Here is a 141554-nt window from a genome sequence, read left to right on the forward strand (position 1 = left end):
AGAGCGCTTTAGGGTAGAAAATAGGGTAAAGGTATATATAATAAGATAGCTAGAATAACTAAGGCCGCGCGGCTAGCACGCGTTAGTAATTATTAAAGTAGCAATAAAAGAGGATATAGAGAAGCTGCTCACGTCAGACAACGTGTTATTTGGGGGAGGCGCGATTATTATATCACTATTTAAGGAGCGACGCACCCCTATAGCATACTATAAATATAAAAGGTTTAGATATAGGGCTAGAGACTATATATAACCTAATATATATAAAATGTATAGGCGGGAAGGCCATCTCTAGTATAAGACGGTAAATTTACACTATGTAAACTACTAGGGTCCTTACTAAGCCTTATACTGTAAATGCCTAGTATATAGGAAAGAGATGGATAGGATTCTTATATAATAGTGCTATAAATAGAGAACTTTAGATCCTTTAGGCGAATATAAAGAAGTATAGGGAGGCGTAGTATGCGCTATATAATAATAAAGCGCTAGCGGACTTCTACTTTATTTTAGGCTAGGAGCCTTACTGCTTTTTTTTAGATAGGGAAGTAGTGCTAGCTAGCTTAAATCCCTAGTAGATAAGGTTCGTCCTAATAGGTAGGCAGCAGCGGTATCCCCTAGTTAGGTTATGTATTTAGGCATCTAAAGAGCTGGCAGCTATATAGCTGCGGGTAGATTTAGCAGATATTACAGCGGTAGTAGTATACATTGGCTAAAGGAGACTTATAATTATATTAGTATATATTCCAGATAGATATTTAAGGAGAACTAAAAAAGAGAACCTAGAGGAGCTCTTTAGTAGACTGGAGATAATTAATAGGCTAATCTAGGGTAAACTATTACGCGACCTATATACCGAGGTAGTAATTATAGGTGACTTTAATTAGCATAATCCGCTATAGGGAGGAAGTTATATTAGTACTATATTAACGTAGGAAGAAAGCGTGCTAATTATTAACTTTATAGTAGACCAGTTACTCTAGAGCCTGCTTTTAGTAGAAATACCTATGTTTAAAAGTAACGCGGGGCGAATATTAATAATTAACCTTATGCTTACAACCCTAGGCCTAGTAAGTAAACTAATAAAGTGCGCTATCTAGGAGTATAAGTACGGATTAGACTATAGAGCTATTTATATTAGCTTTTAGGTTAATATAGACATATAGAAGAGCTAGGAGAGGCTGCTTATTAAGAATATAAACTAGGATAAGATATAAGAAGATATAGAGCGATAGAAAAAGATGGGATTCCCTATAGAAGATATAGACGAAATAGTTAACTGCCTTAATAGGTGGGTTAATAAAGCCTTTAAAGTACACTGCTAATGGGCCAGACTATTACTATATATAAAAAGATAGTGGAATAAAGACCTTATAATGCTAAGGAAGTTATATATATACTAGAGGAATAGAAATAACGCGATGCGGAGGCAAAAAAGGGACGACCCTAAGCTATATAATATTGCAGTAAGAGTAAAGAAGCTCTTTTATAGGACTATTTGGCGATATAGGAAGCTCTATTAGGACGAATTCCTTAGTAATAATAATAATATATAGAAAGCGTTGAAATACCTTAATCCGTAGGCTATATCCGTGTTTACTAAAATACCGCTAATTAAGAAGGATAGAGGATAGGGAGAAGTCGTTATAGAGAACTATAATATTATAAGAGAACTACTCTAGGTATTCTTTCCGGTCCCGCTACCGTGCGAATAAGAAGAAGAAGTTATAACTAGCTATAACTAATTGCTATAGGAGCCTATCGCCAAATATAAGGTTAAGGTAGCTATGTTTAGGGCTAGCCTAGATAAGGCTCCTAGAAGGGACGGCCTACTAGCTAGGGTATAGTGAGAGCTATAGCCCGTACTAAATGGTAAGATCACCACTCTCTTTACCAAATTACTTAAGATAGGAAAGGTACCCTAGGAATAAAAGGTAGTAAAGATTATGCCGCTATAAAAGCTAAAGCGGGGGGACTATATAGTAGCAAATAACTATAGGCCGATCTCCCTCCTCCTAATGCTAGGAAAAGCACTTAAATTGCTAGTGGCGGAGAGGATAGTATACCTAGTAGAGGAATATAGCCTACTACCTAAGACGCACTTTGGAGCTAGGAAGCTGTTGGTTACATAAGGGGGATATCACGTAGCTACGGTTCGTAGATAGTATGATGATTGTTCTGTTTTTGATTGATTCTAAGAAAGGGTGAGAAAGGGCGAGGAACTTAAGGCTCCTCGCTACGCTAGTGCCGCGGCAATACGTGACTATATAACCATACGTGATATTATTCCCAACACTGGCAACTCTTCTTTTATGGTTGCCATCTATATATAAATACCGCTTGACTAGCGTAACGGATATCAATCCTCCTTACTTACTATTGCTGTTGTAATATAAGTCTCGCTATCCTAAAATTTGCTAAAGAAATAGTGGTTAACTAAGTGGTAAGCCTTAAACTATTATAACCCCGAATCGCCCCATAGATAGCCTCAGCTCGTTGCGTAACGGATGGAGATACCCATCCTTCACGACACCCTCAACGAGGGCCTCCTCCGCGGTAGCCAGAGCCTCCGCGTCTGTCCTTGCTGCCACAGCCTTATCCGTAGGAGTAATCGGTGCAGTACTGGCCGTTGTTATAACTGTCGTATTCGCCGTAATCGAGCTCCTTGTGATATTAAACCTCTGGCAATCTAATCTTTTGGTGCTGAACCTCTGGCAATCCAACCTTGTTGTAAGCATTCTGCTGTCTATATTGCTGATATAGCGGGTAGGGTTGCTTGTTGCGTGGTGGTTGCGGAGGTTGTTGTGGAGGTTGGTGTGGAGGTCGTTGCGGAGGTTGGTATGGAGGTTGGTGTGGAGGTCGTTGCGGAGGTTAGTGCGGAGGTAGGTGCGGAGGTAGGTGCGGAGGTAGGTTCGGAGATTGCTGCGGAGGTTGCTGCGGAGGTTCTTATCGAGCTTGCTGCTGGTAGGTTGGAATATCATTCACAGATCTGGCTTGTTGTGCCGGTTGTCTAGTCGCGGTAGGGGTTAGAGGAAACGTCTCGGCGCTTGAGTTGGACGGAGCTTGAGGCACGGGTTGAGATACGGCAGCCTGAGGAACTTGAGGCGTTTGATAGCCTAAGGTTGTCTGTGGAGGTTCTTGTGGAGCTTGCTGGTGGGTTGGGGTATCGTTTATAGATCTGGCTTGTTGTGCCGGTTGTCTAAGCGCGGTAGGGGTTAGGGGAGACGTCTCGGCGCTTGAGTAGGATGGAGCTTGCGCGGACGGAGCTTGTGTGGACGGAGCTTGTGCGGACGGAGCTTGTACGGACGGAGCTTGAGGCACGGGTTGAGATACGGTAGCCTGAGGAACTAGAGGCACGGGTTGAGATACGGCAGCTTGAGGAACTTGAGGTATTTGATAGCCTAAGGTTGTCTGTAGTGTTGCTTGTAGCTGTCCGTTATTAGGATTCCCTTGAGAGTTAAACTTCTTTTGGTGCTCAATCTCTTGTGGAGTCCATTCGTGCTCTTCTTCTGCGTCAAGGACTTGCTAAATATTGTCTCTAATAGTGCCCCCATTTATAGGTACAAACACTCTATTCTCCCATAGGAAGTCTCGAAAATCCCGAATAATATAAATATTGCCAAGTGCCTAGGTGTCGGCAGTCTATCCTATAAAATCCTCCCTAAAATATTCCTACAGCTGTAAATTGGCGTAGTATCTACTTCGGTAAAATAGAATACGGTGTAGGAGAAAGCCGTTAACTTGTTTTGCGGTATAAGTTGTTATATTAATGGTAAATTTGTCCCAATCTTCATCGATGAGTTTCGCGTATATAGCTACCCCTAGTAGTAAGGAGTCTCTCTAGTCGTTTGGAATGGCTGTAGCCATGCTTTTGGAAGAAGGGAAGTGTTATTGGTGTAGGGATTGTCGTTTGGTACGCGTTCGTGACGTGTATTTGCGGTTATGGGGCTTAGGACCAGTTCTGGCCTTAAATCGCGAAGACTCGTAAAGCGTGTTGTTCTGCGTGATGGACGCAAGAATCCGTAATCTTAGAAAGGCTTAGGACCAGTTTTGGCCTTTAGATCCTTAGATTCGTGGAAGAGTTCTATTTAAGGTTTAGGACCAGTTCTGACCTTAAAAGACAGCTTCCTTTAGCACGAGTAGCACTGGTACAGTGGCTCGTCTCTTCTTGGTGGAATACCTTGCTGTTCTATAGTATAACAGTGAAGTTAACCACTGATCAGTGTTGGTTACACAAGGGGGATATTACGTAGCTACGGTTCGTAGATAGTATGATGATTATTCTATTTTTGATTAATTCTAAGAAAGGGTAAGAAAGGGCGAGGAGCTTAAGGCTCCTCGCTACGCTAGTGCCGCGGCAATACGTAACTATATAACCATACGTGATATTATTCCTAATAGAAGCAAAGGTTAATAATATATGCGCTATTATATCTCTACGAGGACGTATTTAAAGCGTAGAGAGGAAAGAAGACACTATCTCTAGTATTATTTAATATTAAGGGTGCGTATAATAATATAGCCATAGAGCCGGAAATTAGGAGATTACGGCAGCGTTAGATACCTTAGACGATTATATAATAGGTGTAGGGCTTTTATATAAACTATTAAGCTTATATCCTAGTTAACGGATACATATTAAAGGTATAGGCGCTCCTATAGGCGGGTCTCCCGTAGGGATTAGCACTAGCCCTAATACTTTTTCTGTTCTTTAACGCGGATCTTATATAAAGTGTACCTAGAAATAGCAGCTCTATGGCCTTCGTCGATAACTACTTAGCATAGGTTATAGGCCCTATAACGGAGGAAAACACGCAGATTATCTAGGGCGAGATTATACCGATGCTTAAGAAATAGGAGAGAACTAGTAGAGCCTAATTTAAAGTAAAGAAAACGTTATTTATCTACCTTATTAGATATAAAGAAGCAGGCAGGGATGCCACCACGCCACTCTAATTTAAAGGAAAAGGGATCCCCCCGACTTAGGAAGTTAAAATCCTTAGGGTAATCCTTAATAAGGAGCTACGGTTTAAGGCGTACCTAGTAGATAAGGTAGGCAAAGCCACTAAGGTGGCGCTAGCGTTGCGCAGATTAAAGGGACTATAGTTTAAGAGCGTTAAGTAGCTAGCTAAGAGCTTAGTCCTACTAATAGTAGACTACGCGTCGCTAATATAGTACCCGCTTGCGATATAAGAGTTAATATAGCTCCTTTAGTAGGCGCAGAGGATTACGGTATAAGCTATTATTAGGGGGTTCCGCTTTATCGCCCTATTAATAGCAGAAGTAAAAGCTAGCTTACTCCCTCTTAAGTAAAGGCTGCGTAACTAGGCTATCGCGTTCTAGGTATTAATCTATAAACTAGGTAAATTATATCCTTATTAGATAATTTAAAGACAAAGGCTCTGTAAATAGCATTAATTGCCACTTTAGAGGATAGTAAAGATATATAAGGATGTCTAGGTAAATAGGGTACTGGAGGTTAAACCGTATATATACCCGCCGTAGGTAGCTAAGCCTAATATAGTAATATATAAGGATAAGGATTATGCTTAAGCTATTATTAAAGACTATAAGCTAGGGTAGGTTAATATATATATTAATACATTAGTGCGTAATAGTAGGGTAGGAGTTAGTGTGTATACTACGCTATTTAAAGTAACGCTTTTAAAAACGGTGGTAAGCTCTAATTAGGTTAACGCCTACCTTATAAAGCTTCTAGTAATAAGCAAGGCAGCTAACTGGCTATAGGACCCTATATACACGGCTGTTAACTAAGTAGGTTTTTTAATACCTGTATTTAGTATAAGAATATTCTTTAACTTATAATTAGCGTTGCTGTTAATATAGAGCTAGAGGGCTAGAGCCTGCTAGGAAATAGTTGCAGAAATCTTAAAGAAGCTTTGGCTAAATAATATCACGCTATACTAGATTTTAGGCTATTTAGGATTTATAGGAAATAAGAAGGCTAATAAGCTTATTAAAGTAATAATAAGACTAGAGAGCGAGGAGCTACTATAGAGAGACGGCCTCCTATAGTACCTTATGATGTAAGCGTTAAAAAGAGCTAAGATAATAATAGGACCGCTTTTATTAGGAAGATCTAATACGGGCAAGTTTATAAGGAAGATTAACGCAGCACTCTACCTTAGAAAGGCTGTAGGATTATACTAGTAGCTAATTAGCTTAGAAGCTGCTATTCTTATATAGCTATAGACCGGTAAGTTATTTCTAAAGGAATATCTCCACAAAATTAATATATTAGAGACGGCGTTATGCGACTGCGGGCTTATAGAGTTAATATAGCACTTCCTCTTCTTTTATAGGAGGTGGGCGTAGTAGAGGATTAAACTAAGAGAGTAATATGGAGATTAATTTGGGGATCTATTATATATATTAGGAGGCTACTTACGCAGATAAGAAGGAGGTAGGAATATTAACGGCCCAATTAAGCGCTGGAAGCCAGATATTAGCGTAGTTAAAGCTATAATTAAATTTATAAAGGAGACTGGATGTTTATACCTAAGCGTATAAGATATAGAGAGTATAAAAGCTAATATTAATAAGCGAAGACTTTTAAGAATTCCTCTTTTAATTATATAACCGAATATACCGCGAGCCTCCTCTATACGTGCCTTTACTAGTATATCGCTAATTAAGAAGCGCATAACGTTAGAATAGCCCTATGGACACAAGGCATTGAAAACTACTTACTTAGGCTCGCCTTTAAACTTTAACTTTCTTTATAGTAATACATTACTTTCCTTTATTTTTTCCTTAGTTAAGTATAATGTTAGGTAATAAATATATAGTTCTTATAGTTGGCTTCTAAACTAGAGCAAGCATATTAATAGTAGAAAGTATTTAGTTAGCGCTCTGTAATGGCCTATACCCTAAATAGTGTATGGCTATAATAGAATATATATATATATATATATATATACGTCGTTACGCCCCCAGGAACACTAAAAGCGAGATCTGACCCATACTGTCCTATAGGGGTTCCTTTCCGTCTTATCCTGTCCGTACGGTCAAGCTAAAAGTAAGGATCTCGTCTGTTACTAATGCAGCGGCGTTACGTTATGGCTAGAGGGCGCTTTCAAATGCATCGTCCTTAACGCCGTTAGAACAGCAGAGTTTTCGCGGGTCTTGGCGTGCTAAGAGTTAAAAAACCACAAGGACAACTTATTACGAATAGAGAAATGGTTTTAAGAACTACCTAACGTCTTCTTACCTAGGCTCTAATCTAGGGCTATAAGCTAGCGCTTGTATTTGCTAGTAGAAGTAATAAGTAGATCTAAGGGGATAATAGGGCACCTCTATACTTGTTCCGCTCTAAGACTGCCTAGTAGTGAGGGTATAGGAAGAATCTTAACACGTTAACTATATTTAGCGATGTTAATCCTCCCTTTCTACGTAGCGGCGTTAACCTTTCTCTAGGTAGCGACGTTAATCTAAAACGGACTAAGAAAGAGCTAGGACGAACCTGTACGCAGTGGCGTTAACCTTTCTCTAGGTGGTAACGTTAGTCTAAAATAAACTAAGAAAGAGTGAGGATAAACCTATATAGGTAGGCTGGAACGGACTTAAATATAGGTATTAGTTAAGATGGGAGGATAATAAGTTTGGTTAGTAGGCGGCTAAGGGACAATAGCTGCGCGGCGTTAAGTTATTATGGGCCTACGCCTATAAGACACGGTTGGCCTATTATCGCGAGAGCGTTATAGGTAACGCGAAGTAGCTGGTAACGGCTATAGGGCGTAGTATATAATGGTAGCAACGGATAACTCTAGAAACCTTACCTCTTTACTAGGCTTTAACTCCTAGTGGACCTGTTTTAGAGGAAGGATTAATACCTTATTAACGACACTATCTATATAGCCTAAAAGGACGGACGTGTGTGTTGGTTTATTTAGGTAGGGTAGGCTGTAAGGATAGGCTTATAGAGTAAATTAGGTGTATATAGGCAGTAGCTAGTTTTAGCTAGCTGGCTGCTATAAAAGTAGACAGACGTTAAGGGGCGTCTAAAGTGGAAAACTATAGTAGAGGGCCCTGGTAAAAGGGCCTTTACAACTCTGCTTTATATATAACTTTTATAGCTCTATAATACAAATATATCCTAGTTATTCTAGGCTAGGAGCCTTACTACTTTCTCTTAGATAGGGAAGTGGTGCTAGCTAGCTTAAACCCCTAGTAGATAAGGTTTGTCCCAATAGGCAGGCAGTAGCGGTATCCCCTAGTTAGGTTATATATCTAGGTATTTAAAGAGCTAGCAGCTATACAGCTATAGGTAGATTTAGTAGACATTACGGCGGTAGTGGCGCATGTCGGCCAAAGGAGACTTATAATTGTATTAGTATATATTCTAGACAGATATTTAAGGAGAATTAAGGAAGAGAACCTAAAGGAGCTCTCTAATAGGCTAGAGATGATTAATAGTCTAATTTAGGGTAAACTATTACGCGACCTATACACCAAGGTAGTAATTATAGGCAACTTTAATCGGTATAATCCGCTATAGGGAGGAAGTTATATTAGAACCACATTAATATAGGAAGAAAGCGCGCTAATTATTAACTTTATAGCGGACCGGTCACTCTAGAGCCTACTTTTAGTAGGAGTACCTATATTTAAGAGCGACGCGGGGCAAACATTAACGATCGACCTTATACTTACAACCCCGGGCCTAGTAAGTAAACTAGCAAAGTGCGCTATTTAGGAGCATAAGTACGGGTCAGACTATAGAGCTATCTATACTAGCTTCTAGGTCGACGTAGACACGTAGGAGAGCTAGAAGAGGCTACTTATTAAGAATATAAACTAGGACAAGATTTAAGAAGACGTAGAGTAACAGAAAGAGATGGGATTCCCTACAGAAAATGTGGATAAAATAGTTAACTGCCTTAATAGGTGGGTTAACCAAGCCCTTAAAGCACACTGCTAGCGGGCTAAGCTATCACTGTATATAAAAAGATAGTAGAACGAAGACCTTATAATGCTAAGGAAGTTATATATATACTAGAGGAACAGGAATAGTGCGATGCGGAGGTAAGAAAGGGATGACCCTAAGCTATATAATGTTGTAGCAAGAGTAAAGAAGCTCTTCTATTAACGGAAAATTATATAGTAAGGCATACTGCACTTAAGTATTAAGATGAGTAATTTGGTGCTTCCCCTTAATTAAGACCTCCACCTGATTTAATACCTCCTCTGCATAATAAGAGAGGATTTATTAGGTAATTAACCCTATCTTATATATAAATATCAGCAAGACAGCTTATAGAAATTAAAAAGAAGGAACTCTCCTACCTTCTAACTTAAGGTTTACCCTTTAACTGCTTACGATTATATGATTACTATATGCATACGCTAGTCGTTAACAATTAAGAGTCTTAGTCTTGCTGACTTATTAAGCTATACTGTATTTAGTAATAACCTTAACTCTTTTAAACTATTTTACGATACCTTTGTTAATATTATTAATATTATTACCATGTTATTAAATATATTAGTTATTAGGCTTCTTATATAGGAAGACTAGATTATATAGTATAATTATATTATTTAAATTACTTTTATTATATTACTATTTAGGGGTTATTCTTATATTTATACTCTATTAATTTATTAATTTTTATATCCTACTTATTAATTTCTAATTTATTCCTATTAAGCTCCGCGTTTAGAAATATAGGACGTAGTTTTTTAAAGCATTTAGGGGGTAGTAGAATTTGTAATTAATTTGTAATCTATTTATTAGAGGCGTTTATAGGTAAGTTCTATAATTATTATATTAATAAGTTAGGCTTCTAATTAAGTTTACTAAGTTAATATATAATCTTAAAGTTAAATTATAAGAGGTGTTTAGCCTAACAAATTTAGCGTTGCGTTAATTGCTTTATAGTTATAAAGTACTATAGGTTTTTATAGTCCGTTAATATTTATTGTCAGTATTACCTAAGTGCACTTATATGGCCTATTAATCTCTAGATTTGTTTATTGTTCAATAGGTATAGAAAGTAAAGGATTGTAAGGATCGCGGTGCCTAAGTAGGGGGCTGATAAGTTATTATAAGGATGACTAATTAGAGACACGCATGACCACATAACCTCTGTCTATATATTCCAACACTAGCAGTTCTTTCTTTGTGCGTAAAACAGCCATTCTAGTACTAATCTAACTAAAATTGATCCTCTATCCTACGAAGCTTGGTCCGTATCTAAATTCCCATTTATATCTTTTAGACAACAATATCCCCAAACGTGCTTATGGAGAGTAGTATTTAAAGGGAATATAAATCCGCACTTGGTATACTTAAAGGGTTGATAATCTAGCAAATATCTAAAGAGCGCTTAACCTAAAGGGAATGTAGTAAAGCACTTTTTGTAGGTTTGAGGTTGCGGGGGTTTATACGAGCTTGGCTGCTGTGGCTCCTTAGCTTTAGTTAATAAGGAAGGTGAAGCTGGCAGAGCTTGCGTGGGCGGAGCTTGCGCTAATGGAGCTTGCTTAGTTTATAGCTCTTAGATCTCTTTTTATTGTTTTTTAAGAAGAGCTTATAGCTCACGGATCTCTTTTTATTGCCTAGTTCGTATCTCTAAGTCTCTACTCCGTACTTGACGAATCTTATCTTGTTGTCGCTTAATCGTGTTTTATATATCCTGAATTTGTGTCTAATAAGCGGTTGTAGTTGGAAATTCCTATTGGGCTTTGTTGTTATAGATATTAATATAGCAAGGCCGTCCGGTAGTTGAATAGTTCCCGCTTTTCCATCCTTTAGGAAGTTGTTGTGCTATATTAAGAGTTTGTAGCTGCCGTAGATGCTAGTAGAGGGCAGAGGGCAGAGGGCAGAGGGGGAGCGCGCTAGCGTTGTAGGCGCGTGCTAGCAGGTCTTGATTCCCCTGGCGGTTCTTTCTTTATACGTAAAACCACTAATATATAGACCCTATTAACGTGGTATTCGTAGCTTATAAAGGCCGTAGAAGGGGAAAGGAGCACGCTGGCGTTTGGGGCGTGCTGTTAACGTGATTTTTAACGTAGTAGGGTGTCGAGAATGTAGGAATAGCGTGCTGGTAGAACTTTAAGAGTCTGGCAGAGCTAAAATTGTTATAAAATAAGGGCGCGCTGGTAACTGCTGCGGATGCTGACGGAGGAGCAGGGGGGCTGGAGAGCGTGTTATTAACGTGATTTCGACGTGGCAGAGCCGCTAGGATTGTGGCAGAGTGTCGAGAATGTAGGAATAGCGTGCTGGCAGAACTTTGAGAGTCTGGCAGAGCTGAAATTGTCGTGAGATAAGGGCGCGCTGGTAACTGCTGCGGATGCTGACGGAGGAGCAGGGGGGCTGGAGAGCGCGTTATTAACGTGATTTTGACGTGGTAGAGCCGCTAGGATTGTGGCAGAGTGTTAAGAATGTAGGAATAGCGTGCTGGCAGAACTTTGAGAGTCTGGCAAAGCTGAAATTGTTATAAGATAAGGGCGCGCTAGTAACTGCTGCGAATGCTAACGGAGGAGTAGGGGGGCTGGAGAGCGCGTTATTAACGTGATTTTGACGTGGTAGAGCCGCTAGAATTGTGGCAGAGTGTTAAGCTTATATAGGGTGCTCTTCTAGAGCTAATTGCTTGCCCGGTGGGAAGTTGGGTATTTAGATGCTGCTAATGCTGCTGGGTTGCTGTGACGCTGGGTGCTGCTGACGCTGCTGGTGTGCGTTGCTACGCTAGAGTACTGCGCGAGGCTGTTGGGTAATTAGGTATTGGGTGCTGCTAACGCTGCTAGGTTACTATGACGCTGGATTACTGCATAAGGCTGTTAGATGTTGATTTGTATGCTAAGACGCGTACTAGGTATTAGTTTGCTGCTAAGTTGTGTTACTATACTAGGTTACTGCGTAAAGCTATTAGGTAATTAGATACTGCGTGAGGCTGTTAGGTTACTGTGACGCTAGATGCTGTATAAGCTGGTATGCTGCATAAGTGCTACTAAGGTAGCTGCTGAGGTAGCTGCTAATAGGGTACTGCCCGAGGGCTGTTGGGTGTTGGGTGCTGTATAAGCTGGTATATAGATAGGCTTAATAAAGAGGTCTACTGGGTGTTAATTTGCTGCTATAGAATGTCTTATGCGTTGCGTATTTGTCGTATATTCTAAGCTGCTAGGGTTAGGTGCTACTGTAAGGCTGCTAGTTAATGGTTTTGCTGCTAGGTACTGGAATGCTGCTTACAATCGAATAAAGCTGCTGGGGCGGCAGTGAACCTTATTACTCTATAGCCAACCGGTAAGGTTAACCATTAATTAATATCGGTATCACCCAAGTGCACTTGTATGGCCTATTAATCTCTGGATTTGTTCATTGTTTAATAGGTGTAGAAAGCAAAGGATCGTAAGGATCGCGGTGCCTAAGTAGGGGGCTGATAAGTCATTATAAGGATGACTAATTAGAGACACGAATGACTACATAACCTCTGTCTATACATTCCGACATTTATATTAGGAATAATAATTTTTTAAGTTCTAGACGCTATTATTTAAAGTATTTAATAATTATAAGTAGTTCCTTATTATATATCTTATAATTTAATTTAATAGGGGTAAGTTTCTAAAAGAGAAAGGCTACTAGGCGTAGCTTACCGTTTTTATTATATTATAATAACACTCCTCCTAGTATATAATTAGACAAGTCTATTTTAATAATATATTTAAGGTCCGAATTAAAGTAGGTAAGAATTAGAGTAGTTATAAAATGATATTTTAGGTTATTAAAAGCTTATTTACATTTAGTAGTCTATTTAAATCTTATATTCTTTCTTATTAAGTTTACTAATAGCTAAACAATTTTTAAGAAGTAATTAATAAATTAATAATAGAAATTTGCGAATTTTAGAAATCCTTAAATATTTTATATACTACTAGGACTTTCCTAGTTTATAATTATAGCGATTTTCTTAGGGTTTATTTTAATTCCGTCGCGGGATATAATTAGGCCTAAGTACATAACTTTAGACGCGTAAAACTTGCATTTCTTAATATTATATTATAAGCCCGCGTCTTATAGGCGTTTAAGGACTATTTAGATATACTTTTAATACTTAAAAAGCGAAAATAAACAGATTAAGATATTATTAATATACGCGTTAATAAATATATTAAGGAATTTGCGAAGCGTATTATTAATATATTACTAAAACGTACTAGGACCGTTCTTTATACTAAATAGTATTACTAAGTATTTAAAAAGTCCCTATTATATACGGAAAGCTATATACTTCTTATCTTCTTTATAAACACGGATTTAATTAAAGGCAGTAACTACGTTAAGCTTTATAAAGTATTATACTTTTACTAAGTAGTTAAGCGTTTCTTAAAGTAGAGGAATTAGATATTAGTTTTAAATTATATTTATATTTAGGGCTTAATAATTAATACAAAACCTTAAGCCTTCTTTAGGTTTCTTAATAAATAGTATAGGTAAGGTAAATAGTAATTAACTAGGGCGAATAAATCCTTTTTCTAGGTACTTTTTAAGGTATTATCGCATTATAAGTAGCACTTCTTATAATATACCGTATAATGGGCCGAACTTTAGTATTATACTAGGTTTAAGTTTTATCTTAAAATTATACTTATCTTAATGTGGAGGTAGTTAGTTTATAAATTATTTCTTAAACGTATTAATTAGATTATAATATTCTTTAGGTATAAGAGGTTAAGGGTTAATATATTACTTTGGTTCTAACGCCTTCTTAATATCTTCTAGTATTATAGTAAAGATCTTATAGTCTTATTTTCTTACTAATAAATAAAAGGGTGCGGCTTATATTATATAAATTTTAAGGGGTTTTAATATATTATCTTCGCATTCTTTACTATAATTAATAGTTATAACTTTATTATATTAGTTTAAGGTTTATAGTAAGGGTAATTTATATTATATTAAATTTAAATAGTTATATATATGTTTATAGGGCAAGTAGTATTTTAAGTAATAACTTCGGCAGTAAGTTGTATAAAATTTTAGTATTTCTTTAACCTAGCTAATTAAAGGGTTATATTGTTTTAGCTATCTATATTTAAGTATTACCTTATAATACTTTAAAGGTATTATAAATAGGGAAATGTATTTAAGGTATTTGCCTATTTATATCTTTATAAAAGTATAGTATATTAGTTTACTATATATTAAAGGCTTACTATTAAAGCCTTATAGGCCTTAAGGCTTATTAAGTTTCTTTAAATTTAAGCGTTAAGTTTTTGTATAGTTTATATTAATAAAGCCTATACTAGTAGCTTCGCTATTTATAAGGATTTATACTTCCTTCTATTTTTTAAGTATTTAAATTTTGCCAAGTATATTAAGGGAGTTATATTATATATTAGCGCTAAAAGAGCCTAATACTTATACTTTTCTACTTCTTATCCTAAGGCGTAACTTAGCCCTAGGACAATTTATTTTCTAAATTAATTAAAGGTAAAATGCTTTATAGCAACTAAGTATAATTTAAGGACTAAGAGGAACTACATTAGACCTTTTTAAAACGGTAAGTTTAGCAATTTCTTTAAATATATCCCTTTTTACTATATCCAAAGTATTCTCTATTTATAGCTTATATTTTTTATTTATTAGTTCCTAAAAGTATATATATTACGGACGCTTTAAGTACAATGTTACGACTACTTGGAGAGGAGTTAGAAAAAGCTAGTTGGTTAATATAAGCACGGTCTAGGATGGAACCCGTAGAACTATATAATAAAGAATAGTAAGCGAGTTATATAATATGCTATGTATTAAACAAGAGGAATAAGAGGAACTTACGTACCTTATATATAACGCGTATATTACGTATAAGAAGGATTTTATAGGAGTACGGTCGTGTATTTAAGGACCCTTAGTCCCTACCTAAGTAGTTCCTTCCTTATAGTAATTCTTAGAATATAATTAGAGTTAATCTATTAAGCAACTACTCCACTAGTTATTATTACGTTGTTAACTTATTTGCAATACCTATACACCTAGCCTATTAACAGGACCTACTGTAGTACCTACTACAAGGTTCCGTTACACAATTACTATCTAGTTATAGTTTTAATAAGTTAAATAATATGCCACTAAAAGCAGCTACTATAACGCCATTAACGGCAGTAATTACTTTAAGGTTAAGTAACACTAGTATAGCAAATACTAATTCACAACAACCTGTGACGGTTGGATAACTATAAGAGATAGTTAACTAGTTAATAGAGAATAATGCGATATTTAAATAAAGGATTAATGGGATAGGGGTAGTAAAGATTAAGTTACCTTTAATTAAGAGATTCTTAGGAGAAAGGTTAAAGCTTAAAGGATTTCTTATATAAATACACTTTAAAGTTACGCAAGAAGGAGCGAAACTACTAATACCTATGGATTAAATAGCTTATGCAGGACTATTCCTATTAGGAAGAGTACTTAAATAGTTTAAGCCTTACCTTATAGAAATATAGGCGAATGGAATAATAACTACTAACTAAGAGGTGCGGTTTATATTTTTAAGTTAGGAAGGATTTATAGAGCAACTTATATAGATATTTAGAGATCTGGAGGTAGTAACTATAGCGAAAAGAAAACTCTAAGACATTACGTAATAAATCTTAGTAATTAAGTACACTATACAGTTCTAAACGCTAGCTATATAAGTTAAGTGGAATAATAAGGCGCTTATAGCATAGTATAAATAGGGACTTAAGGCTAAAGTCTAGGACGTAATTATCCTAATGGAAGATGCGGACACCCTAAGGGAGTTAATAGATTAAATAATTAAGATTAATAATTAGATCTACTAAAGGGAATAGACTAAGAGAGGTTAGGATAGAGTTTTATAGTTATATAAAACGTAGAGTACGTAATAACTAAAGCTAAGTTAAAAACTATGGTATGGCGCAGAGCTAATAGACCTAAGCGGTACTAAAGAAACCTATAAGAGATAGAGTAAGAAACTATAAAAACCTAGAGGTTAAGGATCTAGTAATTATAGGACTAAGAAGTAAAGGCTAAACTAGGGATCTTAGTAGCAGAAGATATTTAGGCGGACTCTATAATAAAGTTAGTGGTTTAAGGATAGAGCTTATATAAATTGCGAAAAATAAGGTTACTTTGCTAGGGATTATAAAGATAGTTAGAGTCACTATATAATAAAGGGAACTAGACTAGTAGAAGACATATATATATAGAGGGTTAATAGTGTACTATAAGGAACAAAAGAGTGTTTAATTAGAAGTTTTATATTTTGTTATAATAACATATACCAAATTTATAAAGATGCTAAGTATGGTGTAAGCTATTAGCTATAAGAGCTAGAGTTAAAGGGACTTAGAGGAACTAAAGAGTTAGATAAAGAACAAGATCAACTCTATAAGCTAAATTAAGATATTATAGTAACGTGCGGATAATAATTAGTAATAATAATAATAGAGTCGGAGTACTTATTAATTAATAGCAATAAGGAAGAAAAAGGAACTAACTAGGGGTATCTAAACCTTAATAACGTAATAGAAGTAGAGACTAAGACTACCACTAAATATGGCTTAGTAACGGGTATTATAACACCATTAGATACAATACCCATTGCTTTATAAAATAAAAGGAGTAATATCTAAAAGGGATTAAGTAAGCAGACGACTGCTAGTGCTAGCTTATTACTTAATAAAGGCAAAAGGCCAACGGCATAAGATTCTTAAGATAAGATAAGTGAGATTTAAGACTTTTAGGACGAGATAAGAACACTATAGACGCCTAGTTAGACTAAGGCGGGAGCTAAGCTTAAGTTAGAAGCAAGCTTAGGATTAAGGATCTTATAGAACCAAGATTTCAATGCACAAATAAGGACTATTAATGAGATTAAGAAGTAAGAAGACTTTAAGGATTTACTCGTAAGACGTAAAAAGAAAGAAACCATAGCAGAATTTAGAGTAAGAATTGCTGCATAGCAAGAGTAGAAACTAGATAAGAGATCTAGTATGCTAGGTCGTATAAGGGATAGAGTACCTATACAAAGAATTACTAATAGGCCTAGAACAGGCACACTAAGAGCTAAGTAGCTTACCAAACTAGAAAAAGAAGAGGATCTAGGGATTCTAACTAGATTCGAAGAACGACATATAAAAGGCTGTCACAACGCAGTAATAAAAAGATACTTTCTTACGGATACGCCGTATATACTTAAAGGGCTGTACTAAAAGTGGTATAGATAGCGACACAACGATAAGTGGGAAGATTTCTATATATAGTTAGACGAGAAAGTTATTTAAGACTACCCGATTATAGAGAAGGCCATAACTTATATTAAAGGGGCCTTAATTATAATATTAAAGGATCTAGAGAAGCAATTAAAGGACTAGAAAAGTAAAAGGCAAATCTTAGTACCTATAAATAAAGTCGCAACGCTTAGATTAATATAAGAGAGGTTTAAACTTAAGGATAAAGACGAGCCAAGAGTTAACCTAAGACACTAGGCACATTATATATTAGCATAGATTACGTGCGTAAATAATGCGTATAATATATATAGAGCACCTAAAGACAAAAATCGGAAGTATCTAATAAGGATATATTAGATAATGGATAAGGCAAAATATTAAAACGCTAAGTATATACATAGTTAGCACTTAGTAGAAGTTTAAGGACAAGGGGACTTAATACTTTAACTAGGAAGATTCCTTATAGAAGAATGCCTAGACGGATAATAGTAGTAGGAATATCCCAAGAATACGTGTCTATAGTATATTAAAGATAAAAAGCAAACTAAGTATTAGCCTAAGTTAGACTAAGTATAAATAGGATCTAGTAGCTAATAATTAAGAAAAGTAGAGGCCTATAGGACTAGAGGGAACTAGTAGTAGAGCCTTAAACCCTTAAAGGAATTTAAAGTTAACACCTAAATTTACAAGTTAAATAGTAAGATTAACAGTTTAAGGTATTAATAGATAGTAGAGCAATAAGGAACTATATTTTACTAATAACAGTTAAAAAAAATGGGATTACTATACAGGAAAAAGGAGCACCCTTACCTATTAGTAATAATTTTAGGAGATCCGATAGCCTATAGAGGAGGTATTATTAACCTTAAAATAGGACCTATTTAGTTAACCATTAAAGGGAGATAAGTTAAGATGTTTTTTAATATATTACTATTAGGAAATAATAAGGCAGTATTAAAAATGCCTTAGTTACAGGAATACAATCTAAAGATTAATTAGGTTATAGGTTAGGTTAATATAAGGGATACTTAACGCCGTAAGATATAATAATAAACTAAGTTAATATAGTACTAAGTAGGAGCAACCTACGAAGAAATAGAGAAAGGGCTAAGCTATATACTAAAGAGATACCATAAATATAGTAAAAAGTTATAGTTACTAGAAAGTAAAAAACTGTTAAAGTATATAGTATAGGACTATAAGATAGAGTTAAAACTAGGAATAAGTTTAAGGTTCTTTCTAACCTATAAGCTTACTAAAGAAGAAGGTAGAGCATTAAAAGAGTTTATCTAAGAAAATCTATAAAAGGGATATATTAAACTATCGCAATTATTAGCGGGTTATCCAGTACTGTTTGTACTAAAGAAAAATAGTAAGCTAAGGCTGTATATTAATTATAGACAGTTAAACAGTATTACTAAAAAGGATAGGTATCCTTTACCCTTAATTAGCGAAATCTAAAACAGGATAGGTAATGTATAAATCTTTACAAAGATAGATCTAAGATAGGCGTACTATTAGATTAAAATCAAGAAAGGCGACGAATAAAAAGCAGCCTTTAGGTTAAAGGAAGGACTATATAAACTATTAGTTATACAATTTAGGCTTATAAACGCACTAGCGATATTCTAGAAGCGAATTAATAGTGTATTAGGAGAATACTTAGATGAATTTGTTATAGTATATTTTGACAATATTATTATCTACTTAATAACTAAGGAAGAATATGGAGAACACGTTAAATAGGTCTTAAAGAGGCTATAAAAAGAACAAATACTAGTAGTAATTAAGAAATGCGAGTTCTTTACTAGGAAGACTAATTTTATTAGATTTATTATTAAACTAGGCAAGTTAAGTATAGACCTAAAGAAAATTAAAGCTATAGTTAATTAGTAAGAACTAGAAAACGTTACGTAGTTAAGATTATTCCTAGGGTTTTGCAACTACTATAGGAGGTTTATAGTATAATAGTTAAAGAATATTAAGCCGTTTACTTAATTAATAAAGAAAGAGGAACTATAGATATAGGGAAACGAATAAAAGAAGTTGTTTATAGAACTTAAGGAGTTGTTTACCTAAAAATTAATCCTTAAGATCTACTAACTAAAGTTAGAAATGGTTGTAGAAATAGATATATTAGACTTTATACTAGAAGTATACTTTATATAAAAATATAAAGATAGATAGCATCTAGTGGTATATTATAGTCGGAAGATAATACTATTAGAGTTAAACTATAACATCTATAACAAGAAGTTGTTAGGTATAGTTATAGTACTAAAGAAATAAAGAGTATTCTTGCAAGGTATAGAAAAACTATTTATAGTTAAGACGGATTATAAAAACCTAATAGGATTCCTAACAATAAAGAAACTTAACTAAAGATAGGTTAGATGGGCAGAAACACTTATAGATTACTATTTTAAGATTTAGCATACTAAGGGTACAAATAATATGCGAGTAGACGCTCTAAGTAGAAAAGCTAAACTATAGAATAACGAAAAGCTATTAGGGGCTTTACTGCGAAAAGATATAGACGGGTTAATTAGGTATAATTATCCAAAAATTGCAGCCACTTAAGAAGATAAATTAGAAAAGGTTTATAAAATACTAGAAAGCCTTTAGGTATAAAGAATTCTAAAAGCATAACTAAAAGATTTATAGATGGATATATACGAAAACTGAGAAGTGAAGTATATCTTAAGAAGTATAGTAGAATACTTTATGGAGGAGTTTTATAAAGGAGTAACTTAAGGATATAATGGAGCTATAGGCTTAGTATTAAGACTCTAAGAGGAGTATATTATTAATAGAATCTAAAGGATAGCTAGGAAGGTTACTAAAGAATGTCTAGATTACTAAAGAAATAAACTAATAAGGTATAAGCTATATAGAGGGCTACAACTTATTAAAATACTAGAAAGACTATAGGAGGTTATATTATAGGACTTTATTATTAAGTTACTAAAGTTAAGAGATTCTATTACCGGATAAGATTATAATACGATCTTAGTAATAGTAGATAAGCTTATAAAGTGGGGATACTTTATAGCATATACGGAAGAAATCTTAGCGGAAGATATCGCTAGAATCTATATAAAAGAAGTGTTTATAAGATATAGAGTACTAAGCAAAATTATATTAAATAGAGATTTAAGATTTATAGTAGCATTCTAAGAGGTATTCTTAGCGGAATAAGGAGTTAGAGCAGTAACTTTTACCGTATATTATTTATAGACAGACGGTTAAATGGAAAGATTAAATTAAACACTAGAGCAGTATCTAAGGCACTATATTAATTACGTATAGAATAATTAGGTATTACTATTACTAGTTATATAGTTTGCATATAATACAATACTATAAAAAGGAATAGGTATGTTACTATTTAAAGCGAATTATAGATATAAGCCAAGAACATTATTATTGCTATATTAAGTAAAGAAAACGAGTAGTAGAGCTAAGTAAAGAATAGAGACTTTAATAAATCTTTATATAGACCTTATAGAAACAGCTAAGGAAGTATAATAAAGGATAAAAAAAAGTACTATAATGCTAAAAGATCTAAGGGACTAGATCTTAAGGAGGGAGATAAAGTATAGCTACTATATAAAAATTTTAAAAGTTAATAACTAAGTAAGAAGTTAGACTACGTTAGACTAGGACCTTTTAAAATTACGTAAAAGATTTCACCAGTTATATTTAAGTTAAACCTACTAGCTAAGATAAAGATCTACCCTATATAGTATATTGCAATGCTAGAGCTAGTATATAGAAATATTAAGCCACTGATTTATAAAGAAGACACGTATAAAGGATAGGAAGAAGACAAATAGTAAGTTTTAAAGATCGTTAGTTATAAGGATATTAACAACAAAATATAGTATAAGGTTAAGTAGATAGGCTATAATAAGACTACCTAGGAGCTACTATAGAATTTAAAGAACGCTATAGGAAAGGTATAGGAGTATTAGAAGAAAATAGGTTAGGTAATATTAATAAAGAAGGATTGCTAAAGAACAAGTCACCTAAAGGGGACTTAGGAAGAGCGACTGCCGAATTACTTAAAGTTGTTCCCTTTACCACAGAAAGAGAGTTAGTTCTCTCGTCACCTAGTTCCTGCAGACCTTATTCTATAAGCTTCCACTCCTTAAAATAAACTTTCTTACGCACTTTCTTAAGACAAAGCAGTTAAGTAGATGCCGTGATGCGAGTATCTAAGGCCTTCTGTTCTATATCTTAAGAACACTTAAGCTTAGTAAGGGCCTGCACTAGGTCGCCATCTAGCTTTATAGCGACAGTTTAAATACAAGACCCTATAACAAATTACTTAGGGAACTCGGAGACTATTAAGAATCGTAGAATACGTATACTTAGCATTAGAAGTAGAACGAACGTTATAAGAGGAACAAATATTTGCTTTAGTATACTCTAAATAAGAGGATAGTTGCTAAGATAAAGGGCTCACTAGCGTAATATAAACTAACCCCTCTTTCGCACAACAAGAACATAGAGACGGTATTATTTCACTAAGCGATAATATAGTAGTAACAGTGCGAGCACAACGTTGCGCGTATAAAGAAGAAGATACTTTAGGTATAATAAGTAATAATATTAACCAAATTAACTAAACGGACATTATACCTCTAATGGACGACTTAGAGATATTAGGAATCTTTAAGGATAAAAATAAAGAGGAGGGAGATGGTATTACAGACGCTTTAAGTACAATGTTACGACTACTTAGAGAGGAGTTAGAAGAAGCTAGTTAGTTAATATAAGTACGGTTTAGGATAGAACCCGTAGAACTATATAACGAAGAATGGTAAGCGAGTTATATAATATACTATGCATTAAACAAGAGGAATAAGAGGAACTTACGTACCTTATATATAACGCGTACATTACGTATAAGAAGGATTTTATAGGAGTACGGTCGTGTATTTAAGGACCCTTAGTCCCTACCTAAGTAGTTCCTTCCTTATAGTAATTCTTAAAATATAATTAGAGTTAATCTGTTAGGCAACCACTCCACCAGTTATTATTACGTTGTTGACTTACTTACAATACCTATATACCTAGCCTATTAACAGGACCCACCGTAGTACCTACTATAAGGTTCCGTTACAATATAGAATTAAGTAGTATTAAGGTCCATAGGGTTATATATAGGGCTTTTTAATTTTAGAGATAGATCGCGCTTTAGGGTATATACTAGTTTCGTAGAGTTTTAAATATAAGGTATAGTTAGCTTTAGGAAATAAGTCTATTTATTATATTAAAGGTCCTTATTAATTTATTAATATATTATAGTAAATTTAGGTAAATCCTTTAGCAGTTCTCTACCTACTAACTATACTTTAATTTTATTTAAAATAGCTTAACGGAGAGTAGTAACTCTAGCGGCTTTATTCTAATCTAGTTTACTAATAAAGCCTAAAAATTCCGAAAAGAAGCTAGTAAAGTCTTAGTTCCGTTATTATAGGGTTTTAAGTTTAGTAACAGCTATATATTTACGACTAGCGTTATTATATATTTATTCTAATAGAGAGATAAAGATTTTAAAATTAATAAAGGTACTGTTATAAAAGAATTAGTTTATAGTTTATATAGCGTCTTTACTTAAATAAGATATTCTATAGCTAATTTTACTAGCTTTAGTAGGGTATTAGTTATAGTTTATTAAAAGTTTAAGACGGAGCTTAGTTATAAAAGGATATAGGTTATTTTTATTTTTATTAAATATTAGAGGGTTAGGGAGCTTTTTAGATTTTATAGTAGGTATTAGGTTTATTATAGGTATAAGTTAAGCTACTATTATTAGTTTGGGGTTTATATTTAATAGGCCAGGTTTATATATAGTTATTTTAATTTTATTTATAGGTGTTGCTATTAGGGTTTTTAACATAAGTACTTTAAGATTACGGAGTTCTTTGTGGATTGCTTCTATTAATTACTAGTACTAAGCTTCTAATATTGCTTACTATTAGGCTAAAGCATCCGTAAAAGACTGTTATATTATAGTTAACTGTTCCCTAACTAGGGCTATAATACTTATAGTTAACGCAGTAGGTTTAAGTTTATTTACTATTTTAATAGTAGTTGTTTTAATATAATGTAATATAAGGGCGCAAAGAGACTTTAGGGAAGATTTAAAGGAATAATATAAATTCTATCTAAATCTAAGGGTATATAGCTCTNGCTAAGAANAAGATNTTANNTAAANAANAGAAAGNAATAATAAGAGAGTTATATATTAAATAGTTAGGGGTCTTAGTAGTTAATACGTGCGTATATACGTACGCGGTCTTTAACTAACTTTAATAGAATTTAATTAATCTAGTAGAACTTGGCAGAAGTTAATTAAGCTAGTAGAATTTGGTTAAAGCGTTAGAATTTATCTGTTAAGTGTTTTACCAAGACATTCCTACTGTAACTAGGCTAGTCCTGTTACAACTGCTAAGGATAAGGTAGATAAGGTAAATAAGACTAAACTACTAGAGCTATTAGCTAAAGAAGTTATAAGAATAGGCCTTTTTACCGTTCCTATTTTATAGAAGCCTATAGCCGCTGTTCCTAAGCTAGATCTTAAAGTTATTAACCTTTTAAATAAATTAATATTCGCCGCTTAGCGTACTAGTAAGCCTATTAGTAGCTTTAACGCAGGTAATAAATCTAATAATCTTCCTAACTAAGTTAAGGATAAGCGCTCTGCTTACTATATACTAGTAAATTAGATTAGTATAATATCTAGTAAATATAGATCTAAATAGAACCTACTAATTTAAGTATTTTTACTATTCTTTAGTATTAGTATATTTAAGAGGCTCGCTATTAACACAAACATATATATAGTATCTTAAAATGCTAGCGGATATTACTAATTAGGATAATATATAGGTAAATAATTATAGGTATAGAAGAAGACCTCTACTAGCGAATTAATAATTTAGGTAGGGCTTATTATCTATATAGGCGTCTTTAAAGGTACTTAGGTGTAAGATCTTTAGGCTATAGATCCTAAATATCCTAGACACTTAATCAGCTTATTTATAGGTTAGAAAAGATAGGAATAACTTAAGCGCTTTTTTTATATCTTACCACCTCTACTAAAGGGCGTTAAACGTTATATCTTTAAGAAAATTAAGCCGTTAATAACTCATTTACGCGAGGCGTTTAGAAAGTACGTTATACCTAGATCTATAGTTAGCTTTAATAAAATAATAGTAAGGTTTACTAGATAATCTATAGCTATAGTTAAATTACCTAGTAAGCTAATACTTAAGGGCTTTAAGATAATAAGCCTTTATTAATATAGATATTATTATAGCTATATATTTATCTTACCTAGCTACTTTTTTAGGCTTTCTTCTTAAATAGATTATAAAGATATTATTCTCTTAAATACCTTTAAGTACGTCCTCTACCTTATCTAATAATTTCCTCTTTAAGCTTATCAATTTTGCCTATTTTTAAATAACTACTTTATAAATATTCCGTTACTCTAGGTACTTTAATAACTTAAAATTGCTATAGCTGGGACGGCTTAATTAAACTTAAAGGACTATTTAAAGGTATATAAAAGGGTTAATAAAATAAAGGAAAGGCTACTATTTAATTTTATTATAGGAATAGTTATTGGCGTAATTAATCTAGTGCTTTTAACTATATAGTAGGATAAGAATTTAGTACGGTTTTTAATAATAGCTTACTTATATATTGTTACGGGACACCCCTATAACACCTTATACACGTCCACCTATTTCTACTAACTTAGCAACTAGAGACCGACCACGAGACGGCAATCTAATAGCAATCTGCGGCAATCTGACGGCAACCTACCGCATTCTACTATATTCTACTAAGTTCCACTAAGTTCTACTAAATCCTACTAAATTCTATTAGGACTACTACCTAAATCCTATTCTGCTTTATATATATATTAACTAAGCAACTAAGTCTATAATATGTACCCTTTCTTCCTATTTTCCTACCTTTTTTCCTTATATAACGTCTTAACCTCCTTATATAGTTTATATATATAGCTTAATAATATCTACCTTACTATATATTATCGCCGCTTATACTTACTCTATAATACTACGTTACGTTAATTACTTATACTACTGCCAATATGCAAAACGAACCTAAAACTCCTATAATAGCCACCAGCATTATATCTGTACTTTAAAAACAATTAGTAAAGATATAGAAGTCTTTTATAGACGCCTTTATATAAAACTAAGCTATTTTAAATTAACGATAAGCCAAATAAGAAGTACGATACTAGTAATTAATTAAGGACCTCTAAGAAGAAATCCGCACCCTTAAGATGCCTATGCTAGGACCTTAAGACCAAACGCTATTTCTAGAGATAAATACGCAAAACGTAAGCCCTAAACCCGCAGTAGTCTCTTACCCTAAGCCGACTACTATACTATAATAATCCAAATAACTACTAGATCTCTTAGTATTTATTAATAAATAATAAGAGCTCTAATTATTTTTAAATTAGCTTAAAAATAAGCTAACTAGTAATACTAACCGCTACCTAACTAAAGCTAATTAACTCTATTACGCCCTAAGTTAACTAGGAGGAAAGGTAGCTAACCTTATTAAACCTTATTAGCCAAACTTAGTATAAAGCCTAGTTATACTTTTTAAAGCTATATATAGTAACCCAAACCGCTAAGCTACTACTTAAAGGAAAATAAACTATATAGCTTAAGGAATAAAAGTTTCCTAGTATATGTAAGGCACATTGCCAGGGTGTACAGTAGGGAGCAGGTAAGCCGAGCATAAGTCATAAGGAGAGTCGATGGAAGAGGACGATATGGTAATGAGGGTAGGTAATAGCCTCGTACAGAGAGAGACGAACCGATGAGGAGGGAAGGGCTGCAAGCCCGAGGTGCTTATAAGGAGGTGCCAAGGGCTAGCCGAAGGCTAGCCTTGGCGACCCCTAAGAGCCCCTAGGCGATGCAGCCGAGTAAGGGCCAAAATAACCCTTATAGTATACTTCTCTAAATTTAACTATTATATAAAGGAAACTGGCTAGAACGACTCTATACTAGTTAATAGCCTTATTAAATCCCTAAGCCTTAAACTAAAAACCTCCTTAATAGGCGTAGACCTACTAAGAGCCCTTAATGCCTATATAAACGTTAATAATAAATAGTATAATAATATACTACGCCTAATACCGAAACACGCTTCTTAATATAATACGATAGCCCTATAAACGTCTACTAAGTTATCTTAGTTTAAGCACCCTAACGCTATAGATATTAATACTAAGACCTTAGGATACGCCCCACTAGGGTCCTCTAAATAAGAATAATGCATTAAGCTAGGCCTCTACTTTAAATATAAAAGTAACTCCTACCTCTCTAACTACTACTCTATCCCTATACCTAAACATAATTTATAAACGGCTAATACTAGCAACCGTTTACCATATTAATCTTCCAGTTACCGCCCCTAATCTTTACCTAGTTCTAGCCCTATATTTAATAAGCACTACTTATAAGGGTAAAGCTATAACCGACGTTCTATAGGAACCCCTTCCCGCTTATTACTAAAAGGTATATTTTAGAGTTAAGTTACTCTCTAGGACGGCTCTGCCTTAGGATCTTATTAAATGCTTTAGATGTTATAAACTCTAACTCTTAGGATTATAGCATAACCGTTAACTATTGTCTTTAGCAGAATAATTAATAGGCTAATACTTAAGTCCTAATTAATATAGGAGCTAGTAGTATAGGATTTATTAATAAAATCTTTACGTAAAATAATAGTTTTACCCTAACCCCCCTTAACCGGCATATTAACGTATTTAGATTTAATGGCAAACACACGGTCTTAGGCTAAATTACCTACGTAGTATACCTAAGACTTTAATACCTAAACCATAAAGAACTAATTAAGCTTTTTATTACCACCCTAGGTTACCTAGTAATCCTTAAATAACCCTAGATAAAGCTATATAAGGTAACTATTAATTAAAATAACCTTAAGCTTCTATTTACTGCCCCGCGTTATAAGTAAGAATGCTCTATAATATACCGCTCTAACCCTAAACTAAAATTTAGGAAATCTACTAAAATCTATTAGCCTAAGATTTCTACAAATATCCACTCTACGCCTAAGGAATCTACCAGATTCTACTAGTATAGGAATTCTACTAAATTCCACTAATATAAGAATTCTACCGACATCTACTAAGGATCCGAAAATTCTACTAAATTCTATAAGTTATTACTAAGCACTATACCGCCCTAAACTAAGTAGAGACTTAAGCTTAGTATATAAAACTACTAGAAGAACTAGTATCCTATAATAATAAAAATACTTAAAAAACCCAAACCTAAATTTAATACTAACTCTATACCTAATACTAAACCTAAACCTAAATAAGAAATTATAGACGATTTAAGCAAGCTCGGCACTCTAGATATCCGTATAATTAGAGCTACTCTATTAGTATAACTTGCTAAGAAACCTAAATATATAATCTTTACTGTCACTATAGCTAATATTAAGAAGGCCTTAGCACTANAGAAGTATACTAACCCTGCTATAAAGGTACTAGTAGAGTACTATAACTACCTAGAGGTATTCTTATAAAAGGAAGCTAATAAGCTACCGGAATACCAACTATACAATTATAAGATTATACTTAAAGAAAGAAAGTAGCCTAGATTTAGACCCCTATACGGGATATCCTAAAATAAACTCTAAATGCTATAGAAGTACCTAGATGAGAACCTAAGTAAAGAATTTATTAAAGCAAGCTTTTTACCTATAGCCGTACTAGTAATCTTTATTAAGAAACTAAGTAGCGGACTACGCTTTTACGTAAACTACTAAGCTTTTAACGCCGTTACCGTTAAGAACTAATATCCAATCCCGCTAATATAAGAGACGCTAAACTAACTAAGTAAGGCTCGCTTTTATATAAAGCTTAATATTATCTCTATATTTAACCACCTTTATATTATAAAAGGAGATAAATAGCTTACTACATTTTATACCCGATATAGATTATTTAAGTACTTAATAATACCCTTTAGCCTTACAAACGCTCTAAGCTTGTTTTAACATTATATAAATAATACCCTACATTCTTACCTAGATATCTTCTATACTGCTTATATTAATAATATCCTAATATATAGTAATAACCTAACCAAATACCGGAAATACATTAATTTTATTCTATAAGCCCTATAAGGAGCTAGTCTATAATTAAATATAGATAAATATAAATTCTATAAAATAGAAGTCCTATACCTTAGGCTTTTTATTTTTATAAACGGCATATAAATAGACCTAAAGAAAGTTAAAGTAATTGTAAACTAGTAAGAACTTAAAAACGTTAAGGATATAAAAGCCTTTATAGGATTTACTAATTTCTACTAATAGTTTATTAATAACTTCTCTACCCTAGTTTTACCCCTTATAGCTCTAACCTAAAAGTATAAAGCCTTTATCTTTAATAAGGAGTGTAAAAAGGCCTTTACTTATTTAAAGGTTATATTTACTACCGCGCCTATACTTTAATACTTTAACCTAAACTAAATAAGTATTATAGAAGCTAACTTATCTAACTATATTACTAGAGGTATTCTATCTTAATATAATAAAGATAGAGTATTACACCCTATAGCATACTACTTAAAATAACTAAGCCTAGCCGAATATAACTATAAAATTTACGATAAGGAGTTACTAGCTATTATTAGATATTTTAAATAATAGTAACCTAAACTAGAAGACGCCGGATTTCTAATTAGGGTCCTTAGTAACTATAAAAATCTATAGTACTTTATAACCATAAAATAGCTAAGCTATTACTAGGCCTATTAGTTAGAATATCTATCCCGTTTCTAATTCTTAATTATATACTACTTAGGCGTTTAAGGTTAAAAGCCTAATACTCTAACCTAACGTTTATAAGACATACCAGTACTAGAAGAAGCGCGCTCTTACTAAAACTAGACCCTACTTTATCCCAAACTATTTAACCCTCCTATTAAAGACCTTATAGTATACGTCCTTAAAATAACTAATTAATTAATTAAATAGATTATAATTAACGAATACTTAAATAACGAGTTTATCTAAGAGATGCTTAAGCTAATCTATAATAGTATTAGACGCTTTAAGAAGATCTCTTTAAGTAAATATAAAGCTTACGGAAACCGCTTATATTACTAAAACCGTTTAGTTATCCCTAATTACAATAAACTTAAGCTTAAGCTCCTTAAATACATATATAACCTACCAGTAGCCAGCTACCTAGGCTAAGGAAAAACTCTAGAGCTACTTTAATAGGAGTACTACTAGCTAAATATATATAATATAACACAAAGGTATATCTCTAGCTACTATATTTACTAATAAGCTAAAGCTTTACATAAGACGTATAACGGTCTTTTAAAACTACTACCTATTCTAAACTGAAGATAGAAGGATATCTTAATTAACTTTGTTATTAATCTCCCTGTAAGTAAAGGCTATATAAATATTATAGTAGTTATAGACTAACTATCTAAAATAAAACACTTAATTACCTGCCCTAATATATTAACACCTACTATTACCTAACTATTCTTAAATTACGTATGGAAACTCTACAGACTCCCTAAAACAATTATCTCCAATAAAGGTAGCCAGTTTATCTTTATATTTTAGAAAAAACTAACTACCTAACTCCGCATTAAAGTATTATTATTTATAGTATACTACCTAGAAACGGATAGCTAAACGGAACGTGTAAATGCTATAATAGAATAGTATATTCGGATATACACGTCGTACTTATAAAATAACTGGATTAACTAGCTTATATTTACCGAGTTTACTATAAATAATTCCGCCTTAGAAACTATAAAGTTCTCCCCGTTTCTAGCTAACTACGGCTAGTATCTATAAATAGGTTTTAAACCCTTTAGTAATGTTCCTTACCCTACTTATTACGCCTTATAAGTTATAGAAGTAAATAAATTTATAGAGAAGATAAAGAAACTATAATAGTTCCTTACTAATAAAATAATATAGGCTTAATCTGTCTATAAAGCCGTAGCGAATAAAAAACAAACCCTAGTACTAGCCTACTAAATTAGTAACTTTATCTAGCTAGATATAAGAAATCTAAATATAAAACGACCTACTAAGAAGCTTAATTAGAAGAACGCTAGCCCTTATAAGGTCGAGAAGGTTATCTCCTCCTACGCCTACTAACTAAAGCTCCCTAATACGGTTAAAATCCACCCTATATTCTACATGTTAGTCCTCTACCCTATTACTCCTATATTAGACGCCCTGCCCAGATAAATATAAGACCCTCCCTTACTAGTTAAAGTAGATAGTAAAAACGAGTACTTTATTAAAAGAATTAATAATATTAAGTATAATAAACGGAAATGCTAATATATATATCTTATAAAATAGAGAGGCTTTATTAAGCCCTTATAGGAACCTATTAACTCTATAAAACTTATATAAGCTGTAAAAGACTTTTATAAACTTTATCTAGAACTACTACAGCCCTATCTCGTAAAAGCTTAAGTTTAAAGGGGGGGTACTGTTATGGGATACCCCCGTAATACCTTATATATATCTACCTATTTCTACTAACTTAGCAACTAGAGACTAACTATAAGATAGTAATCTAATAGCAATCTACGGTAATCTAACGATAATCTACCGTATTCTATTATATTTTACTAAGTTCTACTAAGTTCTACTAAGTTCTACTAAATCCTACTAAGTTCTATTAGGACTACCACCTAAATCCTATTCTGCTTTGTATACGTATTAACTAAGCAACTAAGTCCACAATATATACCCTTTCTTCCCGTTTTCCTACCTTCTTTCTTTACGCAACGTCTTAACCTCCTTGTACAGTTTATATATATAGCTTAATAATATCTACCTTGCTATATATTATCGCCGCTTATACTCACTCTATAATATATAGTAATAAAGACGTTAATAAAGTTAATTAGCGTTAACTATAGGTATATAATTCCTTCCGTAAGAAGCTAGTAGCTAATATTTAGGGTAATAATCTAGTTAAGAAGTTAACGCTTCCTAGGGTCTCTATTAACTACAATAACTAAATAAGCGGCGTTAATATTTATAATTAGCTTTAAAGCTACTATACTACCTAGATTACTACTATATATACCTAGCTACCCTTATTTTTTTAGGCGCTTAATACAGCTATAATTAACGCCTATATTATTAGTAAGAAGATCTTCTAAATATTAAGTAGGCCCTTCCTTTAAAACCACCGCTGTTTCCGTATATAATTAGTATTGAATCTTATTATTATAGGTAGTTAGCAGATAGGCCTAAATAAGCAAGATACTGAGCGTCTTCTTTATTAAGACTTACTAAAATACGGGCAATATTAACCTAGTATTAGGCCTAGCTATAGAAATATTAAAACAAATTAAAAAACCACCTATATTACTGCTAAAACCCTACTACCTATAATTTAACAGTATAGGATATAGACTTACCGTTCTATTAAAATTTTTATAAAGAAGTAAGGTTATAAGGGCCTACTAAGGCGCTAGATATATGGATAGAAGGAGGTAAAGAAGCTTATAGTAAAGATAAGTATAACGGAACCTTATAGCAAGTACTATAGTGGGTCCTGTTAATAGGCTAGGTATATAGGTATTACAAGTAAGTCAATAATGTAATAATAACTAGTGGAGTGGTTGCCCAATAGATTAACTCTAATTGTATTCTAAGAATTACTATAAGGAAGGAACTATCTAGGTAGGGACTGAGGGTCCTTAAATATATAACCGTACTCCTATAAAATCCTTCTTGTACGTAATATACGTATACTCTACCTACTCTATTATAGATCTTATAGATTATATAGATTACACAGATTACCTTACGTGACTTATACTACTATTTCTCGTCACATGGTTCTACCGGCTCCATCTTAAACCGTGCTTATATTAACTAACTAGCTTCTTCTAACTCTTCTCTAAGTAGTTATAATATTATACTTAAAGCGTCCGTAACACTATTTCCCTCCTCCCTATCTTCGTCCTTAAAGATTCCTAGCATCTCTAAGTTGTTTACTAGAGGTATAATATTCGTTTAATTAATCTGGTTAATATTATTGCTTATTATACCTAAAGTAATTTCTTCTTCCTCTATAGTCCGTCGGTCTCGTACTATTACTATTATACTATCTCTTAGTGAGATTATACTATCTCTATATTCTTATTATACGAAAGAGGGGTTAGTCTGTATTACGTTGGCGAGTCCTTTATCTTAGCAACCCTCTTTATATTTAGAGTGCACTAAAGCAAATATTTATTCGTCTTATGACATTTGCTCCGTTTCTAACGCTAAGTATATATATTCTATTACTCTTAATAGTCGTTGAGTTCCCTAAGTAATTTGTTATAGGGTCTTATGTTTAATTTACCGCTATAAAGCTTAATAATAAACTCTTAGTAGTGTTGGCGGAACTTTATCGTTCTTGTGACGCTAAGAAGGAGGCCGCTGATGCTTAGTAAAGAGCCCTTAATTCTTGTCTTGCTACGTCTACTCGGTTAATCCGTCTTAAGAAGGTGCGTAAGAAGGTCTATTTTAAGGGGTGGAAACTTATAGAATAAGGTTTACAGGAACTTAGTAATAAGAGAACCGACTCTCTTCCTATAAAGGGAACAACTCCGAGTAGTTCGGCAGTCGCTCTTCCTAGGTCCCCCTTAGGTAACTCGTTCTTTGGCGATCCTTCTTTATTAATATTACCTAACCTATTTTCTTCCAATACTTTTATACCTTTCCTATAGCGTTCTTTAAATTCTCTAGTGGTTCCCAGGTAGTCTTAGTGTAGCCTATCTACTTTACCTCGTACTATGTTTTATCGTTAACGTCCTTATGACTAACGATCTTAGAAACTTGCTATTTGTCTTCTTCTTACCCTCTATACGTGTCTGCTTCGTAAACTAGTGGCTTAACATTTCTATATACTAGCTCTAGTATTGCAATATGCTATATAGGGTAGATCTTTATTTTAGCTAGTAGGTTTAACTTAAATATAACCGGTGAAATCCTCTATATAATTTTAAAAGGTCCTAGTCTAACGTGGTCTAACTTCTTACTTAATTGTTGACTTTTAAAATTTCTGTGTAGTAGCTACACTTTATCTCCCTCCTTAAGATCTAGTCCCTCAGATCTCTTAGCATTGTAGTATTTTTTTATTCTTTATTATACTACCTTAGCTGCTTCTATAAGGTCTGTATAAAGATTTATTAAAGTCTCTATTTTTTACTTAGCTCTACTATTTGTTTTCTTTACTTAATATAGCGATAATAATGTTCTTAGCTTATATCCGTAATTCGCCTCAAATAGTGAAGTACCTATTCCTTTTTATGGTGTTACATTATATATAAATTATATAACTAGTAATAACGATACCTAATTGTTCTATGCGTAATTAATATAATATCTTAGATACTGTTCTAGTGTCTAATTTAATCTTTCTATTTAACTGTCTATCTGCGGATAATATACGGTAGAAGTTGCTGCTCTAACTCCTTATTCCGCTAAAAATACCTCCTAGAATACTGCTATAAATCTTAGATCTCTGTCTAATATAATTTTACTTAGCGCTCTATATTTTATAAACACTTCTTTAATATAGATTCTAGCGACGTCTTCTGCTAAGATTTCTTCCGTATATACTATAAAGTATCCCCACTTTATAAGCTTATCTACTATTACTAAGATTGCATTATAATCTTGTCCAGTAATAGGATCTTTTAATTTTGGTAACTTAATAATAAAGTCCTATAATATAACCTCCTATAGTCTCTCTGGTATTTTAATAGGTTATAGCCCTCTATATAGCTTATACCTTATTAGTTTATTTCTTTAGCAATCTAAACACTCTTTAGTAACCCTCCTAGCTATTTTCTAGATTCCATCAATAATATACTCCTCTTAGAGTCTTAACACTAAGCCTATAGCTCCGTTGTATCCTTAAGTCATTCCCTTATAGAAATCTTCCATAAAATGCTCTGCTATGCTTCTTAGGACGTACTTTACTTCTCGGTTTTCGTATATATCCATCTATAGATCTTCTAGCTGTGCTTCTAGAATTCTCTATACCTAAAAGCTCTCTAGTAACTCATAAACTCTCTCCAGTTTATCTTCTTATATTACTATAATTTTCGGATAATTATACCTAATCAGTCTATCTATGTCTTTTCGCAGTAAAGCCCCTAATGGCTTTTTATTATTTTATAGTTTAGCCTTACAACTTAACGCGTCAGCTTGCGTGTTATCTGTACCCTTAGTATACTAAATCTTAAAATAGTACTCTATAAGCATCTCTGCCCATCTAACCTATCTTTAATTAAGTTCTTTTATTGTTAGGAATCCCGTTAGGTTCTTATAATCCGTTTTAACTATAAATAGTTTTTCTATACCTTATAAGAATACTCTCTATTTTTTAAGTACTATAACTATACCTAATAACTCTTTATTGTAGATGTTATAGTTTAACTCTAGTAGTATTATCTTCCGACTATAGTATNCCACTAGGTGCTATNTATCTNNATGCTTTTATATAAAGTATACCCCTAGTATAAAGTCTAATATATTTATTTCTATAACCGTCTCTAGTCCTAGTTAATAGATTTTAAGAACTAGCTCTTAGGTAAATAACCTCTTAACTTCTTTAAATAGTTCTTATTGCTCTTTTCCCTATATCTATAGTTCTTCTTTCTTTATTAATTGCGTAAATGGCTTAATATCCTTTAACTATTGCACTATAAACCTTCTATAGTAATTGCAAAACCCTAAAAACAATCTTAACTACGTAACGTTCTCTAGTTCTTACCAATTTACTATAGCCTCAATCTTTCTTAAATCTATACTAAGTTGGCCTAGTTTAATAATAAATCTAACAAAATCGGTCTTCCTAGTAAAGAACTCGCATTTCTTAATTACTACTAGCATCTATTCTTCTTATAGTCTCCTTAAGACCCATTTAACGTGTTTTCCATATTCTTCCTTAGTTATTAAGTAGATAATAATATTGTTAAGATATACCATAACAAATTTATCTAAGTATTCTCCTAACATATTATTAATTCGCTTTTAGAACATTACTAGTGCGTTTATAAGCCCAAATTATATAACTAATAGTTTATATAGTCCTTCCTTTAACCTAAAGGCTGCTTTCTATTCATCGCCTTCCTTAATTTTAATTTAATGGTACGCCTATCTTAGATTTATCTTTATAAAGATTTATGCATTACCTATCCTATCTTAGATTTTGCTAATTAAGGATAAAGGATACCTATCCTTTCTAGTGATGCTGTTTAACTATCTATAGTCGATATATAGCCTTAGTTTACCATTCTTCTTTAGTATAAACAGTACTAAATAACCCGCTAATAATTGCGAGGGTCTAATATATCCCTTTCGTAGATTTTCCTAGATAAACTCCTTTAGTGCTTTACCTTCTTCTTTAGTAAGCTTATAGATTAGAAAAAACCTTAGACTTATTCCTGGTTCTAATTCTATCTTATAGTCCTATACTATATACTCTAATAGCTTTTTACTTTCCAGCGACTATAGTTTCTTGCCATACTTGTAGTATCTTTTTAGTATATAACTTAATCCTTTTTCTGTTTCCTTATAGGTCGCTCCTACTTAGTACCATATTAACTTAGCTTATTATTATATCTTACGTCATTAAGTATCCTTAATATTAACCTAACCTATAACCCAATTAATCTTTAGATTATATTCCTGTAACTAAGGCATTCCTAATACTGCCTTATTATTCCCCAATAGTAATATATTAAAAGACATCTCAATTTATTTCCCTTTAATAATTAGCTAAATAGGTCCTATTTTAAGATTAATAATACCCCCTCCATAGGCTATCGGATCTCCTAAAATTGTTACTAATAGGTAAGGGTGCTCTTTTTTCCTATATAGTAATCCCATTCTTTTAACTGCTGCTAGTAAGATATGGTTCCTTATTACTCCACTATCTATTAATGCCTTAAACTATTAATCTTACCACTTAACTTATAAATTTAGGTGTTAACCTTAAATTCCTTTAAGGGTCTAAGGCTCTACTATTAGTTCCCTCTAGGTCTATAGGCCTCTACTTTTCCTAACTATTAGCTACTAGATCCTATTTATACTTAGTCTAACTTAGGCCAATACTTAGTTTGCTTTTTATCTTTAATATGCTATAGATACATATTTTTAAAATATTCCCACTACTATTGTCTATCTAGGCATTCTTTTATAAGGAATCTTCTTAGCTAAAGCATTAAGTCCCTTTATCCTTAAACCTCTATAGGGTGCTAACTATATATATACTTAGCGTTTTAATACTTTGCCTCGTCTATTATCTAATATATCCTTATTAAATACTTCCGATTTTTATCCTTAGGTGCTCTATATATATTATATATATTATCCATATATACTATCCACAATAGTATATAATATGCCTAGTGTCTTAGGTTAACTCTTAGTTTATCTTTATCCTTAAGTTTAAACCTCCCTTATATTAATCTAAGCATTACAACTTTATTTATAGGTACTATAATTTGCCTCTTACTTCTTTAGTCCTCTAATTACTCCTCTAAATCCTTTAATATTATAATTAAGGCTCCTTTAATATAAGTTATAGCCTTCTCTATAATTAGGTGGTCTTAGATAACTTTTTTATCTAACTATATATAGAAATCTTCCCACTTATCATTATGTCGTTGTCTATACCACTTTTAGTATAACTTTTAGAGTGTATACGGCTTATCCATAAGAAAGTATCTCTTTATTGCTACGTTATAATAGCCTTTTATATATTATTCTTCGAACCTAGTTAGAATTCCTAGATCCTCTTCTTCTTCCAGTTTAGTAAGCTACTTAGCTCTTGGTGTACCTATCTTAGGTCTATTAGTAATTCTTTATACTAGCGCTCTGTCCCTTATACGGCCTAGTATACTAGATCTCTTATCTAGTTTCTGCTCTTACTATAAGGTAATTCTTGCTCTAAATTCCTCTATAGTTTCTTTCCTTTCGCGTCTTATAAGTGGATCCTTAAAGTCTTCTTACTTCTTAATCTTGTCGGTAGTCCTTATTTGTATATTAAAATCTTAGTTTTATAAGATTCTTAATCCTAAGCTTTCTAACTTAAGCTTAGCTCCCGCCTTAGTCTAACTAGGCGTCTATGGTGTTCTTATCTCATCTTAAGAGTCTTAAATCTCACTCATCTTATCTTAAGAATCTTGTGCTATAGGAAACTTTTATCCCGAGCTCATTCGTATATCTTTAAACTAAGCTACTACTCTACTCCATCGGTTTTCGTCTATTATGGGTCCTTAAGCTATCCTCATCCTGTCTTTAGAATCTTAGATCTCTCTTATCTCGTCTTAAGAATCTTAAGCCTTTAGCCTTTTGCCTTTATCGAGTGGTGAATTAGCACTAGCAGTCGTCTGCTTGCTTGATCTTTATAAAATACTCTTCCTTCCGTCTCGCGAAGCGATGGATGCCGTATCTAACGGTGTCATAATACCCATTACTAAGCCCCATTCGGTAGTGGTCTCGGTCTCTACTTCTATTGCGTTATTAAGGTTTAAATACCCCTAGTTAGTTCCTTTTTTTACCTTATCGCTATTAATTAATAAGTACTCTAACTCTATTGTTATCGTTACTAATCGTTATCCGTATATTGCTGTGATATCTTAATCTAGCTTATAGAGTTAATCTTATTCTTTATTTAACTCTATAATTCCTCTAAGTCCCTTTAACTCTAGCTCTTACGGCCAATAGCTTATGCTATACTTAGCGTCTTTATAAATTTAGTATGTATTGTTATAATAAAATACAAAACTTCTAATTAAATACTCTTTTGTTCCTCGCAGTATACTATTATCCCTCTATACGTATATATCTTCTACTAATTAGGTTCCCTTTATTATATAGTAACTCTAACTATCTTTATAATCCCTTATAAAGTAACCTTATTTTCCGCAATTTATATAAGCTTTATCTCTAAACTACTAACTTTATTATAGAGTCCGCCTAAATATCTTCTACTACTAAGATCCCTAGTTTAGCCTTTGCTCCTTAGTCCTATAATTACTAAATCCCTAACCTCTAGGTTTTTATAGTTTCTTACTTTATCTCTTATAGGTTTCTTTAGTACCACTTAGGTCTATTAGCTCTGCGCTATACTATAGCTTTTAACTTAGCTTTAGTTATTACGTGCTTTACGTCTTATATAACTATAGAACTCTATCCTAACCTCTCTTAGCCTGTTCCCTTTAGTAGATCCTATTATTAATCTTAATCGCTTAATCTATTAATTCCCTTAAGGTATCCGTATCTTCTATTAGAATAATTACGTTCTAGACTTTAGCCTTAAGTCCCTATTTATACTATGCCATAAGCGCCTTATTATTCCACTTAACTTATATAGCTAGCGTTTAGAACTATATTATATACTTAATTACTAAGGTTCATTACATAATATCTTAGAGTTTTCTTTCTACTATAGTTACTGCCTTTAGATCTCCAAACATTTGTATAAGTCGCTCTATAAATTCTTCCTAACTTAAGAATATAAACCGCACCTCTTAGTTAATAGTCGTTATTCTATTTACTTATACTTCTATAAGGTAAGGCTTAAACTATTTAAGTGCCCTTTCTAATAAGAATAATCCCGCATAAGCTATTTAATCTATAGATATTAGTAGTTTTACTCCTTCTTGCGTAACCTTAAAGTGTATTTACGTAAGAAATCCTTTAAGCTTTAACCTCTTTCCTAAGAATCTCTTAATTAAAGGTAACTTAATCTTTACTACCCTTATCCTATTAATCCTTTATTTAAGTATCGCGTTATTCTTTATTAACTAGTTAACTATCTCTTATAGTTATCTAACCGTCACGGGTTGTTATAAGTTAGTATCTGCTATACTAGTGTTACCTAACCTTAAAGTAGTTACCGCCGTCGATGGCGTTATAGTGGCTGCTTTTGGTAGCATGTTATTTAACTTATTAAAACCGTAACTAGGTAGTAATTGTGTAACGGAACCTTATAGCAAGTACTACGGTGGGTCCTGTTAATGGGCTAGGTGTATAGGTATTGTAAGTAAGTTAACAACATAATAATAACCAGTGGAGTGGTTGCCTAATAGATTAACTCTAATTATATTCTAAGAATTACTATAAGGAAGGAACTATCTAGGTAGGGACTAAGGGTCCTTAAATACACAACCGTACTCCTATGAAATCCTTCTTGTACGTAATGTACGTGTGCTCTACCTGCTCTGTTACAGATCCCACAGATCATACAGATCACACAGATCACCTCACGTGACTCGTACTACCATTCCTCATCACATGGTTCTACCGGCTCCATCCTGGACCGTGCTTGTATCAACTAACTAGCTTCTTCCGACTCTTCTCCAAGTAGTCGTAACATCGTACTTAAAGCGTCCGTAACAATAAGGCGAATAGTATATAAATATATGTAACGTTTCCCGCCCTAACGTCGCCATTCGGCCAAAAAGACACGGAGTGCTTGCGATATTATTCGCAAGCGCGGCTGGATCTAATATATGTACTCTTACAATTTAAGGTTTATAGGCTTCCTTTATACCTTTAATGCTTTAACAACTTCCATTTAGTAGGCAATAACTAGGTAACTATTTTAAGCCCTCTACTTCCTTACGCCCTTAATATTAAGACTCTAAAGCTAATTAAGCCTTTAGTATAACGTCCTGCTTAGCCTCCTTTAAGTCCTTTTCTACCGCCTTTAATTAATCCTCTATACCAAATAACCGCTAACTAAACCGTTTAATGACCTATATCACTTAATATATCTCATTTAACGTATACTGCACGTCCTCCCTTATAACCTTAAGCTGGTCCTTTACCGGCTTATCCTTATCGACGTTAAGAACGTATATAAAGCGTATAGGTGGCAGTAATTTAGTAGACTTTAATAGAGGATTTTCCTATATAATTAGCAGCTAGTTAATAGAGGGAGGGTAGAAACCTATAGACATGACGTCATATATCACAACTTTTTGCTTAACTTCCTCAAAAAAAAAAGGTGTTTTTAGTGGTAGCCTTCTGCAGCATTTTATCGGCATCGCAATATCAACATGTTTGGTGGGGCTTGCTAGTTAAATCGCGCTAGCTAGGGTGCCTGCAGCATACTAACCCGAGCAAAAGCGCCAAAAGCGCCCAATACGAACAGTGACTTCTGCCAAGAATCTTGCGCCTGCCTGGTTGGTGCTAAGAACGAAATCTTGGCGCATCAAGCGAACTCACATTCCCGTTGGGCGCCAACCTCTTCACTTAGCGCATTGGCAGACTACGGAAAACCTCTCAGTTGACTGTACACTGACAGATCCAACCTTTATCCACTTTGCCACATCTGCTTCAAGATGTCTAGTCTTCGAAACAGCGTCCAGCGACGCAACCACCGTGAGCGCGCACAGCCTAAAGAACGAGAAAAATGGGGGATTCTTGAGAAGCACAAAGTACCACGTCTCCCCATCTATCTTCCTGTGCTATAGCCTATGCTGATAATCTTGCCTCTAGGACTACGCGCTCCGCGCAAAAGATTTCAATGAAAAGAAAAAGCGGCTCCGGATCCTGCGCGAAAAAGCCGCCGCCCGCAACCCGGACGAGTTCTCGTTTGCGATGATGAGCACAAAGTCAGATGGCGGGCGCAAGATTGCCGATCGAGGAAATAAAGCACTGACCATGGATGTGGTGAAACTGCTTAAGACTCAGGATGTAGGGTATGTGAGGACGATGCTGCAGGTAGTGAGAAAGGACCGGCAGAGACTGGAGGAGGAGATTGTGCTTGAGGATAATGAGGTTAAAGTGCTGAAGGAGGGATATGAGGGGAAGGGGAGACATACGGTGTTCGTCGGGAGTGAGGAGGAGCAGAAGCGGTTTGAGGCTGAGGAGTGGTTTGGGACTGGTAGCGGGGAAGGACTGGACAGGATGTGGAACCGGCCTAGGAAGGGCAAGACGGGAGAAGAGAAGGGTGTGGATGAGGATATGGAAGAAGATGTCAATATGAAAAAACTTTCAAGGCGGGAACAAGAGGCCAAACTTCAGGCCGAAAAAGATGAGAGAATATTGAGGAAGAAAAGGGTGCGTGCACAAGAAGGACGGATGATGCATTTGGAAGCCGTGAAGGCTCGTGAGCGGGATCTTATGATCGCAGAAGAAGAACTGGAAAAGCAACGAGCAAAGATGAATGGTACAATTGGTGGAGTTAACAAAAATGGCGTCAAGTTCAAAATTCGAGAGCGGAAACGATGAAAATATTTTCATCTAGCAACAACTCCAGCAAACTCGCTCAGACTCTCTGGGACGACACGCAAGCATTGGTGCTATGGTATATTACAGCTAGGCCCTATAGCTTACTCGGCATTCTCATCGCACCATCCAACCTCAATACGGTGCCATTCAACATCTGATTCTCCACACATTCCCTCACCAACCTCGCAAATTCCTCCGGCTGTCCCGCTCTCCTCGGGAACTCCATTACCCTCTCCAAGCCCTGCCTCACCTTCGGTCCCATCATCTTTGTCATATTACTCTCAAACAAGCTTGGCGCTATTGTCACTGCTCTGATACCGTATTTTGACAGATCTCGTGCGAGGGGGAGAGTGAGGGAAGCAACAGCTCCTTTGGACGCTGCGTATGCCACTTGTCCCATTTGACCATCAAATGCGGCGGCGGAGGATATCATAATTAGGATACCACGCTCGCCATCAAGCCCTTCAGGTGTAGCAGTAGTGAGATAAGGAAGAGTTTGGCGGATTAGGTCGAGTGTGCCGCGAAGGTTTATGTTGAGGACGAAGTCGAGGGAGGATAGGGATAGTGGCTCGTTCTTCTTGTCGATGATCTGAAACGAGTAGCTAGATTAGCGTAGATCCCTTAAAGAACTCCTTGGTCAAATATCGTTCTAATGCTCCACTAATGTTCGCGAGTGGATCACAGCCCTTCGATTATCCCGACCCTATTGATTTCCTAGAAGTGAAGCAACTCACCAAGCCAGGTAGCCCAACCCCCGCTCCTGCAACCACACCTCCAATCGCGGCACCCGTCTGTTTAGACCATTCTACTGTCCCTTCTACAGCTGCAGCAATGCTTTCAGTATCCGCAACATCCGTCTCGAAAAACTGCGCCCGCTCGCCGAGCTCTTTTACTATTTCCTCTCCGGCGGTAGAATTTAGATCTAGGAGGGACACGTAGGCGCCTTCAGAGTGTAAATTGCGTGCAGTGGCAAGTCCGAGACCGGATACTCCGCCTGAGATGATGAAGGTGCGATTTGTAGGCTTCATATTGGAGGCAGAGGATCTGCAAAGGTATGCTGAAGGTCTCAAAGCTTCTGAGTGGAAACGTAGAATCGGAATTGAGCTTGAGGCTTTATGGTTTGAATGGGTATTACGATGGTCCTGTAATTATCCACCCAGAGAAAGTAGTGTGAGGATATTGTATAGAGCTTAGAGTCGAGTATAAGACGCATCTCACAATCACAAGCCATGATGCAACTTTCCATCGCTCTCTGACATGTTACCTCAGAAGCTCAGACTAAGAAATCGATTGTGCGGATATAGGAATATCCGCACCGTCCGCTAAGCTGATTTAGGACGGCAATCGTTTTCTTTAGTCTGAGGGGCTTTGGCGAGATTTGTAGAAAACCTAAACACTGTTTATATAAGAAGACTTTATTAACTTTAATGAAATTGATTTACCCTCCTATAATACCTATTAACATTAAAAGTATACTAAATTATAGAGAAAAGCCTACTCTATAAAGCTATGAGATCCTTAGCTCCTTATACCCGCGCGATATTAAAAGGAAGTTATTGCGGTAGAGGCTATAATTCTACCTCTATACTACCGAGCCGCGTAGTAACCAATAACGCTAAACGCTTACGCCTACGCCGCCCGCCCTTTCTATAACTAGCGGATATTCTATCTATAGATATTCCATCTACGGATATTTTATCTACAGATATTCTATTTACGGATATTTTATTTACTAATATTCTATCTACCAGTTAGATAAAGACGTTAAAGGAAGAAAAGGTTAATATTATTAAGAACCTTCTATAAAAATAGGGTTAGTCTTTTTAAAGGCTGGTCTTTAAGTACTTAGAAAGTAGAAATAGACACAGAGGTAATAGAAAGAAGAAAAAAGTAAGGGACCTACTTATTACTTTGCTAGAGGATAAGGAAATATAAGAAGAACTTATTAATACGCCTAATACTTATACAACGCTAGTAACCTATACTATCCGCTATATCTAAAAAGAGCTTCGCCAACTATAGTTATAACGTAGCCCCTTTAATATATAGACTCTAGATATAGAGTTTAAGGATATTAACCTTAAGAATATAGCCAAGTTTGTTTAGTAGTACGGTCCGCTACTATTTTAGCTTATTAAGGGGATATCCGCACTAAATAGAGAGGAACGTAGTTAGAATCCGCACGGTGGATATATAGTTATAGTTATATCTATATTTCTCCTAGGGTTCGCCTAAAACTCCGTAAATGGTTTTACCCGTCTACTTAGTTTATATCTTTAGGCGCTTAATATAAAACGCCGTATACTATCTTTTCTGTATAGCCTTAGTTTAATTAATAGTTATAAAACTCTTAACGCTATAAAGCTTGGGCTAGCCGAACATTCTAAGGAAGGTTTTATTAATTTTACTAGCCCTTCTAGCGCTAATAACTCTTAAGAAACTAATTAAGTCTCTATCTATTTATAATAATGTTTATATTGTCTATAATAACTTTAACTATTACTAAAAAACTCAATATTAGGTTATTGGCGAGATTAGTAAGTTCACTTCGTATACTATAGGAAAGATTTTACGCGGAGTATATATGCCTAAAGGGGGCCTTAAGCAGTTAATGTTAAACAACACCCGTTAACTTAAGCTAGATAAGGTTGTTAATATAGCTAGGAATAGGTTTAATAACCTCTAGAAGCGGATATCTATAAGTTTTATTACGGACGCTATTTAATATGCGTATCCTACTACGGTTAATAGTATATTTAACTTTAACGCGGATATTAAATATCCGCGTATACTAGCGGTTAATATTCTCCCTTATAGAAGGATAGAGTATATAACTCTAGAACCTATTCTAAATAGTAAGGCTTCTATTAACGGCAACTATTGCATAATAGAGAATATCTTCCTAGAATAACTGCAGTATAATTGCGAAACCGCTTTTAATAACTGGCTTTTCCTAGTATACAGAGATTAAAAAACCGTAAAGCTTATCCGATTATGTAAAGAGGAGCGGGTTAAGGCGGAAGGTGCGTATAATAGCTATAAGTAGGTGTTACCTATTCTAGGGCTATAGTATATGCAATTAAACTTCCTATATATAGTTATGCGTACGTTTTATAGGGGTAAGGAAGCCACGCAGTAGTTTTTAGCGCTTTACACCTATATAAACCACCTAGGACGGCGTAATATTCCTAGGGAAAAGGCCCTATTTTATTATATGGAAGAGCTGATCCTCTAAAGCTTTGACGCTTATATTATTATATTATTTCTGCTCTATATCCGCAATAAGTGTAATATTAAGGTAGATAGTAAGGCTGAGCAATATATGCAAAACCTATCTCCGCAGCAATTTCTGGAGCATATTAAGGATATCCGTATAGTAGCTTTTTTAAGAGATATATGCCGCGATGTAAATTAGAGCTATCTACTAACGTATATTAGCTAGCAGTGACGTTATCCTCTACGGATATATTAAGCTCCGCCGCTAATAACTATAATATGGAGTTTTTTAATCATATCCGGTTTCTGTAGGTTATTAATACTTATAAGCTTCTAAAATATTCTATTAAGTATGCGGATATCGGACTACTAAAGCGTATAATCCCCTGCCTTTACTTATACTTTACTAGAAGCTTATTAAAGAACTATATATATAATATACTAATTCTATAGTAACTAGTTAGAACAAGCGCTTATAATCTAGTGCTTTAACGGGCTATCCTTACTAATAGTTTAGTTAACCTCTAAGGGCGGCTAAATAGCTTCTTTAAGACGGATCGCCTTAATAAACTGCTTAATCTTTAACTTAAGGAGTTAATCTAGATATATGGGAATTTGATGTTTAGTATAGACGAGCTATTTAAGTAAAGTATTCTTATAATAAGTTATACTAGCCTACTCCGCGATATTTTTAAGCGTGTATTTAGCGAGCATATAAACAGCGAATATACGACCAAGTCTCTAGCGCTAGATATCCGCTATCTTATAAATTAGATTAGGAAGGATTTAATTATATAATATACGCGGCGCTTAGCGGATTTTAAGGCTCCTTTGCTTTTATAGCGCGGATATAAGAAACTTATAAAGGATGGCGTAAATATATTTAACGCCTTTCTATTAACTACAGCCGGTTTATTATTTAATCCCCTTATATATAGCTTTGGTAACGCCAACAAAAATATAAAGGTATTAGGAGAAGCTACTAAATATATTTACATAGTTTGTTATCCTAATGTTATACCTATACCTCTGCTAATGTGTATAATAGTTAGTATATAAGTTGCTTAATAAATGCTAAGAGTAATAGTAATATATTATTTTAATTGCGGATATACTTCTATTATACGTTAGTGTATATAGGATATTAGGTTTAAGGCACCTATTATTCTTTAACTTAGATTAGAGCGGCTCTTATAGGGTAGCATTACTGATTTTAATATGCGGATGTCTTATATTAGCGGTTTACTATATAACCCTTATAAGGACGGATTTAATAAGGCTATAGATAATATACTAAGGACTTTTAAATGCTTAGGCTTTTGGTACGTTTCTATCTTAATATATTAATCAAGTTCTTTTTATTAATATTAACTCTAGCTGGCGTATAATCTTCTTAGTGCGTAGTATATAACGTAGCAGTAGGCTGTTTTATAGTTAGATATATAAATATCTTTATCTTAGCTTATGCGGATATCTTTATATTAGCTTACGCGGATATCGTTATCTTAGCTTATATAGATATTATAATATTAATTAAGTATATCTATTAAATATAAGGCAAAGACTTAATTCCTATATATATAGTAGTAAAAAGGTATAAGCTACTATTTTATTATTATAAACTAGTAATAACAGCTAATCCGTAGTAACAGCTAACCTATATCTACCTATATTTAATATCTAGTAGCCCAGTATTGCGTATAAGTGTAATAACACCACGCCTTAGGAACGCAAGCTTATCCTTTATCTTATTTAGAGAATCTTTAAACTTATTAAACCGGCGATCTATAGCTTAAATATCTTTTACTATATTAGTTACTTATTTATAAACTATATTAATACGCGCAGAAATAGCGATTGCTAAATATACTCTAATAGACCCGGTGCTAGTAGAAGCGGTAATAGTAACCAGCGTGCTAGTAATTGGCGAAAGGGTTAGAAGAGCGGCGGTAGAGCGGGTGCCTTTACAGCTGTGTGTACTACTATAAGTAGAAGTCTTAATAGGAGGGGAGGTCTTAATAGGGGGAGGTATAGTAGCGTGGGTGGGGATAATACGAGAATAAAGCTATGCGGATATTAGCAATATCTACTAGTATATTATTAATACGTAGATACTATACCTTCTTAGTAGGCGTTTTAGCTGGACTATTAGCAGAAGCTAATTTTATACGTTTCCTGCCCTAAGGTATAACTAGCTTTGGATTTAGTAAACTTTCCTATACGTGTATTAGCTAATAGAATAATAGTATACTATTAGCATGTACCTTTCCGCACAACCTGCCACCTATATAATATCTTAAGCATATACCCCTAAAATAAGGCCTAGAGTCCTTCTTGTAAACGCGACATTTATAGCTATACTTCTTATATAGAGTATATAGCGGATTGCGTAGCTTACCAAAGCTACCCTTAATATTCTAGATATATGTTAATATCTACTAGCGACTTTCCTTTATATTCTCCTAAACACTAGCTTTTAGAGTATACTATTTATTCACTAACGGCACTTAGATAGGAAGGCGCTTATTTATATTCGTGGTACTGCGGATATTATAAGAGCTACGAAGATTACAAGGGCTGCGGAGATTATAAGAGGACGGAGGAGAGCTTTTGGAAAAGTTGGTATTATTAAGGTCTTTATCTTTATTGCTATCTAAAGATTTGCTATCCGAAGGAACCTTATATATAGTGTTTGGGTTACTACTAGAGGTAAATTAGTAGATAAGACGCTAAAACAGTATAACTAATATATACAATTCAATAGCTATCTTAAGCTTTATATTTATATCAGCAGCCTTATTAGCCTACTTTCTAAAAAAAGAAGATAAACGACCCTTATTAAGCCTCTTTTTAGAGGCATTAGGCGGCGGTAGTAGGGAGGCGGATAGTAAAGTAGCGGATGGTAAAGTAGCCTATAGTAAAGATGTAGGTAGCGGAAAGGCATCCAGTGGAAAGGTAAGTGGGTTTTTAGCAGATTTCACTCTATCCTTATTATTATTGTCTACTAAACCCTATAAAGAGCGCTTCGGTATATATTTGCTAAAATTACATTAGCTATAGGTATAATTTAGTATTAAAAGGCTTACTCTTTAAAAATAGAATCTAAAGACTTAGTAAGAGTAGCTATAGTGTGCTTAACAGCATTGAACTTCTTATTGTTAATATCGCGTATATTAAGTTCCTTAACCGCCTAGTTGTTATTATTTGTATTAACATCGTTTATAGATATAAATACAGGTATTATAGATAGTAGTATTCTAAAGGACAGTATATAAAACAATAATAATAAAGTTTACGGTGCGGTGCTAAGAGGTAGAAGGTTAGTAGAGGAAGAAGAGGTATAGAGGTTAATTAAAGGTAAATATTTACGCTACCGATTTTATTAAATTAGCTTACTAATAAATAATCGCTGCTATAGTGACTTACCTTAGTAAAAATTAATGGTGTAAGGATATGAATATCTTTATCTTAGCTTATACGGATATCGTTATCTTAGCTTATACGGATATTACAATATTAATTAAGTATATCTATTAAATATAAGGTAGAGACTTAATTCCTATATATATAGTAGTAAAGAGGTAAGAGTTACTATTTTATTACTTTAAACCTATAATAACAGCTAACCCGCAGTAATAGCTAACCTATATCTACTTAAGTTCTATATCTAGTAACCCAGCGTTGCGTATAAGTATAGTAATACTACGCCTTATAAACGCAAGCTTATCCTTTATCTCACTTAGAGAACCTTTAAGCTTACTTAACCGGTGATCTATAGCCTAAATATCTTTTACTACCTTAGCCACTTATTTACGAACTATATTAACGCGCGCAGAAATAGCAATTACTAAATATACCCTAACATTTTCCGTGCTAGTAGGAGTGATAGTACTAGAAGCAGTACTAGGCATATTAGGAATTAGTAAAAGAGTAGGAGGAGCAGCGGTAGAATAAGTACCTCTATAGCTATGCATATTACTACAAGTAGGAGTCTTTAGGGGAGGGGAGATCTTTAAAGGGGGGATGGTGCGGGTACGAAGCTATACGGATATTAGTAATATCCGTATTATTAAAATGCGGATATTATACCTTTTTGGTAAGTGTTTTAGTCGGACTACTAGTAGAAGCTAATTGCGCACGTTTTTTACGCTAAGGTATAACCGGCTTTAGTCTTAACAAACTATCCTATATGCGTATTAGCTAATGGAATAGTGGTATACTATTAGCATATACCTTTTTACACAACCTACTACTTAAGCGACATCTTAAGCATATACCTCTAAAATGTGGCCTAGCGTTCTGCTTATAAATACGATATTTATAGTCTTACTTAACGTATAGAGCGTATAGCAGATCACGCAGTATACTAAAGCTACCCTTAATATTCTAGACATAGATATATATCCGCTAGCGAGCTTCCTTTATATTCTCCTAAGCACTAGCTTTTAGGGTATACTATTTATTTGCTAACGGCACTTAAATAGGAAGGCGCTCTTTTGTGTTAATATCCGACGTTATAGCTTAGGCCATCTACGTACTATAGAGCTTATAAGGGCTACGGAGATTGTAAGAGGATAGAGAAGGGCTTTTAGGATAGTCGGCGTTATTAAGATTACTCTCTTTATTATTGTCTAAAATCTCTAATATTTCTATTAGGTTACTATAAGAGGTAAATTAGTAGATAAGATACTAAAAGAGTATAGCTAACATATACAATTTAAAGGCTATCTTATACTAAACATTTTATATAGCAATTTTATTAGCCTGCCTTTTAAAAGAAGCAGAAGCATAATAAGGATTAAACTTTTTAGAAGTAGCAGGCGATAAAGAAATAGGCGGCTTAAAGGTAGGTGGTAAAGAGGTAAGCGGTAAAGAAGTAGGCGGTAAGGAGGTAAGTAGTAAAGAGGTAAGCGGATTTTTAGCGGATTTTGCAATAGTATTATTACGGTGCTTTGCTATATCTAATAAAGAGTGCTTTAGTATATATTTCCTAAAATTATATTAGCTATAGGCATAATTTAGTATTAGAAAGCTTACTCTCTAGGTAGAGATTCTAAAGAATTAGTAAAAAAAAGAGCGTTCTTAAAAGCGTCCTTAATTATTTTATCGTTAACGTCACGTATATTAAGTTCCTTAACTAAATAGCTGTCGGACGTATTTAGAGGTATAAATAAAGGCATTATAGATAGTAGTATGCTAATAGATAGTAGATAAAATAATAATAGTAAAGTTTACGGTGCGGTACTATAAAGTGGAAGGTTAGTAGAAGAAGAGGTACGGAGGTTAATTAAAGGTAAATATCCGCGCTACCGATTTTATTAAATTAGCTTACTAACGAATAATCGCCGCTATAACTTACCTTAGTAAAAATTAACCACCTTGTATACGCTTATTTATAACGCGCAAATCCGTTATAGTTAAGTTACTACTAATTAAAGTAAGTGGGCGCCGTCTAGTTGACTTACGAAGTAATATTAATATAGAATTACTGCTTGGCTAAGGTGCTAGAGAAGGGTTGTAAGTAGATATTAGGTTTACTTAGTAAGCGGATTTCTTATTTTTAAAGTACGCAGATATATTCTTTTGTTTTCTCTTACTATAAGGCGGATCTAATATTAGCTAAGAGGCTTAAGGTATAGTAGCCTAAGAAGAACGGATAATATCTGGTTAAGAGGATTATAAGATACTTAAACTTGGCTAATATAATATAGGTTCTACGGGTTTTAGGAGCTTTAGGTATGAATTTTAGGGTATCTCTAAATAAGAATTTAATAGAATATTTAAATGCGTATGCGGAGATTGACACTTAATACTTGGATATTAATTAGAGCTCTGCTCTAGTCTTAGTTAAGTTAACAAATAAGTGGAATGCTAAGGAATATTAAATACTAACCTGCTGAAGCTGCGTCATATCTAAACCTAAGGGCGGAGATTAAGTGCTAGGCTGTAGGTTCTGAGCTGCGCTTAGTTTAGAGAGCGGAGATTAAATATTAGGCTGTAAATTCTAAGCTATACCTAACTTAGAAGGCGGGGATCGAGCATTAGCACGCGAATTCTAAACTACGCCTAGTTTAGAGGGCGGAGATTAAGTATTAATAAGGCTACGTTGATTTGTAATAACCGCACGCGGAGATTACTATGGAGATTAAATACTACGCTATAGACTAGCGCCACCTATATTCAAGCTAATAATACTATTAAACTTCTACTGCGGAGCTTAAAGGCTATACTACGGACTAATACCTAGGTTATTCCGAGATATAAATTAAGGCGGTAGAGAATTATAAGGATGGTGCGGGGCTATATTAAGAAGCTGTTAAGAATAATAAAGGCGCTGTAGATATACACCAGACGATTTTTAAGCGGGTAGCCGTGTATCTAAAGTATGCGGATATTAAATATCCAGCTATTAAGATAACTGCAATAGAGTGGTATATATAGTCTAGGACTAGTTCGCTTATAAGTCTTAGGTTAATATAAGCTAAGATATTTAAGACTTGGTTATATCCGTTTATAAGCTAGATGCTAATAATAGCTATAAGGGCGGTAATACCTTGGTTTACAACGGTTAATTAAGGCTAGCACTCCTTATAGTTAATGCACTAATAGGTCCCCATTAACCTATTAATAGTAGAGGCGTTTATAACGAGCTTCTAGATATAGCAATATATCTACTAGGTTGCGACGCAACCTATAAAACACTAGTACTAAAGTATCGCGTTTCTTCCTTACAAATAAAGTGAATAAGCGCGTCTACTTTATCTCCTAGGAAGCTATAATCCTATTTAGGCAATATCCGCTTAAAGCCCTTATAGGTTAGTGGTAGTTAGATATAGAGTATGCGGATTTAATTATTAGATATAATATAACTGGAAATTAGACTCTAAACTGCATCCTAGTATATTGTATTAAGCTATCCTTTAATCCACTTCTTAACACTTATAAATAGATCCTTTAAGTACTTACTTTTCGCAATATTCCTAATATATAGTGCGATAATATTATACTCCTTATAAGCCTATAACGAATTATCGTAATTAGAGCAATAGCGTAGACCTCTAGATAACGGACTCGTCTTCTTATATAGCTTAAGTAGAATATTACGTAGATATCCAGTAGCTTTATTCACGAGCTTATATAATATATCTAAAAGTACCGCCCGTTTCTCTATATTAGTCTTCGCCCTCTTCTGTTTTTCTATATACTTAATTAATAGGGCTAATAATGTTATATTCTTATTAAGTATTTAATCCTCTTCCTCCCAAGCAAATACCTGCGAGATAATATTACTATTAATTATAACGAATAAAGCTAGATCGCTGGCGAAATCCACTGCCCTATCCTCCTGTATTGCTATCCTAGCAGTAATAAAGTTACGGCCAAGTCGGGTAGATAGAGGGGCTATAGGTTTTTAAGACTTTTGCTTTAGCGGTGCAATATCCGCAACAGCGCCCTTATACCAGTCTTTAATAAGGATAATTACATATTTAGTAACGCTGTTATATTAGGCAGCCCTTCTAAATCTCTACAGTATTATATTTAGGCTTTTATTAGGATAATAACCGTATATAATAGAATAGATAATATCTGGAATATCTATACTATAGGCTAGGGCGTCTAACATAATAAGAATACGGGTAGGTAAGTCTTCTGCATAGAAATTTTAATACTCCCTACTCTTATTACGTTTAGATAATGTCGCATAATAACTCCGTACTACTATTTTAGCCTACTTAATAGTATAGCCCTTAGTTATAAGCTATAAACGGATAGTATTTATATACCTATAGATATAATTTTTAGCATAAAGAAAGATGATTGTCTTAGGAATTAATTTAGGACTTAAAACCTTTCGTCCCTTTAGCTATATAGTACCTCCTACCGGATTTTAGATCCGCCCAACTAATTAATAAATAGAGGTAGCGGATATCCTACTAGGCGTTATAGGCGTTTAGCCGGATAATGCGGATATTTTACTAGACCCTATAGATATCTAGCTAAGGGTCGCGGATATATAATCCTCCTCTACTACCACCTCCTTAAATGCCTCTTTAATAACAAAGAATAGTGCCTTGTAATTATGCTTATCCCTCCTCTTAATATAGCCCCTAATAATAGATAGGTTAAGCCGATTAATATCCGTTTATTTAAGATCTGTTATACTCTAATAAAACCCCACTAGCTTTATCACCTTTATATACGTCTCCTTATTAAGTGTTGCAGTATATATAAACTATAGCACTATTAGACCAAGCAGTAATCAGACCTTAAAGAGCTGTACGTAATAGGGCCGGAAGCTCTTACCCTAGTTAGTAACTAGATAACACTTATTAATTATAACTAAGAAAATATACAAGTAAAAAGCAGGCTAAGTAAGGATATAGTGGAACCATTTACTTAATAGCAACTTTGGCGATACTAGAATATACGTAAACTAACCCGCCTTAATATATTTTAGGATATCCGTATACACTTTTATTACCTCCATATATATAAATACGGGATTCGCTCCTAGGATAGCCTATATCTTTAACAGCTGCTCCTTTTTAATTACGTTTAAAGGCAATATAATAATAGCAACAGAAGCTTAAATCAGTAATGGAATTGCCTGCATTATTATACTCTTACCCTATAATATCTTTACTACCAGGAATAAGTCCCTCCGCCTATATATTACCCATCTTAATACCTTAATTTAACTGGGTTATCCGCTATACGGATATAGAAGCTTAATAGCTCTATCTATTAAGCTTAACTATTTATCTTTACTTACCTCCTATAAGGCTAGAAGCTTATCTTACACGTCCTATAACTGCCTCTCTGCTAGGGACGTAAGATCCTTTTATATACAATTATCTAGCTCCCATAAGCTTTATAAGGCCTATTAGCATTCCCATTTAACTATAGTCTTCTAACCCTAACGACTAGTGTTTTTTTTCTAAGCTATAGTGGGTTTTCTATGCGGATATAGCGTCTAGTAGTAGTAGAGGTACTCTAGGCCAAAAAAGGATATTTTTAAGGAAGGACCCGACTATAGTATTTACTAGGTGTTGCAATAACTTTAAGTAGTAGATATCTATAGATCTGTATAGTTTTATCTATATTAGCGGACTATTTAATAAGATATAATATATAGTTATAATTTTAATAACGCGTTTTTTAACTTTAACGAAATTAATATTAGGACTAAGCAATAGCCGTATAATAAAATTTATACCATTTAGAAGCCCTAAGTCTTAAAAAAAATGTGACTTTATATGGTAATAATAACGCGTTATATAAATAAATGAATTAGATATCCGCAATATCCGCTTAGCGGATTTTGGTTATAATTTAAACAAAACGCGCCAAAGGCTCTTAGACATGATTTTGTAATTCGGAAGACGGCGTAGGTTATTCCGATGCTAGCTAAAAAATCGCGTCTGAGCTCGCTGAGGTAACTCTGACATGTGCCTCGGCCCACCCCACAAACAAACCCGCCAAGCCACTCTGGCGTTTGCTCTCCCACTCCTTATCCAAATTTGCATCTACACGCTCCGAATCCTCCAAATAGCCTCGAACCACCGCAAAGCTCTCAAAGCTGCGTCCGCAGGACCACCACCCACTTTACAGCTTCCACGCTACCCTCGAGCTCCTACACGAACATCCAATCATATTAAACGTGCTGGGTTATACTACCTCGCGGTGTCTCCAGCCACCAGACCCGCCCCCGCCGCCACAATGGCAACCGCAACTTCTCCAGCGCCACAATCTGACAGCATACCGCCCACAGCCGCCGCAGCGCCCGTCCCGCGAAACCCAGTCCCGCTCTCCGCAGGCCAGGAGCAGCAAGTGCGGGACCTATACTACAAGCGGGTGCGCACGAAGTGCGCAGACGAGATAAGAGGTAGGGTGCCCTCCCCGCACTCGCAAACAATTCCTGCAGCTGCATGCCTTCATTATAAGCATAGCGACCCCTTGTCTTACTATTCTGTCAAACGTGGTCTTATATGATTGCTGATTTTGCTTCGTCTGTAGATTTTGCCTCCTGCGCTCTCAACCGCACCATCTCAGCAACTTGGGCGTGCCGCTCGCAGCGCATGGCTATGAATGCCTGCATGGTGCAACACGCAACCCAGGCGGAGCAGGATGCAGCACGAGAGGAGTGGTTTAAAGGGAAGGAAGACCGGAAACGGGAGAGGGAAGAGAAGGAGAAGAAGAGGCTGGAGCAGGAGAAATTTCATCGCGAGTGGTGGGGGTTGGATGAGAGGGGGCAGAAGGTCCAGAGGAAGGACGGAGGAAAGGATGGGGGGAGGTGATACGGTGGGTGAGGAAAGAATATTGTGGGGGAGCCATGATGAAGGGGATTGCATAATATGGCGTTATTGGCATGTTTCGGTGTGTAACCAAGGGTGGGAAACGACGCTCTTTTTTTTTTGGGCGTAGTTTAAAGACAAGCGGGATTGTAAGATATGATATTTTGTGGTGGATATTCGATGTACCTGTATATTTTATGCTCCGCATGTACAATATGCGGCAGCTAGATGGAAGGAAAAGAAAATATTCGACTCTGGTATTGCCGTCTAACGCCTTGAAATGCTGTCAAACATCATTAGCTTGGAAGATGAGACCCAATTAAGACGCCATAACAACCTCCGCTTTTGCATCGCCCTGAAAAGGAGAAATGCGTCATCCAATCTCAGATGTGACCTCGACAAGCCTAAAGCACCGGAACCCGTTTAACCTTCAGATCCACTACTACTCTTCGCGACCCATTAAACGATCCAACATCTTATCCATCAACCATGTCCACCTCCCTCCCCACACCAACCCCCATAACCTCCTCAAACTCCTCCTCACCTCCATCATCCTCTCCTCCCTCGCCCATAACCGTATCCCCACTTGCCACCGCTTCCCCCTCTTCTTCCCCCTCACTCTCCCACATATCCTTGATCCCCCACCCAACACCCGTAAAGCAGTACCTCTCCGGCGGCAGCCTCACTCCAAACTCGCGCTCCACCCTAGGCAACGCAACCCTATTCCGCTCGCCCGCCACCTCGGCCAAAAACTCCTTCGGCAGCGCCGCGTTGAACTGGTACCCAGCCTTCGCCGCCACGGCGGTGCGCAGCGCAGCAAGACTCACGCCGCCCTCGTCCGCGGCCGCGGCGCCCTTCTTCGTGGTGGCCGACGGCGCGGGCTCCGCGTAGCTCACGGCGTCCGAGAGCACCGAGGACGTGTAGCGGTACGCGAAGTCGAGAAGCTGCAGCGGGACGCGCTCGGAGTAGGCGTGCACGCCCAGGTTCGCGAGGATCAGATGCAGCAGGCGCGCGTCGCGCGGCCGCTTGCCAGTGCCGGTGTCGCTGAGGGAGGTCGGGGGGTATGCGGAGGTGATTGGGTTGAGAGGCTGCCCATTTGAGGATTGGGAGAGCTGTTGTTGCGATTGTGATTGCGATTGTGTGTTTGGTTGGGTGGAAGTTGGGGGGCTGGGGTTCGGCAGGTTGGTGGATGCAGCCGTTGTAGTTGGAGGCGTTGAGATACCGTTTGGCACATCGCCGGTGACGGGCGAGGCCATATTTCACATATAAGCGTGGTGTATGGTGGTGGAATGGGTTCGTGATGAGTGTAGATTTGGGAGTAGAAAGAAGTTAAGCTTTGGAGGCGCGGCGGACTTGGCACTAGATATGCGGCTCTGCTTATCCCCTAACCCGTCGATTTGGGTCCGTAGCTTATCGATAAGCGTCAGCCAATTAGATTAACTAGACTCGGTAGCCGTGCTCAGATATTTGAAGTCTTTGATATTGCTTAATTCTTATACAAAATCTCTACGCAAGTTTATCCTTTGGAGTTAAGTCGCTCAATATGAAGCTCCGGCAGGTATCGTTCCTGCAGAACGGTATCTTGCAGATACTACAGCCAAATTGAGTCAATCGTTGAATTCTATAGAGAGCACGCGTAGCCTTGATCCCGGTATTCGCGCACAGACCACATCTAGCGGTTAAGGGATAGGGCTGAGACTTGGAGCGACTTGGTGCACAACGTGGTTCAAGTGAGGTAGATAGACATATGAATTCAGTGATGCTACAATAGAGATAGACTTCCAATTATTCGTATTGGTTTTGATCAACCCCCGCTCATGATTCTTCCAAAAATAAAGGAGAGTCAGAGTAATCTCCATGACAGAGCCAGCAGAGTCCTTTCAACACCAAGCCAGAGCTTCTCCATACCAATCATCAGTTCCATTGTCAAATCAAGAAGTTTATTATCACGCTGGCCCGAGAACACCCTCCGCAGGAGACTGCGCAGCGCCGTCCTCCTCATCTCCTGTCGCTTCACTGGCAATGCTCTCATGCAAACTTGGGGTTTTGTCACCTCGCTTTCCCATCCTCTTCAGCGAGCTCCAGCTTAGTCCGTTTCCCCGATTGTCCTTGCCAATACCAGCTCCAAGTGAGGGGCTTCCCGTTATACTATCCACACTTTTCCCCAGAACACTACTACCGCCTGTACCATCTTCGTCAGTCTCATCTGGGGTGCCAATTTCGCTAGCTTTCTTAGAAAAGAGAGATCCTTTCTCTTTCCCGAAAGCAGGGAAGAATTTTCCAGAACTGCTCTTTCGAGACAGCTTTTGCATGAAAGACTCTTTGCCAATACTCGATGGTGTTTGCGACTCAGAGGGCGTTTGTGATATAAATCGTTCAAGGGATTCGCGAGGAGAAGACGTGGACTCTGCGGCCGTAGAAATAGAGCGGTTGTCTCTTGACCTACGGGGATCTAATGGAGACGTGTCTTTAGCAGAATCCACTGTGAATGTCTCAGAAGCAGCTGTCCTGTCCTTCTCTTTACGAGAGGACTTATCAGACTTTTCCGATCGAGCCTTTTTCTCACCGCTTTTCTCAGCCTTTTTAGCCTCTTTGTCTGCAGCTTTCTCCGCCGCTTTTTCTGCCTTCTCAGCTTTCTTGTCACGTACAAAGATGCTTTTAAAGTTTGGCGCCGTTGGATTGAGCTGCTTAGGTGGGGTTGGGGGCACTGGTGCTGATGGAGGTAGCAGCGACGCCGATGACTGAGGTCGAGTCCCAATGGGAGCTTGGGTAGGAGACCTTGTTGTCGCTGGGAAATCCGCAGTATCGCCAAACATTGTATCATGTCCCAGACTGGCCGATGAGCCATACTGTGTCGATGGGCGGCGTGAAGGGTGTCTTGACCAGGAGCTATTATTTATAATACCCCAATCGGGGCCTAATGGGCTACTCCTTTGGCCGGAACCATCTACAGGCCATCCAAACCGTTGCTGGCTCTCAGTTGAGGGTCTTGGAAGGAGGCCGGTTTCCGTAGATTTAGTTGAACCTTGTCGAGGAGAAGAAGGTCGCCGATCTAAGCCCAGGGTGGTTGTTGGCCATGGGTCACCCTTAGAACCAAACATATTGAACGCTCTACGGCGGGTCGCAACATGCTTGGGGCTGCTCTGAGATTCTGCCGCCGCCGTTTTACTGGAAGAGCTACGAGTGAACGCCTCGAGCCATGCCCCAGAATGACTACCTCGTCTTCGTTGCGTCCCAATAGGATCCAATTCGTTGGGATCTTGTCGAGGCACAGAATGGCTTTGTGAACCTTTCAACGAGCCCAGGGGAGGACCTTGATCAGAAAGGGTTTTACCACGCTGCCGATTCAAGCCGAACAAATTTCCAAAACGGGTAGTAGGAGCGTTGCCACCAGCCACCAAAGAACTTGATGTCGACCTAATTGACCTTTTGTCGCTATCGATAATGTTTTCGGTTGCTGGATAAAACGATAAGTGACTGTTACTATCTCTAGGGCTAGCAAAAACACTAGGAGATCGGCTTTGAATCGACACAGGAGAGCTTGGACCCTGTATGGATTGCTCCAATGTTTGAGGAGCACCCAGCCCTGGCAGAGGGCCCGGACCCGACTGAAGCTTACCGAGTGCTTCAAACCCAGATCCAAGACCAAGGTCATCCTTTCCATCCAAATCAATCTTATCTGCATCGTCTCCAAAGAGTCCGGACGGAAGAAGGGAGCCAGCAGTAGGGCTCATTGGGGAACCACCCGTTAATGCTTCCACCTCCGCTGGCGAGAATGAAGAGACATTTTTTGGTGGAGGTAACGCCATACCATTATTGATATTGAAATACGGGTTCGGGTTGGTGAAGGTCGGAGAAATACTAGACACGCTAGTATTGAAAGGAGGAGCGGTAGACATAACGAAACCGCCTGGAGCAGCAGATGAAACAACTTCGTTGCGAATACTCGTCGTACGCCGCCTTTGACTACCCCTCCGCGTGGGAATGACGTCTTGGGGTGGGACTACTGCAAATAAATGTGGTTGGCTAGCACGCCGCTGTTCTAAAAATGCCAGCTGGCGACGTGCTTCACGATTGGCATTTTCGGCTTCTTGGAATATATTCCAAGCAGCAGCATATCGTTGTTGCAGAGTACTGAGTGTTTGTAACCATTGTCGATCTTCTTCAACTTCAGCTGCCGCGCTTCGGTCTTGTTGATCGCCGTCGTCTTCCCCATTCTCTGACTTCCTCTTCTGCTCCTCTAGGGTCTCGACTTCAATGCCTTTCTTGCGGATGACTTCCTGAAGACCTTTGTTCGTTTGTATTTCCTCTGCATGCTTAGATTTCAACTCCTCAAGCTTCTTAGCTGACGAGTCTTCATATTCGATTTTGTCCTTCTCTATGTGTTCAACATCGGCCCGCATTTCTCGTATCTCGCTTTCCCAGCGTGCTATGTCCTCTTTCATCTTTAGCCTCTCATTCTCTTTCTGATGCAACAACTTTTCCTGTGTAGATTTCCTTGCTTGTGCTGCGACATTTGTTCGTTCTAAGCTGGCCACCTGTTTCCTGAGTTCTCGGCTAGCGTCCTCTCTTTCCTTCAAAGTCTGCTTCTTTTCATCCTTCTCTCTCATTAACGATGTCCTAGCATTCTGAAATTCCTCCTCTTCATCCGCAATCTGCTTCTCTGCTTCCTCAATATCCCGACGAAGAGCTTCCAATCTCTCCGTCAGTTGTTGTATTGATACCTCGGACTCTGCAGATTCCTGAGCCATGCTTGCCTGATCGGCAGTTTGCGATGCTGGAGAATTCCGCCTCCCTGGCTCTGTACGTTTCATCCGTGGTTGGCTGTTACTATGCTCACGAGTCATAGGGGGTGGAGTTGGAGGCGGGAGCGCTGCATCAGCAAAAGCCTTGCAAGGCCGTACAACTGGAGCGGGATTGGAGTCATTGTCTTCCGAAGTATCATAGTCATCTTTATGAACCGAAGTATTGTAGAATTGTTCCGATGATGCGGGAAGAGTTTTGAGTCGAAGAGGTAGACTAGGAGCCTGGAAGTTGGCGGAGTTGAGTGTGACGATTCGAACAACATAGTGATGATTTGGTTGGAGATTTGCAATTGTAACGGATGTTTCTTGCGGCGCGACATCGCCAACTGTGATGTGGGTGTTAGCAATGCACTGAATCCCGACACGAGGATTTGGAAAACTCACTATCAATGCCGTTGACACGCACAAGATATTTTACAACTGAACTTCGCTGCTCTGGTGGCTTCCAGTGCAACAGAACCCCGTCCGCCTTTATACCGGCCAGAGAGACAACTGGCGCGACCGGAACTTCGAGGCCTAAAAGACCTACGAGTTCGTCGACGGGCTTCGACAGGACCTGGTAAGCTCGATATCCCAACCTTATTGAAATAAGTCAGTGGAGAAATGTCTTACAGGAGCTAGATTAGTGATGTGTGATTGACAAACCAGAAAAAAGCTGTAACAATGCACACAGTCTTTAGCCAACCGGATGAGTAAAAGACGAGACCCTCCATGGTGACATGGGCAGCGTCGGGATGCCAATAAAGAGTGTGATGATGTTCGGAGAGCATCTGAGCTGCGTGCTATTCAGACCAGAGGCCTGAAGGTCGCGATAGCATCAGCAACAGCGATAGATGCAGTCACGAGTGGTGTTTGCAGGAGGGAACCGCATGAGTGGCAGGCCTACCGACTAGATGCATGAAAGCGAGTCGGCCCGATTTTGAATTTGAGCCATCCCTCGGCTGCGCTTGGCAGTGCGTGGGTCCGACTGCCACACCCGGGGTTGAATCACCACCAAATGCAGGGTGCAGGGAGACTTTCAACATTTACCACATCGTCCTCAATTTTTCTCCTCTCTACGTGCATGAAACTGTTTTGACGCACTTAATTGTGTCTTTCGATTTTGTCTTATTAGGTTATTAAACTTTTCGACTCTTTTTCTGCCCACAAACTGACAGCACAACCAACGCCACACTTAACCCGGTCAATGCTTCTCACCCATGACCTGAGCCCGTGATCCTTGGTCACCCGCATTCGCATTAATCTGCCCCAGCAAATACCATTCTCCATTCCTTGATTATACCCGCCGCTCCTCGAACACAAATATTTCCCTGCTCAACCTCAAACAGAACCGCAAACAATCCCCGGTCCATTCCTGCCTCTGGAGCATTCTTCGTTGGGCGCATAACACCCAAGCTGACAACACATCCCACGGCTCATCCTAGCCAAAGGTGCTGTTGCGAGCTCGTTGGCTTCTAGTAGAAAGAGGTGGTCATGCAATACGTGCGATCAATATCTGGATCGGTCTCCAAGACTTGGAACTCAATCAACCCCGCGACCCTAAGTGGTGCTATCGACGTCATTGTTGTTGAGCAAGCAGATGGTATGAGCTTAGACGCCGAGATAACCAATCTCTGGCTAACGGCCAATATAGGATCACTGGCATGCTCCCCTTTCCATGTCCGCTTCGGCAAGTTCTCGTTGTTGCGACCCTCAGAGAAGAAGGTACGGAGATATGTGGCTTGTTGGGAACGCCATCTGACAGTATCCTAGGTCGAGTTCAAGGTGAACGATGTTAAGCAAAACTATTCCATGAAGCTAGGCGAAGGCGGGGAAGCCTTCTTCGTCTTCCAGACCTCGGCCAGCATACCCGAAGCACTTCAGACATCACCATTAGTTTCCCCAGCAGCTAGTCCGGAGTCGAAGCCGGTTGAGCCACCACCTAGTCGTGAACTCCCCGAACCTGACCCTTTAGACTTGGCCGCAGACAACGAAGGACCGCATCCAAGAGGAAGGCAGCCGAATTCAGTTCCCCCGATGGATAGAAGTTCAGGAAGCGAGATCGGTAATACAGTTGGGATATAAATAAGTGAGCATAAGCTAATGCTCTTAGTAGGCACATCACTAAAAGCAAGCGCTTCTAGTGATACACATACTAGAGCGAAGTCTGGCGATTGGGCTGGACTATCGGTACCAACGACCATGGGGCGTTCAAACACTGACGAAGTCCTCCCATCAACGAAAGCTGCATTATCCTGGTCATTTGATGTAAAGGAAGATGGTCTAGTGCAGCAGGCACCAAAAGGTACCGCGACAGCCTGGAACAAATCCGACCGCTCTACCAGTCCACCACCGGTCTCCCCTAGCGAAGCCTTGACACGAGCAATCAGCCTGTCGAAGAAGTTATGGGTTTCTAATATACCTACACAAGTGACGGACAGCGGCGATCTGATGTTGGACATGACGGGCTATAAGAGTAGCGAGGAGGAGTCGCTTCGCGCGGAGGTCATCGCGAGAAAGATATTGTCTGAAGAACTAGAAGGAAACTACGACATTGGTGCCCTGATCGGAGCAGATGAGAAAGGGAACTTATGGATATACAGCAGCGAAGAAGCAAAGGAGGCGGCTAGTCGACGGGTGGCTCTTAACACACTGAACGAAGATGCTCTGAGGCCAACGGATGCCATCTCGGACCCGGGATACCATAGTGATGATGGCCAAAGCGACTCCGCATCTGACTATGTACCGCCTCACTCACGCCGAGACTCAGACAGTGCTGTAGGGCTTTCCACGCCACCCAAAACTCCAGATTCCAGTGCCGGTGACCCGAATCGCAACTATGCAAAGACTCTCCGATTGACAAGCGACCAACTCAAAGCTTTAGACCTCAAGCCTGGCGCAAATTCTATGAGCTTCAGCGTCAACCGTGCTACTTGTACTGCCTACATGTTCTACTGGAAGCACGACGTTCCCATCGTGATCTCGGATATTGATGGCACAATCACCAAGTCCGATGCGCTCGGTCATGTACTCAATTTTATGGGCCGCGATTGGACACATCTAGGTGTTGCAAAGCTTTACACTGATATCATAGCGAACGGTTACAACATCTTCTACCTAACTTCTCGTTCAGTGGGGCAGGCAGACACAACACGTGCCTATCTAAATGGTGTTGTACAAGACGGTTACCGTCTGCCCAAAGGCCCAGTGATCATGAGCCCGGATCGCACAATCGCAGCTCTCCGCCGAGAAATATATCTTCGGAAACCTGAAGTTTTCAAGATGGCGTGTCTGCGGGACATTATGAATTTATTCGGCAAGCCACCAGGACGGACACCCTTCTACGCGGGTTTCGGCAACAGATTGACAGATGCGCTCAGCTATCGCTCTGTAAATATTCCGTCAACCAGAATCTTCACAATCAACTCGAATGCGGAGGTCAGCTTAGATTTACTTAGCCTGAATAAATACAAGACCGGCTATGCGAGCATGCGAGAAATTGTGGATCATTTCTTCCCGCCTGTAGGCTTGCTAGTGCAGAACGGAGGTGAAGAGTTCACCGATTTCAATTACTGGCGGGACAGGCCTCTAGACCTGGATGAGTTTTCAGACAGCGAGAGTGAGGGTGGAGATGACATAGAAGGAAGCATAAGGAGTGAGGATGAAGGCACCGAGGGCATTGATGAGGACGAAGTCGGCGAAGATCTCGAAGCCAGCTATTTCTCGCGCGAGTCTATCGACGAGACTGGAGGGTTAGGCGATTCGGTCATTGAGAGCGTAGAAGGAGATGATCTAGAGGAGTCTACATACCTGGATGCAGATGGTGACGCCGCAGATGAAGATGACGAAGAGCTCGAGGATGAAGAAGATGAAGTGAACGAAGAGGACGAAGAAGGTATCACTCCAACAGAAGAGACGGAAGATACTCTAGAAGCAGCGTCGGAGCGCCTTGAGGCGTTGGGTCTAGCAGCGGAGACCACGCCAACACCGGAACAGAACAGTGATCGGATAGCGAATCTGCAGGAATTAGGTCTTGCACTCAACTCTATGCCTACGAACCATAAGCAAGTCACACAAGAGGCTGTTATGCAGAAAGCTTGAAACTTAGATTTCAACAAGGATAGGAATGTTAACTATATATGGCGTCGTGACAGTGACGCAGCCTCTATGGAGCTTACTAAAAGCTGATCAATGTTCTTTCATTTACGTTTCTCGGCTGTATCATAGACAGGCATGGCGTTGTGGAATACCTGGGGTTTGGGAGCATTGGCAACGGCGTTATCAGTGCACAATTTTCCATACAGTTAGCGATGAAGAGGTTGGCTTTCAGCAGCCAATATGTCTAGAGAAGACACGACATCGTTAGAAGATACCGCAATGATATATAGAGCCATTTAATCGAGAAAGATAACGTTACTTATTTACTAGCATTATCTGTGGAAGGCGAAATAAATCCCTTGCGTCAGCCTAGTTTTTTCGCTGAACTGCGTGAGTCAAACCTTCGTCTACTTCCCAGCCCAACACTCCGCGAAAAGGTTTAGTAGGAATTGTCCAGGATGGCAAACTCAAAGTAGAAATTCCTAAAATAAGGACAGTTCAGTGGCGAAACAACTGACGGGCATGTAGGTACGAATATGTCCGCAATTTCGAGCAGCTAGACGTCTTACTGCCCAACACCTGGATCGTAGTCAGAATTGATGGAAGAGGATTCCACAAGTGCGATATTTCTTCACGCTTTCTGTGCTTCTTAACTTTTACATTGTCTTCACTACTCAGTCCTTTTTTAAACCATGCTTTCTCTATTCACTGGTTTTCTGCTTGCATAAATTCTTTCAAGAATACTAGAAATTTTTCTCGAGGAAAATCTTCGCTCATCCGCTTTATGTCGCAGGTTAACCGCTAAATATAGCTTCGAAAAGCCAAATGACCGCCGTGCGCTAGATCTGATGAATGCTGCGGCTGCGGGGGTCATGAAAGAGTTGCCAGATTTAGTCATGGGGTATGGAATCAGCGATGAGTTTAGGTGCGTAAGACAATTTTAATTATCTACGACACGAATTTATGAGGGACAAGCCGAACATGCATTTGAGCTTAACTAGAGAGTGTGGAAAGGTTGAGAAACGCAGGGGAGACAGAACTTAAAAGCATTCAAGCTAATATACGACAGTTTCGTCTTTCACAAAGATTGCACACTTTTCGAGCGGCGAGCAAGGTACCGTATATTTCCCCCTTCCTTACCTAAATCCATCCAAAGCAAATCCCCTCTTTGTCTTGCCGAGGATATACTCCCAGTTCTCAAACCCCTGTGATTGCTTTGCTCTCCTGCTGAATTAGTATACAGCAAACTCACAACTACTATCGTCTCAACTTTCACGTCCCACTACGTCTTTCTGTGGCCAACATATTTTCCCTCTACACCTCTCACGCCACCACTGCCGAGCTTCGATGGTCGCTCAGTACTGTACCCGAGCGTAATAAACCTAAGGGACTATTTGAGTTGGCGGCAAGTCGATTGTATGTGACATAGACCCCCTCATTTCATGTGCTCTTCATCTTCCTCGATACCCAGCAAGCTAACCAAACCATAGGCCACATCAACAACCTCTATAACACGACTTTTTGGGCACTGATCCAGCAGGGCGGGCTTGACGCCAAAGCCGCTGAGAAAGAACTCACAGGCACCCTGTCCGGTCACAAAAACGAGATTCTCTTCTCGCGGTTCAAAATCAATTACAACAATGAGCCGGAAATGTTCAAGAAGGGAAGTGTACTTTTCAGGGATGTAAGTTCGGCATGAAAATTCCAGCCACTTAGTCCTATTCATTTACAGCAACTATTTCCGATCGACTGTCGCCTTCTAACGCTTGACCAGTTCGAAATCCCACCTTCCGCGGAAACCGCCTCTCCTGATCCCACCTTGGCCCCTGTTCCATCTCACTCCGCTACATCCCCCGACACTACAGCACCCGCACCACTTTCCAAAACCGCAGCGGAAAAGGATCGTAAGCGCCGTCTCAGGGCCCGCATAGCAATCGCACACATCGATATCATCCGCGACGATTTCTGGGACCAGCGGCCGTGGATCTTGAGTGGGAAAGCACCTTCAACCACCCGTTCCATATAATGAAGGGTTCTAATAGGGCCGATTGTTCTAGTAGCCGCAGACATGAGGTTTCAACTGGGAAACGTTGAACGTGATATTTTATTCTCTAGGACAACCGACTCATCCAATGAAACCAAAATGTTCTGCTTTCTTTCAGCATACCTCTACTCCCACTTCACCAGCAAATGGAGAACTGGGTATAGTACCGAGTAACAATAATTCATAGCTGGGGCTGAGAAAGCCATCCCAGCTTGTCCCTCCATGATCCCACAGCCTTAATTCTAACCATCACTTCCAGCGGCAATCTTTGCCTTCCTGCTAGCGTGTGCCTCAAGGGAGTGGATACCCTTTTCGGCGTTTATGATCGTCTTTGAGTTTGAGAATGGCTTGGGTGTTGCCTGTCGTGTGGATGACGGAGCCGAGTGTATTGGTTTCAAGCTTTGTAATGACATTGCTAAATTCCTGCGCCTTGTCCTCTACCTTTTTCTTCGCGTTTTCTCTGCTTTTTCTCTGCTTTTTTCTCCACTCGCCGTGCGAGATAAGCTTCGATTGTCATGCCCTTCTCCACAGCTCTGCTAGCGTATTGTTGCCTTTGCTCGTTGGTGAGGTGTTTTTGCTTGACGACTAGCTCTTTCTGCTTCCTCCTTACGTCTGAGGGCTGCTTCTCCGTCGATTCGGAACCGGAAACCTTTTTGAGCCTCTTCCCAGTTATGCCAGACTCGAGCTTAATCTCATCAGAATTCCTTTCAGAACGCTGCGCATTGATCGCATCTTCTCTAACCCTACACTGATCTGAATGCGTATCAACCGGTCTAGGCTGATTTTCTGACTTCTCGGGTTTCCGTGTTTTCCTGCCTTCACGCCGATCCCGCTTCTGCCGCTCTTTCTCTTCTTGGCGCTTTTCTTTGGCCGTCTTACGTTTAGCACCGTCTGCCTTACGCTCGGCGTTACCTTCCTCTCCTTGTTTTTCGTGCTGCACTTCTCGCGGAGCGCTCTTAAGATTGGCGAGTGTGCCGCTAGCTTGCGGTTCGGCACGAAGACGAACTTTTAGTTCGCGCTTTTTGACACGCGTTGCTTTTTCATGCTCGCATTTGGCGGTTTTGCAGGACAGCTTTTCGGCCGGCGTTTTTGAACCCGCCATGGCGCGGGACTGGAATTGACGTTAGACTCAGCCCAAATTCAGCACCACAAAAGAATTGAGCTAGACAAACCTGGTTTCTTAAACCACCCTGAATCATCATCATCCTGTCAGCATGCATAGCACCAAAAGAGCCAACCACCTCCTCACTCTCCTTCGCCTCACCATTTGCCTCACCCAGGCTATTTACCTGTGGTTGTGGCATTGAAGGATGTAGTAGGATTGGGCTCAACTCTTCCTGCCGCGCAGCTTTCTTGATGAGCTTGGATGCCTTCCGGTTGAGCTCCCGCGCCCTCTTCTTCTCGATTTCAGTAGTCAGATCAGGTGTTTCGTTTGCAAGAGCCTTCTCTCGCTTCGCCTCTGCCTTTTGTTTCCTTTCCTCTTGCTTCCCTTCCTTCCTTTGCTTGCGTGCGTCGTCGTCAGCTTGCTCGCCTGACCGTCGCTTGCGCTTTTTCGACGCAACGGCGTCGGATGAACACGCCATGTCTTCTGCAGAGTCTGTGGTAGAGGTAGGAGGCGTAACATCTCCAGAGGTATGAGGTGTGCTAGTTCCAGAAGTGAGGTTTGAAGCCGCAGTGCTCTCCGCCGCCGAGTTCTCCTCGGTGCTCGAAATCGTCCCCTGCAACCCCTCGCCCTTGACGAAAAACCCGTACAGCCCCCCCCGATTGATCCCTGTTTCCCTCACTTGCCCAAGCGTCGTCTACACTCGAATCGTCAGCCAAATCTGTCTACCGCCAGCCCTCCGCTTCCTCGTCCGAATTGTGGGTGATAGCAATTGGGCCATGGAATCCTGACGAACCTTTGTGCCGCTCCCTAATTCCTTCAAGCTCTCATCAAATGCCCGCATCCACCACTGGTCACTAATATCGTGCGCAGGCTTCCTCTTCCCCACACCGAGCACATCCTGCTTATTGGATATCAGCAGCGGCTTGACGATGCCGCGGCCGTGGTTATCGAGGGAGTGTCCGGAGCCACGCCAGCCATGCCCCTTCAAAATTGTAGCCGCATCCATACAATTTGCTTGGGCCAGCACGAATGGCTGCGGGAAATGGGAGGGTTGTTAGGTGTGTTCGCAGCTGAGGATTCGAAATTTCGGCGGGTCGAAATCTTGGCGCGGGAATTGGGGTGACTTTTAGCCGGGGCGGTGTTCCAGGTTTTCGGGTTCAGCCTTGTTTCTTGTCCGGTCACATCGGGAGCTTGTCTGTGGTTTACCTTGGGAGAAGCCCAAGCTACCATCGTTCCGCAGCAATTGGAACCTATCACACAGGATCCTAAGTTCTTAGGGAGAACTCTTAGATGTAGTGTCTGTAGATGCACCACAACGCGGTGTAAAGATAAGGGCTCGTTCGGTTGCGAAATTTCAGATCGGATCAGAACTGAAAGTCCAGCAGGGAAGGACGCGTTCCTTCCTAATTTGGTACGCGTTTGTGGCTTTGTAAAATCACGGGCGTGTGCAATCTGGAGGCTTCAGATTGAGTTGATTTCTGAATCTAGAGTTTTAAGCTCCAATTTAAGTTGCCAACTTTTTTAGTAACTTTTAGCGTGGTTAGAGGAACATCAAAAACTTATGGCTGAAGTCAAGTTGAATTGGAATTCAAAGAATCAGGTTGGAGCTTCAGATCAACTCTATTCTGAAGCCCTCATTCTGATCTGAACTTGCAACCGAACGACCCCAAAGTCAAGACAGCCGCTTCTATGTATTCAAGCCTGACAAAGACAAGTTTCATTGAATATTCCCTTTTGATGCTGAAACTCAATATCAGGCATTCAGGAGCTGGGGTGTAATGCGGTCATCAACCCTTCCAATTATGCATCGAAGCTGGAGGGCTGGTCTATTTTATCTTGAATTTGGTTTCGCTGCTAGCCTATCTCAAAGATCGGTGGGAGACGATTTCAACAACAGAAGATGCAACTGAAAGCACACGCTCAATCACTCAGCAGTATGGATACCGTTGGATCCCCTCAATGTCGATTTCACTTAATCAATCAATCCCTGGACACTATTGACCAAAAAGAAATTGGGTTTATGTTATGAAACTGAACCAGGCAACGGTATTGTTGGAATAACAATAAATTCCTGATAATGCTAAAGAAAAAAAGAATAATCAATGTTTCCAATCCTCCCTCAAATATCCCGCTTGTACTTGCTACAAGCGTGTAAAAATCGCGTCTGCTATCCTACAAAAGATTTCGTCCTTTATCTACACAAGTAGAAAGTCTTCTCATTCATCATGTCAGCGTTAACGTGACATTCTGTTCAATACTTTACGCCCAATTTCAACCCTACCCTACATGTTCTTGCGAAGATAAAAGATGCAAGCGCAAAGACATAACAGAGTTCTGTCCAAACCACAATAACCCAGAACCTGCCTCCAGTCGTCCGAAGCAAGGCACCAGCAATGGGAATGCCAGTCAGGGTACCGAAGCTAACAATGGTATAGCAAGTTGCATAATACCTCCCGTACTGATGTGTATCGCAAAGCTGACCAACACATACTGGTGTGAGTGAGATATTAGAGCCTGATGCAAAACCGAATATGAGTGTGTAAGTGATTGTGAGGGCTTTGATCGTGATGACCGAGGAAGGCGAGGTAGGTTCAAGGATTGAGGCAGGGAGCCAGAGTGTGACAGTAGTTGCTGTACACAGCACGAGCGTAGCTATCATGCTATTAAATCTTCCAAGCTTGTCGGCGATATAACCGGGAGCCCATCTTCCGATGCATGAACCGACGTTCATGATCGCGACGAGTTGGTAGGAGAAGGTGGCGTCGATCGCACCAGTCGCCATCGCGAAAGATGTCAAATAGGTGATGGGGATGAACAAGCCCCATTCCATGAAGAACACGCCTGCGGTCGAGAATGCAAAGCTCTTGTCGCGGAAAATACGAAAATCGGGCATCACCGACTGACCAGGCCTCGGAGGAAGCCGTGAACGAATGAGGAATTGTGCAACAACGCATAAGAAGATAAAGATAAATCCGAGAATACGTGTTGACCAAGCAAATCCAAGACGCGGGAATAGGCGCTGCAGCATCAATGGAAAGATGACACCACCAACTGAACCACCAGTTGCGGCAAGCCCAGTTGCGTTGCCTCGTTTCGCAAGGAAAAAGTGCCCGATTGCGGAGACGGCGGGGGTGAAGATGAAAGACGTGCCAAGCCCGCCTAGGACTCCAAATACGAGCACGAATTGATAATATTCTATAGTGAAGTGTTAGCGGGTGTGCGTTTGAGTATTTGAATCAAATGAAGCTAAGGGTAGAAGTAACTTACGCGTACAGAATCCCAATAGAAACATGGAAGCACACAGTAAGATACTTCCCACAAGTATCAACAATTTTGGTCCTTTAGCATCAAAGATTGGTCCGATCTGGACACCACAGAAGAAGGATAGGAAAACGTAGATGCTAAAAATCCATCCAATCGTGCTTTCATCGTAATCCTTGAGCTGGTGTGTGCTAAGGTAGGCTTGGAAAACCCCAATGGTGTTCCTTTACGCATATTAGTAGCTATTAGTGCCGGAGGTATAATGTGAAGACGTACATCATGCCGAACGCAGCCAGCATGCCACTGAAGGAGCCTAGCACCACAAGCCATCCTGTCAACCCCCCTTCGGGGTAGGTCTCTTCATCACTGAGGGGATTAGACTCCGAGTCTGCTGGAGCCGATGTATGTTCTTTAACTGGCCCTAAGGTTGACGGCAAGCCATCCTCAATATCTTTGGGTGTGGGGCATTCTTTCTCAGCAAGGGCTTGCTCTAAGGGATAAATGGGTGGAATTGTGTAATCCTCAGCAGGCGGTATGGTTACGTCTGAGAAGTGAGGCTCAATTACTTGTCCTGGCGTGCTGCCATGGTAGTTGTGGCTCATTAGCTGTGTAAAAGTGGAGAAGTGAAAGTGTAATAATATTCTTTATTTTGCATGGTAGTTGTGGCTCATTAGCTGTGTAAAAGTGGAGAAGTGAAAGTGTAATAATATTCTTTATTTTGCATGGTAGTTGTGGCTCATTAGCTGTGTAAAAGTGGAGAAGTGAAAGTGTAATAATATTCTTTATTTTGTAGGTTCTGCGTCTGCTCTGCCCACGCCAATCTCCTTGCGTGCCCGTCTGTTTCCTACTTCAATTATCCCATAGGTATGTTAAGAAGAAAGAGAACGGGAAAAAAGGTGGTGATGGCGGGGTTCAAATATGACCCACGATGGTCCGTATAAAATTTCCTTATTTGGTTTAACAAGGTTTTTACGTCACGTCGATGCGAAAGAAGTTGTGCCGAAGTGCCGCTATCGGCCAACACCGACAACAATGACTCTAAAAATGGTGTCCACCGCTCCTCCTGAAAATAAAACAGATTCCAGAAGATGCGGTCTGACGAAGTTTCGAAGAATTGTCCGAAGGGCCGAGGGGGCTAGAAAAGCTTTTCTAAGTCTTGGGTAGGTAGTTTTCTTGCCGTTACATGGAAATGGGTGGACAAATTGCCACTACTAATTCCCCCACTTTGGTCGTTCGAATGTCTCTCTAAAAACTTTATGGGACTAGTGTATTCGATGTGGGTACTCGCAGGATATTCCAGGAAAATCCTGTAAGTTTACTAGTCCCTCACTGAAACCCCACTTTCATCGAAGCGCCGAGCAATGCCTTGTGTTCACATAGTAATCAACTATTACTGCTATCCTGCCTTTCAGTTTGCTCCCAAAATCTTGATAAGTTGTCAAATATGTCGGTATTGTCATCGCATAATGTCCTGGAGACCCGCAGATGCTGGAGGATTAGAGCGTTACCATATATGTAACCTATGAAAATATTAGCCACCTATCGCGCTCTGGTTTTACCAGGCTTCAGCACAGGCCCCATGATCATTTCGTCAAGAGACCAAGGGCCACTCGATCTTTGTAATCTTTCAACTTTGTTTGAGCCGGATGTTGTAAGAAATAATATTCTTCGCCCACTCTTATGCGCTGCCTGGAGCTTCAAGAGCCGAATTTAATTGGCTGGAGATTTCATTGGATCCGTTCCAAAAATCACCAAAGATGCTGACAACAAATATGGAGTCATTCTACCTCAAGAAAGAGGGGCTAGGATTCCTTTTCTTTTGTTTTTTATGGACGTTCGCATGAAGCTCGCTGATTGGATGGCGTGCCGAGGAACCCTGTCATTAACGGATGAGCAACACCATGTTGGAATACGGTGTCTCTCATGCTAGGTGACTGGGTGACGATAGCTGGCAGCTCCCAGTATATTTTGCATCCTAGACAGACAATGGATTTGGGAAATATTGGAAGTTACTAAAACATGGGGTCTGGATGGAAGGTAGGTTAGCCGTGGGAAAATGAACCGTCTGCAGGCTTCGTAAAATCTAGGAGCTCTATGCAATCTGGGTTTCGCCGGTCAGTAACTTCTATCGACGGCAAATACTAGCAGTGGGAAATAGATGAACTTTTACCGACGTTGATTTTTCGCATGCAGTATGATCAGCAACTTCGCGGTGTACGTTTGACCTGCGGAGCAGGCTCGATTGCCTTCTTCAACCCTCCTAGCCTAGGACTGAGAAACTCCGACACATAGCGTGACTCCATGGTGGGTATATAACTTCTTTGGGGAAACGTAGATGACAAGCACAACCGATAAGCCACGGTTACCTCAGCAAGCTCAGACCGAAGAATCAATTAGCGGACTTACGTATATCCGCAAGCGGATATCGCTAACCTTTTTTGTCAAAAAGTTGATTCTATGGTCTGAGGGACTTTTCCAACGTTTCTTAAGCGATACGACGTTGTTTGTATGTAAAAGCAGTCACCTTTTTTAATGAAATTGATCTATAGCCCCACAACAGCTATTATTTTATAAATATTATTAAATTAATCTATAGAACTAACTCTATAATTAATGAACTTTTGGGCCTTATATATAAGCCTGCTGCGACATTATAGCTAAGTCTCGCCGCGTTGTCTAAATTTGTATAGGGAGCTATATACAATCTTTAACAAAATTGTTAAAGCTACCCACGTAAGGTCTAGGGCTGCACATAGGCTTAAAATAATCGCACGAGCTAGGTCTATAAATGATTAATTTTTGGCTCTTATATATATACTTTTTGCGACGTTATATATAATGTTACAATCCCTAATAACGACTTTTTTTTTTGGCGAAAATAAGCACAGCTCCTAGGGGTTATGGGCCAATTTAGACCCAATATCTATAAAATATCGGGTCGTCTCTCTAATCGATGAACTTTTCTTAGTATTTTAAGCCGTTGTGGTTAAGTGATTCAACCGCGAGTATAGGGAAAATCGTGGATATCGTCGGAGCTGCTAAGAAACATTGGAAATGTCCCTCAGACGTGATTCCGGTGGTTTCGCACAAACGTAGTTAGTCAGGTTGCGGACCGATTAAAAATCCGCACCAACGGAATCACGTCTGAGCTTGCTGAGGTAAAAGCCACGGCTTGAATAACTGCCAAAGCGGATTAACTTAGGGCCGGCTACGACATCATTCCTGCTGTGTTTATTACCTCAGCAAGCTCAGACGTGATTCTGTTGTGGATTTTCAATCGGTCCGCAAGCTAACTAACTACGTTTGTGCGAAACCACCAGAATCACATCTGAGGGACATTTCCAAAGTTTCCTAGTAAATTCAACAATATCCGCGTTGCGGAGGTTGCGGATATTGAAATAACTCAACACCAATATTTTATAGTATATCCTAAAGTTGATCGATTTTACAATAGAACCTAGGCTTTTAGAAGTCGTCGTCTCCCCCTTCGCTCCTCCGTCGTCGTCGCTGGGGCCCCCCTGGCTATATAGCCCCTACGGACACGTCACCAGACGCCAAATACCAGACACATCACAACCTCTACTACAACCAGTCTACAGCCATTACGCTGCAGACGACCTCCGCAACCTGTCTACAGCCATCAAGTTGCAGACGACCTCCACCGCAACCTGTCTACAGCCATCAGGCTGCAGACGACCTCTACCACAACCTGTCTACAGCCATCAAGCTGCAGACGACCTCCACCATAACCTGTCTACAGCCANCAAGCTGCAGACGACCTCCACCGCAACCTGTCTACGGCCATCAGGCTGCAGACGACCTCTACCACAACCTGTCTACAGCCGTCAAGCTGCAGATGACCTCCACCATAACCTGTCTACAGCCATCAAGCTGCAGACGACCTCTATCACAACCGCAACCACTACCACCACCACTACCGCTACAATATACCATACAACACCGCACTATAGGCGTACCGCAGATGCGCAGATAGGGTAGCTACAGCAGGGGGGAGAGGGGAGGGGGGCCGGCCCGTGTTACTTTAGCACGTAAAATATAAGGTGTATAGGCGAATTGGTGTTTATACCCTATACAAGACAACCTCGTGAAAATTTTCCTATGGGAGTGGGTTTATGTAACGAGGTTCGCCCTTATAAAATACCATTAATAGCCTACTTTTGGGGAGAGTAGCTATTAATTACTAATTCCCTACCTATTTCTTTAGTAAGAAGGGGAAAATAGGTACAGAATAAAAAGTCGCTTAGGGGTAATTGGTAGCTACTTTCAAGCTAGTAAGCTATGTTGTTTCTCTTATTCTTATGTGCAAAACTATAGAAAAAAAATCTATCTTTTAGAGCGCTTTTTCTACTCTAGGAACGGCAGAATACGGCAGAAATAGATAAAAGAGCCAGGATTTCTTTAGTGCGATTTTGGTATAAACTAGACAGTAGTGAGCAAAATACCAGGACAAGACACCAATAGGCTAGGAGCTCCCCCTAGTATTTAAAACGGGCCAGAGTGTCCACTTAGCTACTAGTACATGTTAAGCTGCCTAGAAAGGATTCATGTATATAGAACTATAGCGCCATAGCCTAGAGGCTGCATGCGCAGTATTGTACGTAGTATAATACAACGGATATAAAAAAATAAAAATAAAAAAAAGGCTTTTAGAATATTTTTAGGTCTTATGATCATTTTCGTTAAAAAAAAAACCCGTTATTAGCAATTCCGCGACTATATATAACTTTATTAAACGTTAGCTAATATATATAAAACCTATATAAATCTATAATAGCTACCCTGAAGAACCTTAGGTAGTTATTGTTTGGGTAGGCCGTACAGAGGCTCCGTGTATAGAGGCTCTGCACGAAGCTCTGCACGAAGCTTTTATATAGAGCCTCCGTAGTAGAGCCGTCGTATGCAGAACCGTCGTACGCAGAGCCGTCGTGCAGAGCCTCCGTATACAGAGCTTCGCGCAGAGCCTCCGTACGAGCTAGGTCTGTAAACGAATAATATTTTAGCTCTTATACGTATACTCGTTACGATATTATAGGTAATATTGCAATCATTAATAACAAACTTTTTTTTAGCGAAAATAAGCACGGTTCTAGGGGGTTATAGGCTAATTTAGACCCAATATCTATAAAATATCGGGTCGTGTCTCTAATCGATGAACTTTTAGTAGTATTTTAAGCTGTCGTAGTTGAGCAATTCAACCGCGAATATGGGGAAAATCATAAAAATTGTTGCTCTCCTTAACAAACCTTGAGAAACAGCCTCAGACCTCCAGTCCGCGCTGAGAAAGTTAAAAGTTGGGAACACAAGCCCAGCCAAGATAGCGCGGAAGTGTTTCAGCTCTGTCCCAATTAATATATGCTTGGACTGTCCCATCTTCGGTAACAAGTGTGTTCTGCCAGTCAAAGTCTGTTGACTCATTAATTAAGTAGCTTAGTGTGTAATAAGGTACAACGTAGATAAACCTGGAGGAGCAGGAAATTTTTTCTCGGGACGTGGGTCTGTTCCAGCGCTCTTTGATGAATAAGGAAGGTATTTCAATATCATAGAGCAAAGCATATATATGCTTCTATGCTCAAAGTATGTCTTTTAATCACTTCCTTTCTTGGAATCCTTGATGCACATCTCCTTCCACTATTTCTCAAGACGATCTCGCAGCCAAGACTCCGAGGTTGAGTATGGATGAGTGATAGTATCATCCCCGTGGTCCTTTGTCTTGCAGGAAGCCACCCAAAGTTCCTGTTGTAGCATGGACCGACGGTCAGCTTCGAAATCCGCTCGCCAAGGGACATTGGAAGTCACCCTGAGAAGTGTAGCGTACCCATCTTATCGAATTCGAGATATCTGAGCTCACTTATTCCAGTAGCCAAAGTATTATGTTTTGTCTCTTGTCTTCGAGCTGAGTAGGTGTGAGGCCGTCATTGTCAAACCAAACTGCGCTAGCTTCACGACCCTCCACCGCGGTCATAATCATGAAGGGTGCTCTTAGAGCATTCCTGAAGGTTTCATCAACTTAAAGCATCTCAGGCATGCGTAAGTTGGTGTTCTCTTGGATGTATCTCATAGTGCAAGCTTGCGAGATGAGGTTAAGCGCGTCTCAGACTTGTCATTGAAAGTAGAGAATACGGTGAAACTGTGAGTCAAGCGAACCAGGTTTTCGAAGGAATTAAATGAACCTTAGGCAACCACTACAAATGAGCAAACGGGGGCTACTTGGGGAGGATAGAGATTGATGTGGATTAATGTGCGGAGAGAATGTGGAGTTGGAGGGAGGGAATTTCGACGCAGTGAGTCTAGCTTTCCAGCCTCGACAACTGAGCAGGAATGCCCTTTGAGGGTGGAACGAATATGTGAATTTTTCACTGAGCGGGGCTTACTCGTCAAGTGAAGTATTACAACTGAGATAAATGTGAGATTGGCGAAATTGAACTTTATCACGGTTGTGGACTGTTTGGTTGAAAATTCCACTTCTTCACCCAGATTGAAAAAGAACACTAGTAGTTTTATTGAGATAAACCTGAAGCTAATGAAATTTATCCAAACCACTGGTGCCTCAGCAAAACTACATCGCGCTCCACTACATCCTTTCTATAGTTCAACCAATGGACTATAGTAATTTCCCCAAGCATACTCTATTAATAATCGGATTGTGATTCAAAACCTCCCAACACTAACTCCATAAAAACTGTGCCAGTGTATGTAGAAGACATTCCAAAAGTTCATGGGCAATGGATAGATACGGTTAAATTACCAATTTTCATGCGTTTCTGATGGTTGTCGTTAACTCATTCTGATGCCGCTTGAGCGCGTTCAGCTCTCCGTTTCTGTACCCACTCCCCGAAAGGTCTCCATATAGCCTCTTTCTCAGCAGGTTTCAAAGATGCCGCCAGCCCACTTGTTGACGTAGTCACGAACACCCTCGTACCGCGCCAGACATTACCATTGTCATCCAATACCTCTTCTTCACTCTTTCCCATGTTCTCTTTCTCGTTCTGCCAGCCATAATTGAACTCAGACGGCTTCGGATTCTTGCCGTGGCGATATCTCCAGATAGCTTCCCATATGCCCTTCCCAACAATGCATACAGCCTCAGGCTTGTATTTGAGGAACTTCGCATCAAGGTTCGCTGTTCCCGCTGCCATCTCCACCTTGGAAAGCTCTGCTGCGTCTTTTGAAGGGCGATCCACAATATTTGTGTTTCCCATACAGTATAGCCGGGGAAGGTCAACGTCCTCTTCTGGTCGAAGACGCCGATCAGTCAACCCCGAAGTATGTAGGAGCTTCCAGAAGTGGTTCGAGGGGTGGGCATATGCATGGCCGGCGGTGGCGGTTTGCACACCGGGATTGGTACCAACGAATACGCAGATTAGGTTCGGCTCGAGGATATCTGTCAGTGGCTTCAGGTGGGCATATTTCGAGGGGTCAGCATATCTGCTGGACTTCCGCTTCTTCGATGAACTTCTGGATGAGGATTTCGCTGCTTCGACTTTGAACTCGACATCATCGTCATCGGTAGCCTGCGTAATTGTCCGCTTGGACACTTGCTTGACGGGTTTCACTAGAGACGCTGAATTACTCAATGTAGCCTGAACCTTAGTTGACTTATGCTGGAATTTCTGAAGTGTGCCGTTGAATGTGGGTGGAGGTAGTGTCTGGTTGTTGTCTTCGTCTGTGTCGTGTGTTTGGCTTGCAGGGGCGTTGTTGGACTTGATGCTCTCCGCCTTAGACGTACCCTTGGTCTCTACCATCCTGACCTTTCCTGATCGCGTTAGTGCCATAGCGCTGGGAATCAGAGGAAGAGATAAAGAGTGAAAAACTGGAAGGGACACTTACGGGATTTTCTCCTATATGAACCCAAGAAAGAGGGTGCAGCCTAGAGAAGTGGGGTTGTTCGGTTGCAAAATCGCCTCCATTTCATAATCTGTTCAATCCGTGCGCCTTTTAGTGTCGCCCGGTTTGTAATTAGTGGCGGCTACTACCGTGACTCATTTGAATCTGCAATTGAGTCGATGGTTCATAATGAGGCTCCATATTTGACTTCGTATAATGCGTGATTGATGTCGGTGAGCGATTCGAATGAGCCCCTCTGTCACCAGGCCTCTATCGCGACTCCCTACTTTGGTGTAGCAATGGAGCCTCCTCGGGCTTCATACGGGTTATATTTACAAGTCGTTGCTCATGGCCGTAGAGCAATTGCGTTGTCCACCTTATTCCTCGCCACATATTGGTACGCTAAGTACGAGCGCCCCCCGGAAATAAGCTCATCCCGATCACAAAGGATAAGATAATGATATCATATAAGGATTGCAAATGCGACTACAGCATCGCGACCGGGGCGTGTGGAGTCGCCATATCACAAGAAGTCGTTACTTTGGCGCATATGCGAGAGCTCGATATTAAGGCTGCGTTCGGTTGCAAAACTTCAGATCAGATCTGAACTGAAAGTCCGGCAGAAAAGGACGCGTTCCTTCCTCATTTGGTACGCGTTTGTGGCTTTATAAAAGCACGGGCATGTGCAATCTGGAGGCTCCAAATTGAAACTGAATGGGGTGGTACTCAGACCTCCAGATTAAACTGACGCCAAGACCTTCAGTTCAGAAGCCGTATACGGTAAAGTTGCCAACTTTTTAGTAACTTTTAGCGTGTTTTTTGGGCGGTCAAAGGAACATCAAAAATTTGTGGCTGAAGTTAAGTTCAACTGGAATTTAACCGAACGGTCGCCTCAGAATCAGATTGGAGCTCCAGATCAACTCTATTCTGAAGCCCTCATTTTGATCTGAACTTGTAACCGAACGCACCCTAATATGGAATGTGGAACAGGAGCTCGAGGCTACATATTGAGACGGTGCCAAGAACCTCATTTCAACTACTGTATACAGTATAGCTTACAAATTTGACGCGCTTACCGATATGGAGGAGCTTCATAATATGGAGGTGCAACGAACGACCCCTGAACCGTGGAGGCCCAGAATCTACACGTGACTTTGTGACAAAGCGTCACCCCGCACTTTCCCGAAGCGTACTCAACTACCCTAGGTGCGGATCCTCACATCCCTCGCGTTTCTCATGCGTCTTCCACACTACCTTTCTTGAGCGACGAAGCCATCACCATGACTACCTACCTCCGCCTTTTTGGGCTGCGGACCGCCGTCTTTTCCAGCACTAGACTTTTACGTTTCGTGCCTGCTTTCGAGAAATACGAGAAGTGGCTCTCAACTCATTTCGTGGCTTGACACGCAACACCAGACATGACTAGCGTATACATTAACAAGGAGATTGCAGTGCTTCGTGCGGAATATGGATAGAGGCGTGTTTTCGATGCAATACACACTTGTTCTATAATTCTGTTTCCATCATGAAGGGAGCCAGCTATTGAGCAAGCATGCCAACAGACAGTTAATGCTACAGTATTGTAGATGGCAGGCTAACAGAACAAGCTACATTTCCATTACTCTAGACAGCCTCTGTCAAAGATTTGCAAAAAACAGAACTCGCATCAAACTAGCATCTAGCTTGAATTGATTTAACCCACTAATTAGATCATGTACTCAAAAGTCTCCTTAGACTGCTCAAAAAACACCCGCTCCCCGGTTCCTTCATTTCAACATCCGCCTCTCTCGTCGTCTTTCCAAAGCCTCACTCTCGACCTTCTCCACTACATTCCTAAATTCCACAAATCCAGGCTCCACCCACTTAATCCCATGTATCTCCTTATCCGCCGGCTTACCCTTAACCCACTTCCTCTTCCTACCCCACCTGCACACCACCCACGCCTGCGTCAACCTCTGGCTGCGAAACCACATCTTCTTCCACTCCGGTTGACCAAACGTCAGCCATCCACCCTGCCGGTATGCCGTACACCCATCCATGCAGACTATCTTCACGAGTGGCTCGTCTCCCTGCGCGCGCTTCTTCTCAGCCGGGTCCTCGCTGGCGGCCCAGGCGCGCTTTCGCGGATGTGATGCCTCCATTGTTTTCATGTTGAAGCATTCCATGGCTTGCGGATCATACCAGTCGTCCTTGCTAGTTGGTGTAAAGTAGACTGTGTCAGGATCGAGCCGCATGGGAACGCTGAAGACAGCCGCTCGTGTGACAATGTCCCAAAGAGCAGTGAGTAATTCCGCTGCTTCTTGTTCTGTAGTGGTAGTGGTTGAGTCAGCGTTTACGTTAAGTGACAAGCGATCGTACGATGGATTGAGCGCTAAGATTGGCACCAAAAGGGTATAGAGGTGTGTGGTGATCTCAATAGCGTGGGATTCGAAAGCTGCTGGGAGATCATTTTCGCGAAGAAATTGCTTGATGGCTTTGTAGTATTCTTGGGTACGGAGGAAACATGCCACAGTCAGTTAGCTAGGTATGTTCTCGCAAAGTATTCTTTAGGGCAAGTATGTTTACCATCAGCAGATTTATGATCAGCTTGAACACGATGTGCCTTCATCTGATGAAGCGCGCCTGCGACCTTGTTTCGGGCTTTGGTGGCATTGGCTCGGCGCCTCTGGCGAATGGGTTGAATATTCTCCACACAGTGTTAGCACAGGATATAAGTATTTGCTACGTGCTTGCTGTGGGATTGTATATGGTAACGTTTGATGGAAGGTTTGCAGATGATGCAGTTGGCGGGTCAAGATAAGCTAGAGCTACTGTAGGGTGTTGGATAGCTTCAACAATATCTGTGTTCTCAAATCTTGAGTTTTCGCGGCCGGGCAAGCTACTCTGCCTTTGTGCTGACATTTCCAGAGTATTCTGGGCTCCTTTGTTCGCAGCTGGCTGGATGCGGCAAATTGATGCATATTGGTCTGGAAAGGTTATGCGACAGAGTCAAAAGCTAGAGAAAACAACATATTGACTACATGTTAAGATGAAAGAAAGAATACAATGTACGCTTACGTTAAGATGGGGTGAACTAGTGGTATGACAACATTTTCGGTTAGAGCGCATTCTACAATAGTCTAGTTCTCGTTCTAAGGATCATATCGCTTCAACAGATTATCAATTTAGTCAGGATTGAGCAGATTCCAGTACTGCTTGTGCATCGCCCGCAATCATGACAGGCATAGATCTAGATCTTATGTGCCTCATAGCCCTGGTCTGGGAGGATTAACCACGACATACCCGTAATATTTGGTCACCCTCGAGCCCACTGGACACGCAATTGGTGGAGGAGACACTAGCAAATAACCTCGAACAATGTCGATCAAACTCCTTGCTCCTCTAGCCATCATAGACAACTTGTCTGAACCATTGTACTTGGCTAAAAAGACGATATATTACTTCTTTTTGTACGGAAGATATGAACGACACTCAGCAGAACGCTCTGAGACGGTGGCAAAGGATGGTATCATAAGGTAGGATACTTCAGAGAATGAATTATAGATATGCGGAAAGCTCAATACGAATGTTGAGATGGAATAAATCCTCGGGATCTATAATGATATCTTCTTTGGGGCCATAAGAAGTATCATTTTCAGATAGGAGCAAAACCTCTTAAGGGATCAAGACCCCTTTGCTTACATGCAGCTTCTCGTAGCCGACCAGACACTCCAAGTGAGAATGGAGCCGATTATCTGAGGCGCTAAATGCATAATTTCGGGTTGCGGTGATGCTGTATCACACTGGATGAGCACTCTCCTACACGAGGTTGTGCACTGTTCCTTCAATCAATTTTCATGCACGGCATGTAACGTATGTAACATGAACCAAGGTGTAGAGGCCATGGTAGGACATGGCAGCGCATTGCAGTGAAACCGGAGCAGATCGTGCCTACTTTGCTCGGTGTTCATGTAGATTTAGCGAGGGGGATCCGCATAGAGGAGCAGCGCCGCCGAGCGTCCACGACTTATGCCTTTACGAACTTCCTTGGGATCATGCAGGTGCTGATCAGACTTGCGCTTCAGTTGCTAGTTCACTCCTTCTTTTAGCACATCCATTAATATCATCTTCCCTCAGTCTCTCAGTCTTATCAGTAAATCCACTACCCGACAACGAGGTTCTTGTCTCTTCCCACATCTGCTTCAACGTTTTCCTATCTGCCATTGCCTTGGCTTGCTTGTTAAGTATTCGATTGGGCGTTCTAGCGCTTTTGTGCCGAACCGACACATCGCTTAAGCCGACATGGGGAACACTCTTTGCCAAATCCTCCTGTGCCATGGACTTTGTAGGCGCGAATATATTGTAGAGCGGCTGTCTTTCGACATACTCGCGCTGATCTGTGCGCAATAAATCGACGGTGAGGTGAAACCAGCGAAGGGTCTTGGAAGGTTTCTCGGACTGGCCTGTTTCAGCCACTTTCCCGTTCTTTGGGTTTTCTTGGAGTTTATTCTCGGGGGGCGAACGATCTTCAGTTTGACGGGTTGCGGATGCAAAATGATCACTGTTTTGGTCGGATGGTCTGTAGAGTAGAGTGCTTGGTCGTATTATTTCCTCAACGCCGTCTTCGCCAGATTGAGACTGCATACTAGCTCCACCGTCTTCTGGCTGACTCTCCGACCGGCTTTCATCCACGTCGTTCTCGGCCCCATCTCCAGCAATGGCTTCGAGGGAAAATCGTATAGGTGATGCGTCCAGAGCTTTTTGTGCTGATGCAGGTTCTCGATAAGTTGCTAACGCGGAATTTGGTATTCTTACAGGTTCTTCATACTGTATAGAGCCGAGTAAAAGGTCAGCGCTTGTAATTGAGAGAACTTTCATCAAGGGGATCCACAAACACGAAGATGTTTGAAAACAACAATGTCTCCAAACCTCTGTAGCACACGTAGTATTTCGCGGGTTTCGCTGAGATTCGCGGGTTTGGGTTGTATTCGAACATGAACACTTTTCGATGCAAGCAGCTTGCTTACTGCCGTGCGAGTTACTGCCATGCTGATGGAGCTGCAGGTGTTCTCCCGACCGGCCGGGTTGAACTTCAGGAAATTGGTCGATCCATGTCGATCACGTGCGGAGGTAATTCCAACCCTGACCCTCAGCGTCATTGGCAATATGATGGTAAACTTTACAGAATCAGAGCTCGTAATTGTTATTAAAGGCTCAATATATACATATTTACATATCAATTACATGGATAACAGCTCATAAGCTTATCTCATGCCACACAGCGCTGGGCTCAACCATACCACTGGGAGCTCCATCCATACCGAGTGCCACCTATCCCAAGGACTTTGCCCGCCCAATATTTGTTATATATGCAAGTGCGCCTCCGGTTGCCCGTATCCTAGACTTTTTATTGCTTCCATGATGTCTGTACGCCGTTTTCCATGGTATCTGAACGCTGTCAACTGTATATATCCCAACCCAAAAACGCCGTCGCAATGCTTTCAATTCAAAATCATGACTTTGCAGTCGCGGTCCTCCTGGCCTTCTTCTTTCGCAGGCGAATATTTTTGGAGACACATGCCTGGTTGCTCAGAACGTCTCCCGACCGGCGATACTTGAGAGTATAGGTTGTTCCGTCTGAATGGGTCGACCGCTTGACGGAAGCGTAATCGTCTTCTTCGAAATCCGACTTTGCGGGTAGAAGACCGCTCCTTGATGCCCGTGGAGCGCATACTACGCATTGTTCGCCATCATTCACCATCCTCTCAACCAGAGAAGAAATATCTTTGGCATGTGACGCGCTGCACTGTAGCCGCATGTTGGTTTGTCGTTGCTGTCGAATTGCAGCAGGTGACAAGCTGGCGTACGACAGGTGTCGATTTGAATTTTCCGGGTCTGTGCTAAAAAGAAAGTCTTCGTCGGAAGGAGCTGCCGGTTCGAAAGACGTGCCTTGGTATCGAGGGTCGACTTCAAGATTCTGTTCACCGAATCTCAAGGCCAGCTCACCCATTGAGACAGCTGGTGGAGTGAGCGGGTGATTCTGGTTCCTAGAGGGTGGATCTGGCGTGGAGGTTGGCGATACGTTCGCGCACGCGCGGTCCGAGTCCACGGCTGAGGGATGCCGCGAGGCGGCCTCAAAGGAAAAGTTGCGGAACATTGTGGCGAAGAGGAGCAGCGACGTGCTCCGGGCACGACAGGTTCTGAGGTGTGTGGAACCGCCTGTCAGAGTTTGAAGGGGTGGTCTTTGGTAGCCGTGACTTGGAGGGCAGGATGCGGGTATTAAGGCGATGAGCTGGGCTCATGAGGCTACCACGGCTGCATCCCTTCTTTAACTTTCGCTAGTACGTCGGGAAGCCAAGGTGGTGGGCGTACCATGCTCCTGGGTGGACGCCCGGCATGACGGTCGAGATGGAGAAAGAAAAACGGGATAAGACTCAGCGCTGAGGCCAGAAAACAGCCCTGTGGCAAACCCGCGGCCTATCACGCTGCACTGCCTGCGAAGGTGGCGCTCCAGACAAAGCCATCTAAATTCCCCAACCGCTCATATGCGACATGGCCTGACACGCTGCGTTTGGTATTTGACGTGCTGCAGAGAAATGTGCGGCTGGTTGGCTGCGTTTGAGCGGCCTCGAATTCAGCGGCAAAAGCGCTGCCTGTTCGTTGGACCTAGGCCGCCCTAGGGGGCTGAGAGCTCGTGCTGCAGAGGCAGGGTTCCAAGGTGCCCGAGGGCAGCGCTAGAAGACGCGAAGAACGAGGCTAGAAAAGATTTTTGCAGGCTCACCCAGGATGTAACCCTCCCCGGAAGCTACCTATATCAACACCCAATCTCCAGTAATATTCCCTATCGCAGTCCCCATTCTGCCTTTAGGGTTCTTAGGGGCTTCCAACATCCTGCAAGCTGGCTCACCGCAACGCCTGTTCCGAATCTCCCATGTCGTGTCGCACCTGATAGGGGAAACCTTGCAATTGTGTCCTAGCCTTTTCACAAGTCGAAACCACCAAAGGGCAAAGCTGATGCTCCATTCCTCGGGGCTGCCGGCAACTTTGTACGTGCTCTGCAGCCTTGGAGCCTCAAACACGGTGTGTGGGAAAGGGGACCCGACCAAAGAGGTAGGTGTTCGCTATCCGTTCAAGCCGCGTGCCTTAGTCTATTATTTCCATCAACCAATGCGATTCGCTCCATCGTCTATAAACTTCTTTTTATTTCTTCGTTGACACCCTCCATTTCCTCAGCCCTGCCGTTCCGTCCTTAATTTATTAGAATATCCTTGCTTTTGGGTGGTGTTGAGTGGTGGCAGTGGTGTCGGGATAGTCAAATGACCACTTTCCGCTCCCCGAGGTCATCGGTTCATTGCTAGAATGCCGCTGTGCGAAGCCTGTAGCAGCATCAATGTGCAAGCATTGACTTGCAACCTTGAAAACGCCCCTAGCTGGTGGGCAGAAGTAAATAACCAGTCGAAACCCCAAGGCATGGTTCACCTTACGAATGCCTGCCAGCTGCGGAAATCGGCGGCTACCTGTTCCCTATGCACCTTGATCATAGCGGCGGTCCTACAATATAACACCGGTCAGAAGTTTCCTAGGACGTCATCTGCATCACCTCATCAACAACAGGAGCCGTGGGATGTTGCTGATTTCGAGACCCATCTCATCCAGGAACCGATCTACCTACGACCAAAGCGCGACTTTCTTAGACGCGCATTCCCTGAGAAGAAGGTGCCAAATGCTTGGCACCTTAGGGGGTTCACTGCATTCGTGCCTGTGGAAGGTGATATCTTGACGGGACTCGTGCGGCTGTACGCGCACCCAGGTACAGCAATTCAAAACCTCCTGCCTTCTCCAGTGCCGAGCTGAGCAGGAGTTAGACAGTGACGCAGCACTTAGCTGCGACGTTATTGGTAGACCGGCTTTGCCGTCGTCAGATTGCCCCGCAGCGTACTCACTCATACGACGATGGATCGGCACATGCATCGAAGATCATGAAATGTGTAGGGAGACGCTAGCGGGAGGTGTCATCGACAAAACAAGCGCACCTATACTACCAACGCGTATCATAGATGTTGGGCCTCTGGACGGTTCGATAGACCCTCGACTTGTTGAAACACAGAATAATAGTTCTGGCTTTTATGCATCCCTCTCACATTGCTGGGGTCCCATACATAAGCGTCCACTTATGACTACTAGGGTTACTCTGCAAGATCGGATGGCCGGGATCGCATGGGATGATATCCCTAAGACTTACCAGGATGCCATCATTGCCATTCGTCAAATAGGCCTCCGTTTCATTTGGATCGATTCGCTTTGCGTCATCCAGGACGACCACGATGACTGGCTGAGAGAATCCAAGAAGATGGGCCTTGTCTATGAAAACGCTTGTCTCACAATTGCTGCCTCCCATGCCTCCGACTCCAGCCAAGGTTGTTTTTTCGAACGCTCCAAACAACAAAATCAAGCCATCGAGCTCCCTTATGTCAATCCAACTGGACAACCGGCGGGTTCTATGTTCGCGGTTGCCATGCAGAACAACTATGCTGAGATTTCACCAGAATTTGGGCCGTTGGCGGCCCGAGCATGGGCAACTCAAGAATGGCTCCTTTCCCGCCGGATGATCTTCTATACGAAAGGATCCCTGGTATGGTCTTGTAAATTTATTACACAGAGGGAGACTGGTGGTAGTTTCCACTCAACAGCGCGGAATCCGAGGTGGAAATTCATTGTTGAGAAGTATTCTGCGCGACTACTAACGAATGCCACGGATCGGCTCATCGCTCTTGATGGGCTAAGACGTGAAATGCAGAAGAAAACCAAGGACGCTTACTACTAGGGCCTATGGAAGAGCGGCCTTCCAGACCAACTTTTATGGTACTGCGTAGAACCTGCCCAGCGATCCTTCAGTGCTCTTGACATTCCAACGTGGTCCTGGGCCTCGACTATGCATGAGATTCGTTTCCTTAACATTAAGGAAGCAAAGAATGTCTGCAAAGATATCAGATTCAACGAAGACCATGGGACATTAATGATTAGGAGTCAAATGAAGAAAGCTCCTAAGATTATCACGCCCTTAAACCCTAACCTAGAAAGCTTTGGGAAACACGATGACGACCTTACACCTGCAAGATATAATACATTTATGGAAGAAGCCCGGAACGCCTTGCAAGTGAGCATGACATGCGCAATATATACCGATCAAGTGGAAGCCTTAGGATGGGGCATCCTAGATGAAGGCGAAAGGTGGACACCGTCCTCTGATGTCTTTTGTCTTGCACTAATGAGCAGAAAAGCCATTCTATTCCCGACAAAGGAGTCGGGCGAAGCTTTTAAAAGGACGAGCCGAATTAGTTGGCAGGAGGATTGGGTTATGCTCTTGCAGCGGTCGTCAAGTAGCACTGACACTTACCAAAGAATAGGTGTTGGCAAAGTATTTTGGAAATCCTGGTTTCGGGATGAGCTTTTACAGCAAGCCCGCATCGTTTGATTCTTTTATTCGAAAGCTGGTGCCTTGGAAGGAACAGGCGTTCCAAGTCTCCAAGATCCGCAGGCACGTTGCATGAAATTACTCAGAGAGGAGCATAAACAATTTGTTAACAGACTCTTCAGACGAATTTGACCTGCGAAACAATAACATATCGTCTTCTCCTTTATTACGTCAAACGACGTCCCTCTCGACTCTACAATTCCAATACTTTTTTGGGTCATCCCGGAAGACTTATTCGCGTTCGTTGCAATATGACGAATCGACCATCTACCGATCGTCTCAGGCAACATTCTCCCGGTCCCATATGATAGAGAATATCCTTTTCGATAGACATTCAGATGTACATCTGAAAGACCAGATACTTTGTTACTACTGTGATTGGTATCCGATCAATTACCTGAGCACAGTCATCGATCAATATTGTCGACCTGAATCGGACTTCCTTACCACCATTGAACTACTGTCTGACGACCTAGATCGTCTTTACGTACTTTGTCTTAGTTGTCTCTCAACTTATGACTAATGTCTCATCGAATGTCTCATTACCTATTTTCTATTACCTATTTGACTCAGTTGCCTGGACCTACCTGATCTATATAGAGAGCTTCTAGAGCCATATTCAATAGACAGAGTCCTAATCCTGCGTTGTCCGTTCAACAAATATCAACATGGGCATTCTAAATGTCAGGCCCGACCTTGACTACTGCAGTTTACCTGCATCTGCACTGAACTGGCTAAATTCGGTCTTACGGACGATCTATTGAGACCGAAAAGCTTTATCAATATATACCAAATATTTTGAACCCGTTTGAGAGAAAAGAAATTACGTCAAACAATCAAAAAGTCGAAGGTTTTCACTGAATCAGACTCATTCCCATACCAGCTGGTGTTACTATGCGTCGATCTCACGGCGAAAATATATACGAATGGCTTGTTCCTGCTTCATCCGCAGACTTCCATCCACCACTGGACCGGCCGAGCATATCACATCGTTCGGCCGACTCACACGTACCCGTTCTCAAACATTCAACATACTCTAATATGGCACTTCCCTGCTACCCATAATAAACACAGGCTGCGATGTTAATTCGGTTTGGGCCTTTTTATGATACATTTTCCCTCTCCGACTTCCCGAAACGTATTAAAAGTATTTCATAATTTTGCCTGCGCTCCCTTCAGTCGGCTTATCCCACCTCACCTCTCGGCGGGTGACTGCCAGTTCTAAGTCACTCAGAGCATCAGGCCTTCGCCTCCTGGAGTTGGATGCTAAATAATTCTTAGTTCGCAGTTTGATGGATGAAAAGAGGGAGATTGAATTCTTCAATTTTCTTGCGAAGGAGTCATTGCACAGACCCCCCCAACCTTGCGACACAGGTTTTTTTTTCGCTGTTAATTGTGCAACAGTAAATAATGACATTCAACCACCCGACAATGCACTTTAAGATAGAGAGTCAAGATCGCTCGGGTCGCACTTTCATCCGGTGGATAACAAAAAATTACTGCTTTTATCAAGAGAAGATCTAAGGCTACGGTCATGGAGGTCATAGATAAGAAGCTAGCTGCCTATTTCATAGAAACTCACGGACATCCGGTCCCGCTTTCCTATTTTAGTCAACTTTTGTACCGGACTGAGTTGCCGATGATCGGGTGGGGTAGGGAATTGCCATTTTTGCTGGTTAGGTAACGCAGACTCTTTGGGAACGCCACAGACTCCATGAGGAAAGGGGCACTGCTCTTGGCCGCATCTTTGCTTTTCCTTACAAGACGTTTCAACAAGTGGTGAGCTCTGAAATACGAGAAGGTTGGTTATCTTCAGGTGATATTTCGTCACGCTAATACATAATTCAAACTAATATTTTGTAGAAAATCAGCTCTTGGGAACCGTCCAACAAGTGTTTAGGAAAGCCGACATCGTTCCTTCAGACGCTCTCGAAGGGCTCACTAATTATATCTAAAATAAAACATAAATGGAGTTCGCGCCGATAGCGTATCCATTCCACCTCGCCGTTGACTTTACGCCCCGACTTCATCTACAAACTTTCATGGGCATATTCGGCACGGTTTTGCCACCTTGACAGCTGTTAGTTGCCATTACACGTCCATTATTTTTACAGGAAGCTTCTAGCGCTTTGCTATCATGTTCTGTAGGGTCCTAGGCCCTGAATTGGAGATTATGGAAACGCTAGTCAAAATTTTCATCAATGGCTTCACGAGAGTAACTCTAAGCCCAGAAGCCTTTGCCCCGTTTTTATATAGTTTCCTCGCCCTTTAAGGCTGCGCGCTCACCAAGAGCCAATGTCAAAAATCAAGATCAAGAATGAGAACTCTGTCTGGCTAGCCACCCAAGCGAGCCACCTAGGCCCGGTGGAAAAAGTTGCTTCGCCAAAATCAAAACAATACACTCCTTTTTATAATTACATATAATGCATCGTACACCTTTCTAACGATCTAAATAAGGGAAATCATCCCCCCGGAAAAGAATATAGTACTCCTAAACGTGCGCGCATACGTAAAGACGATGAGGAAACGAAACATGCAGCCCGCCAATATGGCCGACATATATGCCAATCCATATCTAACCATCATAGCGGCAAACGGTTGGGACGCTGGACACGGACTACGCGGGATATAGGGCGTGATCCGACCACGATAAATTTCCCCCAACTTCGAAAATGATTATCATGAGTCCTCGCAACCATATTCATCTGTCTGGGTAAGCTACCTTAAACGTTGTATGGACTTTTCCATTCTCCTAGTCGATACCTAGATATGCTACTAACATTGCGATAATCTGCATATTAGTATGGCCGCGGCTAGATTCCCAGAGTTGGCTTTCTCGGGACGAAAAATCATGTTCCAATATTAAGTAGCTATTTGGGAATGCGCTTGTAATGTATGGCACGAAGGCACTGGTATTTCAGGAACCCCTCCTGCATATAACAAGGGTGGGTCCGAAGACTCTCGACCGGATGATGAACAGAAATTCCCCATAACGCCATGGGGAAAGTCTTTTGACTTAAAATTCTGGCCGGACCTCTTCCAATACCTCTGCATGATTCAAACTACAATATGCGACAGCTTACATATCCCGACGACGGACTCGCCGCCTTCTCTGGGGTGCTGCCCACTCTTAGCAGGATATTCACTGGAGGATTCATTTGGGGTTTACCGCAGATGTTCTTTGATGTTGCTTTGCTTTGGCAACCTTTTACACTCTTAAACAGGCGGTCATCCCGAAGTGATGACACCTCCATCATATTGTCAATCAGCTAGACGAGCGGGCTTCACTACGCTTACAAAAACATCGTTATCAGTCGTAAGGACTACGAAATCAGCACCACAACAGTTTCTATATGCAAGTGGGAATATCGCGATGGATTAGCCCTAAGGAAGGTAGAAGCGGCGTATCAAAAATGTCAGGAGAGCGATTGAGAAACCATAGGAATTTTACCTCCAGGTCGGTCTAGACGACTAGATTCAAAGGCCATGGCAGTCTCAAACACCGGGAAATCCCTCAGTTTTACCACGAATCAGATCCTCGAGTCCATTTCTACTATCCAGTTCCAATAGCGAATCTAGACGCGCCATTACCAGTACGGCAGCCGGGGCCCTTCATTATACCAGAACATCTCGGGGTTTCTATAAGATCGGCCCCGAGATATAGCCGTACGGATTGAGTTGGAACCACTGCTGTGGAACCCGATTCATTTGAGACGAGAAAGGTAATAACTGTGGTGTCCTGTGAATTTCTGCGACGCCTAGTTCTAGTGGTTTAGGAAATGGAGACCAATGTGAAGTCATTGCGATTTCCGCAGGTTTAACACCGACTGTCAGGCTGGATGCAGTCCTTGAAGAATGGACAAGTCGCTTAGAGTTTCATGACGAGACAGGCTCGCCCGGTGAAATATCAGAGTACTACAACGTCTGAATCCAATGGAAAAACGGTATTGGGTATAGGGAAGTACTTGGAAGGATTTCCAAACAGTCTTGGGAAAATCACCCTACGGAATTGATTGATGTCACATTGGGGTGAAGTACTTCATACTCAGTTGGCACTGCTTTCCCAATGGACGCACAAAGCAAACAGTCGTAAGGGCTCTAGAATGGATAGTCAGAGAAAAGGTATACGGATAATAAATTCTGAAGTAGAAATCATTAATAGGGAGCTATATGAGTAGAAACAACTTTGGATGTTTGATGGGTTAAGTAGCTAGGCAAGGCTTGCGATGGTCTAATAAGGAAAGCTAAAATTACTATAGAAGATTCACTTAAAACAGCTAGACGCAGCCTTGGTTATCAGAAAAAAACTTGCACATTAGGAAAAGAGTTTTGATTCCGGAGATATCGCACCTCAGTTGTTACTGACTGCACAATCCTATATGAAGCTATGCAAGGTTAGAAATGTGAGCTGTGGTATTGGCTGTTAGTTTATCCATCTTATATTGGGTATAGATCAGGGGTGTCTTGGCAGCTGATCTTGACTGTGTGTCCCATGCTGTACTATGGTATCAGGCCTAAATATTCACATTTGTGGGCCCGACAGGGGTCACTACCTCTAGCCACATTAAGTTGATACTTACAATCAGCTGCCAGGATGTTATCGATGCTCAAGGCGGACATACGAAATGATAGGGGATAGCGCGGTATTGCTGATTGTAAGCATCAACTTAATGTGATTAGAGGCAGCGACCCCTGTCGGGCCCACAAATGTGAATATTTAGGCCTGATACCATAGTACAGCGTAGAAATAAGCGGCCGATATTGGCACGTGCGCAATCACTAAAAATCGATTTTGAAGATATATTACTACTCTAATACTTTGTCATTTGCCCATTACGTCTCTTACAATCGTGTAGACGCTTTGTATAGTACTTATACATGCTCTAAATCATCTTCTGGTCCATCTCCTCGAACAATCATCGATTTTGGTGGTTGCGCACGTGCCAATATCGGCCGCTTATTTCTACGCTGTACAAGAGGGTAACACGAACAGGTCAGACGGCTCACCCTTTTGCTTTTCTAGCAGGGTGGGCCATCTGACCTTCATGCTACCCCCTTGTACAGCCATGCACTGTTAGAGGCTCGTCTACTTGGACGCCTATCTTGATAACGCATGGGATAAAGGCTCAAGAGCCGCTCTCAAATCCTAAGTCTGCAATACTACAGACATTCTGTGATTCTTCTTGAGAAATCTCCTTGATGACCCCTTACAGGTACCTCCGAGCTTTCCTAGCTATTCTCTTATCTATCGTCCTTTTTACGGATCTCGTTGAAGCAGGAAGTCGCTTTGATAAATGCCTAGAGAAAGTTAAAGCGATTAAAAATGGCACAATCAACAGCACCATAGGATTTGACTGGGAATACCACGGCCCTATCAGAGGATTTGATCTAACCGCTGGGTTCCCAAGACCTATTACATTAACCTACGATGGTAAAATATTGCGCACCCATCAAGTTTCTTATCTTAATCAAAATTAGGTTGCAAAACACTCTGCGGTGGCAATGTTCCCGATCCAAATGATGCTTTCACTGCATTTTCCATTCTGACCACCTGGGTAAATTCATCCAATATCACCTTTTCAAAACTCGGACTCAAGTTTATATTTCCTCCCTGCTAGGTCCTTCCTTCAATAGCTCTTTTCTCCAATTTGCCTTATGAGGCTCTCTCTAGGAGAAAGAAGACGAAGACTTTAGAAGCTTTCACTAACTGGGTCGGCTCTCCGCAAACCTCGCTAGCGAGTACATTTTTCAACATATCCATCATCCGACGCTGCAGATTGATCTCGGAGAAGAGGCACATAATGGAAGAGCACTGGAAAAATGCCTTTTACGTCCTCAGCTGTATCAATCAATACGAGTTCCCCAGCTACCGGGTTGGTCAACGCATCGGTAGTACTATTTTGTCCACGCAAGATGTCAACAATTTGATGGATCGGAGAGACAGAGCCCTAGTCTATGGGGTCTTAATGCCCCTGTGCACAGATAGAGCAGGCAGACCATTAGGTGATCGCGATGTTATCTATGCGCGTGTTCTGCTGTCACATCTCGCCTTCCAACTTCGATGCAATAGGCGCAGGGGAGTGTATCCCGTCCTAATCAACCTTGCCTGGTTCATAGCTGCCTTTGCTTTCTCGCTTGTGACCGCATTCGCCAATCTCGGCGACAACACCACTGCACATTCTTTGGCTCTGGGTATCTTTCTATCTTGGCTCCCGGTTTTGGTCTGCGCTTCTGTTATTGACCGGAACCCTACCGCGGCGACAAGATGTAGAGTTCTTATAGAACGATGGCTTTACAATGTCAATTGTATCTTAGAATCCGGTCATAACACCAAACCAGCATGGTGGCAACCCGGAGCTCAGAACCCCCTGATTATTAGCGACTTTGTCGGTCAGGGACGCCGTTTACGATACTGCGGCGTCGCCAGTGCACTTCTGCATTGTGCAGAGCATGAAGAATATGATACAAGCGAGAGATTCTTAAAGTATCATGAGCGACAATCGAAGCGCTTCCGGGAGACACTTACTACGCGGCCCCACTCATGGTGGGTGATCTGGATAGCTTCCTACGTCTTGGTCAACCTTCAGATTTTCCTTGCCTTCGTTGTTGCATTTAATACGCCCACCATAGGCCTCGGGTGTCGATCCCTGCTATACCTTCTCTTCTTCCTAATCACTCAGGTTACCTCCGCGGTACAGGTCGCGTATCAAGAACCACCGCCATGGACGCGGCTAGTGACTATATCGTTCAACGCGCTAGCTATGCTCCTACTTTTAGCCATTATGATTCTGCAGGTGACCAACGGGCTCAATAACTGCTACTGTAAAATCTGCTCTATGGGCCCTGCTGGCTTCGGTGGCTACACCGACTTGCAGGATGCGCAATTTTATAAGGGTGCCTTCCACATCGCCGGAACATGGGGATCTGCTGCTGCCTTTGGCTTGCTGAGCTGCCTGCTTGCCATCGTGTGGAGCTTGCGTATGTGGACAAAGAGCTCAGCGCTTTGGGCAGTGAACGAAGATCGGCAACATCCGCCAGAGCTAGATGCGGGGGTCGACATGATATGGCTGGTATGACATGTTTAGATTAATTCTACTAATGGAGAGCATTACAACCGTATTCCGCACCCTCAGACATATTATATGTGCTCGCCGGCTAGATTCATGTTTAACCCGTGGGCCATATTGACTAAGACCTCGTCAATATCCACATTGCCCCATATTTCGCTGCTATCTCGCTGCCAATTCGGATTCAGAAGTCCCTTCCTCTATTTTGGAGCGTCCATTGGAGTCAACCTCTGCAATAGGTGTATGAGAATTCGATGTGCGCACGCCCCAATTCACACCGCGCGAAAAGGACTCCAAGGACACTCGGAGAGGACTCCGCCTAACGGGAAAGTCCATAAAGAAGCAAGGCATTATTCTTCACGACAATATTTGCTGGCCATATATGGCTTGAATTATTTCCAACCTATCATTAGTTGACTACACTGCTAACAATGTTGTCTACGAAACAAAAAGGGACGAACTGAGCTCACCCTGCGCCATGGGATTCCGTTATGCACAATACAATCTTCATCAGAGCAACAACTTTCTTCTTCGCTCCATTTCGTATCTCGGGGCGGTAATGCGTACCGGAGACAGCAGATAAACACAGCGAGATTCAGACCTGTAACAGGAAGAGGGAATGCAAATATGAGATAAACATTAAAATTATCCTTAGAGTCTACTATGTATCCATATTTTTTCACCCTGCAGAAACCAGGCAACCCGCGGAGTTCACTCACAGTCTAGTTCAGTCATAGGTGCGTCTAGTTCAAGAATCCTGCTAAACTAGTGTGGAAGTTTCCCTTTTCTCCGAGATGCCGTATCCCGCTACCGGTAAATCATAAAAGAAGCCGTCGAAAGTGGAATACGAATTAGCCACTGAATTGAGCCGCGAGAGATCAGATATTTCCTAACGGAATTCCAATGAGGTAGTTATTAGAATACATAATATTCATATACGGATCCACCCACGGGTTGCTAGGATGAACGTCCGTATCCACGATATGCACCTTATAATGGCCATCCGGGAACATTAACGCGGAGATGGAGCACTGAGTATATTTCAGCGACGGATTCGTCGTTATAGTCACAATACGCACGCTGTTGTCCAGCTAGATCATAAACGAAAACCACCCGTCGGCCGCGTAGCTATTCCCCCACTGGAAGCCCACCCAGCCGACACACTTCTCAGGCACGATAGCTAGCTCTCTGCTGTCCACCGTGATAGTGCCAGTTGGGTAGGCTTCCGGATTATCGAACGCCCAGCCGTGTCGCCGCCCCATTAGTAGTTCTCGAGGGCGCCTTGGTACAGGTTTAGCCTGGCAGGCTTATAGGTCAGGTTGAAGGTGCAGCCGGGGACGGTGCTCCAAGCCACGATTTCGGAGAATTGGTCACTAGATGTGGCATGCACAGCCATGACCTGGGAGTGCCCGGAAAGGCTGTCGTTAGAGATTTGGCCGGGTGTAAGGAACATCTCGCCTTAGCATGTCTTCGCTGTGATGTCCATTACCGTTGCATATGCCTTCACTCCATCTAGTCCGACGGTTGAGAGACAAGCGACGATTCAATAGTCATGTCCGTTCTCTGCGGCGAGGAAGTTGGCGAACCGGAAGCAGTGCAGTTGATGAACGTTGTTATATTTGTGGCACCGGCGAGTTCCTGGATGTGCATGGATGTCGGCTAGATCTGGGCGACGTTTGCAAGGCGACTGGAAATAAATTTCTTACAGTGTACGGGTACTGAAATGGGCTAACATACGGAACCGTCCGATTGAACGCTGAACTGGGCCATGGCCACGCAAAGCATAATGCCCAGATTGCGGTGATGAAGCCTTTTAGATTCACGGTAAACGCGAGTTCAAGATCCAGCTAATTGAGAAGCTAGGTCAGAACTAACTAATGCGTGCTTATTGTAGAACTTATATCCATCGCTCCCCCACTCTGCGATATGATAGTAGCGGGTAATGGGTGAATTTGCACCCCGTATGGACCCGTTCTTCCGACGGCTCAGAGAAGATCTATCTTCCAGTATTATAACTATAGACCCATCACGGAAGGTAGTTGAGAAGTACAATGTATGGCATAATTGGATCTACATGAGAGGACCTTGGCGCTGTATAAGCAAGATATGTTCTTAGACACTACTCTTCATGAGCTGTACGGATATGTTTAAATCCGACGGGTGCTGTTGGAGCCGAAACTACATGCAATTAGCGTTTCCTGCCTAGTGGAATGCGAAGAAATTAGGAATGCGGGTCACAATTGAGTTTTCTCCCCTGTAAAAACCCCGGAAGCGGGGTAGCCGGGGTGCACCCTTGGATCAGATTTCGGTCCAAGTACGAAATATCTTTCTCTAACCATATTCTGAGAGAACTCCTTGGCTATATAATTCCCTTGGGCTCAATGCTATGCGACACAGGTTAGGACGAACTTTGCTATGCATTGCGTTCCCGCACCAAGAGGACAGCGACTGAATGCGGCTTAAGTATCGGAAGCACCATATGACATCTCTATACTCCGCATATATGATCCTAGGCCAAGCGAATAATATTTCGGTGCAAGGTTCTTCCTTTGGCAGATGCTTGCGGGTTGTTTATTGACTCCTCGACGGCTGACGTCATTTCTCGACCGCTACAACAGGATGGCCATTGGATTAGTGCTCACAGCTTACAACGAGTTAGCTGGTAATAATAATATAGTGAAAGGAAAGCAACGACAGAGGAGATGTCGTAAATATATGTACAACAGATGGGTTGCAAAATTGAGGGCTGAGAATGGAGAAGAAATTCTGGATAACTCACCTCAGCTCGGAATCTTGACAGTATGTGTAGGATAAATCTGATAATGGTGGTTTCGATACAATATCAATCCAGCTACGTTGAAGAACCAAAGATGCAACAGCATGTCTCTGGATGAGATGCTTGGATTCAAAGAATAATATTGAAGGGATGAATGTAAAGCAGGTGGACGTAGTGAGTGTCTAGAATATAATAATCAAGCTTCTACTTAGGCCTCAGTCACATTTGCCTGTTTCGGCACCTGGCTTCTCAGAAGATACGTTATCACCGCTAAAGATACGATAAGCCCGACCATATTGTGTAACAAGTCATTGAATTCTCATCCACCAAAGCATTCCTACCGCCATTAATTATCCTAACAATAGGTACAGACATGGGGGCCGGCCTTTGGGCTGAAAATTTTCCGTAGATCAGCCAACGGTATGTATGACTTTTCTTTTTGTGTTTTGGTTTGAATTCGGATTTCTAAATTGGAAGGAATATCTTAAAGTGAAACAGTTCACTATCTACCGATGAATTGCTAGAAGACTGTTCGTCATCTCGTCTGCGTTTGGGCAGTATGGCCGATGCCTCGGTATGACTCATGGTATATCTTTTAGCTACCCTGATACATGAATATGACTTCTTTTTTTTCTTTTTATACTTCGCTAGCCATTGATAGTGCCATAATCTGGTGGTCCTGCACGTTTGAACGATCAGATGTTTATTCGCCATTGAATAATCTGGAGGGTGAACGCGTATTCTTCGTTTGACAAGTCAGTGCCTTTCATGGGACATTGATGATATGCTTTGAGCGCTTCTGGCGGCATTTTGTTGTGTGTGATTGTGAGCAAGTGGGCACGCGGATTGCGAACATCTTCATGGCCAGCAATTGCACCCACCGTGCATCATATCTCATATTTTCTGACCATTAAGCTGCTCTTACAATCTGATCCGCCAGTATTTCGCAGACCATGGTGTCCCGAAAGCCTACAAAACAAAAGAAGCGGTCAACGCAGAGCAGACGAATGATGAATGAGTGGATAGGGATGCAGCAGGAGCTCGTTTCAAACTCCCCACGGGGGCAGAATGTCTGCAGTATATTAGGTTCACTCTGGGGGCTGATCGACTTTCACTCTAATATCCGTCTACTTCCGGTGGAAACCGAGCCAGCTTTCGATCGCTCGCATGTGGCTTGGTGGGTTATGGAGAACCAGTGGATCCAACGAAGCGAGGCCTTAGAAACAGGGCAACTTCGCCTTGGGTCGGGATGCATATCTATGCATGTCCAGTCATTTACCTGATTGTCTTGCCAGTTTTCTGTGGACGACGTTCGAAAGCGTGCTTGTAGCGTTTTTGAATATATAGTGTGCCTGCTTTTCGATTGATTTATTCCCACCATTATGGTTTCCCACTCCGGAATGGCATCGCCAGTGCTAATTCAATTCTCAACTTTCATTCATTGAACGGTTTATAAAATCATCATGACGAACGGAAACAAGAAGCCTTGCCCCTATGGTCCTCAAAATTCCGAATCCAGAGCCAGTAGACAGCTACAACAGGAACCAGGTGAACGCATCCCCTATTTCGAGCAATGCCGTGAAGCTGCCAGGCTAGCGCGTGAAAGTCGTGCTCCTCGTCCTCCTCATCCATCTGCAACATCCTCAAGCCAAGTTCCCTTGGTGCCAGTCCCCTCGCTGCCAATACCTCAACCACCTCCTGCGGCTGTTGCCCTGCCTATCGCTCCTTCCACCCTCTTAGAGACTGGCAGCGATGACGAAGGCATAATTGGACAGGTCGTTGGTGAGAGTGTGCTGCCCGAGGAAATATTCGGCATCAATAATGGAAACACAGGACGACTATTGGGTGGCGAATCAAGCAGGCTGCCGGACAGACTGCGTGAGGAACTTGATGAAACTTTCAGCGACTATTCTCGCGATGCCGGTGAGCTTGAGGACTTTGCTGAATCCCAAAGGCCTGCCGACGAGACTATGCAACTCGAGGAGAGTAGCGTTTTCGATTTCGAAAATACAGGCCTAACGGTTGCCGAACCGAATGGAGGGCTAGAAGGTTTGTGCGGCAGAACAGATGAGGATTCTATTGATACCGAAAGCAATCGTTCGAGTGATTTTAATGAGCCTAAAAGCTCTGATATATCTCAAACTCTCGTCCCAAATACGTGGGGGGAGGTACCTGACGGATGTTCCGGTGGAGTTCAAGAAAGACCGAGAGTTACCAAATCGAGCAAACCGTCGGACCGACCACCTGTGGAGTGTGATGAGTCCGAAAGCGGCTATTCCAGCGATCCTAGCGATTCTAGAGATTCGGGTTACAGATCTGAATGGAGCTCAAATGATACGGATACCAGTAGCCCAAGCAGGTGCCGACGTCTGGAAATGCAACGATCTCGGCGCAACGGTCGTCATAGGATACGGAGAGATAGTAGAACTTACCGTGCAAGGCGGTATGACGTAGCTCTGCATGGAGCTACCTTGGAAGCCATCCTTCGCAGAGGTAGTCGCAAAGCGAAAAGGCTTGCCTCAACCTAAATTCTGAAACGGAGAATATCGGATATTCACTTCAACAATCTTTCCGGGAATGGAGGTTTAAACGTGACATTGATTGTTTTTCGATTCTGTATAAATCTTCCTTCAGTTTTCTGAGTGGAATGTGAATGCTTGCTGGATGAGCGGGTGATGCGGGCGGCTGATATTGATCGAGAGGATAGACTCACTCATCTATCTTATTTTTGTTTTACCGGCAAAGCAACGGTAATACCAACGCCAATCTGTGGAAATCTTTTATATTTCACAGGAACGTTGGTGAAAATCTTGTAATGTGTGGCATTTTTTAATGAATAAAAGATATATTTGTCTGATAGCTATTAGAGTCCTAACTTTCTATGTCGTATTAGCTGTCAAACTCTATTGAAATAGAGCAATGCTCAGCTCCCACTGACTTAAACCTTTCTACATAAGTAATATGCCAAGACCAACGCTGGGAGGAGAAAATCAAGATTAATTTACATATTTATGTACTTCCGAGCGTGGTGTCCATCCCTAGTAAAACGGAAGAGCAGTGAAGTTATTCACTTATCTACAAAGATACTTTTCGGCGCCTGCAAGCCGCCTCGTCAAGCCTTACCTCTCACCACCAATTGCCTCCTCATCTTCCTTCTCTTTCCTCTTCAACTCCCTGAACCCTACCTCCCCAACCCACCCGCCCATCCACAAAAACGTCGGCACAGCCGTAATCGCACTCAGTAACCCTAAAGTCCAAGCCATGGTTGCCCAACCAGCCTTATTTCTAATAAACCCGGCCCAAACAGGCCCGACCAAGCATCCACCAGCAAACGCCATATTAAAAAGCCCATACGCCTGCGCATATGCTCCACAATTTCCCCACTCCTTCCCTCTCTCGGCCTTCATCTTGCGCTCCTTCGCCTCCGCCACCACCGCAATCTCTGCCATAAACGGCGGAAAGGTGAGCGTCAAGCTCAGCCCAATTGCGGCGAGTAAACCGCATAGGAGAACCTTGTCCGACATAGTATTGGAGTTTACATAGCGCAGACACACGAAAGGCGGGCAGGCGAGCAGGAAGCCGGCGGCGGAGAGGTAGCGCGGGCCCCTGCGGTCACTGATCCAGCCAGCGAGCGGTGCCAAGAAGCTTGGGGTTACAAGCGGTAGGAAGAGCAGCGCGGCGGCCGTGGAATGCCAGTGGAAGACTGAGGCTACGTGGATGGTGAGTACGGAGTCGAAGGCTGTTATGAGAGATGCCTGTACGAGAGCTCCCCAGAGGGCGGAAATGAGGCGGCGGGAATATAGGAGGGCGAGGAGCAGTGGGAGGCGATGGCGGAGTTTCAGGCGGGGAGAGGAGATCGCAGCGTCCTGTGTAGGAAGGGTAGGAGCAGGGATTGGTGCGTCTGGTGACTGTGCTGAAGATGAGGTTGCTATCTCCTTCTCTGGACCAAACTTTGATGGAGCTCGTGGGTCCGTCTCGTTCTCTTGAGTCAGCGTTGCGCCAGTCATATCACCAGCTTGGTCTTCTTGAGCATCGGGATCCCATCGTACAGCAACCTTCTTCTCTACCAAAGCTAGACGTAGTATGATGTCAATGCCAATGAGGGCATATGCCATGCCAAATACGGCGTTGTAGCCAGCATTGTCAAAGACCACGCCACCAAGGAGAGGGGCAATCAAGGTTCCGACGCTCATTCCGAGCCCTACATATCCCATTGACTGGCCAAGGTCTTTCGGGTCGACGGTATCTGCCAGTGGCGCTAGGCCGATAACCCAACTATAATCAGTAAGCAAGAGAAAGAAGCTAGGAATGAAGAATTCAAGGAGAAGTAGGTAATCAGGGATATTCATACACAGCTGCGGCCGAGATGCCCTGCAGCACTCTAGCAACTACAAGTACACTGCAGCTAGAGCCAACGTTAAGCGTGATTGTGGCGCCTAGCAGCGCAAGGAGACCTAATAGTAGAGGCGAGCGGCGGGAAGAAGTTTGATCAGCTATCTAGCCGCAGATGGCTGGGGAAAAGTTTTTCAGTGGGCTCTTCTTTTTCGACGTAGCAAAAGGTTACAGGAGAATATCGCACTTACGAGAAAAGGCCAAAAGAGCCGCACCGTACACAGCAATGAGAACAGAGACCCAATATTGGACTAGGGAATATTCAGTGTTAGAAGGGGTAACTTTGGTAATGTTGCCCTGAGCAGGATGATGCTCATTTGCCACCATGAAAACAAAGAAATAGAAGAGAAAGCGTACCTCTGTCCGGTGCAACATGACTCCTACTCTGTAATGCGAATGGAATCACCGGCACAATGACAGCATATAGAAACATGTCCTTTCTCGGTTAGTTTCTGGACTCCGACGTTGACCTGGGCGAGATAAAGGAGAGTAGGACGAAAATGAAGGAAGAAAACGGAGAATATTACAGCAAATACGGCTAAGGCAACTGTCGCAATTATGAACCCCTTAGATGATCTGAACTTCAGAAGGTAGGGCGGTTTGGAGCCATGCTGCGTCAATGACGATAGCCATTGTGGACGAGTTGACATGGCTCGTAGAGGTAAAGCTACAATGACAGGTAAAGTTGGGTATACATTCTCTAGGAGTTAGACAAGCGCTGAAAGTCGGAAGAGAATGTAAGATGTCACGATTGTGGCTAGCAAACGATGTCGTATCTTCCATTCCGAGTCCAGAATGTCGACCACTTTGCCAAGGTGTTAAAGTTTAGTGGAGTAGGAACGCCAGCGAGCGGAGTGGAGCACATGCTCTTCGGCGCCGAAAAAACAGGCCGGAATGCGGCACCGTGTTATCTCATGAATCAGACGCTCCGCAAAAGATTTGTTCCGTGACACGGGATAACGCATAGACCCTCTTGGACCAATTAGAACTGCGCACTAATTTCAACCCCCTGCGCACCCCTGTCACCTGACAAAATCTTCTGCGGAGCGTCTGAGAGCTTATAGGCCTCGCTTTGGTGCAAAATAAATATTTTAAAAATTAAATTTTATGTATTTCTACGAGCGACGTCCTAACCACGAGATTTATAATATATATATTTAATGTAATGGATTCTTTAGGTAATTATATCTTTATAAATATATACTATAACCCTATATCTAGAATACTAAGGGGCGAGATACATTGTTATAAAACGTAAGTTAGATTCTTAACTGTCACGGGACGGGGGCAGTGGCTACAAAGCGTATGTATTCGAGGAGTCTACAAGACATTGCGCGATCGATCGTAAGGGTCGAGGGCGTAAGGAGGTGATATACCTACGCGTAGCTGACATAAGCTGTACGCGAGGTGTACGCGAGAGCACGGGGCTCTCCTATAGGCCCCTGCGTGTCACGGCTCGAACAAATGCCTCTGAACCGAAGCTTGAACAAATGCTGTATTACAAAGATACTAAGCTAAAGAGAAGGAAAAGGGGTCGCCAGGACCGATGTAAATAAATATGTAGGGTGAGCCGCCAAGGCGCTAGCTTTAGGCGGGCCAATCGCAGGTCGGCAGAATATGGCAGAATTTGGCAGGTAACGTGCGATAGCGCCGTTACATCACCCCCCTCTTTAAAAGAAAGCCTGCCCTTAGGCTTAGTTAGAAATAGGGTAGCACTAAGCTTATAAATGTAGGATTATAAAAATATAAGATAAGGAGATAAAGGGGATATAAGTCCGTCCTAACTAAGTATAAAGGGCAATTATAGGCTAAGTGGAAGCACTAGGCTAGAAAGAGTAGCCGCTAAAAGTCTTGGCACGGATCTAACTAATTAGACAACTTTAACCGGCGGTTAAAGTTCCTAGACATCTAAAATTTTATAGTACTGGCAGAAAATAATAGAATATGGTAGAATTTGGCAGACAGCTGTATTAGGGCTTTAGGGCGTTTTTGTCCCTATATTCTTCTAGTAACTTATCGTCTTTATTATGCCAGTATTTTATCCATTTGTTTAGGTACTTTGGGGGTCTAGGCGTATTAGGGTATTAGTTATAGAATTCTTTAAGCTTCTAGGGGCAGCCTATAAAGTTCCACGTAGGGTACTAAGTTGGGTTAGGATTGTAGCCCTTCTATTAGATATAGTATTTTAGCGCTCCCCATACTATCTTATAGGCTAGTATTTTATTAACCTCCTATTCGTTATTACCGTTTACTTAAACTAGTAGGGGAGGCTCGTTCTTTTGTTTAGGTAATAGGTCATTTGTAGCTTTCCGTAACTTATCTAATAAGAAGATAGGGTGAACCCTAATTAAGTCTGGGAGCTTTATCTTATATAAGTTACCTATTTTCTTAAGAACCTTATACGGTCCTACTATCTAGTAGTCTAGCTTACGGCTAGGTTATTTAGTCCTTTAATTCCTTATTATAACCTAGACTATATCGCTAGGGGCAAAATCAGGCTCTTAACGGTGTTTGTTTACCTGCTATTCTATTAACCTTTAAGCTTTTTCTAGGTTCTTACAGGCTACTATCTAGGCCTCCTCCAATTGTTTGGCGTACTATTAGGCCTTAGCATAAGATAGCTTCTCTTGTACAGTTTGGGGTTCTTTTAGCCTTTTCCAGTTAAAGCTTATACGGGGTAAGTATTCTATTTCTAGCTAAATTGGGGCAAACCCTATAGAGTTATAGGGTAGGGTTGCTTACGCGTAGTCTATTGAGGGTAGTATAGTTTAGACTAGTTATCCTAGAAATAGTTAATAAAGGGCCTAAGCCTCTAGTCTAAGTACTAATTTATAATCTCTATCTAACCGTCTATCTAGGGGTAATAAGCTATAGAAAGCTTTAGCTTAATACCTAGGATTTAGGTAAACTTATTCTAGAAGGCCGATATAAACTATAGCCTATAATTAGATATAATAGTATCTAATAGTCCGTAGATTTGGTAGACGTAATAGATATATAACTAGGCTGCCTCTTTAGCATCGATATTCTTATAATATGGAATTAAGAACGGGCGTTTACTAAAGCGGTTAACTATAACCATAACTATATTGTATCCGTTATGGTCCCTAGGTAGTTTATAAAAGTCTATAGAAATATGCTACTAAGGGCGCTCTGGTATTAGGAGTAGCTTAAGTAGTCCTAGGGTCTTATCCCGTGGGATTATAGCTCTTTAGTAGTCTTCGTAGTTCTATATATATTAATTAATATCCGCAACTATTCTTAGCTAGTAGTAGCGGCAGTTAATGATTTTACGGGTCTTATTCTTACTAGGGTATGCCGTAAAGACTTAGTAATAAGCTTCGCGGATTAGTTTAGTCTATAAATTGTCGACATTAGGGACTATAAGCCGCTCCTAGTATAGGAGCAATCCTTCCTCTGTCTTAAAATTGGGGTCTTCTTTTATAGCTTATTCGCGGAGGGCCCTTAGGGCGTTAGCCGTGCGGTTTACAGTTAGGAGGCGGTTAATTAGCCCTATTAGCTTATTTAAGGACTCCTCTATTAGTGCTAGCTTGTTTTGCTAGGAGTCTAGCTCCTTAAGGATCCGTAGGTCGAGCTGTTTTAGATAAAGGAGGGTACGCGTCTAATATTAGGTCTTTAGCTTATCCTAGGGTCCTATATCTTATTCTCTTTAGGTTAGGGTATTAGCCTTAGAGTTTTACTTACTAAAACAATATATAATTGTAAAGAAGAATTAGGAGAGTATTTCGGCCTACTAGGCTTATTGCTCTATAAGCTACTTTATAGTTATAAAGTACTTTAGGGCTTTATAATCTGTATATATCTTAATCTAGGAGTTCGTACCTTCGAGCTCTACGCGCTATTAGAAGAGTAATTAAATAATAGCTAGCATTTCTTTATTATATACTTCGTAGTTATACTTAGCCAGGTCTATTGTCTTTAAGAAGAAAGCTATAAGGTACCATTCGCCGTCTAGATGTAACTGTTGGTAGATATCCATTTCGTATATCACGTGCGTAAAGCACGTGATCTACGCGACGCGCATATATATTATTAAGACGTGTAGATAGAACGAGAAGAATCTAACTACACACCGCACTGTATGTATATTACGTCTATTACACTATGTTAAAGCATACCAACACTAATTAGTAAGCGCGCACAGATTAGGAAATACGCAGATAGCTTGGAAGACAGTTGTACTGTCCACCTTGTAGTAGATTAGAAGATAGTTATACTTATCCACCTTTCGTATCAGCCTATTTCAGTTAAAGAGAAGAAGAGAAACTACCTAGGAGTACTTATTTAGTATCCACGATGACTTCTAGACATCTCGTTCTATCTATTTTAGAAGAATTACTGCATAGAACACCTTACCCTACTTAAACAACTCGAACCGCCCCTAAACCGCCTCCTTATCCGCCTCCTTAACCGTTCCCCTACCTTTATCCTACAAACACCCTCACCCTTACCCTTACCTACCTGAATAATATATAAAACATAAGATGTTAGGAACAGAGAAAGACTAGGAGGAAGAAGCAGCTAAATAGGAAGACAGAATTAACTTAACGGAAGTCACTAAGGACGAGCTAACTGACTATATACGATGCAAGATGTACGTATATACGGAGATATACGACTAGCTAGACTTAATACTCTAGGAATCGTTCCAGGGAGATTTTAAGGACTTTACGGTTAATATCTTTACGAAAATCCCCTTATACTAGCTTTAGCACCTATATAATTATCTAAATATTAGAGGAGTATAAGTTAATACCAACTATAAATAAGGTAAATTACTCCCTTAGTCCTTATATAATATAGCACAAGAAGAGGACCAAATAGAATGGACTAGAGAAGAGATAAATATACTTAAGAAAAAGTTTAACACTAGTATCAAGTTAAGAAGTATTTAGTATTATAAGATATACGGAACTCTAGAAGAGCAATAAGTAAGACATTCCTTAGTGCCTATGCTTTCCACTATACCTTAATTTATAATTACCTCTACCTTTATACTATCTATTACGCCTTAACCTATAATAATAATATAGTAACTCTACGAATAACCTACGGACAAAGAGAACCGCCCTATCACTACGACTGGCTATAGAAAGGAAATTGCGAATGCAGCTAAGATATATATAGAGGAGCAGAAATACGGTGGCATAAATAAAAGCCTTAACTATAAATTAACAATATTCTATAATATCTGTAATTAAGCGGACGTACCCCAAGAAGCTTACCTTAAGGCATTCCCTACTATGTTAAAAGGACTAGCTCTAGACCACTTCTATATAAACCAACTATCCTACTTACCATTTGCCAAAGCTTGCGAGCACCTTTGGAATTTCTTTAAAGGACTAGGATTTTAACGCAAGAACCTAGATAAGTGGAATACTATTATACTTATAATAGTAATGGCAGAAAATACAGATAAGTCTATAAGCGAATGCCTCTAATTACTAATCTACAGACTTCGTTAACTACAGTATAGCCTTAGACCTACCTTATAAACTATAAACTTCCTCTATAACAAAATTGTCACTTCTTGCCAGGGAATACTAGTATGTAGATATGCAGTCTCTAACCTACTGGATAACCTTAAAGCCCTTATTAACAAACTTTAATTATCTATTATAGCTTATAAGAAAGAGCATGTAAAGAAGACACAAGCTTTCTTTATAGATTAATAATTCTATAAAAGAGATAATAACTACAACCGTAACAACCGTAACAACCGTAGCAACCCCCCGTATAACCGCAACCGATAGAAACCACGTTGCTTTATATATAATAAGGAAGAATATCACTTATAGAAACATACTAAGGAGGAGTAAGAAGAGTCTAAGACTAAGTTTAAGAATAAGTTTAAGGACTACTTCTAGGAGCGAATGAAGCAATACATTATAGACTATAAAGGCGACGACGATAAGGACAACAATGAGGATAATAAGATTACTAACGTATTTAACGCTCTAGTAATTAATATAGACCCCAACACTCTACTAAACGAGGACGACTAGGCCATAGTATACTATACTTTGTACGGTAAAATTAAACTAGATAATGTAACTACTATAGCTTTAGAACTGGCCAATAGAGCTTATAGCTACGTAGTTACAACCATCAATACTATAATAGATGCATTCACTACTAATATAGACCCGTTTGCGTATAATATAACCTTATACTATACCTCCATAAAGTTTATAGGTGTAATGATCGACACTAAAGCCTCTAAACGTTCTATAGTAGGATATAGTTAGTTTTTTGCACTTTAGAAGATTGATAAAGTACAGTTAAACAAGTCTATAAGAGGCATAGTTAGTGTACAGTTCGGAATAGGTTCTACATCTTCTATTAGTTCTATTAAGGTAGCTACACCAATAGGTATAGTAGAGTTTCACATTATTAAAGTCGATACCCCTTTCCTACTTTGCCTAGCAGATATGGATAACTTATAAGTGTACTTTAATAACCTAAAGAATGTCCTAATAACCCCCTTAAAGACCATACTAGTCGTACGCCGATTTGGACACCCGTTTTTACTATAGGATACCTCGTTATATATGTTTATTATAGAGTCTTTTAACTAAAACCCATGCTACTTAACTGATGTAGAATTGCGACGCCTACACTAACGCTTTGGATACCCGTTAGTAGAGCGACTTAAGAGAATATTGGACCGCGCTGGCTATGAAAATGATACTAATTAAAAGACACTCGAGCATATCACCCGCTACTGCTTATACTGTTAAAAGCATAGAAAGTTACCAGGCAGATTTAGATTCACCTTAAAGAACAATATTAATTTTAACTACTGCATTATTGTTAACATTATGTACATTAACAGCAAGCCTATACTTTATATTGTTAATAAAGGCACCCGATTTTAAATAGGCAGATAGCTATAAAATATTAGCGCTAAGTATATATGGGACATATTATAAGCATATTAGATTAATATATACCTAGGCCCCCTAGATATAATTGCACATAACGTAGGAAAGAACTTTATTAGTAAAGAGTTTAAGCAATACGCGGTTAATATGGGCATTACTATAAAGAGCGTACCGGTCAAAGCTTACAACTTAATTAGTATAGTAGAGCGTTACTATAGCCCCTTGCGACGTATATACTACATTATTACTTCCAAGATACTAGGAATTAACAAGGATATAGTACTGTAAATGGCCTTTAAAGTAATTAACAACTCCACAGAACCAGACGGCCTAATACCTACGCTATTAGTATTTGGAGCGTACCCCTAAATAACAGAGTCTGACGCACCTTTACCTACAGTAATATAGCGTGCAATTGCATTTAAAAAAGCTATGGAGGAAGTAAAGAAGATATAAGCGGAGCGCTAGGTCGCAGATGCACTTAATATACGTAATAGCCCTAGCACTACCGCAATTCATAATTTACCCCTTAACTCTTTAGTACTAGTCTGGAGAGAAGGCAATATAGGATAACCTAAATACTGGGCAGGACCATACAACCTACTAAATGTTAAAGGAGAAATATATGCTGTTAACTTACCTAGCGGCCCTACGAAGTTCCGCAGCACTGCTGTTAAACCATACTTAACAAACCCTAGAAATATTCACGTTAAAGATATTTAAGATAACGGCACCTAAGTTAACAATATTTAAGTTAACGAAACTGCCCGTATATACGAACCGTCTACAGAAACCGTCTCTATACAGAAACCGTCCCTTACCGAAACTAGAGAAGCACAACTACCTCGCCAAGAAAGAGGAAGACCCCGCAAGTATCCCCTTTACGTTAATACTACCGACATTACTATATTCTTGCAAGAGGACAGCAACTATAAGCAGTTTAAAACGTCCCGTTAAAAGGAAATCATAGAACTAATTAAAAAGGGCGTATTTAAGATAATTAACCCTTAGGACATACCCGCAGGAGTTAAAATCTTTAACTTACGATTTATAGATAAGATTAAGAACCCTAGTACTAATAAAGCCTTTAAGAAATTAAGACTTGTTGTCTAAGCATATAACGATCTTAAAAAGGGCATTATACTAACCTAGTTACCTACTATTTAACGAGTCAGCCAACGCCTTATTCTATGCATCGCAGCAATACTATAAGGTAATGGTATATAGTTATACCTACGAGATATCTCTTAGGCGTATGTCTAGTCTCTTATAAAGCTAAATTAAGACTTCTATATCCGACCACCTTATGAATTAGGAAGCTAGCTAGGTATCGGAAAGAACTCCATCCTAAAGGTAATTAAGCCTTTATACGGTGTTCCAGAAGTAGGCAATTACTAGTTTAGGACCTACTATAATTATTATATTAAGGAGTTGGATATAAACTTATTAATATACAACCCTTGCCTCTTATAGAGCAACACTCCTAACTACTTTGGTATTATTAGCCTCCAAACTAACAACACTCTCTTCCTAGCTAATACTACCTTTGCGGACGCGGAGCAACAACATCTAAAAAAGGCTCACTTTTTCGTAAAAGAACGTAAGCAACTTATAGTTAAGCAATCACTTAAATTCAACAGATGTATTATTTAACTCTCTTAGGAAGGCAATATTATAATAACCTAGGAATACTAGTGCAAGAACCTAAATACGGTCCACCTTAGAAAAATAGCTATAACTATAAGCTTAAGAGGTATTGTCTGTAATACACTAACTATAAAGAAACAATACGTTACGCAACGCGCAAGAGGTGCGTATATTGCCTCTATATGTTAACTAGAAGCTTTATTTAATCTCTCTTTTACCGCCTAGGTAATTAACCCTAAGAAGGAAGATGTTGTAGCACTTAATAAACAACTATAATTATAGATTAACAATCTAATAAAAGGCCTTATATTTGTTAAATTGGACATTAATATATTACGCCTACTTGCCTTTACTAACGCCTTATTCGCTAATAATAAGGACCTCTTGTTACAAATAGGATATATACTAGTATTAGAGGACGCGTCATATAAGGCCAACATTATTTACTGGTTGTCGATTAAGTGTAAGAGAGTTATTAGAAGCGTACTAGCCTTAGAACTCTACGTAATGGCCTATAGATTTAACATCAGCGCCGCAATTAAGTTAACTGTCGAACAACTTCTACAGATTAAACTTCCACTTATACTTTGCACCGACTTAAAATTACTCTATAAATGTCTCGTTAAGCTAGGCACTATATAAGAGAAACGTCTTATAATAGACATTATATATCTTTATTAGTTATATAAGCGCAAAGAGATTGCGGAAGTTAAATAGATCAATAGCGATAGTAACTCTACTAACTCAATAACTAAAAGCAAGGCATCTATAGCTCTTAAGAAGTTAATTAATACCAATTACTTAGAACTGCAGGCTATAGAGTAGGTTGAACGAACGTAAACGAACTTAGATTTGACTTAGCGTCGTAACGGTGCTAAGTCACGCCACCTACCATATTCTACGGACCCTAAATTTAACCAGCCAATCAGGATTTTCTATACCCGGCATAGAAAATCGCCATTGGCTCGCTTACCACTAGCGCCTTGGCGGCCCTCGCGACATATCCACCTACTACTCTTTCTCCTTCTTCTCCTTAGCTTAGTATCTTTATTAGATAACAATTGTCACAGAATACCCCCGTAACACCTTATATACGTCCACCTGTTTCTACCAACTTAGCAATTAAAGACCGACCACGAGATAGTAATCTAACGGCAATCTACGGCAGTCTAATGGCAATCTAACGGCAATCTACGGCATTCTGCCATATTCTGCTAAGTCCACCAAATCCTACTAAGTTCTGCCAGGACCACTACCCTTTCTTCCCGTTCTCTTACCTTCTTTCCTTACGCAACGTCTTAACTTTATTATACAGTTTATTAATCCATAAGCCCCGGTTTAAAGGTATTTATATAAGCCGTTATAAGCGTTATATGACTGGGATAGGATCGAAGGAGAAGCTATTATATACTATGGACGGAAGAGCCAGCTATTGCGTATGCGCTACGAATAACGGGAATAGTACGATTTGGTTTCCTTCAGAGTTGCTCCAGTGTCGGTAGATATCCGTTTCGTATATCACGTGCGTAAAGCACGTAATCTACGCGACGCGTATATGTATTATCAAGACATATAGATAGAACGAGAAGAATCCAACTACACACCGCACTGCACGTATATTACGTCTATTGCACTGTATTAAAGCATACTAACAGTAACTGTAATAGGATTCCCGCTACGACCCTATTAGAGGCGTCTGTTTCTAGCATTAATTTAAGGTCCGGGTTATAGTAATAAAGGATTAGGGAAGAGATAAGCCGATCCTTTACCTCTTTGAAGGCCTCTATATAGCTATTATTAAAGACGAAAGGCGTATCCTTCTTAGTTAGTTATATAAGAGGTTTTGCCACAATTCTGTAGTTACGGATAAACCGGTAGTAGAAATTACAAAAACTAAAGAAGGACTGGATTCCTTTTACTATATAAGGGGGCTTCTAGTTACGGATTACCTTTACCTTCTTAGGGTTAACCTTAATTCCTTCTATAGTTACGATAAACCCGAGGTATTTTATACGTTTTACCCTAAACTCGTATTTCTTAATATTAACTTATAAGCCCGCGTTCTATAGTCTCTCTAGGACCTTCTTAACATAAACTTAATGCTTAAGTTCGTTGTCTAAGTATATAAGAATGTCGTCTAGGTATGCCGTGCAGAATTTGTTAAGGTAATTAAAAAGAACGTTATTTATATACCTTTGGTACGTAGCTAGTTCGTTTATTAGTCTAAAAGGAAGAACTTTGTATTTATAGGAACTATAGTAGGTATAAAATGTTGTTAAATCTTTAGATGTAGGGTCTATCCTAATTTGGTGGAAAGTTTGGTAAAGATCTTTGCCTAGCTTAGACGTGTAAGGGTCTCGTTAATTAAAGGAATAGGATACCGGTCCTTTTAAGTAATAGCGTTTAGCTTTTAATAGTCAATACAAAAACGAAGGCCTTTATTAGGCTTTTTTACGAATAGGATAGGGGAAGTAAAAGGGGCTTAACTTAGCTTAATAAACCCTTTATCCAGGTTGTTAATTAAGTACTACTTTATTGCTTTTAGCTTATCTGTTAATTAATGGTAGAGGGGGCTATAGCCTAGCGAGTTATTAGCCTCTAATTAAATCTTATGATTATATATCTAGTAGGGGGGTAACTTGTCTAAGGCCACCTTTAAGAATGTATCCTTATAGCCTATATAAATGGTAGGAAGAAGGCGTTTAACTAGTTCCTCGTCGGTTTCCTTATCTAGCCTTTCCTCTCTATTATTAATAATTTAGTTAATCTTATATAGGCTTGTTGTAAAGACCTTATTATCCTTCTAGTATATATTAAAGTGGAACGCTATAGCGCTAATTACGGCGATGTTTACGGTAGGGGGGTTAACTAACAATAGGGGCGTATATAACTTTAGGGACTTCTAGGGTACTAGCGTTATTATTACTTCTTTTAGCTCCTATTATATCTTTTAGAGGTTATCCCTTATATCCTATTAATACGTTCTTTTCTATAACGGTTAGATCTGTACAATTTGGACATTATTTACGTTATTATCTATCCTACTTCTATACGTAGAGTCCTCTTTAAATGTAGCGCTTTAGGAGAGTATCTTTATTAGTATAGAGTTCTTTCTAGCTTTATGGCGGGCGTCCTCTTAGGTAAAGGCTAGGTCACGGGCCCGGATATCCTACTAGTAGGTAGGGTTAGCCCTTACGGCTAGTGTCTTGCGGTTGGTTCGGATCTCCCTAATAAAGGAGGGTAACCTTGGTCTATCCTCCGGCTAGATAAACTATCTTTTTTATACGTTTAACCAAATATTAAAATAGGATATCTATTTTTGTCTAAGGATTATATTGTAGGACCTTAGGTCTAGGATGCAAAAGGGGATACTGTATTAGTGTTATCCGTTAAGAGCGATATATAACTTTAAGATGTAAGTAACGGGCTAACCGGCTTAGCCGTTATAGCCCTTTACCTAGATAGGCTTCTCTAGTTAGATGGCTTCTATATTTAGAAACTTGGCAATATTATTTATATAGGCAGTATTTATAAAGGCGAAGCTATTTGCTCTAGTATTAATAAGGGCGGTTATATTAACTCTATATCTATTTTAAGATACTATACATAAAACTATGAAATGCTTTCCACCTATTAACTAACTAAGATTAATCTCTTTAAGATTAATAGGGTACCCTAAGGGGGAGTCTTTCCCTAGGGTTCTTCTTTTCCTAATTTATCGGACGTTTCTCCTTCCTTTATCTCCTTAATATCGCCTATATCCTTTAGCTCCGGGCAGGATAAAGTAAAGTAACCTTGCTTATTGCAGTTAAAGCATATAGCTAAGGTAGGGTTAATTGGAGTATTACGGTAAATACTAGTTAATAGCGTGGTACGTAGCTAGTTAGGCAAGGCTTACTGGTGCGTAGTTATAACCACCTTTAGTATAAGAGTAGTTGTAACTTATCTTCCTACTCTAGCTCCTATAGGTATAGCTGGCAAGTTCTAATTATTATAGAGTCGCTTCTACTAATTAGGGCGGGTATTAATCCGCTTTAGTTTTAAGTCTAATAATAGGTAACGAGCTGCAAGTCTTTTATGGGTTAGTAGGTTATCTAAGGTTATAGCGATCTTTTTTTATAGCTGGATTATTAGCTTATTATATAGGTCTAATTGGTAGTTCTTAAGGGGAACCTAGCCTTTTCCTGTAAGGTATAAGAATTAAGTCTAGAATTTGGTAAAGGGTTAGTTTAGTTTTATTATTAGGTAATTATAGTTATAACGGGTATCCCGTACTTTATTCGGGTTAATATAAATAGCCGCTAGGTGCCGTATTATCTTGTTAACAGATATAAATTAGATAGGGGAGTCGTTCTTAAACTTAGCTTAAAGGTGCCATTAGGCGTCCCTAGTGGTTCGACTAAAGAGGTAGAGCATTTTAGCTTCTTTAAAAAGGAAATAGTTATAGTTAACGCAGAGCTTTTCTTATACTTAAATCCTCTAATTCTTAAAGGTAGGGTCTATCCTATTAGACAGTGGTAGGGGGTTAGGGAGCTTAACGAACTTTAATTGCTTTGTTATTATATCCGTACTCCCTAGTATATCGTATTTAGTAGAGTAAATAGGTCGGCTAGGGCTTTAAGAAGGGGAAGCTAGGCTATTTTATAGGGCTGTAAGGCTTTCTAGGATCTCTTATAGGGTCTCTTATATATTTCTTGCTTTAAGATAATTGGCTTCCTAGCTGGCTATAAGGGCGCGAATCTGCTCGCGTATGTCTATAATATTATTATTATCTTTAATTTCTAATCCTAATTGGATCTTAGGTTCCTCTTAGGTAGAGGTAGCTCTCTTAGATAAGCTTACTTTAGGTGCCATCGTTAGCTTTCTAAGGTTTATTAGTATTATACGCTTTAGTTTTAATTCTAGGGGTATAGGTCCAGTCCTATCTGGCTTATAAGGTGGGATATTATCTAGGCCTTCCTAGGCAATGTAGAGTTGTTTTGGTGTCTAAGTATAGCGCGTTAATACGTTATTGCAGACGAAGTTTCTTTAGGGTGGGATATTATCCAGGCCTTCCTAGGCAAGGTAGGGAGAGCTTAGTATAATATTACGGCTTAAATAAATGCCTCTAAACCAAAGCTTAAATAAATGCTGTATTACAAAGATACTAAGCTAAAGAGAAGGAAAAGGGGTCGCTAGGACCAATGTAAATAAATATATAGGGTAAGCCGCTAAGGCGCTAGCTTTGGGCGGGCCAATCGCAGGTTGGCAGAATTTGGCAGAATTTGGCAGGTAACGTGCGATAGCGCCGTTATACTGCGGTGGGGTTCCGTAACACTACCCCCCCTCTTATAGAGGCGGAGCTCCGGCGACGCTGTGGTTACTATATATATATAAAAGGGACACTTAAGGTGTAGAAAAGAAGAAAAAGGGGGGTATCGCTAAAGGCTTAAAACAATGTTATGTAATAGGGCTTGGCATCTAAAAATCCGACCAATTAGATAACTTTAACCGCCGGTCGAAGTTCCTGGACATCTTAACAATATTCCGGTTACGTGATCGCACTTTACCGCAATCTAACGGCAATTTAACGGCAACTTGCCCTTACGTGGTAATGTATAACGGTTTAACTCTATAAGGGCTCCTATAAAGGATTAGATATAAAGTCTCTGCTTAGGCCCGGTTTCTATAGGTTCGCGTAGTAAAAGTCGCTAATTAGATCCTTTGCATTTTTAAAGTCTTCCTATAGTTGCCATTCTGGCTGATCTATGTTGAATCCTATATATATAGCTCTATAGTAGAGCCGTTGTCCTCTACCTTTGCCAAAGTATTTAGAGTTAATAATTTATTTAATAGTCCACTCCTTATGGTTCTCGTCTTCGTTCTCGTCTCAGATTAGTACTAGTAGGGGTTTAGGCTATATCTGCCCCGGTAAGGGGTTAGGCTAATAGAGGTATAGTAGCCATGGGTGAAATACGGGCTATATTCCGCGGGTGGCTAGGGTAGGTAGGAGTTCTAGCTTATATATAGCTCCTCTATTAATAACTTGTTTAATTGGATAGGGGCTAAGGTTCTTATAATTAAGTGATTTCATAGGCCTCTACGTAGAGATATTGCGTGTATCTAGCCATACCTAGTTACTAACACGCATTTCCGGTGGTGGCGTTCTATAACGGTCAGCGAAGTAGGCCTACTTTACTTAAGCCTAGGCCATTTCTCCCTTACAGTAGTTAAGTAGATTTTTTATATAGTCTGCATACTAGTTAGCAAGTAGCATCTTAAGGCGTTTTCTATATAATAGTTTCTTATTAATAGGTTCTAGTAGCTCTATACCGGATTAGGGGTAATAACCCTTATTTACGAAGAACGGGGTAAGTCCTGTAGTAGTTAAGACGTAGTTATTTACTGTAAATTTACCTAGTAGGAGGTAATCTACCCAGTTATCTTAACTATAGGCAACTACCTGTCGTAGGTACGCTTTTATGCTGGTATTAGCATTTTCCGGTTGCCTAGTAGTTTTATAGTAAAAGGATATAGACATCTTAACGGAGATGCCAAGGCGTTAGTAGATTCGTCTCTATATATCGGAGTTAAATTATATGCCTTGGTCGGACGTAATCGAGTTAGGTAACCTATATAGTTAGTAAACTTCGCGGAGGAAGGCGTTAGTAACGTCGCTAACGGCTACACCTTTAGTTGGGACGTAGTGGCGCTCTTTTATAAGTCGGTATATTATTATAAGGATGTTCTTATAGGTATAGCCGTGTCGTTTATAGGGTAGTAGGTTAATAATAAAATCTATAGCGATATCTGCCTATCGTTATATAGGTACTGGTAGAGGATACAGTAGTCCTTAGTACTTTATATTAAAGGCCTTAGCGCGCTTATAACCGTAATAGGCGCCTATAAAGTGTTTAACTAAGTCTATTATTTTTGGCCAGAAGTAGTATTGGCTAAGAAGCTCGTAGGTTCCTCCTTTGCCTAGGTGGCCGCTTAATTAGAGGTTATAGGCCATTTGGATTAGTTGCCGTTATAGATTTTCTAAGTTAGGGATAAATAGGCGGCCTCTATAATAGAGCCTGTTCTCTTTTACTTCTAAGGCTGCTATATTAATCTGGCCTAAGCTTTAGAGGTTAGTAGGTAGCGTATAGGCGCTAGCGGTCTTTGCGGCAATAAGTTAATATAATAATAGGTTAACAGAGGTGTTATATGCCGTAGTAATAAGCTTATTAATTTCGGGAGGTAACTCTAGTTTTATGGTATAAAGCTAGGGTATAGTTTGCTTTATTATAGGTAGTATGCCTAGGGCTAAATTTCGTGCTTTTAGGATTATCTGTTATTGGAACTAATTGTAGGGGTTATCTTTAGACTAAGAAAGGTCTTATAAGCGGCGTATTAGGCTATTAGGTTTAGTACCTTATACTCCTAGTCTATATACAATTTTAAAGTTAAAACTAGAGAGGAACTTATTCTAATATGCTTGGCGTTAGTTTAGCTGCTTTATAGTTATAAAGTACTTAAGGTTATAATGGTCCGTAAGGACTTTAGTTAGCTAGTTAGGCTCTACTAAGAAGAGTTCTAGTTAAAATTCTTTAAACGCTTATATAATTATAAGGAGTTCTTTATTATAGATCTTATAGTTATACTCTTATAGTATAAGCTTAGACGAGTAAAATGTAACTAGGTAAAGGAGACTGTTATTACCTATCTAGGAGAGGACGCCTGCGTTAACGTAGTCTAAGGAGTTGGTTTTAAGGTAGAGTTATCGTCCTAGTGTAAAGTGAGCTAGGATAGGTGCTTTAGTGAAGGCATTTTTAAGGTCTTAGAACGCCTTCTCGTATTTAGGCGTCTAGGTAAAGCGTAGGTGCGTTTTTCTTCCTTTTACAGAAAGGCCCTTCGTTCGCATTATTGCTATAAGTAGTACTACTACGCCTAAGAAGTTGTATATGAATTTCTAATAAAAGTTGGTAAAACTAAGGAAGGCTTATACGTCCTTAATACAGTTAGGGGCTTACTATTTAGTAATTATGCGTACCTTCTTAGGGTCCATACGGACACCCTTAGTAGTAATAATTAGTCTAAGGTATTTTACTTTTATAACTAAGAATTTATATTTCTTTAAATTAATATAAAGTCCTACGTCCCTAAGGTGCTGTAGGACCTTTTAAACGTGTTTAGTATACTTAGAGGGGTTATTACTATAAATAAGTATATTGTCCAGGTACGTAGAGCAGAAGTCGTTAAGGTAGTCCCGTAAGGTGTTATTAATATAGCTTTAGAAGGTGCCTAGGCCGTTATATACGCCGAAGGGTATAACGGTATATTTAAATTNGCNAAAGNNTAATGCGAATNCGGTTTTNNATTTATNACCTTNCNNTATTNNGAGATAGTTAAAGGCGGCGATAATATTAAGCTTAGTATAGATTTTGGCTTAACTAAGCCGCTTAAGGGTCTCACGTATAAGCGGTACTAGGTATTAGTTTTTAATCGTAATAGCGTTAAGTCCTCTATAGTTAATGTAGAATTAGATACCTCCTCCTAGCTTCTTAGCGAGAAGGATAGGGGCGGCTGCTAGTAATATACTAGGACGAATAAATCCTTTATCGAGGTGCTCGTTAATATACTTTTTTATAACTAGAAGTTTATCTTTTAATATTAGGTAGGGTCTCTTATAAGGTAGCATTTTTCCTTATTTAATATTAATGGCATAGTTATTAGGTCAATATGGGGGGAGTATATCTGCGCTCTTTTATAAGTATATGTTGGTAAAGTTATAGTACCTCTTAGGGAGGAGCTTACGAAGTTCTTTATTAGTAAGTCCTTTTTTAAGCTTTATAAACTTCTTAAAGTCTGAAGGTAAAAGTCCGTGGAGTTCCATAGGGGCGTTATCTTCTAGAAGGTCGACTATATCTATCCTATTACTATAGAGGACGTAGTTCTGTTCTTTATTAAGCTTATATAGTTATAATTAGGAAGCTATAGTAACGGTTTAGCCTTTTTTATATGCTATACGGTAGAAGGCCAGGGCACTTATATAGTGGCAGTTAGTTATAGGTGGGATAATAAGGGGTTCCTTAGGTTAATATCCTAGGGAGTAAATAGAGGTGGCTAGGCCATGCCCTAGGTAAGTCTCTTTATAGTATTTAGAGTTAAAGATTACTTCTTTCTTCTTCTAGTTAATAGCGGGGTTGTATTATTTAAGCCAGTTTATTCTAAGGATAATAGGGTAGTTAGTAAGTGGTATAATATAGGCCTAGAGTTCTTCCTAGTGCCCATTTATATCTAGGTAAAGTTGTGCCATATAGGTAATCTTTTATACGGTACAATTACCGTCAGCGAGTTATAGGGCGCGGGCTTTAGTAAGGGGTAAGGTAGGTAGGTTATAAGTACGTATAAATTAGGTATCTATAAATTTATTAGTAGCTCCGCAATTAATTATAGAACGGCTTTTATATTATTTTTTAGTAGTAGTTCCTATTACAGGTAAAACTATCTATTTCCGTCTATTTATCTTTATAGAGTTATCTATTAAGCAAGCTAATATATAGATCCCTCCGTTATTAGGGCGTCCTAACCCGCAACTTAGGGCTAGGACTTAGCGTTTTCCGCTTCTGTATCCAACTCTACCGCTATTACTACGTCTTCGTCTTATATAGTAGTGGCGTATAGCAACGTATTTAGTGTTTGGGGTATTAGGTTAGGTATTAGGCGGCAGCTACTAAACCTAGCTATTAGGCAGTTTAGGTTATCGCGATAATAGCCTTCTTAACGGCATTTATAGTAGCGTCCTAGTTTCCGGAGTAGCTCGCGCTCTCCATCTAGGAGTTTTTATAGGAAGGTTAGTATAGAGAAATCAATATTGGTTCCGGTAGTACTTAAAGTAGTAGGTATTGGTAGCTTAGTATATATAGGTTTAGTAGGCCCGGAGGGCTTCTATAGAGAGGTCTTTAGGTAAGGGTTAGTAGTAGTAATCTAATTTAGTCGTTGTTTAATCTTTTATAGAGCTACTACCATATTATAAACATCGTTATAGTTATAGCTGGCGGCTGCGTAACTAAGGCGATAAGTAACTTTTTTAAGGAGGTTCTTCTAGTCTTTAGTATTATCTCGGGTAAGGGCTCCGGTATATTCCTAGAATTTAATATAGAATTCGTTGAATAATTCGGTAGGGCTTATCTTTAGGGCACGTAGTTTAGCTCGGTTGGTGGCTAGTAGGTTGTAGTTACGGTATATTAGGTTGAGATTATTAAGGACTTCTTAGTAGGACTGCTACTTCCGGGGGCCACTAGTCTCCTATTAGGCGAAGAGTCTATTAAACGGTATACCCTTTATTTGCCCGATAATATAGCCGATCTTAATATCTTCTATAAAAAAAAGGCAGGCGCTCTAAGTTAGTTTCTCGCGGATTTATATCTTCTAGTGGCTGTATTCCTTGCAGTCTCCCTAAAAGACTAGGGGATTAGGGTAGCGTATATTAGACCCTATAGTGGCAGTTTAGGTCTAATTATTATAGCTTTTATTATCGCTGCTTTAGTAGGGGTTCCTATTAGGTAAAGCTGCTTAGCGCTAGCCCTCCGTTAAGCGTTAAGTAGGTAAAGTTGCCAGGGGCGTAGAGACTTAGGTGGCGTTATATATAGTAAAGAGGTATCTAGCGTTGTTATAAATGTGCTTGTTAAGCTAAGATTATAGGTATTTAATTATGCCTTCTCTTTTAGTAACTATAGTAATTAGTGCAATCTTAGCCTTCTTTAACTGTTAGACGTCGCGTTTAAACACGCGGAGGTCGTCTTTAGTTTCTTAATATATGTTATTAGCGAGCGCCTCACAAGCTTGTAGGTCTTAGATAATATTATAATCTTAGGCAATACGCATCTTAGCTTATATAAGCTTTAGATGGTAGTTTTATAAAAGGCGATAGTATTTATTAGGGTCTCGTGCTACCATTTTTACAAACGTCTTGGCGTCTCATATTTCAATTTTAATAGGTAGTAGCCCTTCCGTTTGCTTATCCGTAGTTATATAATTAATAAAAGATAAGACATTATTAGTGTCCGTCTCCTTAGGGGTTAAGGCTAGGGCTAATAAATTAAATTCTCCTGGGATTAATTGGCGTTATAGGTTAAGTGTAGGTATTAGATTGTTCTTTAGGTTTAACATAGTAGCTAGTAAGGGATATTGTCTTACTATTGTGGGTTCCTTAGAAGTATAAAGTAAGGTAATTTATAGATACGCTACTTCTAGCAGCGCCTGCAGTATTATAAAGACGTAGAATTAGTTATAGGCTAAGCGTTAGTAGTAAAAAAGGCGCAATATAATGTTATGGGATAGGGGCAGTGGCTATAAAGCGTATGTATTCGAGGAGTCTACAAGACGTTGCGCGATTAATCGTAAGGGTCGAGGGCGTAAGGAGGTGATATACCTACGCGTAGCTGACATAAGCTGTACGCGAGGTGTACGCGAGAGCACGGGGCTCTCCTATAGGCCCCTGCGGTGGGGTTCCGTGACATCAACGGAATCTTCACTAAAACTCAACTAACTACCTATATCCAACTTTTTATATAATAAAGCTATAATATTACCACAACGTAGAGGCGATAGAGAAGATAAAGAGCTTTTACCTTATAGTATTTTAGAGATAATTAGACCTAGAGAAGTACGTAAGTTTTAGCAGTAAGGCAAAATCGTGACAAAACTAAACTAAAACTGACCGACTACCTATATCTAACTTCTCGTAGAATAGAGCTATAATATTACCATAATATAGAGGCAATAGAGAAGAAAAAGAGCTTTTAGCTTATATTATAGTGCTGTAATAAAGTAGACTAAATAACTACGTTATAGTATAAAGAGGAGAAGAAGGTGGAAAGGGGGTATTGTATATAAATAGTAGGGCCGGCCGCTAAGGTACTAGTAGTAGGCTAGCCAACAGTAAGAAATAGTATAAGACAGTATAAAATAGTATGCGTTAGGTTAGTGCCGTAACAGTACTCCTCTCCCCTAGATAGTTTGGTCCCTAAACTAAATAGATAACTCCAAAATAGGTAGTGTTTGGGGTCGCCTATTTTTTACCGCAAAGATATTAGTTCCGCTTACCGCCCTTAACCGAACTAATAGCGATTTTCTGTGCCGGGCATAGAAAATCCTAATTAGTTAGTTTAGTAAGTAAGGTTGGCAGAACTCTATACCACCACCCGAATTAATCCGCGTAGCGTTTCTTAGCAAAAATCTGGCTAATTAGATAACTTTAACTGCTGGTTAAAGTTTTATAACATCTTAACCACTATAATTTTTTAACACGGTGGTCGGCCACAACCTTAGCGTAACTTTTCCTTATCTTATGCCTAGTCTAGGGGTTTTAGCTTCTTAGGGTGTTGCTTATAAAAGCGCTGTATAGCCTATTTATAACCCTTTAGGTCTTCTTTTAGCTGCTAGGTTATATCCTTATAATATTTCCATTTAATTTTATAAGTTAGGCCTTAGGGGTCTTCGTTATATATATTAAGGATTTTCTTAAACTCCTATTTATCTTCTATGTTACCATCATTATCTCTCTCTACTACTCGTCCTCGTATATTGCGGCGCTCTATAGTATTAATATTTGCTTAGCTAGGGATCTCTTTAGCAGCTTAGAGGCGGACCTTAGATATATAGAAGGATTTATTTACTTAGATGTGGTTTAGGAGGTCTACTATAACTACCCCTTAGTATACTGCAAGTACGGGGTACGGGCCATCCCATTTATTGTCCTATTTCTTCTTAGGTCTATTTATCTTTATATTTTCTAAGCTAACTATAACTATATCGCCTTCGTAGAATAACGCGCTCTTATTCCTATAGGTATTAGCATTATCTTTATAGCGTTACTATAAAATTCGGGCTAGGGCCTTAAGCTATATTAATATCCGCTTAAAGCGGTTGGCTATAGAGTCTACGCGGAAGAACTCCTTCTTTACTTATACTAATAGTGTTAGTAGGCGGGGGCTAGTAGGCTTAATTCTAAGGTAAGGGTTAAAGCCATAGTTTGCAAAAAATGGGGAGATGCCTATGCTCTCGTTAACTTAGTTATTTATAGCAAACTTGGCAAGCAGTAGGTAGTTAACTTAGTTGTTTTATATAAAGCTAATAAAAGCACAAAGGTATTTATTTACGGCAGCGTTAATAATTTCGGTTTAGCCGTCTATTTCTAGGTGCTAGGCTAAGCTTAGTCTTAAGGTTATCTTAAGGCGTTTACTTAGTTATTGCTAGAAGTTGCTAATAAATTATATACTATAATCGGAGATAATTATACTTAGTGCACTATAGAGCTTATACACGTTATTAATAAAGCCATTAACTAGCTCCTCTATTAAGAGTCCTGTTACTAGAATAAGGTATCACATTTTAGTTAGGCGGTCTATAATGATAAGGATATATTTATATACCTTACCGTGGCGTTGGCATATTAGCAGCGTTGTAATATAGTTAATTAAAATATTAGTTTATAGGCGAGCGGGTAGTTCTAGTAGCTTTAGGAAACTAGGCGGGGTAGAATAGGGGGTCTTAGTGCGAAAGTATAGGGCATAGTCTTTAACAAAGGTAGCCGTAAATTGGGAGATTCCTAGCTACCAGTATATTTGGTTTAAGAGGTTAAGAGTTTTAACCCGGCTAGGGTAACTAGCGGGGCCGCTGCTATAAGAGTAATAGATAACTTCTAGGCGGAGGTCTAGGGCGTTAGGGACGAAGAGGCGTTAGCGGAAGTAGATCTGTCCGTTAATAATACTATATTCTAACTTATTGTAATAAAGTAATTTCCTAATTTTCTTTAGCTAATGGCAAGCTTTCTAATTACATAGGGCCGCTACTATATCTCTTGCGAGTTTATTCTTCTAGTATCCTAACCAAATTAACTCGTCTAGTAACTTTTCGGCTATTTTAGGGTCTAAAGCGGCTATAAACTCTATATTGTTAGAGTTACGGGACTTATATAGCAATTCTTCTAAGATTATAGGGTTAATTTTCTAGGGCGGTATAACGACTTAAGCTTAGTAGCGGAGGCGTTTATTATTGGCGTCCTTAAGCCTTATTCCTAGTAACTAGCTTAGGGCATTAGGGAGCGTAGCTTTACTACTAGGTCTATATATAATTATAAAGTTAAACTATAAAAGGAACTCTGCCTACTAGACTTAGTGTTAATTTAGCTACTTAGTAGTTATAAACGTCTATAGGTTCTTATAGTCAGTAATAATTTTAAACGGCTCCTTAGTCCCTTATAGCTTAGGACGCTATTCCTTTAAAGCCTTAACAATAGCTAAGAGTTTTTTGTCGTAGATCTTATAGTTACACTCCGGCGTAGAGTGCTTTGTGGAGAAGAATGCGACCGGTCTTAATTTACCGTCGTCGTTATACTAGGAAAGGACTCCGCCAGAAGCCCAATTTAATACATCTATCTCTGCCACTGTCTTCTTTATATAGTTATAGTATGCTAGTACTAGTGCTAAGGTAAAGGCTCCCTTAAGGGCCTTAAACGATTTAGCTTATTCTAGTCCCTATAGCTATCCAATATCCTTCTTTAAGAGTTTTATTATAGGTATGGCGACGGCAGAGTAGCCTTAAATAAATTATTAGTAGAAGTTTACGAAGCTAAGAAATTGTTATAGTTCTTTAATTAATATCGGGTTCTTTTATTCCTATAAGGCCTGTACCTTCTTAGGGTCTATAGTTATACTATTAGTTAAGATAATTAAGCTGAGGTATTTCGTTTTAGTAGAGTAGAACTTAAACTTATTAATATTAATCTAAAGTCTAGCATTACCAAGTCTTTGGATGACTTTATTTATATACTTAGTATACTTAGTACGTGTTTTAAAAAAGATAAGGACGTCGTTAAGGTAGGTAGTATAGTAGTCGTTAGGGCGTTATATAAGATATAATTAATATAGTTTTAGAATGTGGTGGGTATGTTATAAAGGCCAAATAGTGTAACTAGTATCTTATAGAGTCCGAATTGGGTAATAAATGCTATAAGTTACTTATAGCCCTCCGTAATCCGGATCCAGTTAAACGCAGCGATTATATTAAGTTTAATAAAGTACTTAGCACTATAAAGTGCGTTAAGTATCTTATAGATTAGTAGTAGTGGGTACTAATTCTTAATAGTGACTATATTTAGGCCTTAGTAGTTATAGTAGATTCGCACACCGCCACCAGGCTTAGCAGCGAGGAGGAGTAGTACGGCAGCTAGTAAGGTCGATTCGCGGATAAAACCCTTATCTAGCATCTTATTAATCCACTTTTTTATACACCTAAGTTTAGCAGGTAAGAGTGGTCTGTTTTTATAGTACGGGGCCTAGTTTCTGGGGATAATCTTAATTTTATGGTCCTATAGTCGGTAAGGGGGCAGCTTATCTATGTTTTTAGGGAGAAAGTGCTTAATATATTCGCGGAACTCCTTTAGTAAATATTATAAAATATCTTTACGGGTTAATCCTGGTTTGCCTTTTAGGAATTTTTTAATATTAGTATTAACTATCTTCCGGCGTAGAGACTTAGGCTTAGTTTTTAGGTTTATCTTAAGGAAATTATAAAAATAAAAGGGTAGCGCTTTACGGGCTTCTTCTATTATATAGTCGCCCTTTACTAGCTAGCGGAAAGACTTTTCTAATAGGTTTGGTACTTCTATTAGGCCTATAGGCAGCTCTTTAAGCAGCTATTAGTGTTCTTCTTATTTAACTAGTTCTACTAGCTCCGCCATATAGATCCTTATTACCTTTACGCCTTTTTGTTTATAGAACTAGGTGAAATTAACGGTATAAGTATATCTAATGTCGTCCAGTTTAGGGCGTGTTTGGTTCTCTAGTGCTACGGCTAAGCTAGCGCGGCTTAGTCGGCCCTAGGGGGCGGAAACGCGGCGGCGGCCCTATATGGTATGCGCGGGAGATAGATATAAGGTTAGGCGTTACGGGGGGGAGGTCTTAATTACTCTGGTTTTAGTCTTGGCTATAACGCCTTTAGCTATTATACGCGCGGTTGTATATACGTATAGCAAATAACTTAAAGTTAGGTGTCTTATTAGCTGGCCTAGGTTGAGCGGGTATATATAGGGGACTTATAGTTCTGGCGGTGTTTATATTCTTAGGGGCGGGGTAGTGTTTCTTAGGGGTAAGGTGGTGGTCTAATCTTCTAAAATCTCTGTTTTGTTTACTATGTATATTAGCTTACTAGTATTAGGTACCTCTTCTACTATCGGCTAATAGTATCTAAGCGTTGGCCGTGCAATACGTCTATATAGTGCTACTTGGTTATAATTAGGGATGTACTATAGGAGACAGTTATATACGTAGTAATTAGAGTTAAACTTAAGCCCTAAAATAGGGAAGTTTATACTTAGGTTATACTTTTTAAGCCAGGGCATTCTAAGAATTACTAGTGTTAAGGGTAATAACTTTATAACGTAGAAAAGCATAGATCCTGTATAGTAGCCGATTGTTATTTTTGCTGTAAAGTAATGGGTAATAAAGCTGGATTGGAGTCTATTGGTAAGGCGGAGTGGTTTTAGGACTAGAAGTCTTTTTATTATAATATTGTGCTTCTTTATAAGCGAGTCTTCGTCTATAAACGCTGGTGCTATACTACTACTATTAATAAGGCTTACTGTTTTAATAAGAACTTCTAGGAGTAGGTTACGTAGTAAGGAGAGGTAAGTCTAAATAAGGATGGAATTTTTATTATTATTTACTGTTCTAAGATTAAATAGTAGCTAGTTTAGAATAAGGTTTAACTAATCTAGTAGTATAGATTTAATCCTTTTATCCTCCTCCCCGTATGGTTCTAACCCTTAAAGGTAACTTAGTCTAAGGGTTAGCCCTTTAATGGCTGCGTTATAGGGCTTGGCTAGTAGCTATAGTCTTAGCTGGTATGTCCTAACATATTAGTCTCTAACGGTGTATATATACTAGGGGGTACTTTGCCAATAATATAGCCGGTCTTGTGGTTAGTAGTAACATAAAGTACTTATCCATAGTTCGCGTACGGGACTATCGGCTAGGGCTACGTTGGGGAAGGGAATTATAGGGGTGGGTTTCTGTATCTAAACCCATGTCCTTATCCGCAGTTACCGCCTTAATTACTATCCCCTCTGTTAAAGAATCCGCCGCGGCTAGGGGGGGGTTAGCGTGGTGGCATTGGAAGGGGATTTAGGTTTTGCTAGGGGTTATAAGTATTTTTCTAGTAGCTAGGTTAACCACACGCTATATAAGGTCTGTTATTTATATAATGTCTTTAGACGTCGTTAGGGAGGCTATTACTACCGCTGCCGAACTTAACGGCGTCTAGGTCTATTAGGTTATTCTACAGTAATATAGGTTGATAGCCGCCAGCAGCACTTAGCTTAGCGGTATTTAACTTAGTGTAGTAGGTATAGTTCTATAGGTTATAAGCGAACACATCTATCTACTTACTCTAGCCTTTGTAGTTAGTATCGCCGATCTTATAGCTAAGGGTAAAGGCTAGGTCCTTTATCTTAAAGGAAATATTCTTCTTAAGTAAATCCACTTTTTGTTCCTTGGTCTTGTTTACTTTAATTATTAACTTATTAAGCTCTGCTTTTTAGGACCAGTAGTTACGCTTACCTTAGCTTAAGGTATCTAACTTATTTTTGGCCGCTTGGGTTATATCTATAGTCTTATAGTATCCTCTTATATATATAAACATAGACTCTTAGTTAGAAAAGGTCTATTTACTTAGGTTGTTTGGGTATATATATAGCGTGTTAAGGCCATGTTTAATATAGTTATAAGCCTTATCTATTAGCATATCTAACATATAAAGGATTTTGTCTATTAGGGTCTTAAAGCACTTTACATCCCTCCAGAAAACGCCTTGGATTTTTGTTTCCTATATTTTAAATTTTTCTTACTTTTTAATTAGTAATCCCTTGCCATTAAACGGGGTTGGATCTTTTACTTTATGCTTTTTTCTATAGGGCTTAGTTAAAAGAGGGGAGCTAGTAATAGGGTTCTTGTTGGCAATAGTCTTAGTAAGTGTATTAATCTAAGAGCTTAGGTTTTATATAGTCTCGGTATATGCGAGGGCTTGCTATTTACATTATTTAATATATGGTTTAAGTGTCTTAAGGGAGTTAATTCTATATTAAGCTTTTTTAAGTTAGGACTTTATAGCTTAGCCTTCGCTATAGACGGCTTAAAGGCCGCTCTTAATACTAGTTAAAAAGGCTGCATATATAGAGAGTTGCTAAAAGGTTCCTGCCACATTAAGGTCCTTTGGGTATTTAGGACCGTTCCTAATCGCCTAGGCGATATTAGTATAGGAGGTGTTAAGGAGGCAAGCGAGCGCTTCGCGAGGGTTCGTCGGCGGGACGTCGTCTATATTATAGTCGCCCATTCTAAGAGATCTAGGTAAGGCAATCGGAATCTATAAGGCTAACTGTAATACTAAGATTACTAAGACTGTACTAAGGCTATGCTGAGACTGTGCTGAGATTATCTGGGACTATGGTATAGTGTTATCGGTCGCGCCGGGTCGCGATTATACTGGGAAAACGGAAATAGTGGACTGGGAAAAATAAAGATCGCGACAGGGTGCAATTAGAGATACCATAAACTGTCACAGTACTGCAATAAAGTAGACTAAATAACTACGTTGTAGTATGAAGAGGAGAAGAAGGTGGAAAGGGGGTATTATATATAAATAGTAGGGCCGGCCGCCAAGGTACTAGTGGTGGGCCAGCCAACAGTAGGAAACAGTACGAGACAGTATGAAACAGTATGCGTCAGGTCAGTGCCGTGACAGCTTATAGTATTTTAGAGACAATTAGACGTAGAGAAGTATATAAGATATAGCAGTAAGGTAAAATTGCAACTAACAAGTTTTACAACCGATAAAAATGTAACTAATAAAAATACAACCAACAAAAATATAACCAACTAGCTATAATATTATCATTTAAAGCAATAGATAGAGAAATTAAAGAGCTCTTACTTTATAGTATTTTTATAATAACTAGACGTTATAAAAGGGTTAAGATATAGTGTTATAATGGAAGAGTTGTCGCCTAATAAAAAACAATAAGTTTATATATAAAGGGGGCCCATAAGCTCTCAGACCCTTGGGGAAAAATTCCTCTCGGTGTGATCTGATTGGTCCAGGAGTCCACAGGACTAGGGTAAGGTCCACAAGCGTGGTGCTAGTCCTTCCACGTCGTAGCGCAATTTCTCCCCGGGGGTCTGATTTATGAGATAAGCACCGTGCGCTTATGCCTCAACACCACCAAATCTCATGCTTCAACGCCACAAAACAATACAATATGCATTCAATACTGGGTCATCTGCCCATTAGCTCTTCTACAATTATGCAGCCGCTTAGTGTAGCAGCTGTACATATGCTGGATCATCTTTTGATCTACTTCTTCCTCCTAAATCTTCTTAATTGTGCCATTGCCTCCTCTGTTTCGCACCTAATTGAATGGAACTTTCTCTTAATTGTATGCGCCAGAGACTCAATAATTGAGAAATCTGGTGAGCAGCCAGGCAAGGTAATAAGTTCTAGTCCATTCTCCTTTGCCCATGTAATTATAGCCTTTAATTTATGGGCTGAATCGGCATCCTGGCATAATACAATTCCTTCTTAAACTTATTAAGAAGCTTTGGCAATACCTGCTGGGTATAGGCCTTTGTATTTATCTTACCAACCTTATTAGGTACCTAGTAAGGAATAAATAACCTCTAGTTCTTTCCAATTATAACAAAGATAGAGAATAACTTAAAATGCTCCTTCTCCCATGCCTTCTCCTTTTTATCCTTCCTAGTAGCTGCCTTTCTGTAAACATTCTGGGGTAAATAGCGGTAATAGCGACCCTTTCTTCTCTTAATTCTGTGGGTAACCTCTGGCCCTAAACCAAAGTGATATTCATCACAAAATGCCACATTATCGTAGTCCACAGAATGGGGCCTTTTCTCTAAGGATGTATCCACAAATTTAAGGCGATTGGTGCATTGCCGCTTATTAAGCTCTCTCTCCTCTTCCATTACGGCGTTAATAATTTCTTTGTCGTCTCTGCAAGCTTGTTAGATAGGTTTATTGCCAATAGAGCGCAATCCGATAGGTTTTGAATGGGGAATATCTGGAAGGATAACGCCAGCATCCTTGGCTATATCTTTCCATGGCTTTCCCTTATCATTTTGGTGTACTTTTGGATCATCTAGATAGTCGCCGATGGCTCGTGTATCGCTCCGTGTGAACCCCCTTCGCCGTCCTCTGGGGTCAGGACCCTCTTGATTGTGGAGAGTTCTTGGTGATTTAGTAGCAAATATACGTCGTTGAACTCGGTCAGGAACACCAGTAGCTTGGCGAATATGGTCTGCAGTAATGGTAACGTTAAGCACTTCAGCATAGCGCTTTGCAATAAGAACTAATAATCTAGATGGTGTTTCTGGGTGTTTTCCACCTTCATGGATTAGGCCAGGCGGAGGAGTGAAGTGCCGCGCTCTGGACTTGCGAGATGAGGAACCCTTTTTAACGCGCGTCATTCTTGGGGCTTTGAACTTGTATGGGCTTTGGTTTAAAGGAAAACGGTATAATATTGGGGGTGTAGTAATTTATTGTTGTTGTTGTTTACATTGCCGCATTCCGGCCTGTTTTTTCGGCGCACATGGCAAGATTAAATGATTCGGAGCATTGATAACTACTATGGAGCAGTCCGTAGTCAATTCACTAAATCGTGCTATAAGACCCTGCCATTTACGTTTACATTATCACACACGTATATGACAATTTCGACCCTCATGAATACCACCTATTAGACGGGAAGCCTATATTAGGAAATGGATGCATCCTGTATAGGTAATCCAAGCCTCGCTTACGGCTCCCGCGCTACGCCCGAACCAGCAATCGGCCTCGACCTCGACCATAAAAAGCCCTCCCTTCGCCGTCAATTTTCCCTCCACCTCCTCGTCTTTTTCTCTTTACTCTCTTCGCACCTCCGCGCCCCTTTCCGCCCGCCCTAGTCAGAGCCAGCTGGTCCCATTAGGCCTTAACGGTCCTTCGTGAGCCATTTTTCCTTCGAACTTAGTCGTCGCTCTTCCATCGCACTACTGGGCATGTCTTTGACTTTCCCTTCCGTTACTTTATTTCCCTTATCGTTCACCTCGTGCCTCTGCTGCAGAATCCGCAGTCTCGCTTTCGTGCATCGTGACGGTCGCTGCTGGTGGAGCCGCTTCTGATGTCCAGTTGTTTTCCGAAGCGATTCAAAGACTACACGCATTTCCGTATTTCGGTCTCGTTCTTCCTCTCTCTGCCCACTGCCATTTGTGCTCTCCTTACACAAATGGCAGAGGCGGTTTGACGGACGATGGTTACCGTTGCACGGTCCATGACAACCTGCCTGATAGAGCAATGACTTCCCTTCCCTTCCTTCTAGGTTGCAGCGGTATCTGCAACGCTATGCCTCCTCTATGTCTTGGTGGAAGAGTGCATGATGCTAGTCCCGTTGTCTCAGCTCTGATTTTCCTGCGTCAAACCTCGCTCCTTCAGTCAATACGCTCGCCAATCCTTTCATTACGTTCAGGTTGAATCTCTTGATGACGCGGCAGGCCACTCGCCTGAGGCGTTAGTTTCGTCCTCATGACCTCAGGATGCTCCGCCTCGCATAAAGTGTCCGGCATCGTTGCAACATTGCAGTGCAACGAGCAGGCGACAGCTCAGCGTTGGCGTTGGTGGCGGCGTGGGCCGTGAGACAAGGACGAACCCCTCACCGCCTGCCGCTCTGGCCGGATGTAGACACTTCCAGTCCAGTGACCGGGGTAATCAGGCATTATTCGGTATAGCCTCATACAAGGGACGGAGGGCGGTTACCACTGATCGAAGAAAAAGCTGGCGATCGGCAGTTCCGCGTGAAGCGATATGGATCCTTTCTCAGCTGAAAGATGCGGCAGATGGATCATGGTGCGAATTAAGAAGCTGGGCTCCTGGCGGGTATCAGCTCGGGAGCGCCGAGGGCGATGTTTTATTCGACACCGTTCTCATCGCCCCTGATTCAGACAACTCCCTTTGCACTGCCCGGGACTAGAATGCGGCATATATGCACACCGTTCATCACCCTACCTGGGGCAAGCGAAAGTGCTCGGTTGGGGGGGGGGCTCTTTTGAAGATGGAAGTCGAAAGGATCCTGGTTCACGCTCCACGATCACTGGTGTGAATAGCATCGCCCGTCTATGTGCTATTGGACATTTCCCACAAACACAACCATAACTGCGCAATATCTGATTGGGAAATGTAAGCGGTGCGTATATCTAGGTCGTAGGGTTTACTCACGCGGCGGTAGCCGAGAAGATCTCATAGTTCCGAGACTGAGTGAAGATGCAGAGAACAGAAGAGAAAAGTCCTGTGAATATACCAATGATCCAGAGCCTCCTAGACATGTCACTAACTCTATACAGGACTGCAATGGGTATAGTCAAAATAGCGATTGCCATGAAAGTGGTGAGTAATCGGGCGATGACAAGTGTGTAAGATGTGTTCACCATGATGACGTGTTTATCATTTGACTTGTGAGTATGGCATACCTGCAACATATCAGCCTCAGTTCATCGCCCGTCGTAAGAGCCCTGACCTTACGGAAGCCCCGCTCGGCAAGTTTGGCAACACACCGACTGATGAAGATATCCAAACCGCCATGGTCTGCTCGTTCTCTCGGCGATATTAGGTCGTCCCAAGTGTTTAAAAACCCCGACTCCTCTGCAACTAGTGGCTTGTTTCCCTTCATCCAGTTGACGACACTCTCAACGTGAGTACGTTTTGATGGAAGCCTCTCGATATGTCGGTAATGAGCCTCAAGACAATTATCTTTTGTCTTTATTTTAGTGACAGCACAATGGGCTTGCATTCCCGAGAGACGCACCGTAGACGTACAATTTATTCCCCAACTCTTCCAGAAGCACCCTACGTGCCGCAATTTTATCTTGACGCCTTGAATTCAGATTGAACGAAAATGTGTCTTGCTGGTCCAGCTCATGAAGCTGTTGCTCCAGTTCCGCAAGCTCGTCCTGCATATTCAAGAGAAAACGTACGTGCAATTGCCCAAATCTCCGGAAGACTACGAAATCTCTATCACTATTGATGAAAGCAGCCAGGCGCGGGTAGCCTTGCCGAGAGTCTTCAACTATGGGCTCGGTGAGTATTTGACCGGAAAACGTCAACCTGCCTACAAACTTTTCTCATGAGCGTTGGTAAAATTGTTGATGTATTGGTTCGGCGGAATCGAATGCCGAGGTCGATGGACAAATTGGGGGGCCTGTGGGGTTTGAGCCATGATGTGGTAACATCGAAGCGTTGAGAGGGAAGGCGACGTGATACCTGGGAGTAGAAGATTCAATGTTAGGGGAAGCAAGCAGCTTCAGTGTGTATTCACCGGATGCTTGGCAATTCGTCGGGGTTCAGAAATAAAAGGTGCTGCTCCTCATCGAGTCCAATTTGGCTGCCTGATGTGCGCTGATCTGATTGGCTATGCCTCGTCCTCACGTGAATATTAATCCACCTAGTCCCCAAACGGCGAGTGCGCACCTGGCTGAACCTCCTTCCACCTAGATCTTTGTCCGCCAGCGAGAAACTTACCCCTGCACCTGCCATGGAGTCAAGGACCAATCTGTGGAGTTTCTTTACCGGCACGAGAAACGAAGGCAAATCCGAACATAAAACGAGATGGGAAACAAACGCTGGGATCCTTAACGCCGTGCAAGTCTCCGGGATGAGACACTTTGGGGACCTCACTATTGGCAACCTACTAGGCCAAGGAACTTCATTCACGGTTCACTCTTGCGTTAGACACGCTCCCCGTTGCGAAGGCACTGCGGTGGCCATCAAGCGCCCAAAAGTCCCCAAAAAAGGAACCGCACAGGATGTTGCAAGAACAATCTACACCGAACTGCTATTAATGGCTCACAATCCGCTGCGCGAGGACTCCAATATCGTTCAGATTCTTGGATACAAGTGGTTCCCGTTCGAGATGTATCCATCAGTCCTGGTAGAGAATGCGCACTTCGGTACTCTGGATCACTATCTGCACATGCGAGGTAAATTTGCTGGCGCCGAGTGGGAGGAATGCCATCGTCTATGCTTGGATGTGGCTCGTGCCTTGACCAGTGTGCATGCGCAGGGAATCATACACAGCGACGTTAAGCCTCAGAATGTCCTGGTGTGTTTACCAGAAGGCCCACACGATCCAGACGCCGTAGTCACAGCGCGCCTCACGGATTTCAGTCATTCAAATTTTAACATCGGGTATGATGATTCTACATTCCAACTCGGAACACCACTCTTTTCGGCCCCCGAGTTACTATCCACTTTCTACGACAGCGACTACAAGGCTCGGTTAGCCAAGGAAGATCTTCCGAAATGTGACGTCTGGAGTTTTGGCCTGGTTGCGTGGTGTATAATGACATGCCAGGCGAACTTTTTCCAGGACGACTGGCTTTTACCGCCCTACGACCGACCACCTCAGAGACTTCAGTTCATCCTGTCCCAGCCAGCAGATTTCTTCCAGTCCATGGCCTATAGAATGATGAAGAATCCGGAAGAGTTCGTGGATATGCCCTTGAATATGCGGACAAGTTTCGCCAAGCTGTTGAAGGGTTGCTTGGAAGGCGCAAGTTGTCGTCGCTTTTCCATGCAAGAGTCTTCAAGACTTCTAGATTTCAGAGGGTACCCGTGCAAGCTTAGCCAGACATGCAAGAGTCTTCAAGACTTCTAGATTTCAGAGGGTACCCGTGCAAGCTTAGCCAGATAATTGGATCCGATTGCTTATGGTCTACAGACAATATGGTCATCCTGCCGCTGATTTTGAAATGAATGCCCCAAACGGGGACAAACAAACTCTCCTCACCTTAGACATTAGTAGCGTAAATTTAGCCATCAATCTCATTAGTAAGCTGAGCTGACATACGGAAGATCATATCAGTCCATTGCCCATGGCACGTGCGAACTTCAATTTTCGAGGGCATTGCGGCGCAAGCAAGAGAAAGAAAGCCGGGAACTCAGGCTTTGCAACGATATATCGGCATACCTAGCATCCAAATTTCCCATTCCACCTTCGACAGCGATGACTTCGGAAGTTTTGCTTACAATCTTGCCAGCTGCTACGCCAACGGCTTCGGTGTTAAGAAGGACTTTGGAATTATGCTCAATAGTCTGAGAAACTCTTCTGACCTAGACTTTATGGAGAAACAGAAAGAAAGAATTTCCCTCGCCCTTTCAGCAGATGCCAAGACGCTCGACGCAAAAGGGGACGATGATGATGAATGGCTTTCACGGTCGATCATTGAGTATCAAAAGACCGCGAGGCAGCAATACATCAACACGATTCAGTATGTCAAGGTTGCACAGCACGCCGATCCGTGCCAACCTCAAGATGTGCAAGATCATTTATGCGCAATGTCTAATGTACATCTCACACAAGTGCAGGTCGTCTTCGAAAACGAGACCTTCTCGCATCCATGGCTACACTATGCGGCGCTCACGAACGACATATCCCTCGCATGTAATCTAATCAGACGGGGCTACCCTATAGACATCTTGGATAGAGAGGAACGAACAGCCCTGTTCGAAGCATGCTGCCTAGGAAACGCAGAAATGGTTTCATTTCTGTTAGAGAACGGTGCAAATCCATCTCTGGTAGAAGATACTGGAGTTGCTCCATTACATCTGCTGATCTTCTTTGAGCTAGCTGTCATTCATGATGTTGCCACTCAATTAATGGCCGGAGGCGCAGACATTTACGCTCGGACTAGACGGGATCACGCTTGGATACTTCCCTGGCATGGTATATCGTTAGCAGGAACACCACTTCATTTTGCGATAAGCTGTAGGAACATGGTCGCTGTCAAAACCCTTCTTCACTTCGGAGCAGATCCAAATCAGCGCGCTGGATTCTTAAGCTCCCTCGATCTCGCCGCTTCATTCAACTTACCAGAGATCTGCGCTCTGCTCATCAAGCATGGCGCGACAACAAATACGCATTGGTTCGCTGGTAGATCTCCACTCCATTGGATTGGCGACCCAATGTTTTGCTCTCCACTTGGAAAGGTATGTTATCGCCTACATGACCATGGTGTGCAACGCGCGTAAAATGATACCATCAGGGCTGAAAGTCACTGTAGCTCATTATACACGGTCCAAAGTATAGAGACGCCGTCGCCTCATGCGTCGACATCCTGCTTTCTCACGATGCAGTCATCGACGAGCCGGACAACGGATACTATCTCGGGGAGAGTATGAATAGTACGCCATTAGACATCGCCGCAGCGAGCCAGGCAATGGACGAAACTGTGATAAGCGTTTTGCTTGAAAAGCAACTATCATTGAGAACACCAGTGAAAACCGAAGTTATCTTCAGCACCATTTCGGCCTCTCAAAACGACCATGTCAATTGCCCGGCTTTTCGATTTCTATACCAATGTCGTAGCATGCCGTGGTACAACATTCCCGGCCATCAGATACGGAGAGCAGATGGAGAGACCGCCTTGCACGACTGTGTAAAAAGAGACGCCGTGTCCGTACTGAAAGAGATGCTTGCTCATCCAGGGCTGAATGTGAATGAGCGGAATGGGCAAGGTTTTACTTCATTACATTACGCATGCCAGTTTGCGTCAAACGAATGCGTAGACCTGCTTTTGAACCACGGTGCAGACATTGAGCTGAAGAGTCATCTGCCCACTCCTGGCTATACAGCGTTAGGGCTTGCCACGATATTAAGAAGAATAGATCTGGTGACACGGGTACGTTCCCTCCACCTTCCCTGTCAACGTTCAAAGCTAAACTGAGCGGAAGTTACTCAATGCAGGCGCTGACCTGTGGCTTGGGAATAGGACAAGCGATGGGCCAACATTTCTACACCTGGCTGCCGGTCCGGACTTGGTCCAACGAATCATGCACTCTCCTCGATCGGCGAAACGCTCTTTGGGAGGTGTAACATGCCTACCACAAGACGAGTCTGTGTTAGAAGAGTTACTAGAAGAGCAGCTGCCCGAAAGTGCAATCGAAAGACTGCAGCAAGACGCCTCGCTGCTCAATGCTCAACACCCTCTCCTGGGTACTGCTCTACATGTTGCCGTGGAAAACGGAGCTCCTCGGGTCGCAGAGATTCTGCTTGAATTCGGTGCCGATAGCAAGATCAAAGATCAATACGGGCATACGCCGTTGGAAAGCTTTAAGGAAGCATATGCCAACTTAGAATTTGCGAGGGGAAGACTTCTCAACGAATTCCAATTGTATATTGAGGAAATATCTCAGATCCTGACGGGATGGAAGCAAGCATGCGGCCGTCACGAATCATGACCTTATGCACGTACCAGCAATCTATTTTCACTGACCAGCTCATGGTGTTCTTGGCCAGTGGCCTTCATCCTGATCCGATATTTGTGGCCCGTCAGAACTTCCACAACCTCATACGGACCCGCAGGCTGAGTCTGCCCTTGCACCTGGAGATATACCTCCTCACCAACGTTGTATAGGGGAGCTGTTGGATACTGAAGAACGTGTTACCGACGCTTTCCGCATCTTGGCCCGCGAAGCTATTGAGAAACTGAGTTACCTGTGCTGAGGTATTGTACGGCGTTACTTTAGCGCGGAAGTCGCCCGGTGCGGCTGTAGAAAACTACACGTCATGTTAGCATGAATTGTGTTGTTTTATAAGGCTTGAAACCAACGTTGAACTCTTCCTCATCGCTGACTTGATCATTTCCGGGCGGGTCAGTGCGCCCACTGATTTCGTCTTTCGTAGCCATGGGAACTAGAGAGCAGGAAGGGACGGTTGTGCAGGGAATGTACGGCAAGGCTGAGACTCTTCTCAAATACCTGCACAATGTGCCAAGCCGTAGCTGCCTAGAACGGTAAGCCGGATAGATGTCGCGTCGTTTGCCCTGTGCCTCGAGCCCCGCAACGCAGCCTAATGGCTATCAGGGTGGATGAATCAACTTGAGCGCGACGTGGCGAGTACAGTAACCTTCTCATCTCATTGGCTTCGAAATGAACTTTTCTCAAGTACCTCTTAGGAACGAGCCACAAAATGATTGAGAGCCCAAAACCGAGGCTATTCCGTGGCAAGTGTTGAGGATGTTGACTGAGCCATCCGAACCGTCTGTGCAAGAGATAATCGAGGATTTCAACCAGCGGACTCGAGGCTCCTGGTCCACTGAAACGAGGTATAAGAAAGTCACCGCGTTACTCATCTCGTGGGCCGACGATGATCTCGGAGTAGCCCTGGAAGCGGATCGCCTGCAATTACTCTTCAAGCAAGACTTCAACTATGAAACTGAGCGATACTCTATCCCGAGCGAGAATTCGGCTGCTGAACTCTCCGATCGACTTTCGAATTTCATCAAAACCCATTCGCTAGGCAGCGATGGCCTATCAATCTTCTATTACGGAGGTCATGGCGATAACACGGCTGGAAGCGCTGCCGGGTACCCGGAGTGGAGAGCGTAGGTGTCTGAACTTGCTTTCAACTACCTCGATTAACCTCGTATCAGGAAAAGAGCTGGGGGTCCAACGCTTGGCTGGTTCCCCCTCCAATCACACATGCTTCATGCGAACGGAGACGTACTCGTCCTTCTTGACTGTTGCCATGCCGCAACGAAGACACACGGCAGCTTCGACAACGGGCAGATGGAGATACTAGCTGCGTCTAGCTCTGGGGCGCGCGTCCCGAAACCAGGCAGATTGTCTTTCACTTCAGTCCTCATACGAGAGATCCGAAAACAAATCACTGCTGGAAAAGACGTGCCAATCCGTTGGCTGCAAAACCATCTTTGGGACAACTTGACTCAGCCTGCACTTACCGGTATGCAAATTCCTCGCACTAGGTTTAAAAGTACTAATATGACGCAAGAGTCTCCTCAATACTTCACATTAGCGAATAACGATGCGCCTACAATACGATTAGCACCACTTCCCTTACCGGTACCGGCAGGATTCTCTCGGAAACACGAATTACCTTCATCATTCGCTCTCCTTTCTATATCCTTCCGCGAAGATCCAAAGGCCCAGCAAATAGCGGACTGGCTCAAAAGCTATCCACAAAACATCGTTTCCGACGTCAGTATCGAAAGCCTGATATTGAAGGCGCGCCTTCTCCAAGGACTGACCGGAGACGGTCAAATTTTGACAGGCTCAATTCTTGGATCACTGTCCGCGTCTGCGCAAGCCGAGATTCTGGATCGCATCGCGAAACTGTCGAATGCGATGTTAACGAGCGCTTTTCTTGCCCAAACTGCACCTTCGAGTAAAACTGAGTCCGGAAAATTAACAGAAGAAGTAGCTGGTGACATCAAGTTAGAATCATTGAAAGATATCGACAAGAGTGTTTGCGCCTTGACTGAAAGCATCGAGGAGGGGGTCCTACTAGACCCCAACATCGATCTTTCCATAGCACAGGACGATCAGATCATAGCGGCCTGCGGGGTCGACAAAGCCATCAGTTTGCGGCAGCGTCTACTCAGCTCGTCTATTATTTCAGAGCAGCTGGAGCTGCCGCGCGGGTCCATTGTCTGGGACCGCTCTTCCAACCGCGGACCACGAGACATGCAATCCAAATTCCGCATTGGAAAGATCCAGAACCACCCGGTCATAGCGGAGATTTTCGAATACGAATTGCTCACAGATAATACGGAATCCCAGGAGCCGTCGCCTACCCAGTTGCAACAGCTCAAGAAAATGACGACGCAATTGTGTCACCCGAAACGAACGAGCTTCCATATTCTTCCCGGACTTGGGTACATCCATGAACGATCTGCGAAGAGCTTTTCACTCGTTTTTGAGCTCGACATGTCCTTTGATAGCAGTCAGGCCAAAGGCGGCGTTTCCTTCGCTACCCTCTCGGATTATATGTCGAAGCAGAAGAGAGTGCCGCTTGGAAGTCGAATCCAATTAGCCTTCACGCTCGCGGAAGCCATCGAGAACTTCCACAAGGTTGGATGGGTGCACAAGCTATTCAAGAGCAGCAACGTGGTGTTCTTCTACCAGAAACCGGAGTCGGGAAATGTCAATGTCCCGAGAGTGGATATTCATCGTCCGTGGCTATTTGGATTCGAATATTCAAGGCCTGAGGATGCTGAGACGGCTCTAAAGACGGATTACTCGGTGGAAAACAATGTCTACATGCATCCTGAACGCTGGGGAAGGCCTCTGGCGAAATTCTCAAAGGCACATGATGTCTACTCCCTCGTAAGCAAATCCGGCCTTTTACAAATGTTGCTTGGTTGGACTAAAGGACGTGTAGGGCATAGTCATGATGGAAATAGCTTACTGGAAATCAACAAAGGAATTCCCAGAAATGAGGCAACGACGCCTAGATCCTGAGAACATCAAAGCCGCCATACTACAGAGATTGATTCAGGATGGACCTCATGTATGTGGACAACGACTTAGTGATAGTATCCAGGCGTGTCTCAGCTTTAAAGAACTTACAGAAGAGCTATCCGATCTTGAATCCCATAAGGTATTCAAAGCAAAGATACTCAGCCCGTTGAAGGATATTGGTGGTAATGTGTAGACATGATATGCAAGAGCAGCAATCAACAATAGGAAAGTTTGATATACCAGAAAGCACTCCCGTAGGACATAAAGTGCATATTCCAAGATTACGTGGTAGGGCTAAGAGCACACCGAAGAAAGTATCTCCTGGAGTAGTGTCCATTAGATCAGCCACCGCTGTGCCGTGCTTTCCGGTGCCGGATGAGCGACACGATATTGAATACTGGAGAAATACTAGATCTTGAAGGAATATGTACAGATAGTGATAGATGACCTTAGCTAAATCTCGATCAATGTTGGGAAGGAATGAATGGAAGAGACTGGTGAAGCAGCAAGCATGGCTCCTAGTGAGAGTACTTCATGCTCTTATCCCTTGTAATGCCAGAATTCGTCCACACGTTATCAATAAGGTTCAGCCAATAAAATAAGGTTCAGCCAATAAAATCAATACGACCAAAGCAGCCGTACTTAGAAATACGAGGTCGGTGATATCTATTACATATTGGGGGGGTCATTTGGCGCGGTTACGACCCAGGTTAATACGAGGTTAGGGCCACCCCTACTGATAACGCGCCCGAACCTCGCACGAGGTC

The 141554-nt window shown here is 40.6% G+C and overlaps 21 protein-coding genes across 21 annotated transcripts; 9 read left to right on the forward strand and 12 right to left on the reverse strand.

Annotated features, from left to right (window-relative positions):
• Nucleotides 1–40685: 40685 nt before the first annotated feature.
• K441DRAFT_556439 (U3 snoRNP-associated protein-like protein Utp11) lies at nt 40686–41577 on the forward strand (the record flags this gene model as incomplete). Its single annotated transcript, XM_067643326.1, has 2 exons — nt 40686–40781; nt 40843–41577. 2 exons carry the CDS (start codon nt 40686–40688, stop codon nt 41575–41577), a joined length of 831 nt encoding a protein of 276 aa, XP_067504816.1.
• A 94-nt stretch (nt 41578–41671) lies between these two features.
• Nucleotides 41672–42605, reverse strand: K441DRAFT_676801 (3-hydroxyacyl-CoA dehydrogenase type-2; the record flags this gene model as incomplete). Its single annotated transcript, XM_067650996.1, has 2 exons — nt 41672–42166; nt 42312–42605. The coding sequence occupies 2 exons, from the start codon at nt 42603–42605 to the stop codon at nt 41672–41674; spliced, it is 789 nt and encodes a 262-aa protein (XP_067504817.1).
• Nucleotides 42606–54384: 11779 nt separating this feature from the next.
• On the forward strand, nt 54385–55277 carry K441DRAFT_634939 (uncharacterized protein). Its single transcript, XM_067646419.1, has 2 exons — nt 54385–54679; nt 54811–55277. Exons 1-2 carry the CDS (start codon nt 54514–54516, stop codon nt 55089–55091), a joined length of 447 nt encoding a protein of 148 aa, XP_067504818.1. The 5' UTR covers nt 54385–54513; the 3' UTR covers nt 55092–55277.
• Nucleotides 55235–56431, reverse strand: K441DRAFT_658736 (TFIID-31kDa-domain-containing protein). The gene is made up of 2 exons (XM_067648408.1): nt 55426–56431; nt 55235–55371 (listed from the first exon to the last, which is right to left on the reverse strand). Exon 1 carries the CDS (start codon nt 56342–56344, stop codon nt 55565–55567), a length of 780 nt encoding a protein of 259 aa, XP_067504819.1. The 5' UTR covers nt 56345–56431; the 3' UTR covers nt 55235–55371; nt 55426–55564.
• A 392-nt stretch (nt 56432–56823) lies between these two features.
• K441DRAFT_609681 (uncharacterized protein) lies at nt 56824–60737 on the reverse strand. The gene is made up of 3 exons (XM_067645513.1): nt 60539–60737; nt 60278–60471; nt 56824–60219 (listed from the first exon to the last, which is right to left on the reverse strand). The coding sequence occupies exons 1-3, from the start codon at nt 60661–60663 to the stop codon at nt 57035–57037; spliced, it is 3504 nt and encodes a 1167-aa protein (XP_067504820.1). The 5' UTR covers nt 60664–60737; the 3' UTR covers nt 56824–57034.
• Nucleotides 60738–61264: 527 nt separating this feature from the next.
• K441DRAFT_79383 (LNS2-domain-containing protein) lies at nt 61265–64292 on the forward strand. Its single transcript, XM_067654451.1, has 4 exons — nt 61265–61475; nt 61527–61597; nt 61646–61937; nt 61989–64292. The coding sequence occupies exons 1-4, from the start codon at nt 61367–61369 to the stop codon at nt 63971–63973; spliced, it is 2457 nt and encodes an 818-aa protein (XP_067504821.1). The 5' UTR covers nt 61265–61366; the 3' UTR covers nt 63974–64292.
• Nucleotides 64293–64496: 204 nt separating this feature from the next.
• On the forward strand, nt 64497–65669 carry K441DRAFT_556946 (tRNAHis guanylyltransferase; the record flags this gene model as incomplete). The annotated part of the gene is made up of 5 exons (XM_067643352.1): nt 64497–64588; nt 64764–64895; nt 65040–65084; nt 65214–65386; nt 65461–65669. Coding segments are annotated over 5 exons (651 nt in total), but the record flags the coding sequence as incomplete, so codon positions are not given.
• A 760-nt stretch (nt 65670–66429) lies between these two features.
• K441DRAFT_676807 (uncharacterized protein) lies at nt 66430–68125 on the reverse strand (the record flags this gene model as incomplete). Its single annotated transcript, XM_067650997.1, has 3 exons — nt 66430–67125; nt 67187–67813; nt 67913–68125. The coding sequence occupies 3 exons, from the start codon at nt 68123–68125 to the stop codon at nt 66430–66432; spliced, it is 1536 nt and encodes a 511-aa protein (XP_067504823.1).
• Nucleotides 68126–69370: 1245 nt separating this feature from the next.
• Nucleotides 69371–70982, reverse strand: K441DRAFT_556915 (MFS monocarboxylate transporter-like protein; the record flags this gene model as incomplete). Its single annotated transcript, XM_067643351.1, has 3 exons — nt 69371–70314; nt 70387–70604; nt 70657–70982. 3 exons carry the CDS (start codon nt 70980–70982, stop codon nt 69371–69373), a joined length of 1488 nt encoding a protein of 495 aa, XP_067504824.1.
• Nucleotides 70983–76859: 5877 nt separating this feature from the next.
• Nucleotides 76860–78154, reverse strand: K441DRAFT_658741 (DNA glycosylase). The gene has a single exon (XM_067648409.1). The coding sequence runs from the start codon at nt 78141–78143 to the stop codon at nt 77181–77183; it is 963 nt and encodes a 320-aa protein (XP_067504825.1). The 5' UTR covers nt 78144–78154; the 3' UTR covers nt 76860–77180.
• Nucleotides 78155–79923: 1769 nt separating this feature from the next.
• K441DRAFT_79525 (uncharacterized protein) lies at nt 79924–80775 on the reverse strand. Its single transcript, XM_067654452.1, has one exon. It carries the CDS (start codon nt 80457–80459, stop codon nt 79992–79994), a length of 468 nt encoding a protein of 155 aa, XP_067504826.1. The 5' UTR covers nt 80460–80775; the 3' UTR covers nt 79924–79991.
• A 1497-nt stretch (nt 80776–82272) lies between these two features.
• K441DRAFT_556326 (uncharacterized protein) lies at nt 82273–83252 on the reverse strand (the record flags this gene model as incomplete). The annotated part of the gene is made up of 2 exons (XM_067643319.1): nt 82273–83031; nt 83100–83252. The coding sequence occupies 2 exons, from the start codon at nt 83250–83252 to the stop codon at nt 82273–82275; spliced, it is 912 nt and encodes a 303-aa protein (XP_067504827.1).
• Nucleotides 83253–83536: 284 nt separating this feature from the next.
• On the reverse strand, nt 83537–84679 carry K441DRAFT_658745 (uncharacterized protein). Its single transcript, XM_067648410.1, has one exon. The coding sequence runs from the start codon at nt 84359–84361 to the stop codon at nt 83717–83719; it is 645 nt and encodes a 214-aa protein (XP_067504828.1). The 5' UTR covers nt 84362–84679; the 3' UTR covers nt 83537–83716.
• Nucleotides 84680–85053: 374 nt separating this feature from the next.
• K441DRAFT_79551 (HET-domain-containing protein) lies at nt 85054–87342 on the forward strand. The gene is made up of 3 exons (XM_067654453.1): nt 85054–85314; nt 85861–86014; nt 86070–87342. The coding sequence occupies exons 1-3, from the start codon at nt 85219–85221 to the stop codon at nt 87026–87028; spliced, it is 1209 nt and encodes a 402-aa protein (XP_067504829.1). The 5' UTR covers nt 85054–85218; the 3' UTR covers nt 87029–87342.
• Nucleotides 87343–92765: 5423 nt separating this feature from the next.
• K441DRAFT_705143 (uncharacterized protein) lies at nt 92766–94785 on the forward strand. Its single transcript, XM_067653572.1, has 3 exons — nt 92766–93110; nt 93158–93234; nt 93298–94785. The coding sequence occupies exons 1-3, from the start codon at nt 92879–92881 to the stop codon at nt 94753–94755; spliced, it is 1767 nt and encodes a 588-aa protein (XP_067504830.1). The 5' UTR covers nt 92766–92878; the 3' UTR covers nt 94756–94785.
• A 4200-nt stretch (nt 94786–98985) lies between these two features.
• K441DRAFT_695850 (uncharacterized protein) lies at nt 98986–100050 on the forward strand (the record flags this gene model as incomplete). The annotated part of the gene is made up of 1 exon (XM_067652840.1): nt 98986–100050. The coding sequence occupies one exon, from the start codon at nt 98986–98988 to the stop codon at nt 100048–100050; it is 1065 nt and encodes a 354-aa protein (XP_067504831.1).
• A 468-nt stretch (nt 100051–100518) lies between these two features.
• Nucleotides 100519–102748, reverse strand: K441DRAFT_705144 (MFS transporter-like protein; the record flags this gene model as incomplete). Its single annotated transcript, XM_067653573.1, has 6 exons — nt 102442–102748; nt 102272–102350; nt 102106–102165; nt 101874–102015; nt 100708–101797; nt 100519–100560 (listed from the first exon to the last, which is right to left on the reverse strand). Exons 1-6 carry the CDS (start codon nt 102562–102564, stop codon nt 100519–100521), a joined length of 1536 nt encoding a protein of 511 aa, XP_067504832.1. The 5' UTR covers nt 102565–102748.
• Nucleotides 102749–132655: 29907 nt separating this feature from the next.
• On the reverse strand, nt 132656–133747 carry K441DRAFT_686704 (uncharacterized protein; the record flags this gene model as incomplete). The annotated part of the gene is made up of 5 exons (XM_067652017.1): nt 132656–132698; nt 132751–133001; nt 133082–133281; nt 133337–133579; nt 133648–133747. 5 exons carry the CDS (start codon nt 133745–133747, stop codon nt 132656–132658), a joined length of 837 nt encoding a protein of 278 aa, XP_067504833.1.
• A 2836-nt stretch (nt 133748–136583) lies between these two features.
• Nucleotides 136584–137492, forward strand: K441DRAFT_79690 (ankyrin). The gene has a single exon (XM_067654454.1). The coding sequence runs from the start codon at nt 136704–136706 to the stop codon at nt 137250–137252; it is 549 nt and encodes a 182-aa protein (XP_067504834.1). The 5' UTR covers nt 136584–136703; the 3' UTR covers nt 137253–137492.
• Nucleotides 137493–137503: 11 nt separating this feature from the next.
• K441DRAFT_658758 (uncharacterized protein) lies at nt 137504–138317 on the reverse strand. Its single transcript, XM_067648411.1, has 3 exons — nt 138138–138317; nt 138023–138085; nt 137504–137957 (listed from the first exon to the last, which is right to left on the reverse strand). The coding sequence occupies exons 1-3, from the start codon at nt 138213–138215 to the stop codon at nt 137769–137771; spliced, it is 330 nt and encodes a 109-aa protein (XP_067504835.1). The 5' UTR covers nt 138216–138317; the 3' UTR covers nt 137504–137768.
• Nucleotides 138318–138543: 226 nt separating this feature from the next.
• K441DRAFT_676819 (uncharacterized protein) lies at nt 138544–140980 on the forward strand (the record flags this gene model as incomplete). Its single annotated transcript, XM_067650998.1, has 4 exons — nt 138544–138911; nt 138960–140652; nt 140708–140836; nt 140870–140980. 4 exons carry the CDS (start codon nt 138544–138546, stop codon nt 140978–140980), a joined length of 2301 nt encoding a protein of 766 aa, XP_067504836.1.
• Between the last annotated feature and the right edge of the window lie 574 nt (nt 140981–141554).

The sequence above is a fragment of the Cenococcum geophilum genome (genome assembly GCF_001692895.1).
Source record: "Cenococcum geophilum 1.58 unplaced genomic scaffold K441scaffold_17, whole genome shotgun sequence".
In the NCBI taxonomy this organism is placed as follows: Eukaryota; Fungi; Ascomycota; class Dothideomycetes; order Gloniales; family Gloniaceae; genus Cenococcum; species Cenococcum geophilum.

What these genes read in the sequence shown, in the direction of transcription:
- K441DRAFT_79383 (XM_067654451.1), top strand. Translation starts at nt 61,367, where the DNA reads ATGCAATACGTGCGATCAATATCTGGATCGGTCTCCAAGACTTGGAAC. An exon ending in TGTTGTTGAGCAAGCAGATG is followed by an intron (nt 61,476 to 61,526) that starts GTATGAGCTTAG and finishes CGGCCAATATAG; the next exon opens with GATCACTGGCATGCTCCCCT. An exon ending in TGCGACCCTCAGAGAAGAAG is followed by an intron (nt 61,598 to 61,645) that starts GTACGGAGATAT and finishes ACAGTATCCTAG; the next exon opens with GTCGAGTTCAAGGTGAACGA.
- K441DRAFT_658758 (XM_067648411.1), bottom strand. Translation starts at nt 138,215, where the DNA reads ATGGCTACGAAAGACGAAATCAGTGGGCGCACTGACCCGCCCGGAAAT. An exon ending in GCGATGAGGAAGAGTTCAAC is followed by an intron (nt 138,086 to 138,137) that starts GTTGGTTTCAAG and finishes CATGACGTGTAG; the next exon opens with TTTTCTACAGCCGCACCGGG. An exon ending in CGTACAATACCTCAGCACAG is followed by an intron (nt 137,958 to 138,022) that starts GTAACTCAGTTT and finishes CACGTTCTTCAG; the next exon opens with TATCCAACAGCTCCCCTATA.
- K441DRAFT_634939 (XM_067646419.1), top strand. Translation starts at nt 54,514, where the DNA reads ATGGCAACCGCAACTTCTCCAGCGCCACAATCTGACAGCATACCGCCC. An exon ending in GTGCGCAGACGAGATAAGAG is followed by an intron (nt 54,680 to 54,810) that starts GTAGGGTGCCCT and finishes CTTCGTCTGTAG; the next exon opens with ATTTTGCCTCCTGCGCTCTC.
- K441DRAFT_658736 (XM_067648408.1), bottom strand. Translation starts at nt 56,344, where the DNA reads ATGGCCTCGCCCGTCACCGGCGATGTGCCAAACGGTATCTCAACGCCT.
- K441DRAFT_79525 (XM_067654452.1), bottom strand. Translation starts at nt 80,459, where the DNA reads ATGCGGCTCGATCCTGACACAGTCTACTTTACACCAACTAGCAAGGAC.
- K441DRAFT_79690 (XM_067654454.1), top strand. Translation starts at nt 136,704, where the DNA reads ATGAATAGTACGCCATTAGACATCGCCGCAGCGAGCCAGGCAATGGAC.
- K441DRAFT_658741 (XM_067648409.1), bottom strand. Translation starts at nt 78,143, where the DNA reads ATGGTAGAGACCAAGGGTACGTCTAAGGCGGAGAGCATCAAGTCCAAC.
- K441DRAFT_609681 (XM_067645513.1), bottom strand. Translation starts at nt 60,663, where the DNA reads ATGCTCTCCGAACATCATCACACTCTTTATTGGCATCCCGACGCTGCC. An exon ending in ATTGTTACAGCTTTTTTCTG is followed by an intron (nt 60,472 to 60,538) that starts GTTTGTCAATCA and finishes TATTTCAATAAG; the next exon opens with GTTGGGATATCGAGCTTACC. An exon ending in GCGTGTCAACGGCATTGATA is followed by an intron (nt 60,220 to 60,277) that starts GTGAGTTTTCCA and finishes CCCACATCACAG; the next exon opens with TTGGCGATGTCGCGCCGCAA.
- K441DRAFT_658745 (XM_067648410.1), bottom strand. Translation starts at nt 84,361, where the DNA reads ATGTTCCGCAACTTTTCCTTTGAGGCCGCCTCGCGGCATCCCTCAGCC.
- K441DRAFT_79551 (XM_067654453.1), top strand. Translation starts at nt 85,219, where the DNA reads ATGCTCCATTCCTCGGGGCTGCCGGCAACTTTGTACGTGCTCTGCAGC. An exon ending in AAGGGGACCCGACCAAAGAG is followed by an intron (nt 85,315 to 85,860) that starts GTAGGTGTTCGC and finishes CATCTCATCCAG; the next exon opens with GAACCGATCTACCTACGACC. An exon ending in GCGGCTGTACGCGCACCCAG is followed by an intron (nt 86,015 to 86,069) that starts GTACAGCAATTC and finishes AGCAGGAGTTAG; the next exon opens with ACAGTGACGCAGCACTTAGC.
- K441DRAFT_705143 (XM_067653572.1), top strand. Translation starts at nt 92,879, where the DNA reads ATGACCCCTTACAGGTACCTCCGAGCTTTCCTAGCTATTCTCTTATCT. An exon ending in TATTACATTAACCTACGATG is followed by an intron (nt 93,111 to 93,157) that starts GTAAAATATTGC and finishes AATCAAAATTAG; the next exon opens with GTTGCAAAACACTCTGCGGT. An exon ending in TTTCCATTCTGACCACCTGG is followed by an intron (nt 93,235 to 93,297) that starts GTAAATTCATCC and finishes CCTCCCTGCTAG; the next exon opens with GTCCTTCCTTCAATAGCTCT.